Source organism: Talpa occidentalis, unplaced genomic scaffold, assembly GCF_014898055.3.
Source record: "Talpa occidentalis isolate TD23 unplaced genomic scaffold, MPIMG_talOcc4v2.1 talOcc4.13, whole genome shotgun sequence".
In the NCBI taxonomy this organism is placed as follows: Eukaryota; Metazoa; Chordata; class Mammalia; order Eulipotyphla; family Talpidae; genus Talpa; species Talpa occidentalis.
The window spans coordinates 79,753,950-79,898,128 of record NW_023601322.1 but is presented as its reverse complement, the minus strand read 5'-3'; the positions used below and the strand labels follow the sequence as shown (position 1 = coordinate 79,898,128).

Here is a 144,179-nt window from a genome sequence, read left to right as displayed (position 1 = left end):
CATTTCAGGCTTAAATTAATGCCTGAGTAAAAACATGCAACTTCATTACACATAAGAGGCACTAAGACTTCAGCTTTAATTCAAAAACTCAGATTGCTAATGTGATGTATACTTCTAAAAGGCTAGTATCTTTGCTGTGGGGAGTAAAGAGCAAGGGTAGTATTCATATTTTTTTCTGCTTTAAGAACATGACCTCTTAATCCAAGGGTATATATATATATGTATGGGGGGAAAATACAGTTGAAATAACAAGGAATACTTACATTATGTTATGTAATGGAGAATGACAGTACAGAAAAAACATACTGGACCTCTGAAATTTTGAAAAAATTAGTCCATGTAACTCAATCTTAAGGTAATGGAGAAAAATTGCTGCTTTCCTTTTTCTAAATTAAAGATAGAGATGAACATTTCCTTATGGGTCTTTAGAAACCAGAAGTGAGTACTAAGTGAAGGGGACAGTTCTGAGTACTGCAGAAGAAAAATAAAAGGCAAGGTCACAAAATATATGGGTTGTAAATCTGAAGATTTGGCAATGCATCAACATATGTCAAGATGAAATTGTATTTAAATTGAAAACAAAAGATAAGTGGGCCTTAATTAATAAATTAATAATTAATAAAAATAATTATTTTATGCTTGAAAGGTGAGTATTGAGTGCTTCTATTCTCAAAAGTATCAACTTTACAGTATTCTAAAGCTAACTAGTATCACTAAGGATCAACTAGTTGTTGAATGAAAAGCTCTAAGCTTTAACTCAATTATCTGGATTTTGAATGTGAAAAAGTTAAAATTTTCATTTGTCTATCTAGAAAGCATACACATAGTACGGCATGGAGTCACTCAGACTTAGTGACGTGCAAATTATTTTGAAGTAATTAGAATATTTTTGACTTATGGCCAATATTTTTTATATTTTTTCAAAATCTAGTCTTAAGACTACTGTGATGGACAGACCTCAGCACAGTCCTATGTTGCCTACATTCTGGTGTTCATGACTTTGTTTATGGGCAGGACTTGTGACTTGCTTCTAATCAGTGGAAAGCAACAAGAGGGGATGGAATGAGTGACTACATGTACACAATAACATAAAAGTACAGCATTTGTTAGAGAGATGCTGTTGCTGACTCTGAAGAAGTTGGCTGCCATGAGCGATAAGCTGCAAACATATGAATTCTGCTCACAACATCAGCATGTCTAGAAGTAGGTCATTTCCTAAATAAGCTTCGGATGAAAACCCAGTCTTGGCCAACCTTGAGGGCAGTCTTTTGTGACCCTACACAGAGCATCGAGATAAGACTGTTCCCTGACTCTTGATCATGGAAACAGGAAGATTATAAATGTATCTTGTTTTAAAGTGCTAACACTGTGCTCACTCACTAAGCAGTAATACAAAATTAATCTACAGACATTGTATACATTTGCATATTGGTATATAACACACTTATGTATTCATTTATTATGGATTTACTGGGATAAATTTGTATGGTTCACAACCCTTTCCCTGTGCACAGTTAAGTATTGCTAGCCATCCCAGTGGAGGAATGGCCTCCAAGGATGTCCCAGATGTGCACTGTGCTAACTCATTTGGCAAAGTGAATAAGAGGAAGACTCAGAAGGCTTGTCATGATGCCTGGCACCAGACAGTAGAGAAACAAGGTTTGAAATGTTTGTAGTTGAAGTGCCTTGTAAACAGAACTGTGGATAGCTTATCAAACCCTTGTTGCTCATATGTGCAATAAATCTGATAGAAAATAATTCCCCTTCCCAATAATGAGTGACATGTTGTGAAGCTCTAACTAAATTACCTAAACTAAAAAAAAAAAAAATTAAAAAATGATTTTTTGAACAAGCAATCCTGAAAAGAATCTAAGTTATTCTCATTATAGAAAAATAAATACATCAAGATTATTATTACATAAAAAGGTATACAGTCAACCCTAAAAAAAAAAAAAAACATTATAAAGGAGATGTGTTATTTTCTGTTCTACTTTTGATATTCATGTTTTTTTTTAATTTTCAATATTTGTATTTTTCATTATAAACACATTGACTTTCATTTACAAATTCTTTTTTTTATAACAGAATATCCAAAATGGCAAAAGTTTCAAGTGTCACAAGACCTAAATCCACCTCTCTAAGCAAACGAGTGAGAAACTGTTTAAAAATACTGCTAGTAGCTATGATAAGATGAAGGGAAATTAGCAACATGAAAATCATTGCTTTTCACAAGAATTTTTCAGAAGAGTTGTGTGGCCAGAAAACAGATGAGGGGATTAGAGAATGAATGAAAAGTGCTGTACGGTGGTGACAGTGGTTATCGACAAATCCTGTGATGTCTGGCATGAGATTTGGCAACTAGATTAGGTGGCAGATGGAAGGGAATATGAGGCCACGGGAGTTTTCTTTTTGATAGAAGCAACTTAGTATGCTAATGAAAATGCTCCAATAGGAAAGGTAATATTTACAATTGAGGCTGTGCAGAAGTATCTGTATGTGGTAGCCATGCTCCGAGATGACTTGGGGTGTCCACACCCTTGTATAGAACTGTGCTAATTTTATCAGGAATGTTCTGTGCAACAGAACTGGAAAAGTTCTCAGTGTTCCTCCTCTGCTTCTTCTTTACTCTCATATTACTACCACCTTCACAACACTGCTGATATCAGATATGTTGGTATTTTCGCACACCAAGCAATTCTTTAACATACCAGTGGGAGTCCTACAATTTAACTCAATTTTGAGACCATCTTCCTAAATACAGTGTCCAATTTCACAGGTTTAGGACTAGTCCCATAAGACTACTCATACTCTAGTTAATTCAGGTATCAATTGCACAATTCCAAGTCCAGGTTGTCACCAGCACTTCTGATGGGCTAGATCTCCTATTCCATTCAAATAATTTGCTAAAGAAGCTCACAGAACTCAGGTAAACAGTTTAATTACTATTTTTCAGTTTACTATAAAAGAATGTGATAAAGGATACAGAGGAACATCCATATGGAAGAGATGCAAAGGCCAAGATATTTGCATATTGGTATATAACACAATATTTTTTATATTTTGGAGTGGATAGAGAACTTCCAAGCTCACTTCAGATGTGCCTCTCCCATTCACCAGCCTGGATGCTCTCTAACCTCCATACTTCCAAGATTTTTACTGGAGCTTCATCATGTAGGTTTTATCAATTATTAAATCCATATCCAGTTCTCTCAGTGGAAGATTGGGGTGAAAATTCTAAGTTAATAATTATGGCTTGATCTTGCTAGTGATTACAACACAATATGAGAGCCCACCAAAAGTCACCCCATGAGAACAAAGAGACACTCAGGAAATTCCAAAGGCTTTAGGAGCTCAGCATCAGGAAGCCCAGGGCAATGACCAAATACTAGAACAAAAGAGGCTCCTAGTATTCTGATCACTTAGAAAACTGCAAGAATTTATAGGAGTTCTGTGCCAGGAATGAGGGCAAAGACCAATATAAATATTTTTTTTTATTAACTCAGAATGACCAGTAGCATACAACAGAAGTAATGAGCAGTCAATTCCAAAATTATTTTATAATAGTCTACTTGGTCTATCTCTCAGACTCACTGTGTAGCTCACATCCCTTCTTCTGGGTAGGCAAGCTATCCTATTGTAAACATCCCTATGGATTGGTCCAAGTGATACAGGGAACTGGTAGATACCTCCAGTTAATAACCAGTGGAAAAGTGACCAACTGCTGCATGTATGAACTTGGTAGAGAATCCTCAAGCTCTGATCTGGCATGTGAGTGAGTACTGTCATCCTAAATACCTTGACTGCAAATTTATGTGAGAACTTGATGATGCACATTCCTCTATCTAAGCCATTATTGGATTGGGATCCTCAGCAGCTATGAAATAATAAATGTTTGGTGTTTTTAGCTGCTATGTTTCAGAAGAATTTGTTATACAACAGTAGGTAACTAACAGAGAATAAAAGTCTCAAGAGGCAAAGCAGGAAGTGATAAATAGCAAAAGTGGACAGACTGGCTACTGAGAGAGAAAAGGATGCATCTATCTTTTTATTTTATGATTTTTAAAGATTTATTTATTTATGCATACAAGAAATGGGGTGTAGGCCAGAGGTATGGAGGGTGAGAGGATTCACCAGAGACAGAGCGGGGAGCAGAACAGGCAGATTCTCTGAAATACTGCAGAGGGGAGCAGTGGGCGAGACAGGAGAGGTCTGCTGCACCATGTGAGTTGCTCCCTGGCCTGCCAGGGATTGAACTCATGCTACAGTGGCTGCCAACAGCTTGATAGCACTGTCTTTAACCCCTGCATCACCAGGGAGGCCTTGCATCTACCTTTTTTTTTAAAAAAAAATTTATTTATGATTACAAGAACTGGGGTACACCCTATATTTATTGCAGCACTATTTACAACAGGTAAAACCTGGAAACAACCACATGCCCCAAAATAGATGACTGGATAAAGAAGATGTTGTACATGTACACAATGGAATATTATTCAGCAATCAAAAAAGATAAAATCATGCCATTCACAGCAATGTGGATGGAGCTAGAAGAAATTATGCTCAGTGAAATAAGCCAGAAGGAAAAAGAAAAATATTGGATGGTTTCACTTATAGCAGGAATATAGGGGAACCAAATAAGATATCAGTGCAAAAAAAATAGTAACAGTACAAAACACAATAAAGCAAAAACAGACAATTATAAATCAGAGACATGCTGCAGGGAAGGAGGAAGGAGAGGGATCAGAGGGAGGGAGGAAGGAGCACAGGGGACTGTGGTGATGGTGCACGGGTGCACTGATGAAGTAAACTCTATGGGGACTACACCTGAGGGGGTGGGGGGAAGCAAATATTGTTTAAAAATGAGCAATGATATAAAAAAATTAAAAATTAATAAAAAAAATTTAAAAAAGAAATAAAAAAGAACTGGGGTACAGGCCAGAGGTATGGGAGGTAAGAGGATCCACCAGAGACAGAGCGGGGAACAAGCAAATAGACCGAAGTACACTGCTGGGGGGAGCAATGGGAGAGTCAGGAGAGGTCTGCTGCGCCATGTGGGTAGCTCCCTGGCTGGAGTTAGGTGCTACACTCAACTGCTTGCGTTACCAGGGAGGCCCACCTGCATCTGTCTTTTTAATAGGAAAAAGGCTAGGACATATGGGTGTAGAGGCACAAGAGTTTGTAGATGTGTATGTTGGTTCATTAGCAAATTTTATTACAATTTTTCTTTTCTTAATTAACAATGGGGCAAGACTTTAAGTTGCAAATAATAAAAAGAGATGTGGAAGGGATGAGAATTTTACTAACTAGAAAGAAAATTATGACAGTCACCTTGGAGAGTGAGAAAGAAAATTTATTAGAAATACATAATATTGCAAGGGCTATATTATTATACATGTTTTGAGGCTCGTATATTTTAAGTGACTTCCATAAATAAATTGCATGATTTTTTCCCAGCAATATTTAGTTGCTTGAGGTCAGACATAGAGAAAACAAATGTCTAAGTGTAGTCAGTATTTGCTAAGTGAACCAGTAGAAGGATGGAAGCCAGAGAACTTAGGATATTTGCAGAGGAAGGAATTCACTGGTGGCCACTGAATTCCCATCCAGAGAGGACAAAGAACAGGGCTGTTAGCAGTGAAAAAGTAGTGGAACAGTTAATGAATTGCAGTTCTCACCCAAGACTGGTTGCACAAGATAGTACCTGAGTAAAAGAGGTGAAATGAGCTAAGCTAATGAAGAGATGGCTCACTTGAAAACAGAAATTTATGCTGTGGTAATGAAATATGCAGTTGAGGTAAGGTGGGATGGGGAATCCTATTGAGGTTGGCTAGAAAAGGTTGACTAGTGGGGTTAGGTAAATACATGCAAGAGGAAAAAAAACAAACAAGCTGAGTTCTTGAGCTGAGAATACTTGCAGAAAATGTGGGATGAAAGGACATTGTTAAACCACAAGAGTGAAGGAGCCAAGATTATTGTAGCACTCTCAGGAAATGGAGTTCAAGATCTCAGTGGAGGCAAACTATATGTAAAATGACTCTTGTTATCTTGGCAGTGGAAACCAAGCCTTACTTTAATGACCTTTAACTGAGAAAATTCACAAGCAAAGGAAAGAGTCATTGAAGCCAAGCCACACATTACTTCTCTAGTTTCACTTTCTGTGGTAGCTTACAAAAAGCAGTCTGGATGTAAAGATGTCAGAAAGGAAAAGAATCTAAATAATATGTTCAAGGGTTATCTCAAACCAGTGTATGTAAGAGTTCTGGGGGCTGCTCACCAAGGCTTTTCTTTTGATTTTGAGTAAGTCAATGTTCTGCTCTGCAGCAGACCTGAGCCTACGGTAAAATTGCTGGTGTTACACCAATCTAGCAACCAGCTAATTTGATTGCTTGCCTGGCCCCTACAATTTTTCAGAAAATTTGGACTCCCCTGGAGAGGGCAATGGAAATGGTGGTGAACAACAGGCCAGAGGTGTGGGAGGTGAGAGGATCCACCAGAGACAGAGTGGGGTTAGCATCCGGTTAACCCCATCGATGACACTTAAAATTATGTTAGATGATTAAATTAATAGTAACTGTGGATTGCTTAGATCAATGATTCTCATTCCCATGGGGACAAGCCAGTGTTTAGTGAGAAAAAAGTATGTAATTTGAGAAAACATATTGCATCTAAATAAAATGTAACATCTAGAAAATAAAAAATATTTTTAAAAATTAACACAAATTAACTCAAAAAGCATAAAAATAATATAACAAATAATCATGTATACATATCCACTTAAGAATTAGGAACAATAAACATCATTGAAACACTGCCTCATGAACTCAATCATATTCTTTCCAGAAGTAGAAATCTTTCTAATCTTTTATAGTATCCCCCAAGCCCTTTTTGTAAGTTTTGAATTATATATCCATAAACAAAATATTCTGTTGTTTCACATGTAAATGATTTAAATAGCAGTATGTAACATTCTGCAACTTGCTTTTATTATCCTCATTATTATACATTTTGGTTTATTCATGTTCATACATGTAGCTCTGGTTCATTCATTTTGACTGATGAATGGTACTCTACTGTTAACATCTATCCCAACTCATGCACCGCCTCTTGCGTTGATGAAAATTTAAGTTATAGTTTTTCTGTATAACTAGCGATGCTACAATGAATATTTTTAGAATGCATCTGGGTGTACATGTGTGATAGTGAAATTGCTGAATTCTAAGGCATGCAGATACTCAAATTTCTTCTATTCTGATAAACTGCTTTCTAAAGTGCTTGCACAAGTCTACCCTCCCCTCTACCAAGCAATGGAAAACTGTTTTTGTTGCTGGCTCATCTCCAGTATGATCAAAATTTTACTCATACAGTTGGGAAACTTTTCTTTTACAAAGTTCCCTTACAACATGTTATTATAATAAAAAACAAACTCCAGAAAGTAGAGCTCTACAAAAATTATGGGCTAGGAGGGTAACTCAATTATCTTTCTCTGAGATTCTCACTGGATGGGTGAAGACGGCATGGCCTTTTGGGGAGATAACATGGCATCTCCTGAGAGGGGGCACTGAATGTTTTGCTCATCTAAATGTCACTTTAAAAGGTGGGGGAAATGCTAGGTAGGGGGAGCAAGACCAAATGAAATTGTGTTGGTTTTAAGACAAAAGAAATGTAAAGTTGATATTCCCTCTAGATAAAAAAAGAGACAATGAGAATTAAAAAAGCTATATGAAATTGGGCCTCCCCGGTGGCACAGTGGGTTGAGTGCAGTGCTGTGAAGCTGTCCACTTCCTCTGCAGCGTGGGTTCGATTCCCAGCCAGCCAGGGAGATACCCACAGGGTGGGGTAGACCTCTCCTGTCTCCCGCTGCTCCCCTCAGCAGTGTATTTCATCCGTCTCCCTGTTCTGCTCCTCGCTCTGTCTCTAGTGAAACCTCTCACCCTCCCACGCCTCTGACCTGTACCCCAGTTCTTGTATAAAAATAAATAAATCTTTTAAAAAAAAAGCTATATGAAATTAAGCATGTTATCTCTGTTTCCTTAGAATTTGCCCATTTTAAATATTATTTTTTTAGTTTACCCTTTAGGTCACCAGAGTCACCCGATTATGTCTTATTCAGAGGAAATGAATTGCTGATAACAATCACATAATCAAAGACTCATAGGGCAGGTAGGACTCTCAAGCATCAATTCATTTTATACATGAAGGACAAAGGAAAGTTACACATGTACAATGAATAGACTTTAATGAAATGCTTGAAGAAAGAGACAACTAAGAACATTTATTTACTATTCTGTGTTTACTCAGATATCAACCTGATTACCAGTATATATGAAAGAATACCTCTTCTATGATAACACAGTAATATGTAGTTCAGGAGTGCAGGCATGGGATTGAAGAGGCCTGATATATAATGAGCCCCAGATCAGCAAATATTAAAATGAATGATTTTGATCTAGCAATGTGACTTCAGTTGTCTCAGTTTCCTTATTTACAAAGTTTTAATTCCTAATTTATCCTGTATTGTGAGGATAAGATGAGCTGGTATCTTAGCCTCTGGCCCATATTAAGCAATTAATAAGTGATAAGCTATATTTTTATTTTAATACCTCGAAGTTTGAAATATAAATTAGTCATTTAATATTCTTACTTTAACTGACAATACAACACTGGGAAAACGTTGCTAACACTAACCAGGTGCTAGTCTAGAGCGCTACCTCACCCATCATGGGGTGCCTTTGACTGTGTGAACTTAAAGATTTCTAATAATGCAATGCTTTGAAAGTTTCCTTATTTTCTCAGTTGTATCTCTTCCAATGAATCTATTTATATAATACTTTGGAATCTTCACAGAAAAATGGAAGAAAAAAGCAGTTTGCCTACTTTTGTCTCCCTACTTTTCTAGATTATTTCTTTGTGACTAGATGAAAGATTTATCTATTTCTGTTCTTCTCAAATATTTTATTCATAAATTCTAAAATAGTCCCATCTTAATTCTTCCATTATTTTTCAAGCAACAAAGAATGGCCTTTTAAAACATAATTATGATTCTTTTACTTAGGTAACCTGTTTATCTTTTATCTTTTTCTCATCTAGCACATGTCTTGAATATGTAATCTGTTTCCCCCCCCCTTTTTTTTGGCATATTTTTTGTCTATTGGTAGCTTCTGCTTCAAGATGGCTGACTGAATGCATGCATATATGTTTATTTTTCATCTCTCTTAAAATGCTACTGGTAAAATAAAAATTTTTTAAAAGAAAAAAATTATAGCAGTACAGAAGTACAGGTTCCAATGAGGTTTGGATTAGTTCTGTAAGTAATTTTGTCTTCTTTTATTTAAAGTGTTGATATATTATCCATCTTAGATATTTGTATTATTTTTAGTTCTTTTCAAATATTGCACAAAATAGCTATCCCAAGTACTGAATATTTTAATGACTGCTTAAATTCTGTGCCTGAAACAAAAGTCTCATTCACCTTTTATGTTTCATCTTACTATGTCCCTGGTGTATCTGGAGTAATCTTCAAGTAAGAGGTAGCAGGAGTGGGCTCTGAGATAGTCCTGGAATATTATTCAAAGGACTGTGAACAGCGCAACCAGACCTTATTCTTAATGTACTGGCTCTGGTGTTTATACTCAGGATAAAGTGAAGAGACAAGTTCTTTAAATAACATGGAGACTTTTCCATGGGGAGCTTACAGAATGGACTTGGGGTTAGAGAGAAAATACAGGAGTCTAAACAACTTTCACAATATATAAGAATTGCTGGTATGCAGAATATAAGCTCCCATGTACCTTAAAATCAATTGAGCAATATGTTTTCTATTCCCATAACAAGGACCCTTCCTATTGTTATTAATAATTCAATACATCCAGATGACCTATGAACAGAACCTACATTACTTGTCTGGGAAACAGTGAATTATACTTGAACTTAGGAAGACCTTTTTAGTCTTCAAAACAGATCAATGACAAAAATAAAATTATATCTAGACTACATAAAAGAATAAACTCTCAACTAAGAAGGGAACATTGATACCATAAATAGAAGAAAATCTTAAAATAGGTATCCATATTCCCAGAGAGGTTTGTCAGGATACAAAGAACATACAATAGGCTGCTTTGTAAAAGTTGTCACAGTTTGGGGAAATATAGTATAAAATCAGAGATTGGTGGGGCAAAAAAGTCACAATCTAAATTTCAGCCTCATTAAAATAAATATAGTTTTCTTATAGTTTCTTATAGTTTCCCTAGCACATGGATGTGTTTCAGTATATATGATTTTGTTTTATTGGAGAAAAGTCTAGAATTTCCAATTATTCTCTACCCTCTGTATTATCATGTGACTGAAAGCACCTCCCTAGGCAGAAGCATGTATCCCAATCCTCTAGATATCAGGCTGGGCCAAGTGACATGCTTTGGTAAGGGTGATGAGCAGACATGAAATATACCATAGCCAATGAGAAATTTTAAGAATCTTAAATGCCTTAGTACCTTTTTTCCCTCCCAGCATGTCCTCAAAAGGGACTGGTTCCTTGAGCCTAGCTTTTGGAATGAAGAAGACATATGTAATAGAGCCATAGTCAGTCCGAAAACCTTCATAGATGACATAGAACATAAGAGAAAAATGAGCTATATATGTGGTGAACCACTGGGATTTGGAAGTTATTTTTTTTATAAATGTTTATCATAGTACTTTTTTTTTTAAAGATTTATTTATACAAGAACTGGGGTACAGTCAGAGGCGCAGGAGGGTGAGAGAATTCACCAGAGACAGAGTGGGGAACAGAATAGGCAGACAGAGCGAAGACACTGCTGGGGGGAGCAGTGGGTGGGGCAGGAGAGGTCTGCCACACCATGTGGGTCTCTCCCTGGCCCCTGGCCGGCTGGGAATGGAACCCATGGTGCAGAGGCTGTGGACAGCTTCACAGCGCTGTCCTTAACCCGCTGCGCCACTGGGGAGCCCCAGAAGTTATTTGTTGTCAAACAAAGCTGACTAAAATAACTGATTCTGATTTCGTTAGGAAAATTAACTCAATTTTTTTGTTACTAATCTATTGGAAGTTACTAGTAAAATATGAATAAAGTTAGCTAGTTATTTGGAAAAGTAAGGATCAAATAAGATATGATCAGACAATCATAAATAGAAAAAGTAAACAAGCAAAATAATAAGAAATAGAATACATTATGGGAATAATAGAAGCTATCAGAAATAGTATATTTTTTGTGATAATATTTTCTAAATTTTATATATATTTTACATCATGACACATTACAATCCCTTGTTAAAAGGCAAATAATTTTAGACTGAGTACCTGCTATAGAGAAATAAAAACTGAAACCTAGCAATATAAGTGCCTGGATTATTTTCTCTGAGATTATTATTTACAGTATTTGAAAAGTTCATTTTATAGAACTTTTAAAGAGATTTGTGGGGCATTTGGTGTTTAAAGAAGTATTCAACATCAGTCATTTCCATTACTCACATTTATATTAATATAAGGAAAATGTATGTATAAATATATGTAAACATACATGCATGCATAATTATCCCAGAAAGTCTCTGAGATGAAAAATATTTCCCTGTAATTATCTTTTGTATTATTTTTCTGAATATGTCTGATTATCATAGACAATACTCTTACATATACCAAGAAGTGAAAAGGGAATAAATGTCTCATTCTGATTAACAGCAGAATTACTCTCCTAAACCATCTCTTAACCTGACACAAAACCATGACACATGTAAGGAAAGAATTATCTCTCAATCTGAGGGCAAATAAAAAAAAAAAAAAAAACACCTCAATTGAAAAAAAAATACACATAATTATTTTCTAGTAACTACTCAAACTTCATAGTAACTCATGCTTACAGTAACCACGTAAGGTCTGAGAATAATTACCCCACTCCCTTTCATTCTCAAAATTGCTCTGGCTCAGTTAATAAATATACACTTTATCTAAAGCCTTAATATGATTTATTACTGTATATGTAATAAATGGAAATATAACTACAGAGATGGCAGTCAGATAATTCTACTCTTCTTCAAAACAGTATGCTATGGGGGGGTTGAAAGAGAAATATAAATGATTGGTACACAAAATGAGTCATTAATTGGCCTATAATCTAAATCCATTACAATCATTAAGTTTCTATTTTAAAGTTTAGTTATATGTAAAATAGAGATAACACATCATTTTCGTTAATTTATGAAGTTCCTCTAAAACTTCGATAATAAAACATGGGACCACTTTAATTATTATATAGTGCTTTAAACATTTTGATTATATTTATGATGATTTATTTTAAGCACTTAACATTAGGTTTTTACTTCACAAGTATATGCAGATTCATTAGATCATAATGTCCTGATGCAGTGATGTAATATGCCATTTGAGCAGGTTAACATCTTTAAAAATAATTTTTTTGAGTTTACATTTTTATAGTAGGAGGAAATCATGCAGCATCATCTAATTCTAATGATTTCCTTAGACACCATTCTTTAGATATCACCTGATGAAAAGTCACAAAGACCACTCCATCCAGTCCATTTTTCACAAACCACTCAAAGTTTAGTTGTAAACAAAAGATAATTTCTCTAATTTTCCTGGAAATGAATGGTTTCAGCTACTCTGTTAGTTATTATGTTTAATACACATCCTTTATTAATGGCTTTAAAATAGAAATATAAAATAAGAGTAGCAATGAGAAACAGATTTTTGGTTTTTTTTTAAATACATTTTTTTATAAGATTTATTTATTTTTACATAAGAGTTGGGATACAGGCCAGAGGCGTTGGAGGGTGAGAGGACTCACCAGAGACAGAGTGGGGAACAGAACAGGCAGACGACGAAATACACTGCTGAGGGGAGCAGAGGGCACGACAGGAGAGGTCGGTGGCACCATGTGGGATTCTCGCAGGCCGGCAGGGATCGAACCTTCACTGCTGAGGCTGCAGACAGCTTCACAGCATGGAGCTCAACCCGTTGCACCACAGGGAAGGCCCAGATTTTAGTTTGTTTTGCCTTATCATGTCTAATCTCCAAAGTCTTAGTTGCTAAAGTTTTTACAACCTAAATTTCTGCCTAACAAAAAGCCAGTTCTCTCTATATTTAACAAACTTTATTTTAACAAGTTTTTAAGTACTGTTAAAACCCAGAACTTTCATATCTGAGGTGGCTTGGCTCTGGCTTTGGCAGGAAATCTCTTTTCCTTTTACAGGAAGAGTGTATAGTTCCTCTACCTTTATCTTATCCTGAACGATTATCAGAGAAAGTTAACAGGGAATAAATTTGTAGAGACAAGCATGTTTGCTTCTTGACTATACATAAATCACTGATTTTAGTAATCAAAACCACTATTTTTGAATGCTCTTTTTCCAACATGATTTTAATAATTTTATACATCAGTGCACTTTTAAAAAATATAGCATTTGCTACCATTGAGTACAAGACCAGGCAAACTAAGAGCATTGATAAAACTTTTCAGAAAACTGGAACTATCTCAATTATTGAGGAATATAGAGAAAGAGAAAGATCTTTTCATATGGTGTCAGATCAAAAAAGCAGAGTCAGATGGAAATAGGCATTTTCACCATTTGGGAAGGTCAGAGAAAATACAACAAACCAGCCACAAACAACAAGGCCATTTTCAAAAGTTGTTAGTGCCCCCAAAATATTGAGACTGGGCAAGCTGTCAACAAAACTCATCTTTCCTGGTAGTTCTCTGAGAATTAAATACAGGAACTCTCTCAGGTACTCTAGGGATTCCTTTAAAATACAGCAACCTCAACAAGAAAGGGTGTTGTTACATCATTATTGCTGCAGTACTTTTAATGACGCAGGTAAATACTGTTCCTGAAAGAGTTAATTCTGAGTCTCTCCTTACAACTAATTAAAGCCAGGAAGGCCTAAGGCAAAGGAAAAAAACAGGAGTCTTGGGATTATATAATCTCATCACTGTCTCCAAGTAAGCCCAAGAATACCTGTCAACCAAACAGAAGGAAGTAGCAATTAGGATTTGCAATCTGATTTTTAAGTCCTTGTGTGGGAAATAGATAGGGAGACAGTATTTGTTTCAGTTAAGCTTCAGATATCTAGAGGGCTATTAAATTCACAATCTCTGAGATATCTTCCAAGTATTAGCTTTTCCATTTAGTAAAATATCACTAATTTGGACTAAGGAAGAGGAAGATAAATTTTGAATTAAACACTATCTTTAGAGAAACAAAGTCTTGAAACTAAGTAAAAATAATGTGGCCTTGGAGGATTTAAGTAATAATTACTTATAGATAGAATATAAATGAATCGTTAATTTATTACTTGTTTATTAGGGCATGAAGTGACAGCTATGTACATGCAGTAAACGAACCAACTTGCTTTACTTTGCTCCAAAGGCAGGGTTAAAAACCATGGGTTAAAGATACAGCGAGTGGGTTTTGGCTTCCAACTGAATATGAATTTACATTGTAAGCTTTCCGCTATGTAAAGTAGATATTAGCTACCTTTTGCTATAAACCAGGGATGTTATATAGAAGAAGCTTCGCATTTTGGTAAGATGTTTAATGAGATCAGTGCCTTAAACTTTTTTGTTTTTGTTTTTGTTTTTTTTGGCAACAGAAATTTTGAAAAATTGAAATCTTTCACAGAAAGAGATGAAGGAGGGCCTCCCCGGTGGCGCAGCAGGTTGAGCGCCACGCTGTGAAGCTGTCTGCAGCCTCTTCAGCACGGGTTTGATTCCTGGCCAGCCAGAGAGAAACCCACATGACACAGCAGACCTCTCCTGCCTTGTCCGCTGCTCCCCTTAGCAGTGTCTTTGGTCCGTCTGCCTGTTCTGTTCCCCACTCTGTCTCTGGTGAATTCTCTCACCCTTGCACGCCTCTGACTTGTATAAATAAATCTTTATTTTTTTAAAAAATAAGAAGTTGGAAATGAAAATGTCTCTTTAAAAAAAAAAAGAGAGATGAAGATGCTCAAATGATTCCTTGGTGAATTAGAATTTTCACTGCTTAGTGGGAATAGACTACGGTTCATATAACCGCTCTGGTACTTTATTGGGCACTTATGTTTCATAGAGAACAGAGAATAAGCTTACTCCAGGCCACAGTTATCGGATTGAGAATCTGGTTTCAAAGTAATAGGAATGATTTCTTAATACAAAACAAAATTTTAAAAAGTCTAATATTCCCTGAAAGTTTGTTCCTTAAATTTACCAAATTCTTATAAGTAAAAGAATGGTTTGATTTCAACTAATTGGCAAGCCAAATGAGAGTTTTTAAACTGGTATTGATGGAGGACAAGAATAGGAAAAGAACTGAAGAGGAGGTGCTCCACAAGACTAGAAACCTGGCTCACACAAGGAAGTGGGGGTAGAAGAGATTAGCACAGCATTGACACAGCTAGGGAACCAAGATCCTTAAGCACAGACCACATAGTTATGGAAACTAAAATATTCACGCACAGAGGACACAGTTGCAGAAACTAGTATCCTTAGGTGCAGACTACGATCTTATAGGCACCGGATGCCTAGATGACAAAGCCTAACATCCAAGCAGGTATCCGAGGGAGCAACCAAAGGTAAAGATATGGAGATTGAGCCCATTGTAGAATCTCAGGTCCCTTTCAAATTCTACATAGTTATCCCAAATCAGCAACTGACCAGAAGGTTCACAAGGAGTGACTCCTCCCAAACAGAGGACTGCTAGATCAATGCGGTCTCTGCACTGGCTGGGGGCAGCACTCCTTCTGCCCACCTGTGACTATGCAGGTGCTTCTTTTCACCAACTCTCTCCCTCTGTAGGGCAGCAGCTTCCTGCCTGCCCTTGACCTGTACCAGCAGGACTTCTCTTCATTGACCTCCCTCAATGGAGGCCGCTTTCCTCAAGGCCGCCTGTCTGCAGCCATGCAGGCCTCTCTCAGCAAACCTGTCCGGACGGGCAGCTCTTCCTACCTGCTTGTATCTATACAAGCATCCTTTATCTTATTACTTAATTACCATCTCTGTCTCATGGAGAAACTCACCGGGAAACTTGCCGCGTGTCACTGAATGGGAGCTCTGGTGACCTTTCCCAGAGTGAACCCAAGGACCCCGCATTCCAAACCCACAGACTCCAAAAACCACAACGGTATCACAAACTAGGTTGAGACTTGGGGATTTTCTTTTTCTTTTTCTTTTTTTTGTGGGACCCTCGCCGGGGTGGCCAGGGATTGAACTGGTGCTGCCGAGGCTGCGGGCGGCCTCGCAACCCAGCGTTCAACCGCTGCGCCACCAGGGGAGGCCCAAGACATGGGGATTTTCTAAAGAAAACCTTAGTAATTTTGGTAGTCAGCCTCTAAGCTGGCAACCAATGGTTTTCAAGTCCTATTATTCACACTGTGGTTCCTTCCCACATTGAGTCAAGTTAGTAGAATATGGTGGATGGGATGATGTGTATTTTCTGAGAATAGATTACAAAAGGAGTCATACTTTCTAACTTGATCAGTTGCAAGTGACAAGAGTAAAGGCCTCTCACCAATAGCTACTTCTCTCAGAGAACTCAGAACAGACCCGTTAGCTCTCAGATCATTGCAGTCCAGACCACACCTGCAACTTCATGAGAGACCCTGACCAGAACAGCCCAGAAAGCTGTTCCAAAGTCCCTCACTCAAAGAAACTGTGAGATAACTGATTTTTGTTGCTTTAAAATACTGTTCATGATGATTGAGGACACAAAGATCTCTAAGTATCATAAAAGCATAAGGCCACGTTTGTTTTTTAATCCCTGTGTCCCCATTAGCTATCATCGTTTTTAGAAGTTTACGCAAATAAAAACAAATAAACAAATAAACAAAAAAACAAGATAAACAAATAAACAAGATGAAAAACAAATAAACAAGATGAAATATTTTCCAAAGTTAAAATTAGCAAGCTCAAACTGCACCTTTCAATAGCTGTTTTATTATTTGTTTACCTATCCCAATTCCCGTTTTTAAAACAAGTAATTTTTGAAGGTGGTAGAGAATGTTCCTAAATTATTACTTAACTTCCTATAAAAGTATATTTGTATTGTAGTCAAGAAAGGCATTTTTTCATATTGTATGACTTAAATGCAAAGCTACAGAACAACATATGTTCTTCCCTCTGCCAGAAATACTGTCTCCTTCTTTCTCCAGGCTAAATTCCCTTTTCCTTCTATAGTCAGCACAATTGTAATACTGATCTAAATGGTAGCCCTTCCACATCTGAAAGAATGAAATACTCAGTTTTCTTTTTCAAATAACTTTTCTTGTAAGATTTATTTATTTATGCATACAAGAACTGGGGTACAGGACAGAAGTGAGGCAGGGAGAGGATTCACCAGAGAGAGTGGGGAACAGAACAGGCAGACTGACTGAGATACACTGCTGAGGGGAGCAGCAGGCAAGTCAGGAGAGGTCTGCTGCACCATGTGGGTAGCTCCCTGGCCGGGGATTGAACTCATGCTGCTGTGGCTGCCAACAACTTCATAGGTTGCATCTTAACCCCTTGAGCCACTAGGAAGGCCCTCAAATAACTTTTTAAAAATATAACATAATAAATACTTTTCTCTGGAGAGTAAAATAATATATTTTATGACAATGACTATTAAGTTGTTCTCTTCCTAGTACTAAAACATTTAAGTGAGCGATTGTCAAATTACAGGTTCTCAAACTTCATACTTCTGCTCTTCTAAAAAGTGAAGGTGCACAGGGTTATGTAGAAAATCACATTCTGTGTACATAATAATAATAGAAGGGCACTTTGGAAAATAGGACTCTCAGAAAGGCTGAAGTTCATTTCTCTGTGCCCTATAATCTTCCCTCCTCCTCCTGGAATATTGGTTTAACTTAATTAAATGAATTATGTTAATTGTACTTTGGGGAAATACTCATTTTTGCATTATGAATGACATTTTAGCCTGTGAACCTATGTCTAGGCTTAAGTAAATTCACAAGCAGAACATTCTGTCAGGTGGAATGGATATTTTCATATATATGTAAACTGTACACATTGATGATGGCACACATTGTTGATTACACAACTTGTTACTCCCACCTTATAGGGAAAAAGGAATATGCAAGGTATCATAAATATTTAGGTGAACAAATAATGTACTGAATGCTTACTAAATTTGAAGCATTATGCTAGATCTCAGATTAGAAAGATGAGGAAGGTAAATTCCTTTCTTTCAGTGTACTTTAGGGTTTAAACAATTTAAAGAGGTGATGTGATCGTTAAGTCTTGATGATGTGATCGTTAAGATTTTTTAAATAGCTAGACACACTGTGATATTCAGGTCATGGCAGGGAACTTCATCTGCTCAATAAAATGATACAGAATATTTTCCAACTAGACTATGTTGGTTAATTGACAACAGCAGGAAAAACCTCAAACTAGGTGCAGCTAAATTATATATTAGTGATAGATAAGCCTCCCCAAATCCCAAGATAGCTAGGACATGCCTTTTCCAATACATATCATCTTGGCATGTGGAGATAAGGTCAATCGAAGTCCTGCAGGCTTCAAAACAAACTGTTACCATCACCTCAACTCCTGAAAGGAATAAAGATTGCCAAAATTTAGGGTCATCTCCAGAAATAAGTTCTTTATTGGAGAATCCTATCTATACAGCAGGCAGTTATAGAGCCTCTGTTTTCATTATAGGAGTCACTCTATCCTCATCATGTGGTCCCCCCCCCCCACGCCCTGCCCCCAGCCCCACCCTGATGCCCCAGGCCCCATCCCATTCATAAAGTTAAGGACAAAAACCATGGTTTGTCTAATTTACAATACAAGTAAGTTTTAGAGTAAGTTGTAAATTCTCTGTGTGTATATAATTAAATTTGTTTTTTTCTCCTACTAATCTATATGATATTAATTTGTTTGCTTAACCAGCCTGAGGAGAACCTAGAGAGGTGAGGGGAAATTTCGCCTCTGCTCCTATATAAAGATATTTGAATTTTTTAACTAATAATGAAAAAAATTGACCTCTTCATATATTTAGGTGACCATTGATTACAATAAATGTGAGCACTGATTTGACAGAAAAAAATACTCAGCTCAAGTCTGTCTTTGTCTCAATAGCCAAGCCCACAATAAAGATCAAAAACATCCTACTCTTTTCAAGCTGTTAATAAGGCCACAGTGAGCTGCTCTACACATATATCAGCTCTGAACTGATTTTATGAATACTCAACACATTTGATCTCAAATCAGCAGCCCATTCTTTTAGATGGCATATTCCCAGACACCATGTTATAAAGAGTTGAAAAGTAAAATCATGAAAGTCAGTTGTCTGTCTGGATAGGGTCAAAAGTAAAAGTAATTAAATATATGTTTCTAAGAAGCAGTGAATGAAAGGAAGGCCAGATGGAAAACCTGATAAAACAAGGCACTGCTAATATTTCAATTTGGTCTAATACCTACATTTAAAATGAACCAACAATCAAAACTCAGGACTAGCTGAAAAGTGCATTTAAAAAAAAATGTCAGAGTTTTTCTAACTAAAACATTTGTAATTCAAAATTATTTGTTTCCTCTGTGGAGCTGCACTTAGAAATTATATAGTGAATAAAAGAAATGCTACAGGAACATGTCTGTTTCTAATTTAGAAAACTGTGTTTAACACAGCAAAAGCACTGAATAAAACTACATTTGCCATCATAATAGTGCTGATAACAATCATCCGTCAATGGGTTTTCTGTGCTTAAGGCTTATGGTCCCAATGTGTCACCAGTGATAACCTGCATCAATATCTAGGTAACAGAAAGTTGTTTTTTTTTTTTTTTTTCGTAGGGCAGGCTCATGTATTTATTTTTGCAGTTATATATTGATGTACACATTACTTTCATTCTTTCACCTAAATTGAATTTAACATGAAAAATAGAACAACAGAATAGGCTGTCAGAAAGAAAAAGAAAGCTTGAATCCCAACCAGTAAAACAAAGTATATTACACAAATTGGAAAAATACAATTACAAACTATTTTAGATATAAAACATATGGCTCATGTGGTTCACTCAATGATAGTATTGTATAACCACTTGTGACTGCAAAGAAAAATCACTGAAGGAGTGTACCTATTTTACATTAACTCTATAGAGTTTACAGTAACAAGGAAGCCACAGATTTCTTTTTTAATAATAAATATGAAAATAAAGTCTCACACTTTTAGCTATGTCATATTGTGATTATTGAGTCTTCCTCCTATCTTTACTTATAGATGCAAAAAAAGCAGTTATAAATATGCATCACAGACATCCTAGAGTTTTAGTTTTGGAAGAACATAGCATTCCATTCTGTCATGTCACAGATAAAGCTCACAGAGGTTAAAGAGTATCCAAAGCCACTGAGCCAGTTAGGGACAAATCCAAGGCTAGAACCCCAGGCGTTTTCCATTATCTAGGCTTGATATAAGGTCAGTGCAATCTAAGGCAATGCACGTACAGTTTTTTTTAGTTCCATCAGTGGAGCTAGATAAAACTACAACACTTGCTCTGGTTCACACCAATTAGGCTAACTGAGGTCATAATATTTCTGTCTCCAAAGCTTTGCAGTTCAGCACATTACTGAAACGCCATTAAACTGCAAGGGGTGGGGAAACTAAAAATGAATAATTGACTGTTGGGGGTGGATGACACAAGTTCTCTAAGTCAGCTGGAACTTTCCTCAGTCCCCCCTGGCAGACTGAATGGAGACAAGTGAGAGCACTACATCATTTTCTATCTAAACTGTGCTTTCTTTGAAGGCTATCAAACGTGAAACTGCCTAATCCAAACATGGAGCTGTTTGGCAATGGCAGGCATTTAAAAGAGAGAGTTGGGAATTAGACAGTGCACGAAGTAATTTGCTCCCTGATAACTGGATGCACTATATTTCAAGCTATTTGTGTTGCTTGAACAAGGCACTGGATTTTTGTCAATCCCTTTTAATTAATCTTACCATAAGTCCTATAGTGGGGTGGATGAACTTTCAAACATTAAACAGTAGAATTACTCACCGGGTGGCTTTTCCCAAACACCCCCAACCCCAATTAAAGAGCTGTATTTGGTTTGGGTTTCCTCAAATGGCGCTCTTGTTAACACTCATCAAACACAGGAAAAATAAAACAGCAATTTAACTGCGCTCGAAGTGTGAAAGGCTTGTGCAAATAATCAGCACATTTCTAACTGGTTAGTAATAGGCAGAGTGCAAAAAACAAATGACCAGATTTATACCACTGGGCAGGTCTGAAAGCAACATTACAGCTGAAATATATTCATTTACAATTTAAAGCAAGTCTTTCAGTGAATAATTGTTTACATAATAGTGAAGAGCGCTTGTGCTGCACAACTGGGATCCATTTACAATGTGTTAACCAAATAATGCATGTTTACAAAAGATTTTGAGTTTGTTTTTGGAGAAAAGAATCATGGTACCCATGCCAACAAAAGCAGAGCAGTATGTACAGTTAGCAAATCTTTTTTTAGTCACAAAATTAGTGTCAAGTTGCTTGAGCCGGTAAACTACATCAGCATAAGTCACTCTCATTAAATTGATGTGTGAAGGTAGTATTCTCAAACAGCAGGTTGCTCCATTCTCTCTTTCTCTTTTTTTAATCAGTTAAATGAGTTGGGGGTAGAGTTGCTTAACCAGACCAAGGGGAAGAAGAAAGTGGAATCATCTTAAACCGGCCATCCTGGATTTAACAGCCTACAACAAAACTCTAAGCAGGTCAACTTCATGGTTCAGCAATTCCTAAAAGCCTTGTCTACTTCTCCAAAGCTTATCGGTGAGGGCTGGTGTATAAGAGCTCCCAATGAGGGCTGATTTACAGCTCAGAAGGGCTTTGTGGTGACAAAGGAGGGCCAGGGCCCTCTTGAGAGCTTTCTGTATTTTTTAGATCCTAGAAGGTGATGTGGTTCTGTGATAGGAATCGCTTACACTTTACCACTGACATAAACAGGTCACAGTGCCTGCAAAGCTTATCCAGGACTCAGAAGCAATTTTTTTCTTTCTCTCTCTCTCACCCCTCCCCTCCCTTCCTCCTTCCCGCTCTCCCCTCCCCTGCCATCCTCCCTTCCCCCCTACACACCCTCTTTCCCTCTCTCCAGGGTCAGAGTCAGATTTTCTGCACTCAAGCTATATAACTGAAGACAAACCATGTGATAGGTCCGAAACAGTGTGCATTAAAAACGAAGCAGAATGGGACCAGGTTTGTCTCAGGCTAGAGCTGTTAGAGAGATAAGTTTCAGAAATCACCTGAATACAAAATGATCTTTTTCTACATTGACAAAGTGTCTCTTTCAAGGAGGGAAAAGGAAAAAAAAAAACCCACAAATCTACTTTCATGCTAGATGTATCAGTTGTGAAGCAGTATGTTAGCTAAATGGGAAAAGTCAGGTGAGCTGAAGTCTCTGGGTAGCCTGATTTAAACCATGGCTACACAAACCAGAGCCCTGTCCAGATCTCAGGAAAGTGAATTATATATAATAACACTTACAGTTTCCTAGGACTATTAGATTTGCCTTCTTACATAAATGCTTAAGTTATGATAAAAAACAGGGCTATGTCAGTTCCTTTCAGTCTCAGCACATTTGCTATTAGCATAAGAAATGCTGCTTATGGCAGAGCTAGTCGGGCTTGAAATTTCTGAATTAATGGATTTGATTTCCTCTTGAGACAAACCATCAGCCTTGCAGTAATGGAAATAGATATAGTTGGTAAAACAAATAAAAAGCTGGCATGCAGATAAAATGGGTTTCAGTTTAAAATAGTAATGTTGTAATTGAAGTGAACAATTACAGGGTTGCTCCTAGGCACAAAAGAAATACCATGAAAATGAAGTAATGTTTTTGTTAAGTATAGTCATTTCATGAAAATGTAGAGCTGCAGATGTCATTGTCTGCCAAAGGGAAAACTATACTTATTCTTCTATGCAAAGATCATTTAATAACATTTGGCTAATTTTAATAATAATTGCTAATATTAACCCTATATTTCACTGGGAGTTTGAAGACAAAGGCTCCCCACACCCCGCCTTGTTCTTTGCCTTCAGTTGGTAGTGCGCCAACAGAACAAGTTCCTCTAAAAAGCTATTGGTAATGAACTACCAGAAATCCCCACCGGCAGCAGCCTTCTCCTTTTAATGTCTTATTTCTCTTTCTTTGTCAAGCATCTGTTATCAGAAATAGAGCCTGTTCGCTGGCAACTGGAGGTGCAGCAGGGACTGAGAATAAAGGGGTGATGGAGAGTATAAACCCCAGGATAGGAAAGTAAGCTCTGGAATATTCACATCTGATCCCTTTCTTTTTTCTTTTCCTTTTTTTTTTTTTTCTTTTTGGTCTGTTTCAACTTTTCTGTGAACCATATGAAATTCAGAACAGAAACTTCCATTTTTAGAACTTGAAATCTTTTCATGTTCATACACACACAAACTGAGGCAGCCAAGGCCACAGGATGTCACAAGAAACATGTGTCTCATTGAATCTGAAAAAGCAGTGACACAAATACACTTTTACAAAATGCTCAGCTGAGTCCCAGCCCACCACTTGGCCCTCCCTCCAGCTCCTCAGTTTTATGGCATTGCAAGAAGAGACACGCACTGCGTTTCCTCCTTAGGTTTTGGTAATTAAAACAATATTGTAGCTCTGTGAAATTTTATTTGTGCTTTGTTCCCTGGATTGCTGACTGCAGTGCACAGCCTATTTGGCTCTTTTGGCATTTCTTTATCCAAGGGAAGCACTTTTCCCAGGATTGGTATCTGTCTTTGGTATGGCAGCAATGGTGATGGCACAGGAGTGAGAAAATACAAGTTTCCCTAACAAAGGATTGACCTGTGACTCCTTAAGAGAAAAGGTTAAATCGACCAGCTGTGGGTCTTGGAGTAAAACAAGAAGGGTTGCTTCCCTTTTTATTCAGCCAGTTAGAATAATTCATTTCCTAGCGTGGCCTACCTGTGACAGTCACAGGTGACCTCCCAGCCTGCTAAGCTCGCATGATTTCCCCTTCCCATTGCCCAAGTACAACTCCTGCCAGAAGACAAATGTACTGCAAGCCAGAGACATATCTGTAGTGCAGAGGAAAAGCAGCCTGTCTACATATGTCATTTTAAAGCCTTGCTTGGAGATTTTACTGCTTTCTTCACACTCTCACACTTACATAAATACACCCACACAATACAGGCGAGTTCCTGAGACTCCCAAGCGTTTCTCTTCCATTAGGAGACATTTTAAAACAAATTAGCACCCTCCCCAAAGCCCATTGGCCTAAATGTGTTTATTACTTTGTTTGCTGTTTTAAAAGCTCTTCCTAAAGGCTTCAAATAAGACTGGGGAGTGCCTACAGAATGAAGCACACCCTTAGTCTGTTGAGGAATATACACATCTGACAAAGACTTAAATCTTTTTTTTCCTCTTGACACAGCGGCTGGTGACACATAAATGTACTTTTTTCTTTTGACAGAGTAATAAAAATCTCATTATCTCTGAATAGGCAGCAATTTCGTTATCTAATCTTTTTACCAAAAGGTTAGTTAATTAATCAGAAACAAATCCTGATTATTATTTCAATAGAATTAGGAAGACAAATCACCAGAGTACAGCTAAATAGGGCAGGCCTGCGGTTTCACCTGCCTCATTGCCATGCAGGCCCCGTGATTGTCAGGGCTCCTCCAGGCAGACAGCCTTCGGAACAGCAGCCAGCAGATGGCTGCTCAGAGCGGCCAGCCTGCCTCTGCTCTAATGCCTGTGATCTCATTACCTCACTGAATCCGTTGCCAGGGTAACTGTTAAATTGCTGTGAAAGGCATGGTAATAAAGTAACCTGTCACATTGGCAATAAAAGGAGCAGAATTTTCCTGTTCACTGAACTTTGCAGCTCATCAATACTCACTTGATGGAGAAATTCGCCACTATTCCAGGGTCAGCCACAGGAATCCTACCATAAGGCCTCTGAAATGCAAACTAAAGTTCATGTAAACACAGGAAGATAGAATTAAAAGCTGGATTCTTAGTTGCACAGCTAATGCTTCCCTCTTTTCTGTGGAAGGTTATGGGAGCTTGAAGAACATCAGACTGCTCCCTTTGTTGTTGTTGTTTTTTAATTTAAAGCATGCTAGATAAAAATAACCTTTGCTGGTGAAAGACAGCTGTGATTAATTCAAGACTGGGAAAACAAAGCACACACACGCACACACACACAAATCCCTTGTTCCTAAAATCTGTCTTGCTTTTTCAGATCCTATCTTACTGGCTGTTTGCATTAAGGGGTCATGGTACTTAAAATATGATTTGGATGTGAACAGTTAAAAGAAAGAAGGGAAAATCTCAGTTTTCACAAGCATGAGAAGCTGAAAACAACAATCTCCCCCCACCCCCACCCCCACCCTAACAGTTAGGGTCCAATCAGTTTTAGAACCAAGGCAAAGAGCTAAAGGCATGCTGAATGTATGCATATGATTATGGCTCCCCTGCTTCTGAAAATACCTTTCCAAGATTTCTGTCAAAGATGATAGCAGCGATACTACCTGGTGTAAGACTTGCTATCATTAATTGAGGTTCTTTGAGGTAAGAAAATAACAAACATTTTCCGCATTAAATTAAATAAGAAATAAGTAGAAAATCCCATTTACCTCAATAACATTTTGTAGGCAGCCCTATGAACATACATGGAAAGTGGGGTATATATATCTAGCCCTCATTATTAGCCATTTGCAGACTTCACGCTTTTGGCTCCATTTGATGCTGTCATTAATTAGGCAGTATTAACCTTAGAGTACTTTGGAGCTTGCCTATTGAAATAACGTGGGCATGCCTCTCTTTCTCCCTCCCTCCCTTTAACTTGCAAGTCCTTACAGCTTGTTATTAAAAAAAAACTGACAGCATTTCTTTGACCAGCCAGCAGCAGACATGAGCCATACTTCTAATGGTAGATGCAACCCATGAAAAGAAATGCCTCCAAGCAGGAGCTGTCCTCATTACAGAGCACTCAGCATGGGATTATAGCTGAGCCTGGCTGGCAGGCAGGCTGCATCAGATAGGACCTTCAACTGGTATCTTAGAAATGACTAGTGATTTTCACAATGAGGTAGCAAGACGTTGCACATGGAAAAGTGGGTGAGTATCCAGGTAGAGTTAGGAAAATGAAGGCGACAGTTATACACCATGCAAATTTGTGTAAGAAGCAAAATGTTTTCTATCCTGTTGAAAGTAATTATCAAATTTGGAGTCAAAACATATATCCATACACATAACACACACATGACCTAACTTGTAAAATGTGTATTTTGCTGCTAATATGAAAAGGAGAGAAAGAAGTAAGATTACATAAGTATCCATTTGTGAGCAACTGCAAGCTCACCATAATGCTTGTGATCCCAGATGACCTCCCAGCTGTCACCGCTATGAAGGTTTTCTATAATAGTAATGACAGGAGAAAGTCTTTTTTTTGTTTGTTTTTTTTTTTTAATACCAGAGACTGTCCACCTAAGTTTAGAAGAGTAAGAACTGATACAATCACCAAAAATGAACTAGACCTTTAGATCAGGCACCCTAAATACCAATGGGGCTAGTAGATTGGACGTGGTCTTGTGACTAATTAGATAATTCACTTCTCCAGAGGTATAGTATTATTCTACTGCTATCTATTATTTCCATGCAGCTAAGGTCCATCATTATCAGATCTTCTGGTGTTTCAAGAGCACCCCAAAATAAGAACTTTATCAGAAATTTTCCAGTTTTAAAGTACAACTGTACTAGTTTGTTAAGGCTGCCACTAATACCACAGACTGGTGTTCTAAACAACAGAAAATTATTTTCTCAGAATTCTGAAAGCTAGAAGTTCGCTATCAAATTGTGACCCTGGTTAGCTTCTTTTGAAACTTCCCCTGTCTCACAAATGTTGGTCTTCTCCCTATTCTTCACACTATTTTCTCTTTATATCTGTGTTCTAATTTCTTTTTTTTTTTTTTTAAGATTTATTTATTTATTTATACAAGCACTGGGTACAGTCAGAAGTGCGGGAAGGTGAGAGAATTCACCAGTCAGAGCGGAGAGCAGAGCTGGCAGACGAAGTACACTGCTGAGGGGAGCAGCGGGCGGCAGGAGAGGTCTGCACGCCATGTGGGACCCTCGCCGGTGGCCGGGGATCGAACCGGTGCTGCAAAGGCTGCGGGCAGCGTCACAGCCCAGTGCTCAACCGCTGAGCCACCGGGGAGGCCCTCTAATTTCTTTTTAAAGGACACCATTCACAACAGATTAGGGTACACCCTAATGACCTCATTTTGAATTAATTATCTCTTTAAAGACCCTATTTCCAACAGTCATTTTCCGAGATACTGAGGTTAGGACTTTAAAATATGAATTAAGGGGACGGGGGAAAAGGCAGTGCGAGAGGAGGACCCAAATCAGCCCATAACATAAGGGTGGGCAAACAAAACCTCATTGCATGGTAAGTCTTGGCACCTACTGTAATTATATAATGTTTCCAATGTGAAAGGCACGGTAGTAAGTAGTGATCCATTTAACTTATTAAGCCTACTTACAGCATCTCTGAGTGGGCAATATTGTAATCTCTCTTTTGCAGATGAGACATGTGAGACATGAAGGTAGAGATTAAATAATTCACTCATGCATAATCTGTTGGACCTAGGATTGAAATCCAAGCAGGGTGTGAGTGCTCCAGCTTGGTTACCGTTGAGATGGTTCTGAGCTTTCATGGTAATACAGTGCCTTACTATGATCTTAGGCCTGTGGAATAGAAGGCACTTCACAGTAAGAGTCAGTCTTGTCATCTCTAAAAATGCAAGCATCCTCATAAGGTCAGGTTATATAGCTGTCTTATGAATGAATACTTATTCTCAGACCAGTAGGTTTTGTTAAACCTTTCTGCTGAGTCCAACAGATTTGAAATAATGTACTGTTCATCATTAGTGGAGATTCAGGAATTGAAGGAAAGCAATATTTGATTAGACTTCAAGCTCTAGTTATCTTACTGTTATCTTACTTAACAAGTTATCTTACTGATAAGTAAGAGTGGCTAAGTATCTAGGATAACTAGGAAGACAGCTGGGAAAATTCTGGAAACACTATAATTTATATTTGTTTTGGTTGCTGTTGCTGCTTACTCCTTCAGCTCCCATCAGCATTAAAACGGAAACTGAATAAAGGAATCTTGGTCTATTTATTTTCAAGATCTCTAAAGAAATGATAAGTTGGAGAAATTATATTGCTATTTAGAAGACAGTCTTAGGGAGCAGGACCCCAAGCTCAGTGGTAATTCTAAAGTAAAAACCTGCCCAGGTACTATACATAAAAGATCAGAATTCTGTGAGGGAAGAAAGGTTAGGATTTCACAACTGGTAACAAATATTTATGCAGGTAGAGACATCTTCTAGCATCTTTCTGTTTATTTTCTCTCAGTATCTTAATGTCTCTCTCATAGCTTTGTGCAAGGGTAAAACAAAAAAAAAAAAAAGTTTCTGTCTTACATTTTCTCTTCCTGTTTTGATGAAATAAAGCAATTTCTCCACAGAGCTCATTATGCCTAGTTAATTGATTTTCCTAATCAGGCATTGTGGAAAAACAATTGAGCTTTGTGAACTTTTGGATGTTTTTCTCACTGGAGACTTGAAAGGCACACACCCACGCTCGTATTTTTAAAATATGTTATTAGAGCACAGATTAAGGCATTTTCCCCAATACCTTCTACTTACATTTAATTTGCTTCCCTGAGTAGTATTTTTTCCTACTTCTCAAAGGCATTCACTAAAGCAATCAAGGAATGACAATTCTGTTTGGAACCTCTAAAACAGCAATTTGAGGTTATAATGTCCAACACTATTATCACAGGTCCAAAGGGGATTGCCATAAGTGTAAAGTGTACCAACTTAGAGCAAGATCTTTCTTCCTTCAAGAAAGAACATTTGATTTGCCAATTAATTAATTAATTACTAAACCATTATAATCGCCATTTACTTTAATTTGGCTGAAATCAGGTCTGAGTCTGAAAAGGCACTACCATGAAGAAGGTGGAAGGGATAAGTGGAACGATTTTGATTAGATCTATTAACCTAAGAAGTACAAATGCGTTTTTGAATTGCATTTATTTTTTGCCCCAAGTCCGCCTTGAAACAAGGTATGCAAAAAATGTATTTTTTAGCACTTAATATATAGAAATATGCAATGGTGTTCTCCCACTCCTATGTCTCCCCCCTAGTCACTATTATTACAATTTGGTGGCAAGCACATGGTGACAAATTAACTTCAGGGCTTTGGAACAATGTTGATGGTGAAACATCTTAGTTACCCGCTTACCAGTTTTCAAAAACAGTGGCTTAAAGATCACATTTATGTAAGTATATGTATATAAAGACCGGACAGTGTGTTGCATTACAGTATATTATAATATTACTGTATTCTCATATAGCTGGGTAGCAGAACTGTATGTAATTTTTCTTTTATTCTGTTTTTACTTCTTATTTTCAATCAGTAGACATGAATATATAATAGATGACTCCCACATTTCTATCTCTATTTTTAATATTGTTAACTCATCAGTTATTTCCATCTCTCATCTAAATATCTTTAGTTAGAATTCAGGTAAACTAAGAAGACTCCAGACTGAACTCATCATAGTATCGCAAAATTTCTGTTCATCTTCTCCTTCAGCTAGTCACATCTAAAGGCTGGCAAATCTAAAATCACTCTTGCCTTCTGGGCTCTTGCTTTTCACAAGTGATCAGTCAAATCAAGTGGTTAATGTCACTTTCTGGTCTATAGATCACAATATGACCCTCCTGTTATCTATAGGACCAATATCTCACTCTGTTATTTCTGATACAAACGCCCACATATTCAATCAATTAGCCAAACTGTTCTATATTTTTAAAACATAGTTCCACTCTCAAGATATCTGTAAAGGGTTTTATTTTTTTTTTAAAGATTTATTTATTTATGCATGCAAGAGCTGGGGTATAGGCCAGAGATGCGGGGGGTGAAAGGATTCACCAGAGACAGAGTAGGGAACAAAACTGGCAGACTGACTGAAATACACTGCTGAGGGGAGCAGCGGGGGACACAGGAGAGGTCTGCTTTGCCATGTGGGTTGCTCCCTGGCCGGCCAGGGATCGAACTTGTTCTGCAGAGGCTGCGAATTGCTTCATAGTGCGGTGCTTAACCCCTTGCACCACAGGGAGGCCCTGTGAAGAGTTTTATAAACAGATCTATCACGACCTCATTTGGAGTAGTTACCAAACATATTATCATATAAAGAATTTTTCTTAGATATGCTAAGTAATAATAAAGCTCCTGATCTGCATTGTTAACTGCAATATCCATCAAGGATGAATCAATAAACTTTAATTCACTTACTGCTAGTTTGCCATGTCTGGCATTCTGCACATACTCTTTTCTGGATTTCACACTAGTTACTAGAAATTTCTACTAAAGTGAGTAAACCAATAAAGAAATGTTTATTTTTTATATATAAAAGTTCATCTAGGGCCTCCTTGGTGGCACAGAGGTTAAGTCTCAGCGCTATCAAGCTATCTCCAGTCACTGCAGCATGAGTCATGAGTTTGATCCCGGGCCAGGAAGCTAACCCACACTGCTCCACAGACCTCTCTTGTCTCACCCACTGCTAACCTTAGCAGTGTATTTCAGTAGATCTGCCTTTTATACTCCCCACTCTGCCTCTGGTGAATCCTTTCACACACATACATGACCCCCTTGCCATACTTCTGGCCTATACCTCAGTTCCTGTGTGCATAAATAAATAAATTAAAAAAAAAAAGTTCATCCATACAGTCAAACCTAATCACAGTAATCGAAAAAAATCTTAATTTTCAATAGGTTTAGTAAAGAGAGATGAATTTATTGACAACCAACCATAGACATAAAATGGATTATGACATGACAAGAATAGTCTAAACGAATTGTTAGGGTCTACTTAGTATAGGAATATCTAATTAGAGTACACTTTATCCTTAAAGGGTTGAATAGATGAGGTCCTATATAATTTTATTCATCTTTAAGCAGTTAATGGAAAGGAATTTTTTTTAAAGATTTATTTATTTACGCATACAAGAACTGGGGTACAAGCCAAAGGTGCAGGAGTGAGAGGATTCACCAGGGGAGAGACAGAGTGGGGAATAGAACAGGTGGATTGACTGAAATACACTGCTGAGGAGAGCAGCAGACAAGGCAAGAGAGGTCTGCTGCGCCATGTGGGTAGCTCCCTGGCTGGGGATCCAACTCATGCTGCCGTGGCTGCAGATAGGTTCATAGCGCTGCTACTTTACCTCTTGTGCCACCAGGGAGGCCCGAAAGGAATTTTTTTAAAGACTATGTTGTATTGATGATATACAACCTTTCTATTAAGAAAAAAAAAATTTAATCATTGAATTAGTCAGAAATTGAAAGGTTATATATCAAATATAGATATTCTGATCATTTCCTGTATTTCTAATTTCTATTTCTAATTCAAATAAAATGTATTTTCTTTTTCTCTCTAGCAAACAAAAATCTTTAGAATTCCTTGAAATTTAACCTGGTGATGATTATTGGGTTAAAACCACAATTAGAACAATGTTTCATTTAGAAATGTTTTGTTTGTTTTTGACAATTCAGAAGTCCAGAACTGGGGTGAGGAGGAAGTATGTGTGGGGAGAATCCATCAAGCATACTTGGAGCTTTTTTTTTTTTTAATTAATTAATTTATTTATTTATACAAGCACTGGGTACAGTCAGAAGAGCGGGAGGGTGAGAGAATTCACCAGAGCGGGGAACAGAACAGGCAGAAGGACCGAAGTGCACTGCTGAGGGGAGCAGCGGGCGGCAGGAGAGGTCTGCGCACCATGTGGGACCCTCGCCCGGTGGCCGGGGAGCAGCCGGGGATCAAACCGGCGCTGCAGAGGCCGCGGCAGCTTCGCAACCCAGCACTCAACCGCTGCGCCACCAGGGAGGCCCCATACCTAGAGCTTTTGAATAAACTGTCTTGGTATTCTTATTAAGAATTCTTTTGAAAGAAAATGGTAGGAAACTCCAAATGATAATTTACTCTTCAAGCTGTCAGTGAATTGTGCACAGACTATGTTCCACTAACATATATTTTAAACTTTGCATTTCAGGGATGCTGATAACTAAGCTTTTAATTCCAGAAGCAGTGTTTTCCCACAGAAACCTAGCTTAAAAATCTATACAGATCCTGGCTGTGTCCAAATAGTTCTTTCTCTGTGTAGCTTTGGAAATTATTTACTGAGGACAAGGTTTTTTACTGCCTTATTTATATGTAATAGAAGTAGAAGTCCATGGTTGTCTAGGATCAGAAATATCTCTACCTATATGAAGGTGGTTCATATCTTCTATGAAGGTAACTGGTATGGATTCGTAAGCTAGCAAAACAATTAAAACATTTTTCTGCATTTGACTTATTTGAAATGGTGCTAGAAATAATCAATAGCAAGATCAGAGAAGTAAAGAATTCAATAAAGCCTCTAATGGTTTTAAACATAAATTGTGCAAATTTTGTGTGCATGTACAAAAAATTATACCTTTAAATCATCTACTTGGAAAAGTGTCCACATTTTAAGTTCATTATATGGTGTAATTTGTGTTTTGCATTCTAGAAACTAAGGTATATACAATGCCTCAGGCTCAAAAGAATTCTGATTATCAATGATTTTAAGAATTGTTCATAATGTTTAATATTGAACAGAAAAATAATCTTAGATTTTTATTGGGTCCACTATTTCAGAAATTCAAGCTCCCTAAAGAAATGGGATGTGTCAAGTAGTACTTTAAACACAGTATCTTAAAAACATAGGGAATGATTATTTCAGCAAGTTTTAGTTTTAAGCAGCAACATATGCAGTGGCAGCTGTGTACTGGAGCTTGGAGACCAGGGATCCTTCGGAACCCAATAAGCAAACTGTGACTTGCATGCAAAGTGCAAAAGAATCGCTTTTCTCCGTTCTAAATTATGCTGAGACTTTAGGGGAATAAAAAAAAAAAGATAAAGAAACCTACTGCAATTCCAATCTGATGGTTTTCCACAGAAAGCTAAGCAAATTAAGATGAAATTAATTATTTGGAAACTACCCCTCCCCCATCCTTCGAGAAATAACGAGAATGCTTTCTTTCCTGCGGCAGCTACATTTCTTTGCTCATTAAAAAATATTTTTTTATTACGTCTTCTCAACATTATCAAAAAATTCAAGGTCATGGTGAAAGATCAAGGAGAAAATTTGTTCCTCAGGTGTTGACTGTTCTGAAGTCACTCAAGCATTGCTCCATTGCTCTGTGGCAGCCTCAGAACACTCTACTCAATTACAAGCTGCAGTCATGGGGGATCTTGTTTTAATCTGTGTATAAACAAAGGGATAAAATAAAAACAGCACTTTTACAAATTCTAAAGATGCTTCTGTTATAATCTGATACCAGGAATGACTGCATTCATATTACTTGCTTCCCATAATAGGAAGGAACAGGGGGCATCTGCATGTAAAGACAGGCATTCCTATTACAAATGGCATATAATTTAAGTGAAAATCACCACCCTCTAGTAGCAAAAAGAATAAATCTAAGAATGTCATACACTCATGTATTTAATGTTAGCTTTCATGTATTAAAAGATGCACATTTGCACATTATTGCCTTTCCAAGGAACCTGATTCATTTTGTTGCCTGGAAATAGGAAAAGAATCAGAAAAGGTGAACTCTGCTTTCTACCAGCAGTCTAGTCCCATTTTAGTAGGCTTCTGGAATCTAAAAGAGAGGCTATAATTCTGCATGGTTTGGTTTTTTTCCCCCAAAATGAAAATTGCTTTGGGGGAAAATGGTTGCCACAGCCAGTGTGCTAGTACCTAGATGCAAACAAGAGCACATAAAATTCCCTTACAATCTAATGACTTGTGGTAACCCACCTGCCAGCTACCTCAGTCATTTAGCACACCTCAATAAAAACTGTATTACTCTAACATAGAATGCGATTAAGGCTGTATGCTAGCATTTAATTAAAACTTGCTGCATTTTGTTGTTGCATATCCATTGAGCATCACTGTTACATGTTCTTAAAAAAAAAACCAACAAGGTAATTTGAAAAGATATTAGAAATAGTGTAATGCTGCATATAAAATAATGATATTTTTCAACTTTGTGAACAAAGATACATCTTCCACTGGCTTTTATTTCCCTGCAACTTTACCAAGTGAAGGAAGATTTTCCCATCAGGAGATTATCAGTCTGCACTGCATGCATAGGGGTGTTTGACCATAGTGAACTGAGGAGTTTGATTTTTTTTTTATGACCTTTCCTCAGCCAGAACTGTTACAGTAATTTAAATCCTCATGAAAAAAGTCAAGACAGATAAGATGTACAATCAGATGACCATCTTTCTACTGTTTCTTTGGACAGGTCGAGGGCAGCAGTAATTTCTATTATTGGGAAATAATCAATCGATGATTCTTTGAGAAGAGTAGGACCACTTACTGTGAAGTTCTATTTGTATCACAGAAGTGAGAACTCATGTTTGACAGACACTCCATCAATGCCTAAATCAATAACAAGCCAGATTGGAAGCATCAGCCAAGCTTGGTGTAATTTTCCTACCTTCAGTGCCCATCTTTTTTGAGCAGAAGAGCTTAAGTGTGCTAGTGCTCGGTCTCACCTAGGGTCAGTCAAACAAATTAGCTGGACAGTATTTGCTAAAGTCTGACAGGCAACAGAATGAGACCAATGCAAGTCAATAAATCACATGTGCAATTATTTCAGCCCTCCCCAAGACTTGCATTTGTTTCCTTCCCAAGTATAGCAAAATAGAACACCTGGGGGGATTTTCCAGGGATACATTTTGATATCCTATGGTGGAATAATTAAGAAAGAAAATATACTACATTTCAAATAACTATGTTTAAAAGGGGACAGTTCAATTCTTTCAGTGTGTAAAAAGGGAAAGTGTCTCATCTCAGTATCTATTTCTAAATATGTGTATAAGATAATGCTAATATGAATGACATAAATTAGTATAGGCATAAATGAATACTAATGCCTATACTGGATAGAAAAAAATGAGTGATCTTACTTGCTTTATTGATTGGTTTACAAATTATGTTTACTGTCATATAGAAATTGTGCCTGCCTTGAACACAGCTAGTTAATTTGCTACATTAATCTGATAGCAACAGAGCTTAATTTCTCTCCTATCCAAAGTAAACATATCTAAATTCTCCACCACTGTAATAGTTTTGAAATATTCTCATTTCAGCAAAACTATTAATATCCATTGTCCAAAAACAGAATTATTGCAATAACCCCCTACCAGGAAATGTAATTAGTGTTTCCAGGTAAAGAAGAGTATAATTTTAAATGTAATTTAATCTAACCTTTCAACATGGCTTAAAAAAAATCTCAAAAATTATTGCTTACACAAAACCTTGTAATTCAAAAGAACCTATTCAAGAACTTGTTATAAATAAATATTCTTTATCTGTCTTATCCCCAAATGGAGTTAGAGGTTACGGGCATAAAAGTGACTTCAATATATGAAAGGTAACTTTTATTGGAAGTTGGAGATAACCTCTGGAAGTCTTTACTTATAAACAATCTGAAACCTTTGCCCTCCCTTTGAAAACTTCTGTCATATACACACCATCAAAGATATACTGTCATCAAAAACTAAAAACTGTGAGCCTTCCTTAGTAAATACAGAAAATGTAATCCAACTTCTTTTGGTTGATGTTTTATTGATGAGAATTGGAAAGTAAACCTTCCATGAACCTGTAATCAGTTTACCATGCAAAATGTTGACAAAAGCTTTAGTTCAACACCCTAGACTGGTCCAATGCTTGGCTGAATGAGAACAGTTCCTAGTGGCAATCATGCTGGGTCATGAAACTAATTGTGCTTTGTGAGGGTGAAAATCTCAATTTCTGAGCAGGGGACACTGCTGCATGACAGATGAATGTTAGAAATGTGGTATGCTGTGCTCTTTCATCTCTGTCACTGGATATTTATTCTGACTCGGCTTCTAAATTATTCATTTTCTTTAAGCAATCAATATTAATAATCTGATTTGCTCCCTGGCATTTTTAGTCACACTTCTGTTTAACTGACTGTAAATAAAGGTCACTCGGAGGCTTCCCGCTGCTGTTCGGAAGGTCCTTGCCTAATTAATTCCCAACACTTTTTCCCTATGACTGTGATTAGCAGTTGCAATCAAGTTCAGCAATTAGCTGCCTCCTTGCGCTGTGATTTGCTCAGTGCAGCCCCCAAGATGAGGCTCTATTTGGTCATTCAGTCATCACTCTAAAAGAAACCTGAGTAGGGAGAATTTATTTTTCACTTCAGGGTTTACAAATTTGCAGATAATTATAGAGGAGATTATTGAACTCATCTGCCAGCTGCTTTAGTAATCTCCTTGTTTAGGGTCCTCAGATGCTGAGCACCTTGGGACATAGCATAGTTTGCTGGTACTCTGCAACCAGAAAGACTGGGGCTTAAATCCTAATTTCACCACTTCTAAGCTCTTTGACCTTGACAAGTTATTTACCATCGCTATCAGTAAAGAAGAGTACTTCCTCAGCGTTTACAGTGAGGCTATGTGACACTAAATTCACGAGCGAATTTAACACATATTAAATAATATCTACTGGAAAAGTTCTAGATGTGGGCTAGGAGGATGAATACATAAATAAGTCCATAAATTGTAACTAATCTTCTGTAGGAAAAAGACCTGAATGCTATGAAGAGATCTTGTTTAGATTGGGTGGCCCAGTAAAAACTCTGCTGAGGAAGTGCCTTAAGTTTTATGTGTTCCAGAAGAAGAAAGGAAAGTGAGCCTGTATGTCTGTAGTTCAGCTTGGTAGATAAGGGCAAGGCAGCTGAGGTACTTCAGACAACTTTCTCATTTAGGGATTAAGATGGCAGAGTTCTTAAGTGACTGGATTCAAATCCCAATTCTTCTATTTACTAAATACATGACACTAAGCAAATCCTTTAACCTCTTCATGCCTCACTTCCCTACCTCATTGGACTGCTGAAGACATTAAGTATGATAATTATGTCTAAAGCATTCAAAAAAGGTTTGAAAATAGCACACACTGATGTTAAATGTTATTGGACACTCACAGAGCTTGGATTTTACTTAGTGAGATGACTCAAAAGTCTTTTAAAATACTTTTAGCCATAGTAACTTTATGATCAAGAGTATTTTAAGTCAGGATTCTTGCTGAATGACTAGTTCAGAAGTTTAAACTCATCCTTGAGCAGATATGCATATGGAAAGATGCAAAGAAAGATAAAGCAAAGTACCCAAAAATTGTAAGAGCTCAATAAATATTAGTTGTCATGTCTTTGAACATTTATTTTCTCACTAAAGTTTTGTATGTTACAGAAGGAGAAAGGAAAAGTGAGCCAGAATATTTGTAGCACAGCTTGTTAGGTGGAGGCAATGTCATTTCATATATGTGTACCAATGACAATGGGTACTTAATATAGAAATAAAATCATTCATCTACATTATTAGCTTTCAGTGAATCTTACAGTATCAGATACAGGAGAGGGTTACATGATTATTAATATTATGTTGGGAAGGGGGATCCAGTTGGGACTGGCGGACTGGTAGTGAGGCAGCTCTAAACAGGCAGAGTAGAAAGAGGGAAAGAACTAGGGGTGTATGTATCAGGGCCTGAGTCATCTAATCTGGGTCTGAAACAGCGAAGGACCATTGCCATTGCTTGAGGTTGAAAGTGAGGCAGGATATAGTACAGTTGGGGAAAGGTAAGGCCCAGGAATCAGGAGCATAGTAAGACATGGAGCAAGCAGATTAAAGTAGGATGGAAGCAGGATTAATTTATTAATTTACTCATTCATTCAATAATTATTTATTGAATACTATGTATCTATTCATTCTTCCACAAGGGACAAACACAAAGAATAGACACAGAGGCACAGAAATCTGTGGTCTTTCTTAGAAGACAAAGTAGGAATGGAGTACTCTTTGATGACTTTTACATGCCTCACTGAGTCAGAGGTTACTAGAGGGTTCTAGGAAGAGGAATACTATGAGTAATCTTTCAGAAGAATTTCTGTGACTCAGAATAGACCACACAACGCAAAGAGATCAGCTAGCAGGGTGCTACAAAATTACAGAGGAGAGATCATAGTAGATGGAGTCTGGATATAGTTTTCAGGTAGATGGAGTCTGGATATAGTTTTCAGGTAAAGTCAAGTGAACTTACTTTTGAATTGAATGTGTGAGATGAGAGAAAGTGGCAAGTAGTCAGTATCACAAGGAGATCAACTCACACAGCTTAGGATAGCTGATTATGCCATCAATTTTTACCTCTGCCCTCAGTGAAGTCAGGTAGCTTCAAGTCAGCTATGGTGAGAACATCTTCACCACAAAATACAACTACAGTATACCTTCCCACCCCCTGCAGAACTGATTATAAAGCATATTGTCAGCACGTCCCTGAATTATTCAAAAATTACTGTTGGGCCTACCTGGTGGTGTGGGTGGTTGAGCGTAGTGCTGTGAAGCTGTCTTCAGCCTCTGCAGCACAGGTTCAATCCTGACTGGCCAGAGAGATACCCACATGGTGCAGCAGACCTCTTCTGCCTTGCCCGCTGCTCCCCTCAGCAGTGTATTTCGGTCAGTCGGTCTGTTCTGTTCCCTGCTCTGTCTCTGGTGAATCCTCTCACCCTCCTGCACATCTGGCCTGTACCCCGGTTCTCGTATGCATGAATAAATAAATCTTCAAAAAAAAATCACCCTTACTGCTTGTGGTCTGAGTAACTGAAGGGATGAAGTCGCTATCAACCATCATAGGAAAGTTTTTTGTCAATCACATTTATGAGAGGCACATCTGGAGTTAAATTTGATGTCTTAAGAGGATGGTAGTCTGAATTGAGTTAGAAGGATTTACATGAGGTATGGATAAGACCAGTTGGAGGAGGGAAACTTAAAGGTCAGTCTCTGAAACACTGAGATAGTGAGACTGATTGCAGATGAGGACAGACTAGCAAAAGAGACTGAGAAGTAGATAGCAATGGAGGATGCAGGCTTTTGAAGGTCAGCTTATCACCAGAGTAAATCTGATTATTCAGAAGGAAATCACACTTTCTGTCATCATCTAGGACCTTCTAATAGACCTGAGTGAGAAAGGATATTGTGGGAATTGGGAGTAGTTTGGTAAGTTTGTCTGGATCAGCAGAGTGCCTTGGAGGCAAGCACATCCAGATGGAGACATAAATGTCCATAAGTAGGCCCTGTTTGTAAGTAGAGCAGTTGAATAGTATTTAGAGTTCCTGGAAAGCACATATTTATTTGGGAGGGTGTGCATATAATTAGCAGCAATTTGAAGAAAAAGAACATTCTTTTTGGTGAAACATTCTCTCCAACTGTCTAAATGGGCATGCCCAAGAAAACTGTACTCTTCTAAGAAATTCATATCATTAAATGGCTGAAGAAGGAGCCCACTTTTACTGCCAGCACTGGGGCTCCCTCTTTTCCTGACAGCTGCAAGCCAAAGCAAGTATGCCCCTGCATGAGCAGATTTCTTTTTGCCTTTCTGTTCTGTTGAGCTTGTTCATTTAATCTCACAGGGGATCTGACAGCTTTCTCCAGCTCCTAAAGCATTTCTTTAGCACTCATTGAAAAGCACAGTAAGAAGAGAAGAAAGATGCTGATGGCAGCTCACAGGCAGAGACCTGTGCTATGGGCTACGTGAGCAAAGTAAGCCTGTTTCCCAAGTGTCTAATGCTCCGAGTTAGCAGAAGTAACAATTCCAACACTCTGTCTTTAAGACAGCTCAGTTAATGAATGAAAATGTTCAGCATAACCCATTTACTGGACAGTGGATGATTCATATCATTGAGATATCTTATAGAAAATGTCAGGCACTTTTAATTTATGAACTGCATATATAGTACATGTCACTACAGCCTCTCCTTTTTGACATACAGAACAGGTGATAAGTATCTTCTCTAGTATATCCTTTGTGGATAGGAAAGCCATTTTCACAATCTATACAATTTGCCCTCTAGATAGGCTTATTTTTGTAAAAGCTTACTAGATAATCAAAAGATTTTGTTCACCCAACTGTCCATTTTTCTCTACAAAATGTAGGGAGAAGACCTGAGAGCGAAATTATTTAAATTATTTCTGTCCACAATCCAGCCACTTGTGGAACTTATTACTACTTCCTTGCAAATTCTATCCATAAAGCTCACCTGCAAAAAGCCAGTTCTCTTCTGTCATAGTAATCTCAGGCACTGACTGCTCAAATCTTGTCATCTGAGTGTTCTGCTGGCAGGTATGTGCCAAGGATCTGTAGCCCCTACTTAGCTACTTGGTCTTCCTATTGAAACCCAAAGCTTTTCTGACAACGACAGGGAAAAAGGGGGCTAATTTAAGATTATGGATTCCAGAACTAATAGAAGAGAATTTCCAACAGAATTATCTGCAAGTCAGAAAATACTCCATATTTGCACTATGATAGCCACTAAAGCTCATGTGGTTTCTGAGCAACTGAAATGTGAGCAGTATGAATAAAGATCTAAATATTTTAGTACAATAGAAATTTTAATTACCACCTGTGACTAGTGGTTAGCACACTGGATGATCAAATAGACACAAAGTTTCCTTAGCCTCTGTCCTGAGTCTTAAAGGTCTATTTCTGGATAGATGGAGAGCAACATGGCGGCGAGGAGACACTGCGAGTAAGATCTCCCATTAAAAAAAGTTAATAGGGAGGAAAAGCGGCAGGTCCCAGTGAGAACCGGGACACGGAAGATAAACGGGTGACTCCAGCAAACTACCCGAAGAAGAAAGTGGCCATAAAAGAGGACCAGAAGGGAGGGAAGCGCAGAACCCTGCTCCCCTCCCCCGCCCACAGAGGCGGCACTCTCCGACCCGCAGAGAGGAGGAAAACAACAAACCAGAACGACCCACAAGAACAAACAACGCAGCAAGCGGGACTGTGAGCGGAAAGGAACTATTGCAGCCACCACACCCCGTGAACGGGAGCTGAGGCGAACCCTGCAGGATCCGCCGCAGCGGTGAGCGAACGGCTCCGGGCGCCATTAGAGAAGAACAAAGACCCCGGGAGACGCGCACCCAGCCCGGGCTGCCGGTAAGCCTGCGCGGAAACGCGGCGCGCTTGGCGCTCTTGAAAAGCAAGTGCAGACCGGGATCGCGGCTGCCCAGGTCCCCGCGCCTGCGACCTAGGCTTGGGAGACGACCTAGGCTTGCGGGGAGATGCGCGGAGGTCCTCACTGAGGTGAAGGTCCCTCCCTGAGTGAGCAGGAACCAGGCGTCCAGGCACGGGAGCCGTGCAAAAGGCGCCATTCCCGCGCCATTGAACTGGGCTACAGCCCTTGTCCTGGAACTGAGGGCTTTGGAACTGAGACCCGGGGCACGAAATTAGGGGCGTGGGTTCCCCATGACGGTGGGGCACAAGGCAGACACAGCACCCCAAAGCCGGTGAGGTGTACCCTACCATCCCTGCTCTGCTCCCTGTCCCACAGGGTGGAAAATCAGCTCCCCAAGGGCTCTAGGAGAGATCTCTGGCGCCACCTAGCGAATTGAAGCCAGCACAGGCTCCTGAAGGAGCTAGTGGCCAGCTGGGGAGTTAGCCCACACCGGGCCCCTTCCGAACACGTAGTCTGAGCCCACAGGGAGAGCGAGCACCCACAGCCGGGGCAGACCAGGCGCGCAGAAGAGTGTGCCTGAGACTGGACGCGCAGGGAGTGTGTCCCACATCACCATTTTAGAACAGGGACATTTCTTCAGTAAAGACTACCTGCACAAGTCTTCCTCAGGAGCCAGAGGTGAGCGGGGGAAGTTCGCCCACGCAAGACCCCCTCTGGCCTGCAGTCCAAGCCCAGAGGGGGAACAGGAACCCACCGCTGGGGCAGACCAGGCGCACAGGGGAGTGTGTCCCCACATCGGCATTTTAGGACAGGGACCTTTCTCCAATAAAGACTGCTTGAAACTGACAGATGACTCCTGGAGGAACCAGAGGGGAGCAGAGAAGCCCACCCAAGATGCCGGCCAGTCCCAACAACACAGTGTCCCAACGCATACGGCAAATTAGAAAACAGACAGTAGGGAGGAGAAGAACCACACGCAACCTAGCAACTCTCCAGAGAAAAAGCACACCACAAAAAGAAAACCAGCCCCCAGATTGCAACGACAGTAACTTGGAAGAACTTCTGAGCCTTCCAGAAAGAGAATTTAAAATTGCCGTGATTAAAAAACTGACAGAAGTCATAAAGGAAAACAATGATAAGGGAAAAATAATCAACGATCAGAAGAATGAAATTGAGTCCCTAAAGAGGGAAGTAAAAGAAATGCAGGAGATCAAAGAATTAGTGGAAGAACTAAAGAATTCTGGGAAAAGCAATGAAAGCAGAATTGATGAAATGGAAGAACGAATAAGTGCTCTTGAAGACACAGAAATAAAAAGAACCAAAACAGAAAAGGAAAGAGAAGTACGAAGGAAAAAGAATGAAGAAAGACTTCGGGAACTATCTGACTCCATGAGGAAAGGAAATATAAGAGTTATAGGAATACCAGAAGGAGAGGAGAGAGAAGTAGGAACAGAGAAAATATTCAAAGAGATAATTGAAGAGAACTTCCCAAATGTGAAGAAGGAGCTGAAAATTGATATACAAGAAGCAAGAAGAACACCAAACTTCCACGACGAAAGAAAAAATACAGCAAGACACATAATAGTAAAGCTCCCTAGAATCCAGGACAAGGAAAAAATAATGAAGCTGGCAAGAGGGAAGAAACAGATAACATTCAAAGGAAAGCCAATCAGGCTGACATCAGACTTCTCCGAAGAAACACTACGGGCAAGGAGAGAGTGGAGGGACATAGTCAACAGACTCCAAGAAAACAGATGCCAACCAAGAATACTCTATCCCGCAAAGCTCTCCTTCCTCTTTGAAGAAAGAATATGGACCTTCCCAGACAAACAGAAACTCCGGAATTTCATTGCGACTAAACCCCCACTCCAAAAAATACTACAAGGAGTCCTAAAGCCAGAACCTCAGAGGGACGAATAACAATGAAAGAAGGCCAAAAAAAAAAAAAAAAGTTATTAAAAGAATAAATAAATAAAATCAAAGGAAAGACAAACACAATGGCAAATACAGATGTTAACATATCAATATTAACTCTAAATGTAAATGGACTAAACTCTTCAATAAAAAGACACAGAGTTGCAGCCTGGATTAAGAAACAAAACCCAACCTTTTGCTGTCTCCAGGAAACACATTTAGCTACAAAAGATAAAAATAGGCTCAAAGTTAAAGGATGGAAAACAATCCTACAAGCAAATGGACCAAAAAAGAAAGCAGGAACAGCTATACTTATATCAGATAAAACAGATTTCAAACTCAAAAAGATAAAAAGAGACCCCAATGGTCACTACATTATGATCAAGGGGACAATACTTCAAGAAGAAATAACACTCATTAACATATACTCACCAAACGAAGGAGCACCAAAATATATCAGACAACTGTTGTCCTCTCTGAAAACAGACATCAGAGAAAACACATACGTAGTGGGAGACTTCAACACACCACTATCAACAATGGATAGATCAACAAGACAAAAAATAAGTAAAGAAACCAAAGCTCTAAATAAGGACCTAGAGCAATTGGGCTTAACAGACATCTATAGAACACTAAACCCCAAAAAAACGGAGTACACATTTTTCTCAAGCGCACACGGATCATTCTCCAGGATCGATCACATACTGGGGCACAAGACAAACATCAACAGATACACCAAGATTGAAATCATATCAACCATCTTTTCTGACCATGAAGGCATCAAACTAGAAATAAACCATAAAAAGAAGGCAAGGAACTTTCCTACCTCATGGACATTAAAAACCACACTACTGGAAGACCACTGGACTAATGAGGAGATCAAAGAAGAAATTAAAAAATTTTTTGAATTGAACGACAAGGAGGACACCAATATCCTAAATGTATGGGATGCAGCAAAAGCAGTAATAAGAGGAAAATATATAGCAAGAGAAGCTCACATCAAGAAACAAGAAAGAACTCAAAGAAACAACCTAATCTCGAAGCTCAAAGATCTAGAAAAAGAACAACAAAAAAACCCCAAAACCAGTAGAAGAAAAGAAATAATAAAAACCAAAGCAGAAATAAATGAAATTGAAACTAAAAAAACAATCCAAAAGATCAATGAAACCAAGAGCTGGTTCTTTGAAAAAATAAATAAAATAGACAAACCCCTAGCCAGGCTCACAAAGGAAAAAAGGGAGAAAGCACAAATAAACAGGATCATCAATGAAAGAGGAGAAATCACAACGGACACAGCAGAAATCAAAAGAATAATCAGTAACTACTATGAACAGTTATATGGAAACAAGTTCAACAATCTAGAGGAGATGGACAAATTCCTACAACTCTACAATCACCCAAAGCTAGATAAAGAAGAAATAGAACACCTAAACAGACCAATTACAATTAGTGAAATTGAAATGGTAATCAAAAACCTCCCCAAAAACAAAAGCCCAGGACCTGATGGATTTACAAATGAATTCTACCAAACATTCAGAGACGAATTAGTGCCTATCCTTCACAAACTCTTCCAAAAAATTGAGAAGGAAGGGACAATACCAAACACGTTCTATGAAGCCAACATTACACTAATACCAAAACCGAACAAGGACAACACAAAAAAGGAAAACTACAGGCCAATCTCCCTAATGAACACTGATGCAAAAATCCTCAATAAAATTTTAGCCATCAGAATCCAACAATGTATCCATAAGATAATTCACCACGACCAAGTAGGATTCATTCCAGGGGCACAAGGATGGTTTAACACCAGAAAATCAATCAACGTTATCCAACACATCAACAAAAAGAAATATAAAAACCATATGATAATATCAATAGATGCTGAGAAAGCTTTCGACAAAGTGCAACACCCATTCATGATAAAAGCCCTTGAAATTCTTGGGATACAAGGAACATACCTCAACATCATAAAGGCCATCTATGACAAGCCAACAGCCAGTATCATTCTCAATGGTGAAAAGCTGAAAGCAATTCCATTAAGATCTGGAACAAGACAAGGATGTCCACTCTCACCACTGCTTTTCAATATAATACTGGAAGTCCTAGCCAGGGCAATAAGACAAGAGAAAGACATCCAAGGAATCCAAATAGGAAAAGAAGAAGTCAAACTACCACTATTTGTAGACGATATGATATTATACATAGAGAACCCCAAAAACTGCACAGAAAAGCTAATTCAACTCATCAATCAGTTCAGTAAAGTGGCAGGATACAAAATCAACACGCAAAAGTCAGTAGCCTTCCTATACACAAACAATAAATCTGAAGAAGAAGAAATCAAAAAAACCATCCCTTTTGTTATTGAAACAAAAAAAATCAAATATTTGGGAATAAATCTAACAAAAGAGGTAAAGGACCTATACAAAGAAAACTATAAAACACTGTTAAAAGAAATAGAAGAAGACACAAAGAAATGGAGAGACATCCCCTGCTCGTGGATTGGAAGAATAAACATTATTAAAATGGCCATTCTTCCAAAAGCAATATACAGATTCAATGCTATTCCAATCAAAATTTCAATGTCATTCTTCAAAGAAATAGAACAATTTTTGATGAAATTCATATGGAATCACAAAAAACCCCAAATAGCCAAAGCTCTCCTGAAAAAAAAAGAAGGGAATGGAGGCATTACACTCCCAGACTTCAAACTATACTACAAAGCCATAATCATCAAAACTGCATGGTATTGGAACAAGAACAGACATACAGACCAATGGAATCGAATAGAAAATCCAGAAATAAACCCACAGATTTATGGTCAACTAATCTTTGACAAAGGAGCAAAGACTATGCATTGGAGCAAAGAAAGTTTGTTCAATAAATGGTGCTGGGAAAACTGGGTCGCTACATGCAAAAGAATGAAGCTTGACCACTACCTCACACCATACACAAAAATCAACTCAAAATGGATTAAAGAACTAGACATAAGACCTGAAACCATAAAATATATAGAAGGAAATATAGGCAAAACACTATGTGATTTGCACATCAAAGACATCTTTACAGACACATCACCCAAAGCAGTGATAGTGAAGGCAAAGATAAACAGCTGGGACTACATCAAATTAAAGAGCTTCTGCACAGCAAAAGAGACAATAACAAAAACAAAGAGAAACCCCACCAACTGGGAGAACATTTTTGCACCCAACACTAATGATAAAGGACTGATCACAAAAATCTGCAAAGAGCTGATGAGACTCAACAACAACAAAGAAAATAATCCAGTCAAAAAATGGGCAGAAGAGCTAAAAAGGAACTTCTCTGAAGAGGAAATGCAAATGGCCAACAGGCATATGAAAAAATGTTCAACATCACTTGCCATCAGGGAAATGCAAATCAAAACTACCATGAGATACCATCTTACACCAGTGAGAATGGCACATATTAAAAAAACTAGCAACAACAAATGCTGGCGAGGGTGTGGAGAAAAAGGAACTCTTCTGCACTGTTGGTGGGAGTGCAAACTGGTCCAACCACTGTGGATAGCTGTGTGGAGATTTCTGGACCTACTAAACATAGAGCTTCCATATGATCCAGCAATTCCACTCCTAGGTATTTACCCAAAGGACACAGAAACATCAATTCCAAAGAACACCTGCACCCCTATGTTTATAGCAGCACTGTTTACAATAGCTAAGCTTTGGAAACAACCCAAATGCCCAAAAATAGATGACTGGATCAAGAAGATGTGGTCCATATATACCATGGAATATTACTCAGCATTCAAAAAAGATAAACACATGCAATTTGCAGCAACATGGATGGCGCTGGAAGGGATCATGCTCAGCGAAATAAGCCAAAAAGAAAAAGAAAAATACCGGATGGTCTCACTCATAGCAGGAATCTAGAAAACTTAAATAAGGGACCAGGAAAATGAATAACTATAAGAAAGTGAAAATCAAAATCAACAAAAAACTATGAACCAGAGACACTTTTTTGGGGGGCGGGGGCGGGAGGGGAGGGATTGGGGTCAGAATGGGGGGGCTGCAATTGTATGGGGAATATAACAATAAAATTTATTATTAAAAAAAAAATAAAAGAAAGGACATACAAACTCACTACTTGTGCAGAAGTCCACAAGTACCAACCAAATTATTTCCATGTTCTTAGTAATTTATTATCAAGACAAAGGAAAGCAAAAAACAAAGATTAGAAATGGTAGGGAGAGGACTCACATCAGCAAAGCTGCAGTTTCCATCATTGTCAAGCACTACTCACATCTTTGCTTAAAAAGAACAAGAGAAACACTACCCAAACAAATAAGTTTGCCACTAGGTTTCAAATTTTGAGATTTTCCTGCCTGTAAAAATACAGAGATCCCAGTTAACAACTCAGCTGGGAAAGCACCTGGCTTACTATGTTCATTGTTAAATCAACCAAGCAGCTGTCAGTCAACATCCCCAATGTGCTTATCAGCATTTAAGCCAGACTTTGGATCTGTTTTCAACAAATCCACCAGCTCTTTTATGAAGTATGTAAGAAGTACTTGCACAAATGCTAACACGTTGATTCCAAAAAACAACCCTACAAAAAACAGTATTTTGGTTTTACAAATAAGAACTCCCCCAAATTAAGTAACCAATAACAAGTGGGAGAGCCAAAAAAAAAAAAAAAAAAGGTCTATTTCTGTTCTTAATGTCTTAATGAAAACTCCCATCACTGAAGTATCCTCTTAGAACCTGACTTGAGAGAAAAATTCAAGGTTCCAACTGCTTGCTTGATTAACTTTTCATCATTCTCTTGTATTACTTTGACTTTCATATCTTTGTGATTACATTCTGGATAGTTGTTCTCTCCTTGTGATGTCCTTTTCCCTAGAGGTTTCAGTTGCCATGTGTTTTTTGCTGTGTTTTTGTTTTGGTCTGCCCATTTTGTTGCTTTAGATTATTGAGATTTGAACTCTTCTACCTTTCCAGAAGGTGGCACTATGGTTCTTACATGTTTTTTGATGTTTTGTCTTTCTGGGCTTCTGTAGGTCTGGAGAACTGATGTTATAGCTGGTAAGTCAGGGGTAAGAGACTGCTTGGAAAGGTGAAATGCTGTGTGAATGGTCTGGGGGAGGACTGGTTCATGCTTGTGATACTACCAATAGAACTCCATATTTGTGATACTCTTCTGTCTGCCCACTTTCAATTACCTTCATAAGGTCAGTTTCAGTCCCATAGGGTTGGGGAATAGAGGAACACAGCCTAGCACACTATCCTTGTTTGTTATACTGGGGAACTGTTCTGCTGGGAACATCCCAGCTCCTCTGTATATATTTCCCCTCAGTCAAGGATAAGTGCTTCCACAAAGTTTAGCTCTCTACTCCTCTGCTGCTAGCCAAGTGGCAGCATACAACTTGTACTGCAGTTTCCTACCCCAGACTGTAGCCTCCAGGCACCTCTCCAACCACTTCTTCTTCAATGAAGCATGAATCTACTGTGTCCCTTCTGGTGTAGTCTGTTGTCTCTTATGTCTAAGAGGTATTCCAGTCCTGCCCCAAACCATGGGATTCTCTGGGTGTAGTATTCCACTGGTTAATCTAAATGATGTTCTGGGGAGCAAACGAAGGAACCTCCTCTGTTATCATTTTGGATCTGACTCTCCCACTTAAATTTTAAGTTCTGTATAACAAATATTAGCTATCAATATTATTAGTACAAATGTTTGTGTGTGTGTTCAAGGTTTATATAAAAGATGTAGCTTTTCTTAATCAACACATAACGCATATGATGATACATTCAAATGTATCATATAGTTCTGACTAACATAACATTCTACTCAATGTTAATATATTTTATTCATTTTCCACTGACAGATATTTTTGATGCTTTTTTTTTGTTATTACATATGGGTAAACCTTGTACATATATCTTGGCATATATGTACACATCCTATTTATCACTGTATGACAGGAATTAGTGTCATTCTAAACATAGCAGATGTTAATGAGTCAGTGTTAAAGTGATTTGACTTTTCATGTATTTAAACCTTAGCTCCCTAGGTCAATGATGAGTTCCTTGGGGCAATTGTTGTGGGTACACAGCAAATTTTCAGTAAGCTGCTGAGGCCCTCATAGAGTGAGGTCAGGTATGTAGCCAGTAAAGCAAATCCCCTAGGCATCAGATGTTAAGAAGGTGAATGAGAGGTTTATGACAACTCTTCTGGAGCCAACAACATCTAAGAGAGAATAAGGAAGGAGGTTTTAAAAGAGAGGATGTTACTGAAATACATACTCATGGTATTTATATTGTATAATTTTACCGAAGCCTTCTTCAATGTTGATTTTGATCCCTTGACTCTTAATGGGATAGTTACTTAATCTTTCAGGACAACTCAGAATTGGGAAACCTAAGCATTGAAAAGAAAACACAGATCCAGTAAAGCCAATGCTCCTCAAGTCATTCCACTTCCCTGCTGCTTTGCAGGCCTCCTTATGCCTAACATGTTCTTTCTCCTTCCTCCCTACCAATATTCTATGGGTATCTACAGTGCTCTCTCATATAAGAAGTCTCAGTCTGGATCCAGGCTCTCTTACATCATAAACTGTGTTTTCTATATAATATATACAAGAGTGTGTGTGTGTGTGTGTGTGTGTGTGTATATATATATATAAAAAAGATACTATGTAAGTATGTAATATGTTCTATGTTATATATATATATATATATATATATATATATATATATATATATAAAAGGGAGGTAATGCTGCCTCTGGAACTGATGGACTAGTTCATAGTAAGCCACTTGTCATATCAATAATAAGCAGAAGGTGCCAGATGAAAACCAACCAATAAAATATATATTTGAAGGCATTGAGGAGCTCCTGAGGTAGCAAGTACTTGAAGGATCAGTGTCCTCAAAAGAACAAAAACTCACTAAAATAAACATGACTTTTGCACTGCTTTTCCCTTTGGAACATTTGCTGATTCATAGGCAATAAACCTACACAGAAAAATAAGGAGATTACAAATACAAAACTCAAGTTTTGGTTACCTTACCCTTGAGTGGAAGGCAGGATGTACTGATATATGACATAAAGGGATTTTTTTTTAAAAGACAGTATTCTATTTCTTAATGGAGATTGTGATTACACAGATAATATATCCACTATTTTCCTTAAATGTGTACACACAGACACACACACACGCACACATCACATTCATCTGAACTTACCAAAGGAAAAAAGAAAAAAACACTCACAACTAAGAGTTCTTGTCCATACAGAACATATTCTAGTCCCAAGCACTAGTTTGCATTTCAGCAATTTCCTCTTAGTACTGTAAAATGTCTGGTATTCTCATTCATCTCTACTAACTTCTTTTATTCCTAAGTGGTAATAAAAATCTTCAGGGCAAATAGCTTTATGTTTCTGAAAGTAGTGTTCTTATTCTTTAAAAATTGTTAATTACAAATAAGATTACTGAAACTGTATGTAGCCTCATTCTAGGAGAGATTAAAAAAGAATATGAGCAAGGTAATGCTTGGGTAGGGAAATAAGAAAGTGTCAAAAATCAATTTGCTTACAGACTCACTAGCATATAATAATTCTTACATCTATATACTATTGTACATATAATAATGTATATATTAGATTATGGTTAAGAAAATTGGAAAGAGGGGATATGAGAAATGAGATTAGCAAAGGTAGTTTAGGTGGTAGCTGACCTCACAAAGAGATACAGTTTATGAATCACAGTAAAACAAAGTGATGGATCAACAAGAATAGGTGGGGTATAAAAAGAAAGAGAAGAATGGACTAAAGTAATCAATAAAGTTAATATCACTTCAGGGGGGGAACCTCTCATACAACAGGTTTCTAGCGGAAATGAGAATAGGATAGAGTGTGATTTCATACAAATTTCACATGCTTCCAGATTTCAAGCACAAATGATTCATATCATGTCCTATAAAACTGGTTTTTAAAAAATTGACCTTGGAAGAAAAATATTAGCACAGGTCATTTTCTTTTACTTTGCACATACCTTTGTAGCATTTATGCTTCCTTAAACACAATATGATGTAAGACATAATACTTCAAGTAAGAGAGTGAGAAAATCTAAATGTAAATACATGGCAGAGTTATGGGAATTACCTTGAACAGGAGTCAGAAAGGATGTCAGACAAATTCCTAGAATAAATAAATCATCTAATATTTCAAATATTTTTCTATCAATCTCCAGGTAATTCAAATGAAAAAGTAGATAATATTCTTAGAGAAAATACTGTAATGGATTTAAAAGGTCCAATTAAAAAAAAATAACCTGAATTGATTATTTCCTTGAAAAATGAGAGAATATCTCTAAAGTAAAAATAATGTTCTGAGGATAAAGGCAAATACAAACTTAAAAACTGTATAAAGGGTAGATAGGAAAGTACTGAGACATTCTGGTTAGTAGTAAAGATACAGGCACCTACAATGTAGTATATAAAGTATCTGCATAGATAATAAACATATCTAAATGTACACGTGCAGTTGAAGAAAGAGCTTTAACATCTAATTTCTAAGTAAACAGAGATCATTCTTAAACCAAAGCAACACTGGCAAAAAAGAAAGACAATGGAGGTATCACATTTTCTGACTTCAAATTATATTATAGAACCGTAATAATTAAAACAGCTAGGATTTGGAACAAAAAAAGACATACAGACCAATGAATAGAACTAAGAGCCCAGGAAGAAATCCACACCTATATGGACAGTCAATCCATGAAAAGGAGCCAAGAATATACTCTGGAACAAGTATAGACTCTTCAATAAATGGTGTTTGGAAAATGGGACAGCAATATACAAAAAATAAAACTAGACCACTATTTCACACCATACACAAAAAAATCAATTCAAAAATGGATAGAAGACTTGAATGTAAACCTGAAAGCATAAAACACATAGGAAAAACAAACAAACAAACACAGGCAAAACCTTTAGGGATTCACCTCCAAGAGCAGGAAAAACAAAAGAGAACACAAACAACTGGACTACATCAAACTAAAAGCTCTGCACAGAGGAAAAAAAATAACTAAAATGAAACAACACTCAAAGAAATAACTAAAATGAAACAACACTACTGAATGGGAGAAAATACTCACACACCATACATCTGGTAAGAGACTGATATCAAAGATACACAAAGAACTCATACTTCCTACAAAGACAAAACAATCCAATCAAAAAGAGGGCAGAAGAACTAAATATACACTTCTCCAAAGAGGACACAGAGACTGCACACAGGCACATGAAAAAATGTTAGCAATCACTCACCATTAGGGAAATGCAAATCAATACCACAATGAGATACTATCTCACACCTAGAGAACAGCCCTTATTGAAAAGACTAAAACCAACAAGTAATGGTAAGGTGTAAAGAAAAGGAACCCTCCTACACTGCTCATGGGAATGCAGACTGGCCCAGTTGTTGTAGAAAGCAGTATGGGGGTGTCTCAAGACATTAAAAATAGACACAGGACCCAGTAATTCCATGCCCAGGCATCTACTCCAAAAATTCAAAAAAACATGAATTCAAAAGGAAACTTGCACTCCCATGTTTTTTGTGGTGTTATTGGCTATAGTCAAACTATGGGAACAAGGTAAATGCCCTACAACAGATGAATGGATCAAGAAGATGTGGTATACATACACAATGGAATACTACCCAGCAATCAAAAACAAAAAAAAAACAAAAACCCACACATGCCCATTTGTGGCAACTTGGATGGAGCTAGAAAAGCTAGTGCTAAGTGAAATAAGTCAGGAGGAGAAAGATATATACCAGATGGTGTCACTAATATGTTGAATATATAGTTCCTAAACTAAGAGTCAAGAGTCAGACAAAGACAATACAGATGCTAACATATCAATATTAACTCTAAATGTAAATGGACTAAACTCTTCAATAAAAAGACACAGAGTTGCAGCCTGGATTAAGAAACAAAACCCAACCTTTTGCTGTCTCCAGGAAACACATTTAGCTACAAAAGATAAAAATAGGCTCAAAGTCAAAGGATGGAAAACAATCCTACAAGCAAATGGGCCAAAAAAGAAAGCAGGAACAGCTATACTTATATCAGATAAAACAGACTTCAAACTCAAAAAAATAAAAAGAGACCCCAATGGTCACTACATTATGATTAAGGGGACAATACTTCAAGAAGAAATAACACTCATTAACATATACTCACCAAACGAAAGAGCACCAAAATATATCAGACAACTGTTGTCCTCTCTGAAAACAGACATCAGAGAAAACACATATGTAGTGGGAGACTTCAACACACCACTATCAACAATGGATAGATCAACAAGACAAAAAATAAGTAAAGAAACTAAAGCTCTAAATAAGGACCTAGAGCATTTGGGCTTAACAGACATCTATAGAACACTAAACCCAAAAAAAACGGAATACACATTTTTCTCAAGCGCACACGGATCATTCTCCAGGATCGATCACATACTGGGGCACAAGACAAACATCAACAGATACACCAAGATTGAAATCATACCAACCATCTTTTCTGACCACGAAGGCATCAAACTAGAAATAAATCATAAAAAGAAGGCAAGGAACTATCCTACCTCATGGAGATTAAAAGCCACACTACTGGAAGACCACTGGACTAACGAGGAGATCAAAGAAGAAATTAAAAAATTCTTTGAATTGAATGACAAGGAGGACACCAATATCCTAAATGTATGGGATGCAGCAAAAGTAGTAATAAGAGGAAAATATATAGCAATAGAAGCTCACATCAAAAAACAAGAAAGAACTCAAAGAAACAACCTAATCTCGAAGCTCAAAGATCTAGAAAAAGAACAACAAAAAAACCCCAGAACCAGTAGAAGAAAAGAAATAATAAAAACCAAAGCAGAAATAAATGAAATTGAAACTAAAAAAACAATCCAAAAGATCAATGAAACCAAGAGCTGGTTCTTTGAAAAAATAAATAAAATAGACAAACCCCTAGCCAGGCTCACAAAGGAAAAAAGGGAGAAAGCACAAATACACAGAATCATAAATGAAAGAGGAGAAATCACAACGGACACAGCAGAAATCAAAAGAATAATCAGTAACTACTATGAACAGTTATATGGAAACAAGTTCAACAATCTAGAGGAGATGGACAAATTCCTACAACTCTACAATCACCCAAAGCTAGATAAAGAAGAAATAGAACACCTAAACAGACCAATTACAAGCAGCGAAATTGAAATGGTAATTAAAAACCTCCCCAAAAACAAAAGCCCAGGACCTGATGGATTTACAAATGAATTCTACCAAACATTCAGAGACGAATTAGTGCCTATCCTTCACAAACTCTTCCAAAAAATTGAGAAGGAAGGGACAATACCAAACACGTTCTATGAAGCCAATATTACACTAATACCAAAACCGAATAAGGACAACACAAAAAAGGAAAACTATAGGCCAATCTCCCTAATGAACACTGATGCAAAAATCCTCAATAAAATTTTAGCTATCAGAATCCAACAATGTATCCATAAGATAATTCACCACGACCAAGTTGGATTCATTCCAGGGGCACAAGGATGGTTTAACATCCGAAAATCAATCAACGTTATCCAACACATCAACAAAAAGAAATATAAAAACCATATGATAATATCAATAGATGCTGAGAAAGCTTTCGACAAAGTGCAACACCCATTCATGATAAAAGCCCTTGAAATTCTTGGGATACAAGGAACATACCTCAACATCATAAAGGCTATCTATGACAAGCCAACAGCCAGTATCATTCTCAATGGTGAAAAGCTGAAAGCAATTCCATTAAGATCTGGAACAAGACAAGGATGTCCACTCTCACCACTGCTTTTCAATATAATACTGGAAGTCCTAGCCAGAGCAATAAGACAAGAGAAAGACATCCAAGGAATCCAAATAGGAAAAGAAGAAGTCAAACTATCACTATTTGCAGATGATATGATAATATACATAGAGAACCCCAAAATCTCCACAGAAAAACTAATTCAACTCATCAATCAATTCAGTAAAGTGGCAGGATACAAAATCAACACGCAAAAGTCAGTAGCCTTCCTATACACAAACAATAAATCTGAAGAAGAAGAAATCAAAAAACCACCCCTTTTATTATCGAAACAAAAAAAATCAAATATTTGGGAATAAATCTAACAAAAGAGGTAAAGGACTTATACAAAGAAAACTATAAAACACTGTTAAAAGAAATAGAAGAAGACACAAAGAAATGGAAAGACATCCCCTGCTCATGGATTGGAAGAATAAACATTATTAAAATGGCCATCCTACCAAAAGCAATATACAGATTCAATGCTATTCCAATCAAAATCTCAATGGCATTCTTCAAAGAAATAGAACAATTATTGATGAAATTCATATGGAATCACCAAAAACCCCGAATAGCCAAAGCTCTACTGAAAAAAAAAGAAGGAAATGGAGGCATCACACTCCCAGACTTCAAACTATACTACAAAGCCATAATCATCAAAACTGCATGGTATTGGAACAAGAACAGACATACAGACCAATGGAATCGAATAGAAAATCCAGAAATAAACCCACAGATTTATGGTCAACTAATCTTTGACAAAGGAGCAAAGACTATGCATTGGAGCAAAGAAAGTTTGTTCAATAAATGGTGCTGGGAAAACTGGGTCGCTACATGCAAAAGAATGAAGCTTGACCACCACCTCACACCATACACAAAAATCAACTCAAAATGGATTAAAGAACTAGACATAAGACCTGAAACCATAAAATACATAGAAGGAAATATAGGCGAAACACTACGGGATTTGCACAGCAAAGACATCTTTACAGACACATCACCCAAAGCAGTGATAGTGAAGAGAAAGATAAACAGCTGGGACTACATCAAATTAAAGAGCTTCTGCACAGCAAAAGAGACAATAACAAAAACAAAGAGAAACCCCACCAACTGGGAGAACATTTTTGCACCCAACACTAATGATAAAGGACTGATCACAAAAATCTGCAAAGAGCTGATGAGACTCAGCAACAACAAAGAAAATAATCCAGTCAAAAAATGGGCAGAAGAGCTAAAAAGAAACTTCTCTGAAGAGGAAATGCAAATGGCCAACAGACATATGAAAAAATGTTCAACATCACTTGTAATCAGGGAAATGCAAATCAAAACTACCATGAGATACCATCTCACACCAGTGAGAATGGCACATATTAAAAAAACTAGCAACAACAAATGTTGGCGAGGATGTGGAGAAAAAGGAACTCTTGTGCACTGTTGGTGGGAGTGCAAACTGTCCAACCACTATGGAGAGCTGTGTGGAGATTTCTGGACCTACTAAACATAGAGCTTCCATATGATCCAGCAATTCCACTCCTAGGTATTTACCCAAAGGACACAGAAACATCAATTCCAAAGAGCACCTGCACTCCTATGTTTATAGCAGCACTGTTTACAATAGCTAAGCTTTGGAAACAACCCAAATGCCCAAAAATAGATGACTGGATCAAGAAGATGTGGTACATATATACCATGGAATATTACTCAGCATTCAAAAAAGATAAACACATGCAATTTGCAGCAACATGGATGGCACTGGAAGGGATCATGCTCAGCGAAATAAGCCAAAAAGAAAAAGAAAAATACCGGATGGTCTCACTCATAGCAGGAATCTAGAAAACTTAAATAAGGGACCAGGAAAATGAATATAAGAAAGTGAAAATCAAAATCAACAAAAAACTATGAACCAGAGACACTTTTTGGGGGGTGGGGGGGCGGGAGGGGAAGGATTGGGGTCAAAATGGGGCGTTTGCAATTGTATGGGGGAATATAAAAATAAAATTTAATATTTAAAAAAAAAAAACCAACCCTTGAAAACTGACTATAGAACTGAAACACCCAGAGAGAGGGGAGGGATGGTGGAAGGGAATAACAAAGAGAGAAGGAGGCACATGGAAATACGGTAATAGACAATGAGTGATTTGCTGGCCAGATCACTAGGGTGATAATACCTGATGTGGGTATCCAAATATTAGCTCAATTGAAAATAGGTAATTTTGTTTTCAAAGAACATCACTTTCACTATATTTACCCCATCATACCCTTAATGGCATTTTTTATCTGTAGGATTTATTATTTGTCACTTAAACAAGGGGAAAGAGTATCATTACTTACTAACTCAGTAATTTCTTATTTTATTAATGATTTCAAGGGGTGCTATGAATGTCTTTAGCAATTAGAAACAAAATTAATTTACAAATGATTTAATTTTTAAGCACTTGGAAAATATTTGCCATATACTTCTTTGGGCAGAAAAAGAAATGCCATTAAACTATAAAGAGCGTCTATTGCAACACACTAAACCATCCTCCCCCTCCAATAGCAATTTCCAAAATATATCCTTTTCCATCTGATCCACCCACCTCTCCTTATATAGACTGCCACCATCCTGACACATGACACACTTTCTTCAGCAATTTGCTACAAAACCTGGTAACTAGTCTCCCTTTTCTCCTTCAAAAGGTATTTTGTCCCCTTCAAAATATGTTGGCATACTTTATATATTTCATATAAATAACATATTTTACTCAGAGAAGTAAATCTGACAGTCTGAACTGTTTTCTCCTAGAAATACTTGTCATTCATAAATGTATGTAATTGAGAGTCTGGGGAACCAAGCAGAAAACAGTTACTATGAGGCTGAAAACCTAACTAAAGCTATTAGTGGCCTCAACTGTGCTAGAAGAAAAATAAATAAATAACTAACTCTGGAGCTTAGAACCTACCAAAGTCAAAAGAACCTAGTAAATACCCCAGCCACCAGTTAGTACATTTGAATGACTATGCAAATCAGTCATTAAAATGGCTAATATCTGCTATTAAATCAACTGATATACTCTTTTAATTTCATCCTGGATGTGTACAATTATAACCTATTTTATTTAAATATTTTTAACTTTCTTCATATAGCAAAAGTGATTATCTTAAAACATAAATCAGATCTTAATATTCAGCTGTTCAAAAACTTCTGGAAGTTGTCCAAACACTCTATGGCCCCTGAGGCCTTTTGATTCCTGACTACTCTGCCAACCTCATCTCATGCAACCCACTCCTTGCTAAGGCTGCCCTGAATATACTAATTTATTATCTGCTGTATGATTATGTCAAGCTCTTTCCCCCTTAAAGACCTTTCCATCATGTCTGATGATAGTTATCACCTACTTTCCCTTAGCTAGTTCCTTTTCCTCCTGCAAGTCTAGACTTAAACTTTATCATCTTCAGATCTTTTCCAACCTAAAAGCATCTTCTTTCACTCACCACTCTCCCATCATGCTACAACTTCTACTACCATTCTTAATTTCCTTCACAGTCTATATTTCTGTTGCTTTATTTTAAAATCTGTCTACCTGTTATTGACAGGAACAATGAAATATAAATCCTAGTAAGAAGGTATATTATGCATCTTCTTCACTATTCTATCACAATTACCAATCTCAATATCTGCCATAAAGAATGCATTTAACAAATACTTTCTAGATAAATTAATGAACAATTAAATTTGGTTTATTTCTCTTTCTCCTGTACTATACTTGCAACTCTTCAATGATATCCAACTGAATTCATAATAAAACTTAATTCCTTATCATAGTTTGTATTTTCCTTTATTTATCTGCCTCCAAACATCTCTCCAACTCTATCTTCTGTCAATCTCTATTTTACTCAGTGTCTCAATAGCTCTGGTCCTGTTACTCCTAAAACCAGAACTGTGTTGCTCATTTATCACTGTATAATGAATTACCCCAAACTACAGTGGTATAAAAGTTCATCTTGTTGGTTCTCTTTTTTTTTTAAATAATAAATTTTATTTTTATATTCCCCATACAATTGCAGCCCCCCCATTCTGACCCCAATCCCTCCCCTCCCGCCCCCGCCCCCTAAAAGTGACTCTGGTTCATAGTTTTTTGTTGATTTTGATTTTCACTTTCTTATAGTTATTCATTTTCCTGGTCCCTTATTTAAGTTTTCTAGATTCCTGCTATGAGTGAGACCATCCGGTATTTTTCTTTTTCTTTTTGGCTTATTTCGCTGAGCATGATCCCTTCCAGTGCCATCCATGTTGCTGCAAATTGCATGTGTTTATCTTTTTTGAATGCTGAGTAATATTCCATGGTATATATGTACCACATCTTCTTGATCCAGTCATCTATTTTTGGGCATTTGGTTCTCTTAAGATCCCTCCTGTGTCATGATTAAGATGCTCACGGAGGTTGAGGTAAAGAGAAGGCTTGATTGGGTCTGGATGTTATACTCACATAACTACTGGCAGCAGGCCGCTCAGCTCCTCTCTGCTTTTTGGTGGAAGGCCTAAGTTCCTTGCCAATGGCCTTCTCCATAGAGTTTCTTGAGTAGCTTCATGTGATGGCAGCTGGCACCCCAAGAGAAAGTGATGAAAGAGATCAAGACAAACACTACAATGGCTCTCATAATCTAGTCTCAGTAATCCTATTCAATCAATTTCCAAATACCCTATTGATTACAAGTCAATCCTACTCAGAGTATGAAGGTATTACCAATAGGTAGGAATAACCAGGTGAGAAAGGAGGCTGCCTTTCACAGTCTGTCCTCTGTTCACAGCTTCCGTACACGCAAAATATATTCACTCCCTCTCAAAGTCCTTCAGAAGTTTCATTCCACTACACTATCAGCTTAAATTCCAGAATTTTAGCATCTAAATTAAAGTCCCAGGGTAGATGAAGCCCCTCAAGTGTAATTTCTTAATTACAACTCTTCCTTAGAGCAGTTTCCTTTGATCATAAGGTCTATGAAAAAGAGTGGTGTTATCTGTCTCCAGCATACAATGGTGAGACAGATTTAGGAAAATCACCAATTTTTTTTTTTATTTATACAAGAACTGGGGTACAAGCCAGATGTGCAGGAGGGTGAGAGGATTCACCAGAGACAAAGCAGGGAACAGAACAGGAAGAATGACTGAAATACACTGCTGAGGAGAGCATCGGGTAAGGCAGGAGAGGTCTGCCCCACCATGTGGGTTGCTCCACAGGCAGTGGGGATCGAACTGGCACTACAGAGGCTGTGGACAGCTTCACAGCACTGTGCTCAACCGCCTATGCCACCAAGGAGGCCCCGGAAATCACAAAATATTAAAAAAAAAAAAATCTCTAAAGCTACTTCTACTCAAAAAACAGGGTAAATTGGAGACATCCAGGAGTAACTAAAATCCAGCTAGACAAATATTAGAATTTCCTTTATTAGGATGCAGTCTTACTTCTGCCCAAGAATAACTCTGGTTCTACCCTTGGTTCCACACTCACACTCATCTTTCCTTTTCTATAAGTTTTTTTTTTTTTTTTCAGGTTATCTCTTACCTCTTTCATTTACTATAATCAGGGTCAAGTTCAGAAATGTCCTTAACAGAATCATTTCATTAACCACATTTTCTACTTTTCACATAACTTCAGGTAACAGGGTTGCTAAGCTTATTATAAATAGAAAAGGATCCCTTTTCTTTCATTCTACTTCAAACCCATACTATCAGCTTTACACAAAAACCCTTAGGCTTCAGCCTACAGTCCTCTGTTGCATTTTCATCTCCTCTACTTAAAATCCTTCCATCTTCTCATTGCCTGGTCTCGAAGTTACTTGTACATATTTACATATTTGTTACAGCAGCTCCATACTTCTATTACCAAACCCTATCTTAGTTACCTACTACATTGTAACAAAGTATCCGAAAACTTGGTGGTTTAAAACAGCAAACACTTTTATTATTTTCTGTGGTTCACAACGTGGGAGTGACTTAGATAATAAGTTCTAACTTGAGGTCTCTCTTAAAGTCGCTGTCAAATACTGGTCTAGACTGCAATCACTAGAAGCTTACCTGTGGTAAGGGATTCATTTCCAAGATATGGAAGAATCCCAAGGCTGTTGGCAGGCTCTGTTCCTGCCTGGTATTTGGGAGGAGATACTAGTCCCTCATCAGATTACCCTATCCACGTTTGCTTGAGATTCCTTACAAAATAACTGGCTTTCTCATAAATGAGTGATTCTGGACAGTAAGATGTAAGCCTCCATGACTTTTATGATCTAGCTTTATAAATGACACACCATTTCTGCATGTTTTATTAATTACACAAGTCAGCATTATTCAAGATATTATATTATGCAAAGGTATAAGTATTAAGAGGAAGGGGTCATTACAGGTTGGTTATCACAAGGACTATGGCATTTGCTTTTGTTTTTAAGTGGTCATCTCTTTTTTAGATCTTTGCAAGGATGACACCTAATCATTGCATCTCTGATTAAATGTCACCTTCTCAAAGCATTTTTTTGCCCCACATCTTATACTGGCCCCTATTTTCACTTTTTTACATTGCTATTTTATTTACAATTTGCATTATTATGAGAAATATTAAAATTGTATCTTTACATATTTAATTGTATTGCTTTATGTTTTCCATTCCTACAAAGTTAACTTCCCAAGGACACAACCTTATTTACCTTTTTCACTGCTCTACCATCATCAGTAAGGCTGTACATAAGAGTTATTTAATAAATCTTTTTTTCAATTAATAAACAAATGTTTTATAGAAGGGTTATAAATTACCTATACTTCTCTTTAGAGTTAACTTTTTCAAAATTATAATCTGACTCAGTAAAATGACAGCAGAGTGAAGATGCCAGGTTCACTTCCTCCAGATACCTACAAGAAGATTGCAGCAGAACAATGTGAAAACATTGCCAAAATGAAGGAAAAATGTACACCACAAACTCAGTAGGAGCAGTGGTTCAGAGACGATAAGAAGAAACTTTAGAAAACTGTGCTTATAGAGATACTGGAATAGTACAACCTGCCACAGAGAGGGGTGGCTACATTGCTGACTGAGAGACATATGCCAATATTGTAGATTTCCTGTGACTTAAATAATGGGTCAGGGCCTCCCCGGTGGTGCAGTGGTTGAGCAATGGGCTGCGAAGCTGCCCACAGCCTCTGCAGCACCAGTTCGATCCCCGGCCACCGGCAAGGATCCCACATGGAGCAACAGACCTCTCCTGCTGCGCCCACTGCTCCCCTCAGCAGTGTATTTCGTCAGTCTGCCTGTTCTGCTCCCCGCTCTGGCTCTGGTGAATTCTCTCACCCTCCCACGCTTCTGACTGTACCCAGTGCTTGTATAAATAAATAAATAAATCTTTAAAAAAAATAATGGGTCAGGGCCTCCCAGGTAGCACAGCGGTTGAGCGCTGGGTTGCGAAGCTGCCGCGGCTTCTGCAGCGCCCGTTCGATCCCCGGCTGCTCCCCAGCCACTGGAGGAGGGTCCCACATGGCGCGCAGACCTCTCCTGCTGCCCGCTGCTCCCCTCAGCAGTGTACTTCGGGCCTTCTACCTGCTCTGCTCCCCGCTCTGGCTCTGGTGAATTCTCTCACCCTCCCGAGCTTCTGACTGTACCCAGTGCTTGTATAAATAAATAAATAAATAAATCTTAAAAAAAAAAAAGATTTATAAAAAAAAAAAAGGTCAAATAACAACTCCCCCCTACACAGACACAGACACAAACACACACACACACACACACACACACACACACACACACACACACCTTAATCTGTCAGTTATAATGCTAGATTTCTTCTTGAAAATTTGGCACTCATTCATAAAACTTCCTTCAGTGTCTGTTGAGTAATGGATTTGAAAATTATGAATCTCCAAAATTTGGAAATCACTCACAAAACTCCCTTCAATGTCTGTGAGTATTAGATTTGAAGATTAGTATTAGATCATGAGTCTCCACAGTGCCCATTTTCAACCTAAATTGAGAAACATCATAGAATGCTGACACACAGTGGAAGACATAATAATGAATGAGAAGAATTTCGCTTCTTCTGGTGATGGTAGAATGGCATGTAGCATACCCATATTTACAATAAAAACAACTGCAAAAACCCATGGACAATATATAATATAAAGGTGTCTGAAATATTATTGAGCTATCAAAACAGTCAGTAGTTGATGGGCCAACATCTCTGGGAGAAGAGAAAATGATTGTGGTAAACATAATATTCCATGCCACTTTTTGGTTCAATCCATTTGCTGATTCATAAGCAGTGTTGCCTGATACACTAATAAGCCAAGCAGAAAGAGTTGACTAAGGTTTATAGAAGTTGAATACAGCCTTCAGGGGACTCATCAACCTGGGGAGAAAAATTCTGACATTGAATGTTATTAGCCAGGCAGCTCAGGGTTGAGGGGCCAACATTTTGAAGAGAAGGGAAGCTTAGAGAAGTAAATCTGACAGTCTGAGCTGCTTTCTCCTAGAAACACTTGTCAGTCATAAATGAATGAAATTGAGAGTCTGGGGAACCAAACAGAAAACAGTTGCTATGGCTGAAAACCTAACTAAAGCTATTAGTGGCCTCAACTGTACTAGAAGGAAAAAAAAAAAAACAAAACCTCGGGAGGTTAGAACCTACCAAAATCAAAAGACCTTCGTAAACACCTCAACCGCCAGTCAGAACATCTGAATGACTATGCAAATCAGTCATTAAAATGGCTAATATCTGCTATCAAATCAATTGATATACTCTTAATTTCATCCTGGAAGGGTAAAACTATAACAGTAACACTTTATATCATAAGTAGCAACTTAGGGTAGTTTTGATTCACATTTACTTCATTGCATTGTGAAAATGTAGACACAACAAATGGGGAAATCTACTCATTTTTGGTATACCCAGATAAGAAATTCACTAGCAGTATTTACTAAAGCTTAATATAGAAAAAAATCTATAACTAGAGATCCCTACACTTCCAGGTACACATCCAACATAGTGCACAAATACGCATTGGAGGTAAGTTAAAGAAAGTGCACAGCAACATTCTTACTAGCCAAAAACATAGGTTAAATTTTTGATGACAGAAGAATGGATAAATTCTGGCATATTTGCAGAGAGGAATAATACACTGCAATGTAAACAAATGAAACTATATACAACACTACCAGTAACTACCACAAAATAATAAAGTGTGACAAAGAACAGATGTAAGAAACTACATTGTATAGTTTTGATTTTATGAAGTTCAACAACAGATAGAACTTATGACAGAAGTCTACCTTTGGGGAAGAGAGAGCTAATGAGTGGGAGAGGCAAAAAGGGTCATTCAGTTACGATACTACTCTAGTTATCACTCTGGATAATTATTTCACCGGTGAGTTCTTTTTGTGAAAATTCATAGTACACTTAAGACTTTTAAGTACACTTTAGACTTTTATATATCAATAAAACAATTTATTTAGAGGGGAAAAAAGTGAAGAGAGAAATAAACACACCAGCCCATGCAAGCCCAAAATGAGGGGATCCTTGGTTGCTGTTGGTTCTCCTTTTCTTGGTTTGGTTTCACTGAAATTTAATCATTTTTTCTACCTTTGGTTTTGGGAGATAATAATTTCTCTACCCTTCCCAGCACCCTTTTTTTCCTGAAAAACTACATAATCAAACATTGAAAGTAATTTCTTAACTGGGGAATTTTTTTAAGAAGTGAAAGAAGATCTCAGAGTAATCTCAACCTACATGATACTGAATTAGGGCTATGTATTTTAATTCAAACCTGCTTTACTCTTTTCACCAGGATTATGACATACAACCCCTGAATAATACAACGTGTAAGAAAGTATAAAAACACTGCATCAAAACAAAATTTTTATAGGTGCTTTAAAGGAGAGACTAAATTGCTTTTTAAGGGCAGATTAACTGAAGCAAATTTTACCAAAAATTATTGCATTATCTTGAGCTCTTTTATTTCAGTGAATGTGTGAATTCAAAATAGCCAAAGTCCATTCCCTAACCTCTAAAAAGGAACTTCTGGAAATGAAGGTCCAACATAAACTAACACTGCTGATCAAATAATAGGTAGGTATCACACAGAGATGAAAGTGATTAAATTTATGGTTTGTGATACAAGACAATAAGCAAACATTTGAATAGTCCATTGTTTCCTGAGGATTTCCAGAAACAAATCATGAACATTTCCCTATATTTAGTCCATATATCCACTTAAAACAATTCTGTTTCAAAGAAACTTTCAAAGGATCAAGTTTGCCTAAGAGAGCCTCAATTTACACAGTTTCAATTACGTAGTTATAGCAACTAACCAACTGCAGCAAGAAACAAAGGGATGTGAAACATTGCTACCTTGAAATTCTTAAACATCAGTTGTTTTACTTTCCGAAGAGATTAGATTGTAAGAGGCTTATTTCAGTGGGTTATTACTTTAACATTTCAAAGCCATATAGTCACAAGAGTCTATGTAATTAAATATTAATGTCCTACAAAAAAAGGAAGAACAGATATTATGTTTTCAAATGAAAAATTGAGTACTTTCTTTAGGGCACAGTGTTTGTAATGAGCAGAAACAGGACTGGACCACAAATTTCTTTTCTTCTAATAAAGTACTTGTCAGTAGATAGTATTGACAGATATTACTTAGCAATTATACAAATGAGTTTATACCCAGTCTGTTTATAACAATGGACTACTCTCTATGCATGTTATAATCATTTGAAAAACAAAACAAAAATAAATTAATACAAACTCATAAAATTATTCCTATTAATGCCTTCATTATTAGAATGTATAAGTAACATATCACATAGCTTTCTATGCAGAAAGGCAGTAATTTTATATTTCTTTATCAATGACTGTTTATTTTGGTCCCAACTATAAATTTATGTGTGTGCACAGAATAAAAGGACTCTAGGAAACCCCCACACTAAGTTATATGCAACGAAGAATATTAGAAAGTGAGATGTGGGCTATTTTCTTCTGTTTTTGCCAACCACTGGATTTCTGCACTAAACTATGATTTTAAACTTTGGGTTTGTTGCTGACCTTAAGATAAGTCCCTAAATTTCACCTTCTCCTGTGTCACACTGTAGCACACGGAGCAACTACTTTCTTCCCTGGCACACAAGGCAGGAGACAGGGGGAAATGTTAAATAAAAACAACAACAACACAATTTCAATAACTAATGAAAACTTTTTAATACAAGAAGCCAATTTTGAAAGAAATATTTGGCTTAACCTTTTTACCAGTGGAATATCTTACTTCCTCCACCAAGCTTTCCCCAATATTAACAGTTTGACATGCTCATAGGTATAACTTGGTCCACCTTATATTTTCGTTTATAGCTGTGCCATCTCACTAACTTCATGGTGCAGCATCTGACAGCAGGGTTTTGTTTCTGCTCATTTTTATATCTAGCATGGTACTTGAGAAGCTTTAACAGAAGCCTCACCTTTAAGCCTATTATTCAAGACCTTATGAACTAGTTTTGGCTCTGTTAGGGTCAAAATAAGAGGTGGGGTGCAATTGTATGGGGAATATAACCAAAATGAAAATGCATACATTGTGCAAAAATGAAAAATGATGTAAGAATTATATAAAATAAAATATTAAAAACAAAAACAAAACAAACAAACAAAAAAAAACAAATACCACTGCTCACTTTCTCTCAATTCCTTTTCAGTTATCTTGTCCAGTCTTCCTTATTGGTTAAGCAGAATGGCTTGAACTCTTACTATTTAATTCTTCCCAACCAGGAGTTTTATTCTGGGAATTGGGGTAGGTCTTGGGGTGGATGCTGCCAAGACTGAAATCATGCATTCAGAAATTTTTAGAAAATTGCAACTGTACCATATCTGAGTGGATTTTAACCTCCTAAAATGTGTTTTTCCTTTTAGTAATTGCAAAAACCAGTGTAAACTATTTAGTTCCACAATTACAGAATGAAGAACTGAAAACAGCATAGCCTTAGGCAAAAAGTGAGCATCCTCCTCACACTATATCCTCATTAGTGAGGATAAATGTGCCATCTCTGGGCAAACCACTATATATTCTTTATTTGTGTATTAATTAAAAAGAAAGCGTGGTGGTAGCATGAATCTATATGACAGAAAAACATACAATTCTCTAACTTCAAAAATAGTGTTAAAAAAGCAGTGTTAGGGTCTAATTTTAAAAGCCCGTACTTTAGTGGTGTACTACACCACACATATGTTCACAGCTCTGTCTGCCATGCTGCCCTGAAACACATTTTGTGTTATTCCCAGAACATTACTGCTGCTAAAACAGTGGCTTTGGATGGGAACGGGAGAGGGAGGAAGGGAGCTTTTTCAACAAGAGGGGGGTTTTCCATTGTTTCCAGGAAACTGCTAAAATATGTGTATAAGTATGTATGTGTTTTCTGACTATTTCTCACACGTTTTCAAGACTTTGTTACCCACCTCTGATCCCACCCCCACTCTTTTTCTGCCTAGCCTGTTCATGCTAACATAAACAGATGTGATCCTTGGAATGTGAGGGAACGTGATTAGACAGTGATCCATGAGAAAAATGGAGGGCCTGTTTGCAAATGGGAGATAAAGTTTTCCTAAATTTAGTTCAAGAAGCAAAGGGAGAGCTTTTCACTATGATTTTATTTTCTTTTCAAATGATAGACATTTACTCAAATTTGAAGCTTGGCAATGTTTTTGTCCTTATGATGCATAAAAAATTGACTTTTATGCTTAAATGAGACTTTGAGACTGTCTCCTTCAGTAAAGTTAAAATGGGCTGAAAGTCAATGTTTTTAAAATAGTATATTTTGAAGTTATAAACAGGAAGATACTCAAAATATTGGCTCCTGCCCACTCGTTTTCCTCATATGCTTTCAGCTTATCATGAATTTAGAAAGATCTTTATTTTTGTATGGTGGATAATGGAGCTTGGCAACAGGCACTACTTGAGAGATAAAGTACAAAGGGACTTCCCCTCCTTCAATTTTAATAAAAGAAACACTTTGCAATAAGATAAAGTGTGAAGTATTCTTCCCAGACCCATTATTTGTATTCATCAGCACAGGCAATTTTGATTGTTTTAGAATATGAGCCATTTTGGCAAATGGAAACTAAGTGCCTTTTAGCTTTAAATATTTAAATAAATGAATGGAACTCAGGAAGAAGGCCTATTTTCCAAATGGATAAAATCATTAAGAAAATGTTAAAGCTACTCAGACATAAAGTCCAATCTCCACAACACAAGCATTTTAATTTATGGCAGCTTTTGAGTCAAATCATTTTATTTTTTGTGAAAAATGTATAGGTACTTAAATACTTATCAGTGAAGAAATGACAGTTGGCATCTATGAACACTAAAGTAGAAATAATTGCCAGTCATATTTTGAGGCCCTAAATTTTTAAGGATCAGTTTAGTTTTCAGTCTAAACATACTTCAGATTTTAGCCAATAAGAATTTTATACTTATGTGTTATAATTTTTGAAGACCATTCTTCACAGCATTTAATCTATATTCATTGGTCTGCGCACTAGAAACTTCTTTCATTCCAGCTATACATGAGTCAGAAAATGTAGATAATTTAGGAGCTGGAATATTAAGTTCAAAAATAAATTTAAGGTTCAAAAAAAATGCCCCACACCTCACAAAATTATAGCTATTAGTGATCATTAGCCATACCCAGGTCTATCTCTTATACCATCCCCCTACTCTACTTCTGCCTAAGGTGTTTTAATTTGATCTGTGTTGTACATGCTGCTTGAAAGATGAAACCTTCTGGTGATAGTAATCAAGATAAAGAGAGGGAACAAACCTGAAGCTAGAATGGGCTCATACTGTCCCTGCACCTGTGTGAAAAGAAATGTAGTTCAAAGTACACTATTAATCCTTCATAGTCTCCTTTCCTTTAAAAACTGAATCTTATTCTCTTTCTGGAATTTCTTTGTAAGAAAAACACCCAGTGTACTTGTAGGTATTGTATTTAGATAAAGTGTTTTTTTAATCATAGTTCCACCCAGAGATCTAACTTGCCAAATTTAAGTAATCATACTGGGTTCATTTAAATAGAGCCTTCTTTTGATTCAAAAGGTGGCCATCTTTCAAAATATTGAAGTTACTTGCTACATACTGTATGTTATAAAATGAAAGTTTTATAACTTTATAACATGATTCCATTCATTTCAAATACAGGCCTTGCAATTCTAGAAAAGAACTCACAGTAAGAAGTATATTACATGAAAAGCATGAAAATAATGATTATCATTTTATCATTTGTCTTCACTCCTAAAGACCCTCTGAAACAACATGCAGGTCTGACTGACTTTTTACCTATTACCACACTATGAGAAAGGCTAACCTGAGATACACAGTCTGTTCTTTTCCTTATGTAAGCTCTTTCATTGCCATCAGAATCACTCAGAGTGACCCTCTCTCCCATCTGTTGATTTTTTTTTTTCCTTTGCTCAAACAGTACTTAGGTTTCAAAAAAACTGATCTCAAAATCATTAACCTAGAAAGAACCTGGCCTTCATCCACTCCATTTATGGGACGTTAAAGCAGTCTCAAGGGTTTGCTAAAATAAACTAAGGACTGCAAAGGAGAGGAACACACCATCTGGCCAAATCAGTGAGGCTGAGAACATGTAGTCTAGGTAATTACTTTAGGTGAATCTATTACAACACATGGAAATGATAGAAAGTAAGGATTTTCTTCTTTACCCAGAGAATCTTTTTTTCAGTCTGAATGATGGAATAATCAACAGGAAGACAAAAGAAATCAGGGGTAATGTAGAGAAATGGTGTGTGAGTCAGGAGACTAGCAATAAGACATCAGTAATTTACGATTCCAGTAGATCTCCACTGATCAACGAAGATGGAAATTCTACTGGTTTATGGAACAGATTTGTGGAATGGACTGTATGCTCTTTTCATATACTGAACCATTCAATACACTAAGGAATTAAGTAATGTAAAAGGAATTCAGTGTTGAAATCTATCTGTGTCCCGTTATATTTCATAGCAGGAATGCCTTACTTTCTTAGATTTCTTAAATTCAGAACGTCCCGAGACCTAGGTTTTATCAATTAAGAAATATTTCTTGAGGCAAAACAGCTTATAAATGGCTACATTATTTCCATCTTTCGGAAATAGGACATATCTCTATTTATGTTGTCTCCATTTTCCATATTCCAGCTACTAATCAGCTCCACTCCAATGGGGTTCTGCCCCTCTCATTCCATTATAACAATTGCTTCCTTTTCCCCAAATACAAATTCACAAAATTTTGCATCATGTTATTTAAACTACTCAAGATAATCCTCTAGGGTATCAAAAATCTGCCATCCCAAAATGTCCTTTGGGCAAGAGGCTTATTTTCTGGGGTGGGCTGTGGAGCTAAGTGGAGGTTGCTTTTGACATTTACATGTAAACTTTGCTCTGTAAGGACTTCTTCCAAGAGACCTATTCTCTTTTGCAAAAGAAAAGTGAGTTATTAAATTTGGATACCTTTGTCTAATGATAAATTCCCTTTCTTCTCCTAACTTTTTCCTGTGTTAGCTATTTAAAATGGCATCTAAAATCAAGTGGATGAGTTAATCATACCGGGTTTCTCCCATGTATAAAAGAGGTATATATATATTTAAAAACAAATTTACAAGTGTAGAGATCAATTTGGCTTTCTTAAACAATTCATGCATTGCTCAAAAATACAGTAGTGTTAGGGGTAGTGGAGAAAGGGAGTAGGAAATGGATGAATGTGGTTGAAAAAAGATCTGTTTTAGGTTGGGTGAAGTGAACACAGGGGTTCTGTAATAGTTTCTTTTACTTCCATGCACATTTTAATTCATAACAAAAGTGTTTTTTAAAAACCCATATGTTAATGTTGATTGACCTACTAATAGTCCTGCCTTTCCTTTGTACATAGGAGTAACAAATACTATACCTTGACAACAAAGTATAATCAGTGTAGAGGAACCTCAAACTTAACGTGTATGAAATGCAACTCAAAATCCACAAGTCCCACTAAAGTAACAGGAACAGTAAAATCTGTTTTCTACTAGTCTTCCTAAATCAGTAATTCTTGCAGCATATCCCAACTGTTCAACCCAGAAACTTTGGTATAAACACTGAATTCTTTTCTCTTCCATGTCTCTTTTTTTCAGTACATTTACACCCCCTGTTTAGTTCTACTTTCAACAATTATTAAAATGAATCCATATTGGGGCCTCCCTGGTGGCGCAAGGGGTTAAGATGCAACCTATGAATCTCACTGCAGCAACTGCAGCATGAGTTCAATCTCCGGCCAGGGAGCCACCTACACGGCACAGCAGACCTCTCCTGACACGCCTGCTGCTCCCCTCACCAGTGTATTTCAGTCTACATATTCTGTTCCCCACTCTGTCTCTGGTGAATCCTCTCACCCACCACAACTCTGGCCTGTACCCCAGTTCTTCTATGTATAAAAAATGTCTTTAAAAAAATGAATCCATATCAATCTCCTACATCCCTTACATAATCTAGGCTACCATCTCTCAAATACAGACACTGCCACAGCCAACTACATCATCTTTGTATTTTATGCTTGCCTTAAATATGCTACTTTTCTACAGAACAGATATATTTTTAAAACATGAACTGGATTATGGTTAAAATCTTTTAGTGACCTCCATTACATTTAAATAAAAATCTAAAGTTACCCTATCCTCGAAGGTCATACTTACCTTTCAATGCCATGTTAAACAGAGTGACTGGTAGCTTAAATAACTCATCATGTGACCCTGAACACTCCAAGTTCTTGTGTGTGTGTGTGTGGGGGTGTGTTATTTCTTACCCATATTGTTTCCAACACTAATAATGTTATTCTTAATCCTTATCCATACCAAGCTTTTGAATTTACAAGACTCTAAGACGTTTTATTCTTTACTCCTTATTAGTCAGTGGGGAATATTTTACATTTCCTTCATTGTATTTGTGCCAATTTATAATTCTGTATTTATTTCCATATATATATTTTTAAGTTCAAAATGTTCGTTTTTTTTTTCTTTGCTTTAAATTGAGTTTCTTTTTCATTGCAATATTATTGCAATAATTGGTTAAAACCAATTAGTATTGGTTTTAACACTGTACATGATTTAGAGGTGTGAGTTCACAACTCTTCAAATACCATACCCCCCACACCATCAGGGCACCCATAATCCTCCACCATAGTCCATTGTGCTACCTCCCTCCTTTGCTGCATACCCACTCTGGTAGCCTCAATTCTGTAGTAAGATTTGTAGGGTTTATCTCTTTCTTTCCTTTGTTTCTTCATATTACATATGAGTGATCACCTGGTATTTGTCATTCTCCTTTTGATTTATATCACTTAGCATAATGCTATCCAGTTAATTCATTTGTCACAAATGGTGACAAATGAATATATATATATATAGTGACAAATGAATATATATATATGGTGACAAATGAATATATATGTAAAACTTATGAACTCTATATATATGGGTCATATTCTACTTGATTTATGTGTGTATGCAACATATACAAAATCTATTATATATACAATAGCTTAGCTATTATAAATACTGCTACAATGAATATAAGAGTGCATATATCCCTTCAAATTAGTATTTGCATATTTTTTGGATAGATACCTAGGAGTGAGGTTGCTAGATCACACGGCAGATTTATTTATATAATATTTTGAAAAACCTCCATGCTATTTTCCACAGGAGCTGGCCTAGTCTCTATTCCTACCATCAGTGTATGCAGGTTCTTTTTTCTCCAGATTTAAACATCATAACACATGGCTATATAGATACATAAATCCAGTGTATCTCCATGAAATAGGGAAACTTTCTCTGTTATGAAGATTCTTTGTCTCCCACCTTTTTTTGTGTCTTCTGGAGTTCTTGGATGCAGTCTGATAGTTGGTCGGAGAAAAGGAAAGGGAGGCAGGACTGTAGATTCTATTGTGAACTAAGACAAAACAGAAGGCAAACCACTCCATGTTTTGCACTCAGTGTGGTACAATTTCAGGACAAGAACAAAACAAAACAAAACAAAACAAAACACCCTCCCCATTCTGACAAGATTCATTTCCTGGAACCCTCCCATGTATTCCTGGTCTTATTTGTGCCAGATATGAAGTGAATTAGATGGGTAAAAACTAAACTTAATGTGGGCTATATATTTAAATTTACTCTTCATTAGTTTGAGTTTGTATAAGTAAACACTGTACCTTGTCTCACTACTGTATCAAGACAGTGAAAAAGACTGCAGGTAAATCCATTTCTCAGCAAATAACTGCAGAGTAGGTGAATAAAGAAGTGATTGAGAATGGGTAGATTCCACTTTAAAATGTAACATGTCATATCAGAGACAACTAGTAAACTCTGTAATAATTCAACAAAATAAATGTAGTTGATACAAAATGCGTTTTCCAACTTTTTGATGTATGTCATCAAACTGATAAACTTTTTATACAAATCTAATTTTTAGTCTAATTTCAGTATATATTTAAAATATTTGGTTCATTGTTGCTTCTATTAAAAAAACATGGGTTAGTTTCTCTAATTACATTTATTTATGAAAAAAATGTTTTCTCTCTTTTCTGGTCCATTTGTGTGATCATTTTTTGCTATCTTCTTTTATCTAAATTCCCATTATATACACCTCTAGGTCTTCCAGTCACACATTTTACTTTTAAATATTGTTATATAGTTGAGTTTCCTATTAGATTGGGAAATTAAGTTTAAATACATTGTGATACATTAAATTTTAGAGTAAATATTCTATAGTCATTAATTTTGTTAACTCATTGCCACGTTATGACGTAGAAAGATGTTCATTAACTAGGTTAAATGACAAAAGCAAAAGGAAGAGTACCATATAGAGTATGATAACATTACTATAAATATATAAAGTATGATATACCATATAGAGTATAACATATAGAGCATACCATAGAGCATGACATTACTATAAATATATCCTTATAGAAAAATAAATGACTATAAAAATATATACCATACATAATTCAAAAATTTTCATTATTTTATTACTCTTATCAACAAAGCAATAATAAACTTTCTTCTAATAATGAAGTGCAAAAATTATCTTAAAATGCATTGCTGGTGTTACAACTAATTTCACTATACTATAAAAAACAGAACCCCATAATCGATCTTATCAAATCAAAAACATACATACATGACATAAGGCAGGTAAAATGAGACTCTGAAAACAACTATCCTGGATAAAATCTGCTCTACATCCACTGGACTATACTTATTTGGCCACACAAAATGCAGATAAGAATATCAAGAGAGGGGCCTCCCCGGTGGCGCAGCAGTTAAGCGCTGGGCTGCGAAGCTGCCCGCAGCCTCTGCAGCACCAGTTCAATCTCCAGCCGCCAGCGAGGGTCCCACATGGCATGACGGACCTCTCCTGCCATGCCCGCTGCTCCCCTCAGCAGTGTACTTCTGTCAGTCTGCCTGTTCTGTTCCCCGCTCTGGTGATTCTCTCACCCTCCCGCGCTTCTGACTGTACCTAGTGCTTGTATAAATAAATCAATAAATCAAAAAAAAAATCAAAAGAAAAAGGAAAAAGAATGTATTTGGAAAGATGTTAGTATATGCTACTCGACGGACATTTCTAGAAGTAAATAATGAGATGGCTTCTCTTAGATTAAGTAGATTGAAAAATTGTTGACTTTCAAGAAGATGCAAAACTAATCTTACAAAGCTTCAAATTCTCTACTGGAGGAAATGTTTTCACACAAAGACAACTGATCAAAACCCCCACATTTTCTATAGCGAAGATGTCTGGAGAACAAGGAAACTAGGTTTCCTGCCAGGATTTCTTGGACAGAAAAGATACCACTTAAAATATTTGTGAAAGTCTTCTTATCCAATCAATTGGAAGAAATTACAAAAAAAGTCATAGAACAGGAATTCTTTCAAAATCAATGTTTACTTGACAGAATGAGGGTTCGCAACTTGCAACAAATGTTCAAATATTCCAAGGATAACAGAGACTGATTTATTTTTATTTATTTATTTATTTTTGCTCTGGTTACTACTACCACTTTCCCAAAATTACCTACCAGCTGCCATCTGGTACAACCACTGAGTTTAAACAATTTCTCATACGCAAGCTCCTGAGAATCATGAATCAGTATTTTGTTAACATTCCTGTGCCTGATCCATAGAAAGAATAAGACACAGCAGCCTGGAAAAATGATCACTCCTGACAACAGCACTTTTCCTTTATAGCACTTGCTACAATTACAACTTTACATGAGGGCGTGTAATTGATGATGTAATGCCTATCAATGGCGGTAGTGCCTAATTTTGCTTGCTATTGTATACCAGCGTCTTGTACAATGCTAGCACTTAACCTTCAATAGTCATTCTATGCGTGTTTTTGAAAAAAGTGAATGAATGAATCATTTTGAATGAAGGGGAAATGTGGTACCACAAAAAAAAAAAAAAAAAGGTTCCAGAGTAAATTACATTTATCATATTTATAACTCTCAAGATAGAGGAAATACCTAGGAAATGGTCACCTTTTTGACTGAACCATAATATCTTTTTTTTTTAAGATTTATTATTTATGCATTCAAGAGTCGGGGTACAGGTCAGAGACATGGAGGGGGGGTGAGAGGATTTACCAGAGACAGAGTGGGGAACAGAACAGGCAGACTGAAATACACTGCTGAGGGGAGCAGCGGGTAAGACAGGAGAGGTCTGTCTCATCATGTGGGTTGCTCCCTGGCTGGCCAGGGATCAAACTTGTGTTGCAGAGGCTACAAATTGCTTAATAGTGCGGTGCTGAACCCCTTGACCCTCAGGGAGGCCTCTAACCATAATTTCTTTATTAAGAAAAATTATGACAAAATCTGGTAAGGTTATGAAAGGGTTCTATGGAGAAAAGTCCTGTAATTTATAAATGAGACAGTATGCTACAAGTTATCACTAAAACTCAGCAAAGAAACTATTAAGAACAGGCCTCCCCAGTGGTGCAGCAGGTTAAGTGTCGCGCTGTGAAGCTGTCCGCAGCCTCTGCAGCACAGGTTCGATTCCCGGACAGCCAGGGAAAAACCCACATGGCATGGCAGACCTCTCCTGCCTCTCCTGCTGCTACCTTCAGCAGTGTCTTCAATCTGTCTGCCTGTTCTGCTCCCCGCTCTGTGTCTGGTGAATTCTCTCAACCTCCTGCACATCTGGTCTGTACCCCAGTTCTTGTATAAATAAATAAATCTTTAAAAAAAAACTATTAAGAACAGTCTCATAAAGTTAGCAGAACAATATATTCTCATTAATCAGGTCAAAAGATGTAGGACTACTTAATCATTTAATTAAGAGTGCATGTTGAAGGCACCATCAACGGAAAAAAATCAATATGAAGGTGAGAAAATACATTTTTGGTACAGTAATTGACAAATGACTCATATCCAGAACTCAGAAATAACTCCTACAAATCAGTAGGAAAGTGAAATTGAAAGTGAATGCGATCCAAACAAGTAGTTCACACATACACCAAAATCTCCCCAACGTTGATAAATTTATTTTTCTTAATCTGGGTAGTGGTTACATGAAGATGTTCACTTGTCCATTTATTTGTATACTCACAATTCTACAGCTTTAATTAAGGTTACTTACAGTTTATTAAAATGTTTACATTAAAAAAATAAGATCGTGGACTATATATATGCACCAAGGATGCAATAAAGTAGTATTACTTTAGGTAGTTTCTACAGTTATGCTACAAGAAAAAATTTGGGGAAATCTTACAAAATCTCCTGTTCAAACCAGCTTTTCCACACCAATTTGATCATGATTTCTTAATAAAAACTATTTACATTTCTCAGAATTACTGTTCTCTGGAATATGTAAGGATTATATACTAATATACTCCAGAACATGCCAGACTTCTACAAGGACTAAAACGAGAGATTTCAATGTAAGTTAGCAGTCAGTTAAGCAAGCTCAAATACCAAAATTCAAAATATAATGGGGACAAAGCAGCTTACTGGTGTGAGTGCAAGTAGCTCAGTAGCGGAGAGTACTATGAAAACATAGCAAAAATTTCACTACATTAGAAAAATCTCTTTGGATCTTTAGGTGAGGCTAAAGGCTATGGCAGTTGATCAAGAGACAAAGACTTCATGGTCTAAAGTATGTTCACCAACAGGAAATAAACATTGAAGCGGCCCCCCCTCTCTGTGCCTAGCTTGTCTTTGATTCTCTAAATTAGAATACTAAACATGTACAGTAAATGAGGGCCTGAAAATAAGAGTCACAATATCCTAAGATAAACCATGGTCTGCAAAAAAAAGTCATAATGGCATTCATTCTTTTACTCATTAATTAATTAACAAGGAATCATGGAATGTCTAATATGCACCAGAAACTAGGTACATTTTTGATGAACAAAAAGGCTTGCTTTCTTATCTTCATAGAGTTTTGCAGCAATAATGAACATTAAAAAATAATTGCAAATATAAAGAAAGGTATGAAAGCTGTGGAACCTGAAGTAATTACTAATATCCCTTCTGTTGCCCACAAAAAGATTGTATAAATAATATAAAAGAAATTCAGATGTTTTAGAGAACATCACACTATATAATGTAATAGAAACTAAGTTAGTAGGACCTCAGCAATACATTTCTACATGATTAATGTGTATTCAATTATTTTTACAGCCAGGCTGCTCAGCACCAAAGGATTTGACTAATGCACATTTTTAACCTTTCATAAATCTTGTATCTAAAGTAAAAAAAGTTTGCATAAAATTGTGGAAAAAGTATGTAAGCATCTATGGATACCCATAATCTAAGATAACAATGCCTGTGTTAGCCTCTTCCACACCAGAAGTAGTACCCATGAGAGGGGCTTTGTTAACATGGTGACTTGGATTTATGCTACAATACAACCTCAAGCAAGGAGGCAAAGAAAATGGTCTTAACAGGTGAATGACAGGTTGGGGGAGTTATAAAACATAGATGAGAACACTCTCACTCCTGACACGCAAGAGTCAAACAGATTCCTAACAGCTCTCCTCTCTCTGCCTCATTGTTTTTCCTTTCCTTTTCTTATTGCATCTGTCTCTACAACTTTGTCCACCTCATGGAGTTACTCCCTCCTTGCTTCTGTTTTGCCTATAAACCAAATTTTCTAGCCAGATCACCTCTGAGATGTCAATCTGGTCCAAATATGAGGACAGTTTCCCAAGAACAAAACAAGGTGTCAGCTGCTTGAGGAAGCACTAGATGTGAGGCTCTTGTTTCAGAAGAGGACAGCACTAAGAACCTTGAGACCTGTAGCAAAATGCCATTGTTTACCAATTGTATAAAAGAAATTTGATTTCTGTTACCAAAGCTACTTGCCTGGAGCCATTCAAGTCTAAGATCAACCAAGGATAGTTTATAGATGAACATGGCAAGTAAGCCTAGTACCACTTTATTATAATCTGATTGATCAAATTGGGGAAAAACAAGATTCTTATCAAGAAATAAAACTCTTAGTTCTCTGGATTAAAAGGTTAAATGTGGGCCTCTCTGGTGACGCAAGGGGTTAAGTACCGCACTATGAAGCAATTCGCAGCCTCTGCAGCACAAGTTCAATCCCGGGCCGGCCAGGGAGCAACCCACATGGTGCAGCAGACCTCTCCTGTCTCACCTGCTGCTCCCCTCAGCAGTACTTTGGTAATCTGTCTGTTCTGTTCCCCACTGTCTCTGGTGAATCCTCTCCACCCCCTGCCCCCGCATCTCTGGCCTGTACCCCAGCTCTTGAATGCATAAATAAATAAATCTTAAAAAAAAATAGGTTAAATGTACTAAGCCTAGCAGATATACGTATTAAATCTGTAGTATTCACTCTAATACATGATAGTAATCTATTTTTAAAAGGTGACAAAATACATAGAGACAAAGATAGATTAGAAGTGGCTTTTGGATATAACAGTTTAATGCAAATTTCCAGACCTCACTCTTCAGTGAGTAGTAGAGAAATATGGAATTCTTGGAGTTAGGAAAATTTGCACATTCAATTTAAAAAGTAAATTAAAACGAGCATTTCTCATAATATGCTGTGAAGAACATTTCTACTCTATGCCCCAACCTCCACCTCTACCCTGCTGGAAAAACTTCAAAGTTTACTTGGCTTGGGAAAACCGTGTCTTTATGTGTAGGACAGAGTTTACAATGCATATTAAACAAAGGGAGGAAGGAAACTATTTTAACTTTAAGGAATCTGTTTATCTCTTGGCTCCCAGCTTCATTCCCTGCCCTTCTGCTTTGTTCTGCATTTCTGGGAAGTGTAAGGCTTCCTTACCATCAGGAGGAATTGCTGGAAACTGGAAGTCAGAAAGAGGGGAGAGTCCAGTATGTTCTCACTTTCCCTCAGTGTTGCCTCTTTCAGAGATTGTATCTCCACAGTGATTCTACACCCACTGTGTACACTATACCTTTTCTTCTGGTTCCAATCTCCAAGAGACCTCATAATGGGCTAGCTCCAGCAGAATGGCCCTGGCACTGGAAATACTGGCAACTTCTGTTGCCAATATCTGTGATGCTCCACAGTCTCCATGTCTTCCTCTCTTCTAGAACCTGGGTTAGTAAGTCCCCACATTAGAGTCCCTTTATTTTCCTATTAGAACTCTGATAATACCATGATCCTAAAGTATAAAACTATGGAAAATTTTTATTTTGTGAAAGCTGTTTCCATCCTTATGGGGACAGTTGTATTGCTAGTAAGTGTCTAAATCATTTAGAAGACAAAGCAGATTTAGATAGGTCAGACAATTTGAAAAAATATACACATTTCCATATTTATTATGGCTATTTCCCTTGATAAAATTAAGCAGTTGCTCAATAGATCCCACCCCACTTTGTCCTATATAGTCGGAGCCTTTATCTCATTTCAAATAATGGCTTTTCCCAAAGGAAGTGTCTCCTTTCAGGATATCATAATACGCTAATGGACTGAGTGATCAATGTTGTGTGCGGTGGAACATTAGAAATGTGCCATAAAATATGGAAAACAATTTAGCCACTCTCTAATGCAGGCAATTCTTGTAAAAACTATACATGAAAAACATGTACCCAACCATTTTTTTCATGCCTTACGACAAGATTAGATGCAATAAAAACCTTGTCTTAGCAAATCAGCACGTTAGAGGATGCTGTCAGCAATAACTTTACAAAGACATGTCCATTACCAAAGAGGGGCATTATCCTAAATTTACTCTCATTGAAGATTGATGTCTGCTATAAGCCACCATCTGTCTCTAGATTCTGTGGCTTTACGATACTGTCACTATGTACACTGGGAGCAGTTTGTGGCTTTTCTCTTTTCATTTTTTTTTTTATCTTATCAAATGTGAAGATGGACAGGCAATTTTCAGAATAAAACAAGAAAGTACAACTGACCCATGTGAAGTGCAAGGATCAAGTCCAAACAAACTTTTTTCCCTCTTAATTAAGATGAAGGTATGAGTGATTATTTTCAATGTGGTTACTTCCCAGTAATTTATCCTGGTGGGTTATCAGCTATTTTGTCATAACAAACTGGTCAATTTTGGTACGTGTGGTCAGTTTCACAAATTCCCCAATCTAAATAGCTTAGTGAAATTTTTGCCAAGCAAATAACAATTTTCTTGGTTTAAATGTTTTATAGGAATAGAAAAGATTTCTTTGTTTGAATTCTGCTTATACACTGAATACCAGAGTAGTCTAACTTTTTGATTCTTCTTCCTATCCAGGAATAAATGTTTGGCTATTTGGTCCCTAATGTTTATTTATAAATTATTTATATACTATACACTTATCCTACTATCCTACTCAATGAACTGATTTATCTTACTTTATGAATGCATATATTATAAAATATATACAATATAAATATAAATAATGGGATAAAATAAATGTATGAAGAAGTTTCATAATTCTCACATGCATTCCATAAATCATTTCAACCAGATTTCTGGATAAGAACTCATAGCAATGAATCCATGTTGAGAATTCAGTCTTTGCAGATTCCACTTTACTCCTTTACTTTTGCCTATTGGAGGTGGGCCTGCCAAACAAAATACTGAGCATCTAACTAAATATTGATGGGATACATTTATACTAAAAAATTATTCACTATTTATCTATACAAACTTTACTGCACCTCCAGAATTTTCTATTTGTTTGTTTCTTGGCTAAATCTACCAATTCTAATTGCTATTCAATGCTGCCTGATATTTTTCCCATTTCAACCTCTCTAGTCTTCTCTTCATCACTAAGTATGTAGTTATTATCTATTAGCATAGAGCTGACAAGTGTAAAGCCATATATTTTTGTTATGATTTCTTTAACTGATACTGTCTGCAATGGTTTCTATCTTTTCAGATTTATCCACATGACACCTGCCTAAATAGGACATCATAATAGGCCAGCTTTTATATATTATGAAATAGGTGATGTGCATGTACACATATGTAGTGCTGACTGAGTTGGTTCATTTGCCGGTGATTTATTCAATGTCTACAATATTTTAGGCACTGGACCCAGTATTTGATTTGATGTCATATGGTACTCAGATTTTAGGGAACTCCAGAATATCCACTATGAGTTATAGAAGATATTAAAATATGAGAACAGTAAAGTTTGGAATATTTCAAAAAATTCTAAAATGAACTTACATAAATGAATCTTATTTGTATAATTATATATAATATGTGTCTATATTTGCAGATATAACTCCTTTTAGAACCTGAATGTTGTAAGAATTAAATGACTGGAGAATGTACCACTTTATTCAAGAGAACTCAGAAATTGTGCATTATGAAACTATTTTTATACTACAAATAATTCATTTTATTCTATCTATTTCAAAAATTTGTGTTCTATGGCATTTGTGTTTAGAGAATGAGGCTTATCATATTTCTTCAAAAACTTTTCTAACTCTTCTGCTCTCTTCTTCATTTCCTGCTTTTTCAGGAAAGACCTGTAACTTTTTATAACATTCCTTTGAATGAGTTTACAGTTTTGAGATTACAAATGTCACATATCTACAAAAGATAAGCTTTTCTTTAAGAAATATTGACAAGAAAATATGCTTTTGTTCTAATAGTCTCTGACTCTTTACTGTGTCCCACCTAAGACCCCACGTCCAGACCAATCTCATCAAGGGTCAAAAGGGAAGGAAGAAACTGTGAAGGTGTAAGATACTCCAGCCTGCTGCATGTATATTAAGTGATGCTCATAACAGATTTAAAGTATTTAGGATTTTCCTATTAACAGCATATTATTTATATGTTCTACTCATCATACCAAAAAAAAGTATAGATTATAGCATCTCTTAGTTGTACATAACTTCACTCTCATTTTGTACAGTAGACTTTGGTAAGGAGGGTTATGTATTATTCACATGTGACATAAAGACAAAGTCTTCCTAGAAGATATTCCTAAATGCAGAGATTAGACTAGATATATATTTTCATCCATTAACATAGTTCAATGTTTTTGTTTTAAACGTATAATTCTTTCAAAACTTAATCATTGCCTACTTATAGAAATTGTCAGCTCTTAGGCTTAATTCAAGTCCATAAAAAAAGAGTGCTGAAAAACTTGTGTCCTATAAAAATTAATGCAAAACATTGATCATTTATGCAAATATATAAAAAGTTTGTCAGGTGGACCTCCCCTGGTGGCACAGCGGTTGAGCACTGGGCTGCGAGGTTGCCCGCAGCCTCTGCAGCGCTGGTTCATTCCTGGCTGCCGGCGAGGGTCCCACCAAAAAAAAAAAAAAAAAAAAGTTTGTCAGGAAAAGGTAAAAGATTGCGTGGTCATTTGGGAAGTAGCAAACCAAAGGGAAAACTTTATTTTATTTTATGTGTTACATGACAGATTTAAGCAAATTTATTTAAAGTGGTACAGCAGAAAGAAGGTAATAAAGAATTCAAGTGAGAAAACAATAGTTGGATTGAGATTCTTTACTATCTGGAATGGAGATGAGAGCAAAAGAGAAGGAGAATTAGTCTGGAAAGGAGGAACTTGAAAAATTGGAAGTTAGGTAGTGAAAAGAGGGATTTTGAGTTGGAAAGGAAATCCAGTTCTTACATAAAACTTCACAATAATGGGCTGAGTTTAAAGGCTCATATTCTGCATGCCCCCATGAGAGCAGAAATAGTATTGGCAGGTAGAAGCTACAAGACACAGATTTCCAGACATCCCAAGGACGTTCTCCCTAATAATCTGTTTTGTTCATTAATAGAAAATGAACTCTAGGTGTACTAGATTCCAATCCTTGTCACATGGCATGGAAATCTACTTGGAAGATTGGTGCAGAGAAGATCTAAATATGAAACAAAGAAGGGACATAACAAGATCTATGAATAAGCTCTATGTCTCTATCTATGAATAAGCTCTATGACTCCAAGAGCCCAGTGAAGAGGCACCCAGTTTTCCTGTGGTGATCTTCAGTCATCAAATGAATTAGGAGCCAGAAAGTAAATAGAATGGTGGATTTTAAGTAGAGAAATGACAAGCTGGTACAGTAACAACTGGAAGTGAAAGTAAGAGTAGAAAGAAAAAAATGGCCTGGAAGGATGGGACCGGGAGAGTTAACATGCCAGATGTCTCAAGGATGATAAAAAACATGCAAATTACCTCTCAAAAAGAATCTTTCTTTCCCTTGTATCTTTTAAGACCTACTCCCAACCAATTTTTCCTTAACTTGTTAACCATATATTGTTCAAAAACTTATGTGATACATTTATCCAAAAGAAAACTTAAATAACTCTCTAGTCATGAATCAAGTCAATTTAATTCTGAGTCTAAAGGGAACAAGGCTTCAGGGACAACAATCTCATTATAACACTATAAATAGTGTCAATTAGTTAAAAAGATATATTCCTCCCTTCCAAAAAGACTTCACCATATTTCCTGATAGGTTATTTAATTAAGTTTTTCATGTTTTCCAAGTGAAGTGAAAATTTTAAAAGAAAAAGTAATCTTAAAGTTGTTGTTACATTACGATAATGATTATGTAACACTTAAATTGTAAATACATTTTGAACCATCTCTAAATTTAAGCTGTTTGCCCACTTACTTTTTCCCTTTGATTTAAGATAAGCCTATTAAGTTGGAAGAATTTTGATACAAGTAAATTTGTATTGATTAATTCTTCCATCATTGAGGCATCACTAAAGTGTTTTGGATTTCAACTGAAGACAAAAAACTCTAGATAAACACAGTGTGGTCAGACAGCTGCAAGAATACTTCATCAAAGGAAAAAGTATCTCAAGGGCTTTCATCAGGAGAACATCCTCCTTATAATAGTTGCCTGCTGAGCCTGAGATGGTAAATGGAAACAAAACTCAGGATAAAGCCCATTCTCATCCCCTTATGGCTTTAGTAAGTATTTATGCAGATATCCCTCCTATGCAAGCTAGACTTTTGCTCCTATGGAGGTAAAATTTTATCTTTTGCAAAATCCAACCAACCTAACTTTACAAATAAAATGCCATGGTCCATAAGACCGAAAGCTGTAGAAAAATCATGCATGCTGAAACACATGTTCATCATATTCACAGACCTATAGACATCATTTGTCACTTTTAAAACTATTGCTTTTCCAACTGAAAAAGATTAAGAGGAAACCCAATTTCTTTACTAGTAATGGAGCAGTGGGTGAGCACTTAATCAACCTATAACTCATCCTAAATGAAAGTGGGGAGAGGGCATGCTGCAACTTTGTCTTGAAGAGCTATATAAATAAGCATTCCTGTGAATCATACAAAATCATGAACTTTCTGCTAGAAAATACAAGTCTACATAACAAACTGAACATTTTTTAGGAAAATGGAAACTTGTTTCAGGGGCAGCATCAATTGTTACCCTCATCGAACTGCTTAGTTTCTTCTTTTTTTTTATTCTGCTGAAAATCCACCATTAGTGCAGTCAAAAAAAGAGATTACTACTAATCAGATCAATGACAGGAACTTTCTATCTACTTGGAGCAATGAGGACTTTGGGTGGAAGATGAGGCAGTAGAAAAGAAAAGGATGGTAGCTTTTATCCTGATCACATGTATCAGTTCTCACCACAAAATTTATCTTATTAAATATTGTTAGTATCCAACCACTTTATTTAAAAGAAGGTACTTGCTTCTGTAAGAATTTGACTAATAATCTGTCCAAGGAAAGCACACTTTACTTCTTTAGTTAGGTCATAAAACCTTCAAGGCTGAACACCTAATTATCCATTTTTTTCCTATGATCTAACATCATCTTAGTCATCAAAAGAAACTTGTTTGAAAAACACATGTAAACTAGATTGGAGAGTCTGACAAACCCAACTTCTTCTCCTGATCACTGTTATTTCTTTGATGTCATATTACCTTTTAGTAAAAGCAATCAGTCAACTTTTTATTTTGAATAATTCAAGTGAATTCTTTAGTTTCTCAAAAGGGATACGTCATTAGATCTACACATTGCTCATGGAGCAAAGTTTTAAATGCTCAGTTTCTTGCTGGTACACCAAGTAGTAGCTGCAGCCACTGGCTATGGCCCTCACAATTGTAAAATCACCATTGGGATCATTATCTTCAACAGTGAAGACATGCACACTTACAGCTGCTGAAAATGCTCTTTCTAGGTTCTCTTATAGTGCACTTTGAAGGCAAGCTCTTTGCAGTCTATTAGGTAAAGTAGCTCCAGAAACCTTGGTGTTTACCTTGTAGGTACAAGATCTTGCAGGAATGTATATGGAGCCCATAGCACAGGTAAATCATTTTGATGATGATTAATAATGAGGAAGTATTTCCTCATCTGAATTTAGTGTATAAGTAATAGTTCTTTCTTATATGTGATATACTTTTACCCATATACAAACTTAGTCTACTTTAGAATGAGTTATTTTCAAAATCCTTTAAGTCTTTTTTTTCTATAGGAAAGGCATTAGGCATTGCAGTATGATCCCTGCCTGGAGCTAGTCAACCAGGTCATCTGATCAAGCCACCATTGAAAGTACTTCAATATGTAGTTCTTAAAAGTCTAACATTCTTTATGCTTTCTTCCTAACATATACAGAATATCATTCCATGATTAACTGATGATACTTCATATATGAAATCATAACTAGTTATCTCTTCAAGATAGGCTATTTTGGGACAGTGAAAACATTTTGAACTTGGACTTTGGTAAAGTCTGTACAATTTTGTGAAACTATTAAAAATCATTAACTTTTACACCTAAATGAACTTAATGGTATGAAATTATGTTTCAGTAATTTTTTTTAAAAAGAAATTGAGCACTATTTCTTACTTGAATTTGAGATGGAGGAATGTTTTCTAAGCAGATTTTTATGTCAAGCAAAAATCCATGCCTATTTATGTTTAATATAGGTAGATGTTCAGTAAGTGCTTCTATGATTAAGTTTCCTTTCACATTTCCTATCTCATCTAATTTGGGAAATTCCATTGAACACTCCAGAGAAAACAAGGAAGTTCATGAGTTATGTGAAACAACTCAGGAATCATGATAAATTAAAGAAACTTTTAAATTAACCTACATCTATATAGTGCGGTGAGATTTATCACCTATTTAAAGCAATAACCCTACAAAAAATTAGGGGAAAAACATTCAGAATTTTGAAGGAAAGATTATGGATCATGCTGTGTATTAACATGTATACCTGGATATATAAGGTGAACCTAGTATAACAGCACAGACCACAGTGAGCTGGTAGAACGATCTGAACACAACAGAGAACCACAAGGCAGCAGACGGTCATCAACAGAGTCTGCTGCAGGCAACAGATAGTGCCAGGTAGGTCCAATTTTCACCTTAAAACCACATTTCAGAAAGGAATCTACAAAGATTAAAGACATATTCTACTGAGACAGAATTGTGAATACAAAAATAAAAAATAGGAAGTCATCCTAAGTGGATCAGACACCACTTACAGGTTCACTAAAAAGAATAGCAACATAGTCCAGCTTCTAACACTGAGGCAGCAGAAGGTCAAGTGAGCTAAGCCACAGGTTGACCTGAAGATGATTTGTCTGAGAGACTTACCTAATTTCCTTAAATTGTTTCTGATTTATTCCAGAACTCTGGTTGGGTAGGGGTTAAGTGGTCCCAGCTGTAGCACCCCCACCCCCAGTATATCATTACAGTGTTAGGAACTGGGATGTGCAACCACTTACACACTAGTGAAATATTTGGGCTGACTGTGACTGGCTTATTTCTCTGTGCTCTCCCTTTGACAGAAATTGCAGCTTAACTCTTCTCTCCTCTTAAATGTTTTGTGGAGTTGCAAGTAAAGACTTTCTAAAATGGACTTCATGAAATAAAATATGGATTGGGAGACATTTGTCTATAATATCCAGCTGAATGTGCCTACTTTTCATATCACTGAAAAAAAACCTATGACATAGTATTCATATTCAGATCTAAAATCCAAACTTAAAATTTTGAAAGTCATAATAACATCAAACAGTTTGGCAAGTTATGGACTAAGTTTTTAAAAAACCTGTAAATATCTCATTTTCTCTTCCTACAAATGTAAGTGAAATGATGGTAATGACCAACCCAATACTACCTTGCAAGAAGCTCTGTTCATGTACATAAAGGCACAGAATCCCATGCTTGCCAAAAAAAATCACACTTTTAACAAGATAACTTTGTTTACTGTCTTATCAAAGTAAGAAAAAAAATAAAAGAGAATACTAAAGTCACAGTAAAATGAAAATGTCGCATAGTTAAAGGCTGTGAGCCCTGGAAGCCAGAATAAAAATACATGGGCTGAGCGTCCAAAAACAATTCTGCAAGTCAACATAATATATCAGGCCCAGATGTCACAAACACAATAAATCAATTGAAACTGCCAAGCCACTTTTCTCAACCTACTAGATTTAATTAAAACTACCACTCAGTTCATGAGAGGCTTTCTAATGGAGCAGATAATATCACTCAAGCTCAACCATCCACCCAAACCTGACATGGGAGGCACAGTATGATAAATTTTAATCCATAGTTCTGTTAAACATCGCAGGATTTAGTACACATCTGCAGTAATGCACTCCCATCCCTTCTATGTCTTCTCATCCTCCCAAAGAACTCACTGGGAAAGCTATCAATCAGACTTTGTCAGTTTAATATAGAAAAGCAAGATATGCATTGTAAGAACACTGGGATTCTGGTCCTGTTTTTGTGTTAAAAATACAGCACACCCATTGAAAATAGGTATGAAAATCTGATAAAATACATTGAATGAGGGGTAGAGCTGTAATTTTAGATTCTTTAGTGATCTTTCTAAGACATCCAAACTAGCTCAGTGTCTATAAAAATCTGTCCCCAAACAACCCATAAATGTCACACAGGAGGAAGATAGAAGAATGAGAAAAAAAATGAAACACTCACAAGTTATTATGAATTCATGAGGTTGACAAATGGCACAGGTTTCTAAGGCATCTTCTAGAACTGCAGGTTAGAAATTTCATTGGCCCTTAAATAGAAAAAATCCCTTGAGTTTAGTACAGAAAAGAAACAGAGATACCCATCCACAAGGTTGTTTTAACTTGAAGGATCACATTATTCATCACGAACAATCTCTAAACCCAGTCAGCATAAGCCTTTCTGGCACTTTTCATGTGTATACTTGGTTCCATTTTATAAAGACAGAACAGACTATGTTTGGCATTTTTGCCTTGAGTTATTGACATGTTTTAAATTATGCTGTTTTATGTCCATTCTTAACAGAACAGAAATCTGCTACAAACGATCTTTATTAACAGATCGCCTCAGGTGCTGAGACTCTTGATTTAACAACGTCTCCAAACAGACAGGGAGCTTGTTAATAGGCTTTTTCAACCCTTTGGCTTCTGTGAGGCATAAGTGGATTATGGAGGTTTGTTTGTCAGGCTATCTTTTTACATCACTGTCTGAATAATTGCCACAAAGGCCGATTGCTTCGGCCAATTAACAAAATGTACAAAATCCTGAGCACAGAACTTTTATTGATTAGCCATCTCCATTGGAAGCTTATGAACCCCCGTGACTCCTGGTCCCAGACAGATGCCCTTCATGAGACTGAACTAAAGCCTGGGAATATACCAAAGTCTTGTCTTATCACTTTGAGCTACTCATCAATTGCCACAGAAATGACATTTATTAGTTGTAGCTTAAAAATTACAATCCTTGAGATAAGACAAATGAAGTAAATTTCACGTTTATTTTATAGTTTATTTAATACTATCAGTTCTATTTTTTTCTCCCCAGAAATAATCCTTATGGTTTTAATAATACAAATATATGGTCAAGAAGCAAAAGAAAATAATTTTTATCTGAATGAGGAAAACATGACTTGAAAAAAGTTAGAAACAGAGAAATGAGTTAATTTACTGTTCAACCACTTTCATTAACTAAATAAGGATTCCAACAAATACTCAGGGCTTCTGTGCCAGAAGACACGTTTAGGCAATAGGACTGAGCTACAGAGTAAGAAGACAGACAGCATTCTTGTTCCTGTGGAACTTTTACTATTGAGGATAATAGATTTTTGAAAGGTCCAGTTACTGAAATCCACTATTTCCTTGTTACATTAAACTTAGCTTTCCTTGGAATTCAGTAAAAAGTCCACAGAATGAAAAATTCTGTTTGCTGATTTAGGAAGTTAAGTTTGCCATAAGAAATTAAGTCATGTATATCACTCTATGAAATATTCAGTAGGTACATATTTTCAAAGGTGTTACAGGTATTTTGTTGAATTAAGTGAACACAGAACCTGATATTGAAGAGCTCCAATTTAAAACAGAAAGCAGGAAAAATAAAAATTCTTAATGTATTTACACATACTGATCAGTTAGAAAGTTTTGACTGAAGTTACGTTGTTTTTTAATAAATCAAGGAGCTAGGTAATGACTGCAAAGCATTTAATAGGTTAAATTATAATAGCTGAATGAGCTTCAGTTAGCTTATACTGAGTTGAATTAATTCAGAGAGCTTAGAGGCCCTAGAACAAGATCACATCTCTTCCTTTTTGCCTTTCTAGTACAAAAGGGAGCAGGAGCAATTTTTCAATGTGAAAAAGAGATCTTTTTCTAATCTTGGAAGCTGTGTCAAATTTGGGGGAAATTTTAAACTGTAAATAAGTCTACACATATAAGCATTTATATGCAGGCTTTGTCACTATTAAATTGAGTTCACCAGAAATGTGACGAGTACTTGTGATGCATCAGCCTGTCTGCTCAATACTAAATATTCAAGATGACTATTAGAGTGGCTGCCTTAAATTATGCAAATCCGACATCATAGTAGAGGAGACCAAAGGATTATGTAGATCAAGTCCAATGGAATGAGGAGAAAATGGTAACTTGAATATTCTTCAGGTGAGAATAGGTTGAATCAGAAAATGTAATAAAAGCAGACATTTTCTTCTTTTAAATCAACAGCAATAACAGTAACACCAACAATTAATAGAAACTATTATTTCTTGACAATTAACCTTGTTCCCCCATTTATTTTGTTAATGGTTTGTATTCATGAACTTCATTAATCTTGATACGCAACAAAACTATTAATTATTATATTTCTATTTTACATGTGAGGACCCAAAGAGTCGGAATTTACTCAAGATCACAAAGTTAGTGTGATGTAGGAACAGTGTTTCAACCTAGAACCAACTCTGAAGCCCATACTTTTATCCACAGCAATAAATTGGCAAGGATTTTGATTGATGCTCAGGCATTTTTGGTGGTTGTGGAGTTGGAGAGGTGGTGATTCATCACTCTTTGCCCAGCCAGATTTTTCCCTGGATTTTGCAAGAGATCATGTTTAAGGTAAACTGGTTATCACCTGCCTAGACACCAGTGATTTACAATTATTTCTTTATTACAAAAATATTCATGGAGTGGTCTCTTTCTGGGAAAAAAAAAAGCCAACAAAGAAGCCTTGTCAGTTTTTTGGCAGAGATACATCTAAACACATAAAAACAAGTTTAAACACTATCATTTATGCATAATTCTTTCTTGGCATCATCTCTCACTTGCCACAATTTGTAGCCAGAAAACACTTATTTCTACTTTTCTTACTCTAGAAATAATCCAGCCTTAAGTGGATCTAATTCCTCCCCAGAAGAGAAACAGCCCTGTCAGGACTTGGTTGTGTGTGCTGTGTTTGAGACATCAAGGTTTCTATTTACTGCACAGCTGCACAGACTCTGAAAGCTGGTGCTAAGCCAGAGTTCTGTACCCACTGTGATCTGTAGTCTGGAATGATAAACACACAGCTGCCTGTGGTGAGGGCCACAGGCATAATAGATGGCCACGTCTCAACTAGAGTCAGGCAAAGCCAACACAAACCATTAATCCAACTGCTTATATGTTAAATATCACAAAACATGTACAAAATGGTGAGCTGTCTCAATGAAAGGCAGTGATAGGAGGGGGGAGCTGCAGAAGCAATTTAAGGAAACAGAAGAACGTAAGTGGCTGTAAGTCCTTTGTAAATTCCTGCTCAAGAGCTGATTTACTGCCATGAAGCCCTCTTGCTGCAAATAGTTCATAAAGCCCATGACCTGAATACTTGCCCACGGGACCACAATAACATTTATCTAGCATAAATTAATGTGCTTCGACCACTAATTCAATTTGGCTGTCTCATTCTTCTGGTTTTGGCAAAGCCTAGTCTTGCTAAAAAGTCACTTGGTGACTCACACAAATGGTTGTGTTTGTTAAGGAGTCACAAACTACTAGAAACAAAGAGTGCTATTAGTTGAGTACTAATAAAAATATACCTCCAGAGCACATTTGGAGCTGTGCTAATTGAAACTTCCTCTTTGGAGGAACCTGATCAAAACCAGCTGTAGGAGTCAAGCAGGAGCAGATTTCGACATTGCATTAAAAGCACAGCAAATTCACAGAAAGCAGCGACATCTGAAAGAAGAGGGTATTCTGGCCTGAACATACACTCTAATTGGCTTCTGACATGCTACAGAGAGCTTGTGACCTGGCCCTGGTGAGCACTGAAAAGAAACTTCTCTGTAAGCAAGATTTGAAAGAAGAAGCCATAGTGCTCTTTCCCTCATAATATTACAGATCTATGTTCCTTCTCAAGAACACATGAGAAAACCCACAAAAGCCAAATGGGTTTAGGAAAATGAAGTAAGATATTGTTCTGAAAAATAGAGAAAGAGGAGCTTAAGTATTTTCATGGGTGATGAAACCTATTTAGGACATCCCGTTAGTATTAAAAACAAACAAATAAGCCTAAAAGACAGAGGAGCAGAAACCAAATCCAAATAAACAAAAACACAGAACACAGACTATATTTAAAGATGAAAGAAGTAACTATCTCCACCTTTTTGGCTGTGTGTGAATTTCCTGTTCAAAAATATAAAGACTGCATTCCACGAACGTGCACAGAAGCAAGATGCATCCATAGTTTTCCAGACAATATGGAATAATCATGCATTTTCTGTGTTTGCTATATTCACTGGTGGCTTAGTCCTTTCTAAAGGGAGCAATTACTAATACATAGATATAAACAGCATATTCTACCTATCAAATACATGAATTTTATTTAATTTAGATGAGTGGAGTTCCTGGAAATGTTACAAGCAAGTTTTGTTTTATAACACCTTTAAATAGCATATAAATTAGGAAGAACTGCTGGTCTTTTAAATTTATTTACTCATCAGTTTAATGGAGTGTCTAGTTTGGGTGCTATGTCACATTGATTTGTAAAGATACAGGGTGGGGAGGTTTATTCATGCAGATGTGAAAAGGATCATTATGTTTTATGCCACAAAAGGGTTAGAGTAACTATATGCAATATAAGATTTATAATGATTATTCTAGAGAATATAATTATAATCCCACAAATAATAACCATGAAAGTTAAACGTTTGCTTCATTTTCACCCACTTTTTAGATGCATTATATGGCTAACCTTTTCTTCTGATTATTTTCCCTTTTATTACAGAGCATATTACACTAACTCACTGAGTTTAACCACAAAACAAAGCAGTATACCTTACAAAAGTAGAAGCTACATAGACTTATAATTTTTTCCTGTTTCCTTTTATGCTTAAAATCTTGTATACAGAGTCATTCACATTAAGTGTGGCCTGTGGTGAGATATCGTCTTCTAAATTTGTGCAGATATGAGTAGAAAGGATTTCTAATGGTTCTTTGCTATGTATAGGACTATCAGATACTGATCCATTCTTGGGGCATAACTCTTTTCATAGTGGCAATGCTATTACCTTGACTTTATCTTATTTGTCCAAGTACTATAGACATTAGGGAGGTTTAATTCTAGTGCTCTTAAATCTAATGAAGGAAGCTGAAAAATATGGAAAATGTTCTAAAGATAATTCACGATTAAGTCATGAAAAAATATATAACACATAAAATAAGGCCAAAGGCAACTATATCTGATGTAATATGGGGCTCTGGAAAGCAGTCATTGACCCACTTTATCTCAGTTTTCCCACTAAAATACTTTCTTTGAAACTCAGTAACCAAAACAAAGAGACACCCCACCGACTGGGAGAAAATTTTTACACACAACACTAATGATAAAGGACTGATCACAAAAATCTACAAAGAGCTGATGAGACTCAACAAAAACAAACAACCCAGTCAAAAAATGGGCAGAAGAGCTAAAAAGAAACTTCTCTGAAGAGGAAATGCAAATGGCCAACAGGCATATGAAAAAATGTTCAACTTTACTTGTAATTAGGGAAATGCAAATCAAAACTACCATGAGATACCATCTTATACCAGTGAGAATGGCACATATTAAAAAAACTAGCAACAACAAATGTTGGCAAGGATGTGGAGAAAAAGGAACTCTCCTGCACTGCTGGTTGTAGTGCAAACTGGCCCAACCACTATGGAGAGCTGTGTGGAGAGTCCTCAATCTGCTAAAGATGGAGCTTCCATATGATCTAGCAATTCCACTCTTGGGTACGTACCCAAAGGACACAGAAACATTAATTCAAAAGGGCACCTGCACCCCTATGTTTATAGCAGCACTGCTTATAATAGCTAAGCTATGGAAACAACCCAAATGTCCAAAACTAGATTACTGGATCAAGAAGATATGATATATATATATATACACAATGGAATATTACTCAGCAATCAAAAAAGATAAACTCATGCAATTTGCAGCAACATGGATGGAGCTTAAAGCGATCATGCTCAGCAAAATAATGCAGAAAGATAAAGAAAGATATAGGATGGTCTCACTCATAGCAGGAATTTAGAAAACCTAAATAAGGAACCAGGAAAAAGACTAATTACAATAAAGTAAAAATCAAAATCAACAAACAACTATAAACCAGAGACACACTACGGGGTAGGGAGGGGGAGAAAGGAGTAGGATCAAAACAAGGGGGGGTAGGAATTGTATCGGGACTATAACCAAGATGAAAATGTATACATTGTGCAAAAATGAAAAATTATGTAAAAATATACAAAATAAAATTTTAAAAATGAAAATAAATATGAGTATTCACATGTTGTCACCAAAACTGAACTTGAAGTTAACTAACACCAGAATGTATACATTTCCAATCATCTAAGAAGTAAAACAGAAAAAAGTTCTAAGTTCCATACAATTAGAAGAGAGGAAATCAGTCCATTCTAGCATGGGTTAAAGCCCCCCTCCCCCTCATTTTTTCCTTCTGCTTCACTCCAATTCTGAAAATAATTTACACTAGAAACAAAGCCATAAGCTGTTTTGGGGACAACGAATACATTCTGAAGCCATATAATACTGCATTTTTCTTCCCTTCATACACTGTGATTTTTTTACTGCTAACAGAAATAGACACTGACACTTGCAGAAATCCATGCAGAGAGCTGCTATGTTGCTTTGAGAGGTGAGGTTGCACAGTTAGTAATTAAAACACAAAACAGTGTCCGCACCAAACAAAGTCAGAGCAGCAGGATAATATTAAAGAAAGATGGCTAAACTCTGGAAATTAGACTTGAAGTTGAGCACAATCTTCTCTCTAGGATGATTAGGCAAGAAACTATTAGTAGACAATAAGTTCAGATAAATATCTCTTTATTACAGATACATTTTAAAAGCTCATCATTAACTATATGAAAGTATATTACGCAGTAAGAAAAAAAATGTATCATTCTAAAGATTCAAATAAAAATAATATGCCTGAGTTGATGAGCTACAATAACCAAAACATTAATTTAGAATATTAATTGGTAACTTCATGTGGCAAAGTGGTTGCTCTCTCTTTCCTTCTGAAAAGTGCTTCTACAACTACATTTCTCAGACTTTCTTAGAGACATGTGGTCAAGACAAAAGTTCCTCTAACAAGAGTTGATCGAATGGATGGTACTGGATATTAAAAATGAAACAAAACAAATACTCCTACATTGAACATCTACTTTTTTCTATTGATTAGAAAGAGTGATGACTAAGACAGCCTGTAAAGATAAATGCTAAAATGGCAGAACTCTTCTGAATAGTAGTGGAATAGGTAAATTAAACTAACTCTTACAATAAGAATGTTTATAAAAACTGAACAATTTATTTATTATTATTACTATTAAATCGAAGTTACCTGACAGCTAACAAAGAGCAAGGAATTATGGTAATAATATTAAGACAGGAATAAGAAACCCAGAGAACTGAGCTCAGTATTTAGGGAGTTCTTCCTAAGAAAGCTCCCAATTCTGGATTAGGTGAGTGAGAAAATGTACCTTTCATAATAGTAATAAACATTTGAAGATACATATATATAAACAAATCTAATTGAAAATATAATATGTAAAGTAATGCATAATACATTACTAAAAAACATGACTTTTGGAAGCCCAGGCTAATGAGCTATAGTATACTCACTATAGTAAGGCTTAATATTAAATTAAGCATTTTTTTACTAAATTAATATATAAGTATGATGACTTGCAAAGAAAATTAAATTCCATATTCTTTTTTTCATTAAAATGGCAAGCTAATTCCAAAATTCAGATGGAAGAATAAAGGTAATTTTCAAGAACAATAAGGAAAGGTAATTTTCTTAGGATATATCAAAAAGTTGTAACGGTTACAACTTTCTAGGTGATAGCACATACAGATAGACTAATAAGTAAAAGTAGAAGACCCACAGAAAGAACCCATTGGAAATTGAAAAATTATTAGTTGGCATAATTAGAGAAATCATTATATGTCACTAAACAGGTAATGGGCCAATTGGCTATTCATATTTCAAACCTTGCATGTCAACAAGAAAAAAAATTAGATAAAAACCTAAATTTGAAACACAGAACTTTCTATTTTTAAAAGGCAATGAAAAGACTTTGATGATTATGGGGTAGGAAGGGTTTTCTTCAATACTGTCACAAAGGGAAATATTGAGGAATATTGACTTCATCAAACAATTCTTTAGTATCATCCCAAAACACAGTTAAAGGCAAATTACATATTGGGAGATGATAAAATCTGAAGAACACAGCAGCAACAGAAGTATTCAGAATGCACAAAGAAAACATATACAATAGAAAAATAGGAAATCTTATAAGAAGTCAGGTGGTAGGGTAACTTTCATACACACCTAATTTGAAATCAGGTAAGTGAAAATTGAAGCACACCCATGAAACTTGCATATATTTCAACTATCTGAGAGCAATTATCAATTGCTTACAAGGATATGGGGAAAATTGGAGTTTCCATATCTGTTTTGGTATTTGTTAAATCTGGGTCATAGGTAATTTTATTAGTGTTTTTTCAAGGAACATTATGTTGCAATGACTTCCTTACAGTTATATACGTATAAAACTGACTTTGTTAGTCTTAAAAGTGCCATAAAAATCGTGTCCATGTCTCCTAGGTATATATAAGTAAATAATTTTTTTAATTATTATTTTTAAAGATTTATTTATTTATATAAGCACTGGGGTACAGGCCAGAGACGCGAGAGGGTGAGAGAACTCACCAGAGACAGAGCAGGGAGCAGAACAGGCAGAAGGACCAAAGTACACTGCTGAGGGTAGCAGCAGGTGAGACAGGAGAGGTCTGCCTCGCCATGTGGGAATCTCCCAGGCCAGCCGGGAATTGAACTGGTGCTGCAGAGGCTGTGGACAGCTTCACAGAGCTGCGCTCAACCCTCTGCGCCACCAGGGGAGGCCCTATATAGGTAAATAATCTTATTATTCTCTAGTTTTTTTGAACGTTTTAAATCTTTCCCCAGACGAGAAGGGGATTCTTTATTTTATTTTTACAATATAAAACAAACAAACTAAATGTAGAATCAGTTTTCTTCCCACCAAGAAATTCACTTTTAAATTATAGGTAATAGCTGATAAATTTTAGGAGCTATTTGGATGATATGGTTTGTTGCATGTCCCTCATTTATTCTCTCCTCTTTGTATGGATACCAGCTAATCCACCAATTCATGGACTTGTATTCTCTGCAGCTGTGTGCTAATTCTAGACTAAACCTCTCAAATTAGCAATGGATAATAATACACTAATTAAACTAGAACACAAAGTAGTTTTCTAGAAGCATGTGAAAAACCTCACTGATTATGTATACTATAATAATTTGAGTTTCATTACTGAAGTTTTTAAAAAATACACTAAGATAAACACGTTCAAAGTTGCTTCTTGAATAATACACTTCTCAGCTTTGGAATATGCAGAGATATGATTATTTTTGGATCTCCCTCCTTCTCTTTCCCTAAAAAAGACACACGATAAATAAAACAACACGCAAACAAAGTAAAACAGTACATTTAGAAAGAAATATGTTACATCAGCATTACAGTGCTGGCCATCTACTTCTAGTAAACCTATTCAACATTTGCTGATTCTAGGTTGATGAATACGTTCCTTTTTAAAATTGTGTAATTCTAAGTTTCATTATTCTGAAATTACTGAACAATCATTATTGTTCAGTAAATAAATGAGGTCACTGTATTTTTTTCAGTCTTAACTGAAATGTTTAGCCAAATGACTCTAAAAGTCTTTAAACAGGGGCCTCCCTGGTGACGCAAGCAGTTGAGTGCAGCGCTGTGAAGCTAACCACAGCCTCTGCAGTGCCAGTTTGATCCCCGCCGGCCTCAGAGCAACGCACATGGCGAGCAGACCTCTCCTGTCTCACCCGCTGCTCCCCTCAGCAGTGTATTTCAGTCAGTCTGCCTGTTCTGTTCCCCACTCTGTCTCTGGTGAATCCTCTCTCCCTCCTGTGTATCTGGCCTGTACTCTGGCTCTTGTATAAATAAAAAATAAATCTTTTTTCAAAAAAGTCTTTAAACAGAACCCTAACTAGGCTTTCTTCATAAACCCTAAAATAATATATGTAATTTAGCAAGAGATATTATAATGAACTATATAATCATTATAACACAACAGACTTAAAGTAGATTTCACAGTTTATACTAGAGATTAAGTTTTATAGACAGGTTTCCAGATTTACTTAATGGCACATCAAGAAACCTATTGTGTATTCTCTAACTGCACTTAAATCACTCAGTAGGTAAGACACTTTTCATTTGGAGTTTGAATGTCTCTACGATAAAAACGTTAATGTTACTTCCACTATCTTTTTTTTTTCTGTTTGAAAGCAGTTTAAGAAATTCTGACTTTGTTTATTGTAAAATGACATACAGAAACTCACTATTCTGTAAAGAAAGGAGATGAAGGAGGAGAAAGGAAAGGAGGAACCAAAAAATGCTGTTGAAGTCCAAGTAAAAAGACTAGAGCAGGCACTACAGAACTTGTAGTGGCGATGAGAAGTGAAGTGAGCAGCAGATTGAGAGATCAGAGAGAGGCAGATTAACAGGTGTGTTGTTGTTAGGTGTGTGTGTGTGTGTGTGTTGTGTTTTGGGAGGGCATGGAGAAAGAAAAGTCTATGATTACTCTGAAAAATTTTTTTTAGAGATTTATTTATTTATGCATACAAGAGCTGGGGTGTAGGCCAGAGGTGGGGCAAAAAGGGTGGTGATGAGAGGATTCACCAGAGACAGAGTAGGGAACAGAACAGGTAGACTGACTGAAATACACTGCTGAGGAGAGCAGGGGCTGAGAAAGGAGAGGTCTGCGGCACCAAAAGGGTTAGCTCCCTGGCTGGGATCAAACTCAGGCAGCAGTGAGACCTTGCACCAACCCCTGCACCACCAGGGAGGCCCTAATCTGAAATTTTTGCATTGAGTAAATGGGTAGATAATGATGGCATTTCCTGAATGGATTGAATGATGAGGAAGAAAAGCTTTGATAAATGCTAGATAAAAGTTCTGTTTTGGCTACACTAATGTTAAATGTCTTTTAAACATTTAGGTAGTGATGTCAACTAATCAGATGGCTACTGGCATTTTGGCTATAGAAACCGGGAGAACTGAAACTCAAGATATGAGACTCATGGTTCATAGTGATGTTTAAAGACACACTACTCAATAGGTGACCCAAAAGAGCCTGGAGACAGTAAAAAGCTCAATGCATTAAAGTGTGATTAAATGATTCATGCATTGTCTACATGAGAACTGCTAAATTGGAAAATTATAAGATAGCTTGGATTGTATATTGTGGGATATCTATAGAGTAGACAGAATGCAAACATACTAACTTATTTTGAGCAATTAGAAAGGCATAACTTTTCCATAAAATATTTATGGCTTCTCAATACAGATGGAAATTTTTCCCAGCAGATTTTTAATTTCCTTGAATTACATACTAATGTGCTGCAATCTCTATTTTTGATTCAATTTTGCCAATAATTTAGAGAGATTTCTTATTTTTATTTTAGCTCATAAGGATACTTTCTTCTTTTTGAAGTTGTATGGTTATTACTCCTCTCTTGTCAAGTGCACAATAGGTACTCCCATGTATTAGTGAACCACTAAACCTAACCCACTGTATATTTTTGTCATGTTTGGATTAATGGAAATGTGAGCAAGAACTACAAAGATAGACAGGCTTTGGGGACAATTTGGATTAATATGCTGATTTGTCTAAAATAAATAGAGACTCCATGTGTAATTTTCATTTCCTAAGCTATGCAACAATTATAGTTATTCTACTCAAATGTCTGTTGCAATGAGATCAGTGACAAAAATAGTGCTTGAAAAACAAGAGAAGAAATGGCAAACATGTTATTTATTTGCTTAAATCTATTATAATGGGACTGGCAGTGTTAGTCTCATTAACAGAAGGACCTTTCTTTCCACAAGCCAGCTGGAATAATAAAGGCAGCTATGTGACATTTAAAATGCAATTGCTCTACTATCTGTAGATTCTGTTTCTGATGCTTACTGATCACAGAGGACAGTGATCTGAGTAGAATGCAAACCATCTTGTTCCCAACAAAGATAGCATTAGGGTTAAATGCTATAATACAGCAACAAGGACATGCTGAAAAATTATTCATGTCAGAGGGCTTGAACATTTATTTGAAGCAATTATTCAATTGTTCTTCTGCCATGTGACAATCCAAGAGTTGATAGAAATACATCTGTTGTGTTTTTCTTGAATAGGCAAAAAGAAATAATTAGGGGATACTGCTTTATGCATATAAATACACTGCATCTTTTGAAACAAGTTGTTCCAAATAAGTGAGAAGCATGCAGATTTACTCCTTTGAATGGGTGAGCAAATGCAGACTTGTTTTAATGACAAAATAATGATCTTGAATGGAAACATACTTTTAGAGTTTAGGCTTCATATGGCATAGTGAGTTTCAAGAAAGATACAAGAATCTGTTATTCAAAATCCTCTGCATTACTGATTTGTTTGAAACCTCAAACAGGCAAATGTTAGTGATTTTCAATCTCTTTTTAATTGTTTCAGCACAGATTCTAAAGTAAAGAATTTTGAGGGAGGATTTTTGAGCCTTTCATTTTCTTGGTCAGATGGAAAACAGGAAACCCAGGAGCAAATAATGGGCTATATAATACATCAGTTAGGTGGCCAAACCTCTCTTACACCTCAAAGGTTCAGGTTGGAATTTCAACAGATTTCAATTTTACCTGACCCAATTCATCTGCTTCCACTAGATATGCCAGTTTAAACACTAAAACCATAGAATGAACTATAAATCATCAGATTATAAAATTTTATACTGACATTTTTAGGAACTACATTTAATCCACTTTCTACTTATATAATGAGGTCTTGTCTCTTCCTTTTTTATTTTAGAGGTGAAAAACTAAGTAATTTTGACTAATTTGCTTAGTACCTATGTGAAAATGTAAATCTAGTTTCCATTTTAAAACACTCAAGTCTGATGCAATTAGGATTGTGGAGACCACATAGTTTCTCAATCTCTACCTCTCAATAACTCCCCTCAACATATAAGTCACTATTGCTGAAGCTTAATCAGAATTAGATAAAATATGTCAACGGTGGGATTTTTTCCCAAGGAAATATTAAGAAATGAGTAAAAAAAAGACTAAAAGAATGTCTGAAAAAATCTCTCTCATCCCATTTCCATGTCAACAGTTTATCTTGATCTTTAGGAAGGCCGGCACACCACATAACCTTCTGTAAATCAGTTTCATTGGTCCATTACATAAACACACACACGCATACTCTCACACACTTGCCATTTAATTAAAAAGCAGGAGATGTGCAATGCCAAAGAGTAACAGAAAGAGTACACCACTTTCAGATGGCATGATGAAAAAAGTCTTTATGGAGGAGGTGACAACCAGGCTTGCTTTTTACCAGACTAAGCTAAGAAGGGATGTCTTCTAGGTCTAGGGACTATATAAGAGTATTGTGTGTAAGGGGGGAAAATACTGTTCAAAGCTCATTTAAAGTAATAGTAAATGTAAGCTAAGCCTCGAAAAGGAATTTGGTCTCAGTGGAGACAATCTTGTGTAGAGGCAGTACTTATCTCAGGAGTACTAGTTAGAGATCTAATATGACATTTTAGGTCTCTATTGAGATCAGTTTGAATACTAAATTTAAATCTAGACATTTATTGAGAACTGTAAAGAACATTTTGAATATAAGAGATTGTTATACTATGTGTTACCAAATAATGCTGCTTTTGTGATTTTAAAGAAAAAATTGAGGAAAAGTTACAATACCATTATTTTTCAGGTCAGATTTAAAATGTAAAGCTATGAGTTAGGTAATCTCTTGAGAATCTTTCTGTCTCTATGATCTAGGAATAACTATCTCTCTGATCTGTTTCTTTTTGAGCATGTGAAATGTTTCTGATACAGCAGAGCTTAAATGTTCTATAAACATTTCTCTATTGAAAATCTGCATGTACAAAAGAAAGGGAAGCAATATAGCACTACTACTGCAACTAATTTAAGATTGAAAAGTTTAGTTTTAACCACTACAAAGAATTCTATTTCACTTTTTAAAATTTAGGAATGATTTATTTTATGCACTGATTTTTTTCTAATTCCTAAATATAAAATTTCAAAGATACAGTGAAAATGTAAAATATAATAAGGCAGTAGGAAAACAGAAACAAGACATTTTCATGTATGGAACAAAGAGTAGTAGCTGACCAAATAAAAGCATAATTAACTGAGCTTAATATACCAAAACTAAGTTGATAGAATAAATAAAAATACACTGATCTTATTTTTGTAAATAGGATAGCTTTTAAATCACATGTTCACTTTTTAGATACCACACACTCATATATATGTTAATTTATATTTTTAAAATTTTTTTTTATTTATGCATACAGGAATTAGGGTATAGGCCAGAGGCGTGGGAAGTGAGAGGATTCACCAGAGACAGAGTGGGGAGCAGAACAGGTGGATCTACTGAAATACACTGCTGAGGGGGGAGCAGTGGGTGAGACAGGAGAAGTCTACTGTGCCATGTGGGTTAGCTCCCTGCCCAAGGATCAAACTCATGCCTCATGCAGTGGCGGGCGATACCTTGATAGCTGAGACTTTAACCACTGCACCACCAGGGAGGCCCCACACACATATATTTTAGATACAAAGAAGCAGAGTTTACATCCTAGAAAATGAGCTAGTAATATGTTATTAAAATAATACCTATCGATATAGGTCTAACTAAATGACCAATATTTTTCAGCTGTTATGCAGTCTACTGCTGAGAAATTGATTAGGTAAGTGCTGAGTAAACCTAATTCAATTGTGGATTGAAATAATAAAACTATTTCATGAGCAAGTCATTGTGATCATCTTTTAACCAGATTGATTGGGATATGCATTAATCACACTCCAACCTCTATCCCCACCACAAATACACAATAGTTCGTCTTGTGCATACCATTCTTAGAAATGTTATTTAAATCCTGATCCTTAGAACACATTTCACCTTGAAAGAAACTATAGCATAGTATTTGTCTTTAGAACCCTGCACAATAAACACAGATGTGAAGTCAGTGAATGTAAAACACTTAGCTTAGCACCAACTACAGGCTAAGATTAATCATTTTTAGTTCTCACTATTAATATTAAATAATAAAGTTATATAACAAAACTCCTGGTTTAAATAAAGAAAAAACTAATTTTAAGAGTTTCTCTGATTAGATGCTAGAAGAGAATGCTAAGGATCTGTTCATCTTGTTTACATCTTCGTTCCTTCTCTTTTGCACGATAAAAACGGGGAAAATCAATATAGGTCAAAATCGAAGAATTCTGCTAACACAACAAACCAATGCAAATATGTACTCCCAGCAAACACTTGTTCTCCCTTTTTATGCAGTGGGCACTGGGAATAGTTGCTGCTTGCTTATTCACAGCAGGTTGGTAGAGCATGACAGGTTAAAGCAAAGGCTTCAAAATCAGATTGCCTGGATTTGAACCCTGGCTTCTGGATTACCAGAAAAATCACATAATTGTATTTCAAAATATTTCTTTAAGATAGAGAATAATAACAGAACCTTATAGGATAGTGAGGATTAAATAATTTAACTAAAACACAATAGTACTTCATATGTAATGATCATAAAATACTCATTTTTACTATTAGTGCAGCTTTTCTTTAGAAAATACAAGTTTTCTTGGTATAAGATCATTAATCTGTTATACTCAAGAGTATTTTCTTTGATCAAATATGAGTAGTCCTTACTCTGCCAACTAGACTTTCATAAAGGGAAATGAAAGTTGGTAATGCCAATGCCAAAAATTGCTAATGCCAAAGGAATGTTTAAAAACTGAAGCATGAGATGTAAGTAAGAATTTTGAGAGGTTTTTATGGAAAGTACTTATGAAGGTTTCATGAATGCCAGAAACAAGCAAAATATGTGAAACAAATTACCAAATCCCCGTAATTTAGGAAAAGTGAAATTTGACTAAATAAAAACTATTTCAGTTTTACTCAATGTTTAAGTGTTATAAGAATAAATGTGTACAACAGATTTTTCTAATTTCCCTCTGAGAATTGACTTTTGGGCAGCTGGTTTCACCTACAGATGTCTGTGAATATATGGAAGTAGAATTTCAATATCTCCACTCCTCTTTAAATTACTTCAATGAAAAGAGAAATATACAATTGTGTCCAAAAGGGTCAGGAAAAAAGGCTGACTTGGTGGCTTGCTTAAAATTTCTCAAATTGGGCCTCCCTGGTGGCACAAGGGGTTAAGCACCACACTATGAAGTAATTTGCAGCCTCTGCAGCATGAGTTTGATCCCTGGCCGGCCAGGGAGCAACCCACATGGCACAGCAGACCTCTCTTGTCTCACCTGTTGCTCCCCTCAGTAGTGTATTTCAGTCAGTCTGCCTGTTCTGTTCCCCACTCTGTCTCCGGTAAATCCTCTCACCTCCCCTATCTCTGGCCTGTGTGCCAGCTCTTGTATGCATAAATAAATAAATCTTTAAAAAAATAAAATAAAAATGCTCAAATTATTTTCTTATTTGACAACTAAACAAACCACCAATGCTCTTACTTTGTCTGATCTAAACAGTTTTAGCAGATACTACCTTGCAAATGTCCCGAGAGACGAGTCTGTTCATGGTGAAAAATGTACTCAGCAGGAAATTCACTTAATGATAATGATTATTCTTCTATGTAATGGACATTTCATTGTCAGTAAAGTGTAATATTATTCTGTTGAAAGCTTTACAAATGCAGCCAACTCCAAAGACACTCTAGCTTAACTTGCATATCTCACTTTCCAGTTATATTATTTGCCTTTCTGCATATTCAGTGAAATTTTTTCATGCTTAGTATGAGGAATATGGACTGTTTTGTGTAATTTGCTTATACTGGGAAAAAAAAAAAAAAACTCCCATAGTTTATATGGACAAAAGGATTCCAGAATACCTTTTATACAGTATACTGAGAAGGTGACATCTATCATTCTATCATTAAGTGTATACTACAGATTATTTTTCTACTTTCAGTAAAGCAAAGGTTTGCTACTTTTTCACATTTCACAGTAGCAAAGTTTTAACTTAGTTAGGAATTTCATTAGCCAAGGTCAAAGACAAAACAGTGGTAGTGCAGGTGAATGGCTGACTGAAAATTCTCCCGTATCTCCTTTGTGTAGGCTTCAAAGGGTTTGAAATACCACAAATATATTGATTTGCAAGTTTAGCATTCATGGCCTGTTTTCTCTTTAAAACCTAAATACTTATGGGACCTACAATTATGTTACCTCCACTTTCAGTTGATGCTCCTGCAAAATAGGAATTTCCTACTTCATCAGAGTCAGAAACGTGAAAATAAGGCAAAAGGACAAGAGATAAGGAATATATGGGAGTCCTGGAACCTAAAAACAAACAAGTCTTCTCAATTGAAGCCTTAAGCAGAGGAGGTACAGTTAAAATCATATTAGTAAGTCAGTAATTTATTCCTGTGTATAAAGGTACAGCAGAGAAATATAGCAATGTATTTGTATGTAAACATGCCATTCAAATCAGTTTTACTCAATCACATCTAACCTTGTGGGAATGTACTCAAAAAGGATGAATACACGGTATTTTCTCACTAAAGCACAGATCTCATCTTCATATAACCACATTGTAATCTCCTTAGCATTTAGTGTACATGAAGTGATACATACAGATAGAAATAGATGAATAGTAAAGATCATATAGATGTATATGGGTTTTATGTAGCTAGTCAGAGAGATACAAAAAAAAAAAAAAAAAACTCAAAAGCAAACCCACTGTATGAACTACATGAAAATCTCTGAAGAATTTATCATTTCTGATATATCCCAGGGTCTGAGGGGGCACATTTCAGGTATAGTTATTTCCAATTTTATAGGTGATCATTTGGAAAACTGAGTAAATGTAAAAGGCTTACAACTTACTGATACTGTACATATTAGGACATAGATTCCATTCTCTAAGACAAACCTATGGAAAGGCATTTCACCACAGAATCTCTAAAAACAACACACTGCTAGGATACAAAAGATGACAAAGATATGATCTGCCTTTGAATTAAAGTTGAGAGTGAGGGCCTCCCCGGTGGCACAGCGGTTGAGCTCTGGGTTGCAAAGCTGGCCGCAGCCTCTGCAGCGCCGGTTCGATCCCCGGCTGCTCCCCGGCCACCGAAGGAGGGTCCCGCATGTCGCACAGACCTCTCCTGCCGCCGCTGCTCCCCTCAGCGGTGTGCTTCGGTCCTTCTGCCTGCTCTGCTCCCTGCTCTGGCTCTGGTGAACTCTCTTACCCTCCCGTGTACCCAGTGCTTGTATAAACAAACAAATAAATAAATAAATCTTAAAAAAAAAAAAAAAGTTGAGAGTGAGATAATGGTCTGAGATATAAACCTACTTCTGAGAGTAGTGCTCCAAACCATCACTATTTTGAAAATATCACATAATAATAAATCACATAATAATAACAATCACATAATAATAATAATAATCACATAATAATAAAATAACATACACTATAATAAAATCATTTACATACCAGTTACCAAAGCTTACCAACAAGACTAGAAAGTAAAAGCTTTCTCGGTCACTAACATACATTGAGTATCAAGTAGCCTGTGCTTTCTTGTCCAATTTCCTGGCACTTAAAGATCCAGTGCAAAAATTTTGGAAGCATATTTTACCGCTTATAGAAGTGCACAGTTAGCATTTTTCTTACATTTATTCCAAAATAATGACTTTTAAAAAATCTGTTATTTTTTACATCATTGTTCATTTTTTAAACAATATTTGCTTCCCCCCACCTCCTCAGGTGTAGTCCCCATAGAATTTCCTTCACCAATGCACCCCCACACCATCACCTCAGTCCCCTATCTTCCTAACATTTCATGTTTATATGCATAAGTAATCTTTACTTAGTGTTAATAGTCACTTTTGGTGGCATAGACTGAAGATTTGTTTTTTTTTTAACGACATATTTTGCTATATTGCTTGAATTCTTCCTAGTGTGTCATTCCATAAAAAATAGTCATTATTTTGTATCCGATGGTTTCACTTATAGCAGGAATATAGGGGAACCAAATAAGACATCAGTGTAAAAAAAAAACAGTAACAGTACAAAACACACCAAAGCAAAAACAGACTATTATAAATCAGAGACATACTGCAGGGGTGGAGGAGGGAGAGGGATCAGAGAGAGGGAGGAAGGAGCACAGGGTATACAAAGATGTGCATGATTGTACAAAAATGAGACCATGTTGTATTTTATGTTGAGATATACTTTATATAAAACAGAAAACAAAATTTGCCAACTTTGTACTATTTATGTGCCTTGGCAAACAGAGTGCAGTCATGTTACTGATTACTCCTTTACTCTAAAAACATTCTCATGCCCCTTTATGGTCAATTATATCCACTAACCAACACTCATCTGTTTTCTACCACTATAGTTTCTCCTTTCACAGAAATTCAAATAAAATAAATCATACAGCATGTTGACCTTTTGTTTGGATCTTTCATTTGGCAAAATGTATTTCATAATCACCCATGTAGTATGAACCCATGGTTCATTTCTTTTTATTGATGAATACTATTCCATAGTAATAATGTACCACATATCCATACAGCAGCTGGACAATTGTTTCAGTTGCTGCAGGTCAGTTTTGGGTTATAATGAATAAAGTTAATTTTATGAAAACTTTGTATACATGAATATAAATTATTTTAAGTAAATTATTTTAAGTAAATACTAAAGACTAGTACTACTAAGTTATAGGATATGCACATATTTAATTTTGTAAGACACTGTCACATTGTTTGACCAAGTAACTATAAATTTTGGCATTCTAACCAGCAATAATGATTCTATTAGCATCATATTTTTTATTATTCTAGTGAGTGTAGAATGGCTTCTCACTGTGGTTTAACTTGCACTTCACCAATATTTTTTAGTGTATCTTCATGTTTATTAGTCATTTCTTTGGATACTATTATTTTGTTGTTGTTGGGTTGTGTATTAATTTCCTAGAGCTGCCACAAAAATGTACCACAAACTGGATAGCTTAATACAGACATCTATTATTCCATAGTATGGAGAATAGAAATCCAAAATCAAGGTTTTGACAAGGTCACACACTCCTCTTAAAACTGCATCGAGAATCCTTTCTTACCCTCTTCCTTGTTTCTGTTGGTTTCCAGTTTTCATCTGCAGCCCACAATCTCAGCTTCTGTTGCCACAACGTATTATCTCTTAAGGGTCTGTGAGGCTTTTCTTATATAAAGAAATCTGTCATATTGGATTAAAGGACTACTCTACTTCGGTATGCCTTCATCTCAACCATTACATCTGCAAGAACCCTATTTCCAAGAAAGGTCACATTTTGAAATACTTGGAATTACAACTTCAAAAATAGATACAACTCAACATGTAATAGGTTTTTACTTTTATAACTGAAGTGTATAAAATCTTAATACATTCTGGATATAAAAGTTCTTATTCCTTGGTCTATCATTACAACCTTCCATCAATGCCATCTAATTCTGCTACCATTGCTTTATACTAAATCTTGAATTCAAGTAATGTGAGTCATTCAATTCTGTTTATCATTTAAAAAATATTTTGAACTTCTCTAGATCTTCTGTATTTATATATGAATTTTAGAATGAGCTTGTAAGTTTCTGCAAAAGAGAAAAACCTCCTTGAATTCTGATTGGGATTGCAATGAATCTGCAGTTCATTGTAGGAATTAGATAATATAACAACAATTGGTCTTCCAATTCAAAAACATACTCTTCTCCATTTATTTAGCTCTTCATTTTTTTCAGAAAAGTTAGATTTTAAGTTGTCAAATATACCTTGGCAAATTTATTCCTAGGTGTGTCATATTTTGATGCTATAATAAATTATGATTTTCTTATAAATTTTTAATTTTTTGCTGATATATTACCACAGCATTGGTGATTTCAAGCAATATTTACTGCATTATATTTTTGTAGGTCAGAAGTACAATTTAAAGAATGTTTCAGTAGGGTTGAATTCATGTCTAGAGACTAAGGGAAAATCCATTTCCTTCCCTTATTTATTATTTTGTTTTTAGAGGATGCCTACAATCTTTCTCTTATCTCCTCCTTCCTTCTTTATCAAAGTTAGTTATGCTGCATCTCTAATCTTTCTTCCATCCTCACATCTGACCACAACTGGTAAATTTTAAGGACCTAAAGTAGGTTTAGATATTAATCTCACTTAAGACTGGGATTAGAGTGGGCCCATTCAGAAAATTCAGAATAATCTTTACGAAATCTACAAAATTGCTTTTTGTTATATTCATAAATTACAAGGATTAGGGTATAGCCATGGGGGGGGGAGGTGTCATTATTTTGCAGACTATAATACAGAGATATAATTGAGTTTTAAATATTGAATTTGCAGCCTGAGACCTTACTAATCTGTTAGTTCCAGTATCTCATTTTTACAGATTCCTTTGGTTTTCTACATAGACAATTGCTATCATCCTCACATAAAGGCAGTTTTACATCTTGCTTTTCCATCTGTGTGACTTCTATTTCTTTTTCTTATCTTGTAGCACTGGCTGGAATCTCCAGTGAAATACTGAATAGAAATGGTGAAAGCAGACACTCTTGCTTCATTTCATTTTTAATAGAAAAATCTTGCAGTATTTCACCACTAAGTATTACATTAGCTCTAAGTCTTTATAGATTTCCTTTATCTGTTTTACTTCCCTTCTGTTCCTAATGTATTGGTAATTTTGCTTCCAGAATGGGAGTTGAATCTTGTATACATTTTCTAGTTTATAAAATGAGGTTATCAAATTTTATCTTAGAGATTAAAATGAGATGATCTAAGTAAAAGACTGTAACATTTTTGTAAGGCAAATCAGGCATGAAGTCACATACTGTAAATGACACATGATATAAAGTAAAACGGTAATTTTTAGGAAATGTGTCTAAAGAGAAAGTAAAGCACACATATTTTCCTGAGCTGTTATGCTAATAAAGGATTGTTTCCATGTGCATAAATGGACTGGCCTCAATATAAAAAAGACTCCACTAGAGACACCCTGCTGCAACACACCGTATATATACAGCAGAATGGGAGGCCCGTACAGTGCCCTGGGTAGATAATGCAGTTGTCTAACAATGGAGGTTCAGAAGTGAGAAAGCAGAAGTGGTTACATCCATAGTTTAATGGTTGTTATCATCTTCTCCTGCTCTAACTCAATGGCTAAGTCAGCCCATTGCTAAGCTACTGAGAAAAATGTAAAAAAATAAATATCTACTCCCAGGTTACTCAAATTTCTAATATTTATAACATGTACTTCGTAGATGTTGGCCCCTTTTACTCCTTCTTCATCACTCCCATTTTCAGGATGCCAGAATCACAAACGACAATCCCATTCTGTATTTTCCCTGGGTGGCTGTATGAACACACAGCCAAGAAATAGTGACTGTATAAATAATCACTTTTATCATGTTATTATGAGTATGCCCACATAAAGTCAAGCAAACAGAGCCATTCTAGAAAACAAAAGTCATTATTTGATTGGCACATTTTATGCAACAACAGATAAGTGTGGCAATTTACAGGAATTAATAAAGTTGACTTGGTGTGTACTGTTTTTTGGTAAAGTTCCACACATAGAGAACATTATTTCATTTTCACAGTAAAAGGAATGGAGTGATGAACATAAAGATTTCAAGGAGTTATTGAGTGTAAGTTAATTGGACTTTTGGTTTACTATTTGACAGATTTCTTTTATTCTCTTTACCTCTTATAGTTTCTTTTTCACATGAAACACTTCCTTCTAATGAAACCATCTCAGTAAGAAGAGTGGTATTAGCATAGAGGGAAATGGAATTCTATTTCAGTGTTTCTATGTGCCAACACTTTCTGCAGCCACCGTGAGAGTGAAAATTCACATAGGTGGAGATGGTTAATTTTATAGGTCAACTTAATTGGCCTAAGGGATACCCAAACAACTAGTTAAACGCTATTTTTTGAGTGCGTGAAGTCAGAAAAGATTAATATTTGGATCAGTAGATTCAATGAAGAAGATCTTCCTCACCAATGTGGATGGGCATCATCTAATACCATACGATTCTAATACGATTCTATTAGCATCATATTTTTTATTATTCTAGTGAGTGTAGAATGGCTTCTCACTGTGGTTTAACTTGCACTATGGTATCTAATACCATAGAGACCTCAATAGAACAAAAAGGCTGAAAAAGGGCAAGTCTGTTTTTTGCTTAAGCTGATATATCCATCTTCTTTAGCCCTTGGATAATGGCACTCCTGCTTCTAGGGTCTCTGAACTTGGACAGGTGCTTACATCATTGGTTCCCCCAATTCTCAGGCTTTTGGTCTCTATTAGGATTTACACATTGACTTCCCTGGTTCTCAGGCCCTTTATACTAGGTCTGAGTTATATTACCAGTTTTACCTGCTTACTGGTTTTTCTATTTCTATAGCGTGTGGAAAGCAGATTGTGAAACTCCTTGACACCTAACATTTTATAAGCCAATTCCTTATGATTAATCTCCATATGAAAGAATATGCATCTGTGTATAAATAGGTATTTATACATGTAAATATAGATTTTAAATATACGTATTTAAACACACACAGGCCCTCATTCTGTTTCTCTGAAGAACCATAACTAATACACAGGTAAACTGAATATTTCTGATAGGAAATTTCAATAAAGCAAGAGAATCATCCCAATAGTACTGGGATGAAATAGCTAGAATCATTCTCTAGCACTGTATCCCCTGAAATGTTCCAGTGGGTAGAAAATTTGTTTCTCAACAGAGTGCATTTAAAAACTTTTCCTTGTAAAATCTGTGCAATAAAGGAATAGGGAAACATGGGCCTCCCCTGGTGGTGTAGCGGTTGAGCGCTGGGCTGCGAGGCTGCCCACAGCCTCTGCAGCGCCGGTTCGTTCCCCGGCCACCAGCGAGGGTCCCACCAAAAAAAAAAAAAGGAATAGGGAAACATTGCAAAGTTCTGTTTTCCCATATTTGAACTCTAACCATTAAACAGTAGAAGTTTTTTTTTTGTTCTTTTGTGGATTTTTTTCCCCACTTGTTTTAATTAGTCCTTACTTTGGGTAAAGTATTTTCTTTTTTCTCTTATTATTAAGGTAACATTGGTTTACAACACTGAAACTTTTATCTACTTATTTATTATTTAAATTTTATTTTTATATTCCCCTTATAATTACAACCCCCTTATTTTGACCCCAAGCCCTCCTCTCCCCGCCCCCCCATCCCCCATAGAGTGTCTCTGGTTCATAGTTGTTTGTTGATTTTGATATTTTCCAAAGAGCACCTGCACCCCTATGTTTATAGCAGCACTATTTACAATAGCTAAGCTTTGGAAACAACCCAAATGCCCAAAAATAGATGACTGGATCAAGAAGATGTGATGCATAGACACCGTGGAATATTACTCAGCATTCAAAAAAGATGAACACATGCAATTTGCAGCAACATAGATGGCACTGGAAGGGATCATGCTCAGCGAAATAAGCCAGAAAGAAAAAGAAAAATACTGGATGGTCTCACTCATAGCAGGAATCTAGAAAACCTAAATAAGGGACCAGGAAAAAGAATAACTATAAGAAAGTGAAAATCAAAATCAACAAACAACTATGAACCAGAGACACTTTATGGGTGGTGGGGGGCAGGGAGGGGAGGGATTGGGGTCAAAATAAGGGGATTGCAATTGTATGGGGAATATAAAAATAAAATTCATTTAAAAAAAAAAGAAATGAAATGAAAAAAAAATGATTTATTTTAGGACTTATTTTATGTTATCAAGTTTTTGGCTATTTACTTATCTGATAAGTAAGACACAGTTTTATGATAAAATTTTAGTTTATTTTTTCTTATGAGCGTATTTCCAAATATTTAATAACCATTTTTATTTCTTCAATGAGCCCCGCTGATAACATTTGCTCATTTTTCTACAGGTTTCTTACCTTACCTCTTTACAATCTACAGGTACTCTTTGTTTCTGAGACCTTAGCTCTTTGTCTCTGATAAACGCTGCAAATATTTTCATTTGATTTTTCTTTGCTTATTTATTCTTGCCATACAAAGGTCATTTAAAAATACTTAGGTAGTCCAGTGAGAATGGCACATATTAAAAAAACTAGCAACAACAAATGTTGGCAAGGTTGTGGAGAAAAAGGAACTCTTCTACATTGCTGGTGGGAGTGCAAACTGGTCCAACAAATCTCCACTGTGTGGAGATTTCTTTACCTACTAAACATAGAGCTTCCACATGATCCAGCAATTCCACTCCTAGGTATTTACCCAAATGACACAGAAACATTAATTCCAAAGGGCACCTGCATCCCTATGTTTATAGTGGCATCCCTATGTTTATCCCTATGTAATAGCTAAGCTATGGAAACAACCCAAATGCCCAAAAATAGATGACTGGATCAAGAAGATGTGGTACATACACACAATGGAATATTACTCAGCAATCAAAAAAGATAAATACATGCAGTTTGCAGCAACATGGATGGAGCTAGAAGGGATCATGCTCAGCGAAATAAGTCAGAAAAAGAAAAATACCAAATGGTCTCACTCATAGCAGGAATTTAGAAAACCTAAATAAGGGACCAGGAAATAGACTAATTAATACAAAATCAAAATCAACAAGCAACTATAAACCAGAGACACACTAAAGGGGGGGGAAATGAGGGGTAGGGAGAGGAAGGACTAGGATCAAAATAAGGGGGGATGCAATTATATGGGGAATATAACCAAAATGAAAATGCATACATTGTGCAAAAATGAAAAATGATGTAAGAATTACATAAAATAATTAAAAAAATAATAAATATGACAATTTTTTCCTGATATAGACATGAAACTTAAGGTATCATCCAGAATATAGTAAACTCAATACAAAATATTTATTTTTTTCTCTAAATAAAATGTATACTAAATAAATGTAAAAAAATATAGGTAGTCAAATATATTAATAGCCTTTCCTTCTCTAGATTCTGTGATCTAGATAGTTTTTCTCACTTCCGATTATAATATGTATTTACACATGTTCTTCTATGGTTATCACTTCATTATTTTTTCTTCATCGAGACAATTCTGTTTTACAATACAACATGTGATTTAGAGGAATAGAGTCACACCTCCTCAGATGTATGTTACCACATCACCTATACCATCAAAGTAACCATAGTTCTTACCCTACATCTTTGAGTCCCTTTCTCCTCTATTAACCTCAATGCTGTGGTATGACTTCATTTTTAATATTTAGTTCTTTGAACCCCTCTAATTTAACATGGCACAAGACCAAGACATTGAGTATAAAATCAATTCTCTTTTCAGATGACCACGCAATGTCCCAACAATTAAAAGTTCATTTTGTGTATGCTAAGACACAACATTTTATCATATACAAAATTTTAATAAATAATTCTATTTCTAGACTTTCTATTTGCCTATTAATGAGGCAATATTAACTTATTTGAATTATAATGACTTTATAATGTATTTACCATTAGATGGGATAAGTCCTCCTCATCTTAATATGTTTATTACAGTCTTTTATTGGGGGTTTACTGGATATTCTTGATTACTTATTTTTCATATGGACATTTATATCAACTTACTTAATCCCAGAAGAAAAAAATCCATGAATTTTTTCATGAATCATGCTAAATTTATAAATTAATGGGAAATTCATGTCACTAAGGTTACCTTCCTATATACTTTTTACAATCATATACGCACCCTTCCCCTCATACACAGATATACACACAAATGCCTGAATTTCTCATTATGTGGTCTTTCTTTTGACTTCTCTACATTCTTTCCATTAATCCTTTCTCTCAGCAGCTGAATATGTCTTTTGATATTTAGGAGGATATGTATTGTTCTAGTAGCTGTCTTTCTGGTACTGTCCTAACATACTGATTCTCACTATCATTTATTAGTAAAACTAGTAAGTATTAATAGATCATTAATGATTAACAAAGCATCAGTTACGGAGCAATCGAAAAATTTTCTGAATAAAAGGAAGCATTGGAAACATTTAACAATTTTAGAAGATAATTACCAAGGAGCTATAATTTCTCTCTCTTGTTTTTACAGTAAATTTGTAAGACATTCATTTATAAGTTGTAATAAATCATTTTAAAATTCCATTATTCTCCCTTTTTACACTTAATTACATAAAAATTTTCTTAGAAAAAAATAACTTAATTTCAGGTATCCCTTCAAATGCTACAAGAAACATTCTTGCCTGTATGTGATTTGCATGCACAGCTCATGTAACCATATTCATTATGGTATAGCCACTCTTTCAAATACGTTTTACTGACAATATGGTATGAAACAATTTTCTATATTCAAAGCTTCACTGGTTACTGTCTGCAACCATCATTGTGAAACAAAATTTTGTCATCTTAATGCAATTAAATCATAATTGAGAGCACAACAATTCTAATTTCACAATCTTGTTATGGTGAACATAATTAATAGCATTTGAAGGTCCTTAGGCTTGCATTATGCTTTTCTTATTTCAGTACTCTCACAGGGCACCAGTAAGCCCCAAAGCCTTTGAAATGTGATGGAGATTTCCACTGACCTCAAAGTGCCTTAACACTTGTAATTCATAGGCAAGGTAATTGCTTTAATGCTCTTTGCTAGTACTTCTGCTATCATTTACATACTGTGGCTTCTTCCAGATAGGTTTGTCCTGTGACACCCACTAAATCAGAGAGCCATGATGTCTTGAGAATAAAGACAGGAAGGCAGAAAAATAGTATGTAAGCTAACATGATAGAAGGTGGGGCTTCGCGTACTAGGCACTGAGATCTTGGTTAATGAATTGTTTAGTGATAGTGGCAGAGTGAGTGAAGGAGGAGCAAGATCTTGTACAAGGTCAGAAAATTGCAAACGTCCCATTTCTTTCTTCCTCTCTGACCCCACAAAACAACTGCTAAGTCTCATGAAAATAAGCAATGGTAGTCCAGTCATTTTTTCTTTAATTTCTTAATGCACTTATTAAAAAGGAGGAGTGGAGGAAGCCATCTGATTTTCCCTATTAGTTAAAAAACAAGAGTTGCGTGTCCTATCCCCTCCCTCACCCACAGCAGCCAAGTACGTACCTGCTGCGAGAGGAATTCTGTTGTCTCTGAAATCTTGAATTATCAAAAGAAGGGGCACCAACTGTTCACGCTGTGCGATGGCACAGAGGGGGGCCCAGAAAGCTGTGCGTGGAATCACAGCGTGTGGAATCTTGGCTGTGAGGAGAATGCAGGTGCAGGGCCCTGTCTGTCCTGTGCGCGGGCCTGCACCGCGGAAGGCACCTACACAGTCTGTTCAGGAAGTTATCCAGAAATGGTAGCCGTTCCTCAGGCCTCTGCGTTTGGGGTGGCTGGGGCGCGGGGGTGGGGGTTGTTGGCTACAACCCTGTTGGGGTGACGCCTGTTGTCAAAGCGGCCTCAGGGCAGGGGCAGCCATCGGTGAAACACTCACTGGCAACGAGGCCTGCTGGCTCCTGGGACTACTCGCAAGTAAGAGCGGCCCAGCTTCTTGCTGGGGTCACCGTTAATGCCACCAGCCACTTGTTGAGCATGCTGGCTCGCTTTAAAGTACGTGGACCCCAAGAGCTGGGGCTGAGTCGTCGCGCACTGGCCAAGAATTGCCGCCATTCTCAGGCAGAAAAGGCGCGCAAACTCGCAGACATGTCACTTGCGCATGCGCGTAATGTGTGCGCGCATGCGCGTGCCCCCCACAGGGAGGCTTAGCCCGGTGACGTCAGGCTGACGCCCAACACGTGCGCCTCGCTGCTCCCTTTCCCTTAGTGGCCCCTGGAAACCCACCACCACCCCGCCCTCGATTTCCTTAAGGGGCTGCACTCTCTTGGTAATGGCCAGCGTGTTAGATGGCCTGCCCCGTCATCAGAAGGGCTTGAAGAGTAGCTAGAAAAAAAATTAAAAGTTGCTCACTGAAAAGGACAACTAGGAAAACCCTCAATGGCATTCTTTCATATTATGGTTTAAAAGAGCATTTCCTAAAATACACAGAGAAGAACGTATTAAGTGAGGAATCATGAAGAAAGACGTCTTCGGTGGCCAAATTGATTTGAGAAACTGCATTTTGTGAATTAATAAGAATAAGAAACAGTTATACTGGTCTCTGCCTATTCCCTTTGCTGACACAGAGCTTCCAAAATAAATAGGGGTGCTAGGAGAAACTTTTGTTCTAATAATTTCTGACAGAGATCCTAAAATTTGCAACCTCCTGAGAAGTAGGAGCATCTGACATCAAGTTCCTAAATACGTTGGAATTTCCCTGTACAGAGGAATGTCCTTTGTTTTAAGGAGTCGACTGGGGTGGGACCCTGGATGGCACTGGATACTAGAAAAACCAAACAATAATAAGGCTTAAAACTTTCAGCCCCACACCCTATTCTCTGGAGGGGAACTGGAAGAAGAGTTGATAATTGATCGTACCTATGTGATGATACCTCCATAACAATGACAAGGAATTTTACCGTTGGTGAATACATTCATGTACCAAGAGGGTGACACGCTCCAACTTCACAGATAGAAAAATTCCTGTGCTGGGACCTTTCCAGACCTCTTCATGTGACTGGTCAAATGTATCCTTTACCATATTCTTTATTACTTAATGAACTGGTAAATATTAAGTAAATGATTCACTGAGTAGTAAGCTGTTCTTGCAAATAATCAAATACAAAAAGAGGGTCATAGAAAACTCTAATTTGTAGGCAAGTTGGACAGAAGTTTACAAAACTTAGGGACCTATTACTTCTGATTGGTGTTTAATTAAAGTGGGGGGCAGTTTTGTGGGACTGAGTCCTTAACCTGTGGGGACTACACTAACTCTTGATGGCATCATAACTGAATGAAATTTTGCAGGACACCTGGGGTTGCAGAGAATTACTGGGTATGGGGCAAAAATTCACACATCTGGTATCATAAGTACTATATGTCTGAGTAAAGGAAAAACAAATTTTTTTTTTCTGGAAAACTGATATGCCCCCTTGATAGATTTGTAGATCTAAGCTGAAAAAAAAAAATTAGTGTTGCCAATTAAACCTAATAAGTGGCTTATAATGTATTTAATCACACTACTGATTTTTCCCCTTTGTTACAATTTTACTCTCCCAAGGAACTAATATTATGCAGAACATTTTCTGTAAAATGCCAGTCTCAAGATTTTCCAAATTCACAACTTACTAAAGTTTGTAACTGCATCACATCCCTTTGGAGGTGTGGTAAGTATAAATTGAATCTATAAACCTCTGAAGTTGGTCTTTTGAGTACCTCTAGGAGTATTTTTGTAAATATCAGCTTAATAAACAAACAGCACCATCTGATTTTTCATTACTATCAAGTCTATAAAGTAGATCTTAGCTGCACATATGGTTAATTACCAGTATCATAAAGCTTTATTAAAAAGCATAATATTTACATCAAAGTTAGCATTTGAGTTATACTAGATTTTGGTTATGGTGAAGGCCTAAGATTTAAGAATAAGAATTAGCATGTAGTAGGAAAATTAAAAGTATTTTCTCTTCAAATATCTCAGAAAATTCTTTCAACAACTCAGGAAAGAAATAGGATGGTGATATGATCCCACCTTTTAAAAATTTTTATTTATTTATTTTTTAAGATTTATTTATTTATGCATACAAGAAATGGGGTACAGGCCAGAGATGTAGGGGGTGAGAAGATTCACCAGAGACAGAGCAGGGAACGGAACAGGCAGACTGACTGAAATACACTGCTGAGGGGAACAGCAGACTAGACAGGAGATGTTTGCCTCGCTCGCCATGTGGATTGCTCCCTGGCCGGCCGGGGATCGAACTGCTGCTGCAGAGATGAGGATTGCTTCATAGTGTAGTGCTTAACCCCTTGCGCCACCAGGGAGGTCCCCCTTTTAAAAATTTTATATCCAACTCTTTTTTTTTTAAAGATTTATTCATTTATTTATATAAGCACTGGTACAGTCAGAAGCGCCGGAGGGTGAGAGAATTCACCAGAGCCAGAGCAGGGAACAGAACAGGCAGACCGACGAAATACACTGCTGAGGGGAGCAGCGGGCGGCAGGAGAGGGTTGCGTGCCATGTGGGACCCTCGCTGGTGCCCTCGAACCGAAGGGGCACTGCAGAGGCTGAGGGTGCAGCTTCGCAATCCAGCGCTCAACCGCTGCGCCACCGGGGAGGCCCTCCAACTCTTTTTTTTATGCTAAGGCCCTTATGTGTTATTTACATTTGTTCTTGTGTGTAACAGCATAATTATAATTCTATGTGTAAAATACTTTTGTGCTTCAGGGATCAGAGAGAGATCTCATTGTTTTCATCAGGCATGCCACTAACTTTTCATGATGTTTTCAATAGCAATACCAAGTATTTTGATGAGGGCCTCCCTGCTGGCGCAGCGGGTTGAGCACAGCGCTGTGAAGCTGTCCACAGCCTCTGCAGCTTGGGTTCGATTCCCAGCCGGCCAGGGAGTTTCCCACACGGTGTGGCAGACCTTTCTGTCACGGTTGCTGCTTCCCTCGGCAGTGTATTTCAGTCTTGTATAAAAATAAAGAAATCTTAAAAAAAAAGTATTTTGATGTCACTTTCTAAGATATAAAGTTGGAAATATGTTGACTAGCAGTATTTGCTCCTTTGGCAGTACATATAATTCTATCTTTTCTCTCCCTTTTGCACACTATTAATAATTGTCGAAGATACTCAAGTCATATTTTTGTTCAATTACTAGTTTTGGGATACAGTCACTCCATAGGTTTTGCTGTTATTTCAAAGTTTTCTTCCCCAGATATCTATGGTGCACTGGGAAGAAAGAAAACAGTTCATGAACATTATTTCCAGAGGGTCCTTGGACTCAACATCTTAAATATCAAAGTTATGGTGGCCAGTAAAGAATCACTTGTGCATTATTTTTCTGTTGTGTGTTCCATTTTTCCTCTTGATTTTTTTATGCTTAATAAATTTTGATTATATATCAGACATCATGTATGAAAAATTGTTAAGGCAAATAGTGTGAAGGCAGATCATCTCAATCAAAACAGAGACAGTGCTGGTACAAGACTAAATTATGTTTTTCATTCTATCTATCTCTGTTCTTGATTCACATCCTCCTCTAGTGTATGACTCTTGGGATTTCAAATAAGATCCTGTTTACGAGGGTCTCTTTAGAAAAATCCCAGTTTTGCTCTTCAGCATAGTGAGAATGCTGGAGACTATTCTGCTTTGCAAAAGCTTTCTGCTTACCTCTTTAACAATATGCCCTGTGAAGTTGATATATTTGGAAATGTATTTTGGGGAAAACTATAAGTTTAGGGCTCAGTTCTCCACATCTTCCTTCTTTCTGAGTTTTAGTCCCTCAAGTCCTAACTAAACTGCCTGCTCTAGGCTCTAATTTTTGTTTCTCCAGCCCTGGGAAATTGACTGAGACATTGCTGGCTGTTCTGAATCTTATCTGTGGACCCCATCTATATTATAAGGCTTTACATCATTGCCAAGTATTAATAGGTGCCACTGTGAGAAAAGCGCTTGCACAATGTCAGTGCCCATTCCTTGATTCGCTTCCATCTGGAATCTTACACCTGGTTGCCCAGCTTCTTTAAAGCCTTCAAACAGAAGATTTTTGTGTTTACTTAGTTTGTTCATTTACCCTAACAAGGAGATTTATTCTGCACAATGGTTATAATCATACCTGGACATGAAAGAGTTTCACCCCAGAAATGTAATATTTTGTTGATAACCCAAAGAAATACTTTTTTATTGTTCTCTACTCCTTAAAACTGAAAGTGCCTTTTGGGGGAAAACTGTCTCACATTAAACATTCTATCTTGTGGGATATAAAATATCTCTGAGGGAAAGGAAAATTTTGATCTCAAAAAGCATAACTTTTCATAAATAGGATAACAGTATCAGAATTTGAAAGTGTTTTGATACCTTTCTTGTTCTCAATTATTCTGTCTTTTTCCTTTCAATTATAAACAGTTAATTAACACAACTATTTCAATATCACTTCCTTCAATGGGGAAATAATAGTTTGTTAATAGTACTTTCATAATACCATTTTATGCGCACACTATCTTTTTCTCCAGGTCCTCTTTCTGTTTTCTGTATAGGGACTGATTCCTCAGTATTCATATGATGCATAAGTTAGTGACATAAAGAAGGCTGTGTAAATGAATTAGACCCTTATCATTGAGAAATGACTTAATATTTATGTCGTGTTAAGTTATTTCTTGAACAATAAGGCTATATAGGAAGTCCATTTAAACAACATATCCCAATAACTGTAACTATGTATTAACTTACATGAAAGAGTTAATATAAATTTTCCTGAGCAATATATGAATATTAAAAAAATTAGTTTTAAATGAGTGGGAAAAATTCCTTAAGTGTACTAGACATCTTGTTTAGTGTGGTACCTAATCATAGGATATAAATTAAAATGCTACAAATACTTGAACACAAACTATATAGAGAAAAGTGGCATTATAAGAACATGAATTAAGACAAATAGAAATGTGAAAATTCAGAATTTTTATATATCTTTGCAGTGTGCATTATTTCTTATTTAATTTTAATGATTCTCCACTGCTAGGGCAGAGAAGAAAATAATTACTGACAATGTCCTTAATCATTAATGTGTTAGGAACAGAAGAATACAATAAATATTTGCTTTATTCAATTGACTTAGTCATGTGAGGCTTTTCCAATTTGTGCTGTGCCATCTTTGAATAATTTCTCCTTTATACCCCAAGGTCTATTCAACTGGGGAAGTAGAGGCATTAACAAGAACTAATTAAAATTTTTGATTCATCATTGTTAAACATTTAGTAGTCCCTAAAAAAAATCTTTTTACACATCAAAAAATACTATACAAAGGTAAACCAATCTTTAAGACTTTCTTTCTGTAAATAGTTTGGCTTTACGTTGTATTCAAAAGAGATTAAATCTCTAAAAGCTTCATTTGTTCTAACTCCCAAAAATGTTACTAGACCTTGGGTCTACACTTTTCGGAGCTTCTGATCGTTATTAAGGCAATTTTCTTTTAAAAACTGTCTTTTGTGTTATCTAAATTGTATCCTGCATATACAGTTGACATTTCCAGGCTTTGATTCCTTTGGTCTTGGCTGACTACTCCCAAAATATTTTGCCAAAGATATATAATTTTAAAAACAAAAAGAAATAAATGAATTTATGATGCTCTTATCTAATTAGTACTTCATAATAAATTTCAATAAGAAATATTTCATATGAAAGTTTTATATGTGCAATTTCTAGGAGCATTTGGAGAGGCACATCCAATCTATCCACAGCTTGCAAAAAAACAAAATGAAACAAAAAACAAGAAAATCTTGGAAGTTAAGGTTGGGAATTGAAGGAAATATTTTATAATGTTAATTTCATTTATAAAACATTATAAAATACTATGGAAGTCAACATCATTTCTTTTCTAGTGGAAAAAATAATGGGTATTTTATTTACAAAGACCTTAACTGTCTACTCTTATTTATATAAGCCTAGTTTATCCAAATGAAAGGATAGTCCTAAGAATGCTCAAATCTCTAAGTTTAAACAAGTCTTAGTGATTTATCTTGCACAAATGAAAATCTTAGTAGTTTTATGTCAGAACAGAAGTTAAAACCAGCGGCATAAAACAAGATCAATTGTATTTGATTACTAAAAACAACTAAGGGTATTTTAAAAAGGATAGATCTTCTTAGTTTAATATGGCAGAAGAAAATGTTTCCTCCCCCTGCTTCTTCAATGCTTGCCAAAAGGCAAATAATGATAGAAGAAAATATTCCATGAGAGGAAAAAGAAAACTGTCATGACTTGAAGAAAAAATGTTTTAAGATCATTTGCCGAGTACTGTTCAAAATGAGGGATCAGAGACAATGCACAGTCTTATACTGCATAATGATGCGATGGGTCAATGACAGATGAAAAATATGATGGTGGTCCCTATATAAAAATGTGTAATAGGCCATAAACATCTAGGTTTGTCTAACTATACTCTATAAAATTCACATGACAACAAAATCATCTAAGGACACATTTCTCAGATGGTATCTCCTCCATTAAGTGACACGATTATATAGATTTCCCCAGTTAAGATGGCATACAAAATCCTCATGATTAATTCTAAGAGAGATCTAGGATTGTCTAGGAAGATGGAAAAATACCTCAGTGGAGATCCAGTTTGACAGGTCAGCATGGTAGATATAAGGAGCCTCCCTCATCCTTTCGCCCATGAGAGTCTGTGGACTCTTAATAGATTCTTCCAGGTCTTCCAGTTAACACCTGTTGCTTATCTCTTCCTGTGCTTATACTAGCAGCTATTAATTCAAAGACAAGTGATGTCATGCAACGAGATCATAGGCACATACCACTAGCACTGCACAGCCCAAATATAATACACAATGTATTAGGGTGAATTTGTACTAAGTGGAAAAATAGTGGGGTCCCACGCACTTTGGTTTTTGATGGACACAGATGGTCTATATGCATCAAAACCATAGTTCTGGAAGAGAGGACCCAGCTAAGGAAGCTTGCTCGATTTGCAACTGAGTACGTATAGCCTGTGCATGTCCTTCACACCATGTCACAGGCTATCCAGATGTAGGGACTATGAATATTCAAATTAATGTCTCTTAAGTTAGTGGTGGACAAATAGTCAAATAGCATATATTTCATACAGACATAGCCTCTGTGGGTCATATGCTTTCTGTTTTAACTGCTCTGCTCTGCTAGAGCAGTCTTTGGCAGCACACAAACAAATAAACATGACTGTGCTTCAGTAAAACTGTGGCACTGAAATTTGAATTCCATATAACTTTCATATTTCATGAATTATTCTTCTTTGGTTATTTTTCAACCACATAAAAATGTATAAACAATACTTAGCTCACATGCCATTCAAAAATAAGATGGATTTGGCCCTTGGGCTGTAGTGTTTGCTAATCTCTGCACTAAGCAACAAGAAATGTATCAAATGATGTCTAAACCCTGGAAAAATGCTAGGGAAAATGCATGCCAAAATACAAAATGTACAAACCAAGAGCCCTGGAAACAGTCTTACACGCCAGGAATGCTGACATGAGCTAAAAACCTTGGATCGCTGCAGTCCAGTTCAGCACAGTGAACCAGTTCTCAGTTAAGCTATAAAAGGGAGAAGACCTCAGGGCCATCCATATGTATCTCTCATCAAGTAATCACAAAAGCTCTAACCTAACAACCACACATTAAAGCATGTTTTTTATAAATGGAGCATTAAAGAAAAGTCTAATGAAGAAGGGAGATCATAAAATGAATTACTCAAAGTAGCACAGGTAGTCAGAAAAAAAAAAAACATAATAGATGGTATAATGACTTTAAATATAAAAATGTGAAAATGTTGCAAGTGTTCAGATACAGGAATATAAAAGACAAGTTTGAGCTTATAAAATCTTAGGAAAGAAATACAGTGAACAAAATACAAAGCTCACATAAAAATTAACATCATAGGGCCTCCCTGATGGCACAGGGGTTAAAGACAGTGCTATCAAGCTATCGCCAGCCACTGCAGCACAAGTTCGATCCCCGGCCAGGGAGATGGCCCACATGGCTCAGCAGACCTCTCATCTCGCCTACTGCTCCCCTCAGCAGTGTATTTCAGTAGATCTCCCTATTCTGCTCTCCACTTTCTCTGGTGAATCCTCTCACCCTCCCCACCCCCACCCACACCTCTGGCTTAACACCCCATTTTTGTATGCATAAATAAATCTTTTAAAAAAATTAACATCATAGAAAACTGTTAAAAGTGTAATGGTTGAGCAACAGTAAATCACATAAATAGTAGAAAGCAAAACCAAACATAAATATGAATATGGAGGAAATTATGGATACAGCAAAGGATATTGAGTATGCATATAATTTATGTTCCTATGAATAGAGCAAGTACTATGAAATGCAAGACACAGTTAAATTAAACTGCCTTAGAATATAACAGACTTGAAACCTACAAATTGAGTGTCACAGTGTTCCAGGAAAAAATGGATACAGATGTATTGCTATAAATACATGCATTCTGGTAAATTCCTAAGTCTTTAAGGATAAAGGAAGAATCTCATGGGCATTCATGAATGAATGAAAAAGCAAGTCACATTCAAAAGAGTGTCAAGTGGTTGTTATAGGTCTCCAAAGAAACATTCAGTTTCAGAAAAAAATGTAGAAATGCATATAAATTTCAAAGAAACAGTGCTACCCCAAATTTATACCTAGTGAAATTATCATTTGTATTTAAAATAAAACACAGAACTTCTCATTCTTGCATAATGAAATTTAGCCAAAGAAGAAATAATGAGGAAAATAGAAACTGTAGAAAAGCATGGTTAGTGACAGCTGAATCCATTTATGCCAACATAACTGAAGATTAAAGAACTAAAGTAATTAGAGTTATACAATCTAATGTAAATGTTATATTTCTTGAAAATGTAAAAATAATATAATTTAAAGTGGAAGCCAAAAGAGCAAATGTGGGAGGAAGTATGAGTGATACTTTCCTCATATTTCTTAGCAGGCAGTCAAATATTTTTCAACCTTGAAATATATATTGAATTCAAATATACTTTAAATAACTCTTTTTAAGACATGAAAGTACTCAAAATTTTATCTTCTTTGTACAGATTTCTCAGTAATTATTATTGGACATTACTGCTCCGTGAGAAGGTAAAAATAAATAATGAAATAGGAAACCATATCAGGAAACAAGATGTTATGGATAACTGTCCTACTTGATCATTCAATCCTTCAAAACTCCAACAATATGATAAATTTCCATATTATGAGTCCCATCTCTCCAGCGATACATTCCAAAACACTTAACTCTCTAACCACCTTGCAGCTAGAGCTCAAGAACATTGCCCAGGACTTACAAGACAGAAGAATTCCTGTGAGTCTTTGATACTAAAGCAAGAAATGTAACAAATCTGGCTATTCTGTTTTGTTGTTGCTGTTTGTTCCCTTTGTTGTTTTCCTCTAACACATATCAAGATGTGCCCAGATTTTAATTAATACTTGCTGTGAAGTAAGGTTTCTAGCATTTTAGATGTGAACAGTAGAAGTGGTGGTAGTGACTTCTTAATCAAGAGGATCTGTGATATGGTTCTGTATATAATTCACTGAATATTAGACGTGAACCTGGTTCTCCAGATTTCCTAACTATTCTGTAAGAGAGTGTGTGTGTATACTTACATATAGAAGACCCTAAATGTTGTTATTAACTTAAAAGCTATCTTTATGAGGTATGTATTGCATGTGTGTGTATTATTCAAAAGTGTGTGCATACACACACACACATACACATACACAAGCTTCAGTAATTCTTTTGTTTCATCTCAGTTTGCATTCTTCAATTAAAATTAAAAAAAATTGAGTTTAAAACTATTCATTTTCTATTCTTTTAGACTGCCATGCATTAACAAAGGATACTAGGCTGATATCCACCAAAACTTATTGTAGAGTGATGGGTTGTGAGATTTGTAGTAAATTTTTGTTTTAATTCTGTAACTTTTCATTTTGCTTCACTTTTTTTCTTTTTAACTATGACTGGTACTTTTTATAAATGCCATAAAATAATTATAGTAAAAATTGGTATAAATGAACAATTACATTTAAAATGTTTATTGCACATTTAAGAAATATTGCCCCCTATGTAGGCAATTCACTATATATAAGTGTACATTTGTGGGTGCATGAGTGTGTTTGTGTGTGTTATTTAAAAATCATTGGGAACTAGTCCACTACTTGACAATTTTTTTTCTGTTTTTTCTTCTCTATTCATAGCTCATTTACATCTCAGTAGAAACTGGGAAATGTAGAAGTCAGAATTTCATATCATTATCCCTCATCATAACAAAAATTAAACGCTGTGTATACATATGGGGTTTTTTTGTATGACATATATGGCATTTCAGAAAGAAATCAAGACCATTCATTGTCCTATTGTGCCAAAACTTTCCTATTCATAAAGGAACCAGAAATAAGAAAGGAAATACATACATTTACTTTCTTTTCTGATCTAAAAAGTGATGAACATCTATACAAAGTGCAATGCTAAGTGCTCCATACCCAGGAATAACCTGAGAAATTATGCTCTACATAATTATGCAAATAGATGTTTTAAGAAAAAGAAAAAAGCAAAAATGGCAATATGCTAATATGGCAGCAATATTGAACATGATGAGGATTATTAGAAAATGAAGTATTTGTTCATGCCCAGAGCTTTTTTCACTTAATATTTTTTCATGGCACACATACCACCAAAGAAAACATTCAAGAAAGAAAGCCCTCACGTCCTAATTATGATAATTATATTTTTCATCTTAAAATCCTTTATACACCCTTAGAATAAATATTATATGTAGTATGTAGTATCATAATTAAAGTAAATGTTCAAAGAAATGAGGCTTTGATTGCTATTTGCCACATAGTCTATCAAAATGGACCAGAACTGCATAGTATATATATAAGTCTATTTATTATTATTATTATTATTATTATTATTATTATTATCTCAGTAGCTTTGGCTAATCTTAATTAAATATCTGCATTAAATGATTTTATCCCATTGTATGCAATACAGTGGAAATATATAACAAAAATTAATATTGGAAGCAGTGAATAATTTAAACTACTTGCTACAGAAATTTTTAAAAGAAATCTTTCAAACAGAGATAAGCTTTGTAAAAGAACATCAGAGATTAGCAATAGCTTCAAGTTCTTTGCTCAGCCATGTGAATGTAGTGTTTAATTATGGATCAAGTTCAGTCTTTAGCTCCTTGACCACTGTGGATTATTCTTTCCATTTTCTTCTATGAGATCATGCTGAGTTGGGTGATACATAGATTAAAAAACTTGATACTATTCATCAGCTTATATTCTCTACAGAATATCAAAAATGTGTAAGAGGTGTGGGGGGGGCATACAGAGAAACCTTTAGAAGGCTTTGATTTTGAGTAAAAAGAGAAATTCAATTCTTACCATTATAAAACAAAATACAATTCACTCCAAGGAAAAGATTTAAGAATCAAAGATAATGTTCTTTTTGTGGGGTTAAATCTATGAATAAAAAGTGACCAAAATACAAAAAATGAAATTGTCCTTTTGCTTCTGACATTCATAGTTCAAAGAATAGCATCATATGGTATCTGTATAATGGTAACTATGGGACAAAATTAATTGCTATCCCTTTGAAAAAGAGAGCAGTAAAGAATAAGACAATCGGGAAACAATTTTTATATTTTTGTCTTTTCCAGAATGTCATAGCTAATATAAATGTTTGGCCCTGTACATATGTGTGACTTTCTAGATCCTCAGGAATTTGAGCTTTTTAAAGTCCCGAAGGATAAATCTTCCTTTAAAGATTTTTGACCAGCCTCTTGTTTCCCCAACTGGTATTGCTACCTCAGGTCACTGCCATGTTGAAAACTTCAAAGTTAAACAACTGTTCCTTATTATTTTCAACAAACACCCTATGGATAGGACCTTCCCCACTGAGTGAATTCTAAGTCAGGTCAAATAAAGACAAATCCTTTAAATTGAACTTTCACAGAGAACTGACATACAAGTCAAAGAGTGACAACCCTTTAGTGATATGATTTTATGGGAACTCTCAACCCTTTAGGGATATAGATTTTATGGGAACGCCCAACCAATTTTTTTTCTTGTCTACAATGGCTGCCAGCCTCCAGTTTTCACAGCTATCATAGATATGAAGCTAGTAATTTTCAAAATTTTCCTCAATCTGGGAAGAAGGGGAAGAATATGATGCAAGTCCATACATCATTACCTGCTGTTAACAAGATTCAACCATTTTTCTTGAATAAATGTCACTTGATTGTTATAAAATTTTGGTTCCTTTGAAGAGTTCAGAAAAATGTTGATTTTGACTATTTTGCACTGTTCTTGGTGCTTTCATGGAGGAAAGAATTTTCTGAAGTTCTTTATCTGACATTTGGAAATGCATCCCCACAACTGATTGCTCCAGCTAAGTGAAGGACTTATCACCCAAAACCTAATTTTAACTCAGGTTTTCATGGTTACTAAAATGCTATAGAGAACCCCAAGCAGAAAAAATAACAAAAGAATCCCCCTGATGCATCAGATTCAATCAGTTGAAAATCAAAGACAGAGAAAGTTATAAAAGAAGTCACAGAGAAAAAAGAGTCCTTACATACAAAAGAACAGTGTTTTTCATCAGAAACTATACAAGCCAGAAGACAATAGAGAGACACACTTAAAGCAGGGGGATAAAATAAAAAACCATTCCAGTATTCTATTCCCAGTGAAAATACCTGTGAAAACAAAGGTATAGAAAAACCCTTTTATGGCACATAAAAAAAGAGAAAATTCATTTTTAGGAGGACTGTCAAATATCTATCACCTATGAAATTTTGTTTTGTTTTTCATGAAATCTTTTTTAAGTCAAGCTCTATTTTGAGGTCAATTCACATATAGTCGTAAGAAATAACAGAGAGGTCCACTGTACCCTTAGCAACTCTCTTCTAGTGGTAACAACTTGCCAAACTCTACTACATTTGAGATAAAGACACTGATACAGTTTACATTAAAAAATCCATCTTCAAAAGTATTACTTATAGTTTCACTTAGTAGCCATGCCCATCTCCTCTCACCATTCCAAACTCTGACAACAATTTCCCATTTCTATCAATTTGCCATTTTAAGAATGTTATATAAATAGAAACAATATACCTTTCAAGATTAGGTGTTTTTTCATTGACAAAATTATCTCAAAAGTCATTCAATTTGTTTCATGCATCAATAAAAATAATACTTTTTTATTACTGGGTAATATTCCAAGCTGTAGATGTAGTACTGTTAATTTAACCTGTCACCTACTGAAATGCACCTGAGTTATTTCTAGTTGTGACTATTTTAAATGAAGCAGCCATGAATATTAGTGTACAGGTTTTGATTTGATCATAGATTTCATTTCTCTTTGACATATGTCCAAGAGATCTTCCTGCCTCATTCTGACAAGTAATAATATTCAAATAATCCAGTATAATCACCTCACCTCAAGATCCTTTAAGGGTCTTGTGCAAAGTCCTTTTTGCCATATAAGGTAACATAGTTACAGATTCTGGGTATTAGGACATTTGGGGTGAGTAATTATTCAGCCACCCTACCATTTTTCAGCGTTCTCTTGTTTATTATGTTGTTTCCAGGGAATGTAGTTGCACTTAGTGGAGGGAAACAGGAAGACATAGGTGTTAAGGATTAATGTTTGTGGCCTTCCCAAATTCATATGTTGAAACCCTAACCTCCAATATACTGATATTAGGAAGTAGGGTACTTTGGGGATGATTACATCATGAAGGCAGAGTCCTCATACACGGGATTAGTGCCCTTATAAAACTAGAATCCCCCTGCCTCTTTCTCTTTGTCGGGACTCAGTGAGAAGATGCTTTCTGCAACCTGGAAGAGGGCTCTCAAGGGACGTGGACTGTGATGGCACCATGATCCCAAATTTGCAGCCACCACAACTGTGAGAAATAAATGTTTGTTATTTACAAACCATCCAATCAATCTATGGTAGTTTATTACAATAGCCCAGATTGAAGAAGACAATGATTATATATCTATGCAATCTGGCTTGAATATAACTTTGTGTTATATTCCAATTTTATAAGTATCTTTTTGTTTATTTTTTTAAAGATTTATTTATTTATATAAGCACTGGGGTATAGGACAGAAGTGCAGGAGGGTGAGAGGATTCACCAGAGACAGAGCAGGGAGCAGAACAGGCAGAAGGACCAAAATACACTGCTGAGGGGAACAGCAGGCGGACAGGAGAGATCTGCCACGCCATGTGGGAATCTCCCTGGCTGGCGGGGAATCCAACCAGCACTGCAGAGGCTGCAGACAGCTTCACAGCGCTGTGCTCAACCCACTGAGCCACCAGGGAGGCCCACCTTTTTGTTTATTTTTAAAATTCAAATCATTGATCAACATGTTGAACAATACAAGGCCAAAGACAAAATCTAATTCCACTTCGTCCATATTAGAATATGCTTGGGAATTATGAATGCATTTGTTTATATCATCACATGTTAACCCTTCTCCATCTTTTCTCTAAGCACAAAAATATTTTTTAGAATAGCTTATGAAATCACAATAATGAAGGAATTTCCTTCATAAATAGACTAGTGAATCCTATAAAAAAGAAAATACTCCTAGTTTTTTTTTTTAAAGATTTATTTATTTATTTATTTATTTATTTATTTATTTATTTATTTATTTATTTATTTATGCAAGCACTGGGTACAGTCAGAAGTGCGGGAGGGTGAGAGAATTCACCAGGGCCAGAGCGGGGAGCAGAGCAGGCAGACTGACGAAGTACACTGCTGAGGGGAGCAGCAGGCGGCAGGAGAGGTCTGTTGCGCCATGTGGGACCCTCGCCAGCGGCCGGGGATTGAACTGGCGCTGCAGATGCTGTGAGCAGCTTCACAGCCCAGCGCTCAACCACTGCGCCCACTCCTAGTTTTTAATGAAACACTTTAGTAGACTGTAACTAAACATAATATTTTATCTAAATGTTCTAAATTCTCTGATTTATAAGAGATTGTAAACTATTGTGTAAATAGCTCACTGTCCGAAAGATCCCAAATCCATCTTTTTCCACTTTCGAAATTCTGGATTAGTATTCTATTTGATTCTTTGAAATGTCTACATTTTGATCCTGAACATTGTTAATGACAGTGCTAACATCAGATTTTCAATTTATTTTCTCTTGGGATGTCATTCATTTTAGTCTGTAGAGAGATACAATTTAAAATAGCCACATCCTTTATTAATTTCAAAATTTATTTTGGTGTTGAAATTTCTTCTATAAAACAGTAATTGTTCTATTAATTTTCTTTTTTCAAAATTGTTCTCACTATCTTCACACTTCATTCATCCTTTCACTCAACATGTGTGACAAACTTGATAGGTGAGAGGCACTGTGCTAGGTTTAGGGAGTACAAAGTTGGTAATCAATAATCTGTAACAGTGTTTCATTTTCCCTTTCCCTTCTCCATCCCCCCACCCTGTGATCTTTCCCTGATCTATTCACTCTGTCAGCTTATTACTGAACATAGTTTACAAACCTTTACCTTTAGCAATTCTATGAGTCTCAGTAACTCTTCTCTAACTTTCTGACACTACTTTTCTAAGGCTAAGCAGTCTTCCTGTCTTTAATTGCTTGTTATGCAGTTATCTCATCATCTCTTCTATATTTTCTTTCATATTCCAGTCACTTAGCTTTCTGTGCATCTAAATCCATTCCCTTAGAAATATTTTCTTGAGGGGAGACTATATTAACTCCAATTAATTTTATTTCCACACTCTTTGAACAATATTCCCTATGAAGGCTCAAGAAAAAGACAAACCTTTCTTTTTTTTCCTTTAAATACTTTTGAAATTTATTTTTTCAATATCTAATCCTGTGTTTGGTTATGACCAGGGTTTATTTCTACTTAGCCACTTTTCATCATAAATAATTTCTTGCTTTTTGTTCAACTAGATTGATAGAAATATCTCAATTTCTTCATTTGTCTTTAGAAAAGAAAAAAGAATCTCTTATATCCTCTTTTCTTCAGCACCATTGGATTCCCATATGGTTGAAACTTATAACTTCATCTTAATTGCGCTGCCATTTTTTCTGTTTATTAGTGAAAATTATGTTTGATGACAATCTTCATTTTCTGAAAGTGCTTTTCCTGTACAAAGACATTGAAACCACCTTTCCACCAGTTCTCTTCCCTAAGAATTACGGAATTTCCACAAATTCAAAGAGACTTTTATTTTTCACTCTACTTAGAGCAAACCAGCTGTCTGCAGAGCTATCAGCAGGGTTTATTTTCCTTGGCTTAAATGCAAACCTCTAGTTATTAATATGGGTGTGAGTTCTCCTTGCTGACAATTTTAGATAAAGTAAATTGGAAGTGACATAAAGGAGTGTGTGTGTGTTAATGTGCATCACCAAGGTTCTTTCCTGACATCCTGAAAGGTCTCGTCTGGATGGCCAACACCAGCAACCATTGCAAGTAACTCCATGCTATTAAAGGGTGGGCATTCCCATTGATTTGTAAAAGTGACAGATGCAGCATGTGATTGTAAATTAGCAACAAGAAGTTGGTCCCAAGGGATCTCCAAGCAGACTCCCCCAACTAATCCCTCCAGCCCCCAGCAATTATTTGGCTGCATCTCAAGTTTTTAATATTTTCTCTGATTTGCTGCAGTGATTCCTTAGGGTTCTGGTATAGCTCATTCTTTCTCCTTAATTCAGTCATTCAAACCAAAATATTTTAAACATAGCAAATTATCTTAGCATTATAATTATTCTTATCATAACTGTTTTTATCCCTGAAAGATAATTATATTTTGGGCATTGTTCATATGATAGTGTTTTAGTGTGCACAAAAGTCACCTGAACTGCTTATTAAAAATGCAGATTTCTAAGCCTCCTATATAGAGGTTCCAATTCATCAGGTCTGGCAAGCAGCCTGTGATTATATGTTTAAAATGTTCCTGAGGTGACCTTTATGCAGGTGGTCTGTGGACTGCCTTTGAAACACATTAGACTCAATCCTTAATCTCTTTTCAGGCTTAAATGATGTGTACCTGTCTATTTTTAGTCAGTTTACATTTTCCTTAGGCTACATTTTTAATAGTGATCATTGTAATAATTTTCTAACTGTGGCTCAACCATGTTGAAATGAGCTCTCCTGAGAACTGAAGCATTTCACAGTATGACAGGGAGGACACAAGAGTACAAGAGGAAAAGAATGACACTGATCATAGCTCACACTTCCCGTGTCCCATTTTATGTCTATAGTGGGACCTATTTAGAATACATCCCAGCCCACCCTTGATTATAGCAGCATTTCACTCTTGAGAGAGTCCTCATTTAAATATTTTATTTTCAATTAGATAGTACCTTTACATAGCCACATATTTTTGAAAGAGCACATTTCTGTAAAATATTTAAATATTATTAAATTTATAAGGCAACTAATGCTATCGCACTTTAATCAAAAGCAAAATACCACATGATGAAATGCCATGACTTCAAAATGTGTAGGGACAAACTTTGGCACAGACTAAATGTCAGCAGTAAAATACTTGGTAATGAAATGAACAAGACCAAAGGTCAGGCTTCCATAAAAATCCCATTCTAGCTCCAGCTTCATTTTAAATCATTTCAGATTATGTATGGTAAATTGTCTATATTTTCAAGTGAGATATGCTTTCTGTGAACTTCAGGTTGGGTGAAAGACCTTTTACTTACCAGAGTGAAAGCTTTCAGAACAGAGTTCATACCTTGCAGTGCTTCTTCAATTCCGCTTCTTTTCAATTTGAATAAATGAATGATTTATGATCTCCTATGTTCTACTTTGTGTCAGGAAATTCCAGTTTATAACCAATTATAGAAAAATTTTAATGGTGAATTATTTTCAGTTTCCCTTTTACTCTCAAAAATGCCTACATGTGGAGTATAACTCATGTGGTCATTCTATGTATGGTGAATCTAGGAAGTCTTAAGATACATGATCAAGTTCAATCTTGATGTTGTTTAATATCATCGAATGTAGTGGTTCTCCAATTTGAACCACTTCAGAATCACATGGAATACCTATTAAGACACAGACTGCTGACCCCTATCTCTAGAAATTCTGATCGGGGTGGGGTCTGAGAATTTGTATTTCTGACACTTTACCAGCTGACAGGTGCTCATTGGTCGGAGTAGGTTCCTGAGAACTGGTTCTCAGTGACTTACCGGCTTCCTATTTATTAGGAGTAAAAGTTAAAATTCTAATGACCTAAAGTTCCTTTGACCACCCATTTTGATCAAATTTATAACCCAAACTCCTAGCTCTCTTCCCCTGATTAAATTTGCCTCTTTTTTTTTTTTCCACAGAACACATCCATTTATAACATTGTTACTGAATTTATTGTTTGCACATCCCATTCTAGTTTAATCTCTGGGAAGAGATGTTTTCTTCTTTGTGGTCTAATCCAAACCACTTTCATGAGTGGTATATAAAATGCATTTCATATGCTTACTGAATGAAGGAATATTTTATCAATTTTAACTGTACTTTTTATTTAAATGATTAAGGTACATGATGGTCAGATGACTGCTATAAAATCTGAAGACAATGTACTTACATATGTAAATAGATACATATATTTTTTAAGATCAAATGCAATGCCAAGACTGTTGGCTAGCAATTTTGTCATATTTAACCTTTACTCAACAATTTTGTAATGTCTTGTGTTGAATTTATGAAATTTTTGTGTTTTTCATTTAGCACTTAAAGGTTATACAGTTTTAACTTTATTTTTAACACATCTGCTGGTTATTCATTCCCAAACTATCTTAATCACTCTTCCACCCCCTACCACTATATTTCAGAAGTCTAACATTGTTTCTATGGAAACTATTGAGATATGTAATGTCTATAATACATAAGAAAAGAAGGAATAGGAAAAAATTGATCCAGAAGTGTCAATTGCATTATGCAGCTTCATAACTCTGCAAAGACTGATTCTGCAAATAACACTCTTGCCAAAGGTTAGACACAGATAGGTTAGAAAGATAATTCTTTCATCAGAGGAGATGATTCACAGGTTTGTAATGAATTATACTCAGTTCTTTTAGAACATCCTTTGCAATTGTATTTTCAAACCCTGTGATTTGATTTGAATTAAAAAGCATTTCTTTTTTATCTCAAAGCCTGTGTTATGATGGTCACCCTCCTAATTTCACCCTCACACTAACAACCCTCAGCAAAAATGTTAATCTTCAATTTCTGTTCTCTCCTGTTGTGTACCTCTATGTACAGCAAAATTAAGGGCATGAATTTTTTTCTTAAGTCAATTCAGTTAATTTGGCAGCCTTTTAAAAGCATATCATTTATCTATCATGTCCATCAAAACTATGTCACTGGAGTTCCACTTTGTATTTCAAAGGAAAGACAATATTCTTGGGAGAACCTGTATCCAATCAGATAAGCTTAGCAATTACAGGCTTCTAGAGGAAAAAGACATTTTTCTTTAATAGTTCAGCTGCTGTCGTCAATTATTCAAAGCCCAATTTGGATGTTGTTGTTCTTTAAACTCTACTGGTTAACCAATTTGGGATTAATGTGTTAGCACTGGCCAAAAGCTACCTCACCCTGCTTTCACAGTAAACTGCTCTCTGCTCTGTAAAACTGAGCTCCCCTGGCTCTTAATTAACTACTCCGACCATCCTGTAAGGCTAAGCAGACTGATTAGCCCCACAAGTGGAGCAGCAAACACACTGATGGCTCTCTCTTATTTGACATGAAGGTCTAGGGGGTCTTACTGGCTACTTTTTTTCCTAATCTATTTTGCCACAGTTAAAATATCTTCTAGATGACTATTTATCCTGGAAAGATATTACAAATATGTCAAAGCTGTCAAAATTGTTGATTCCTAAGGATCATTCCTTGGGAAGAAAACGTTAAAAATAAAAGAGAATCCAAGAAATTTAGCAATCCCTGGTATCTACAATATTTTGTGGGGTTTCATGACTTCACATCTGAAAAGATCAATTCAGAACAGTTGAGCTATATTGGGTGCCTGTCTCCAAAACCATATTTTTCTCTGCCTTTTTTGTCCTTAGTTTGAAACTGTCTATCATATCTTAGCCTTCCGATATAGCTGATTTACTACATTCCCGAAGAGTAAACAAATTATGTAACAATAGTAATGTTTTCTAATTTCTTCCATCCGTTAATAAAAATAATTATTTTTAATACATTCTAATTAATGGTGAGGACAGTACCTAGACTGTTTACTACACAATGCATTTTCAGTGAATGAATAAAGATCTCTTTGTATTTTTTTCTCTTTTTGAAATTCCCTGTGACAATATAGCAAATTGAGTATAACTTTTGGGAATAAACCAGAGAAAATAATTAGGTTACTTCAATATCAATTATGGTGTGATTCTACACAAAAGCTAGTTTCTTATTTGGTATAAAATTATTTCAGTGAGCCTTCTGCTCTACATAAATTCATGAAGAAAATAAATTACAGGGATTTAAATCAAGTCCCTCCTCTACACATGTTTGCTGTAATTTTCCTTGAAAAATCACTCCATATTTTCTAGAGCAATTTGGGACTTACTGGCCCCATATTGAAAAGTTCTGCAGTCCTCTGGGTTTTCAGTTCCCTCAATACCTTGATTCTCTGTCCGGGTTTTATTGCCAACATTCTTTGTGACTTTCCTAGTCCACTGGTAGTTTCTGAATGTTGTGTTTTGAGTGAAGTAGTTGCAAAGAGATATTTACTACTCAGAGAGAAAACGTGAGTGCTTTGTTAGAAATTAAGCATCTTTGAAATTTTGGGGAGAAAAAAGGTGCTTCTCTATTTCTCTTTTTCTTCTTCTCCCACCAACTGGTGTGATACACTGTTCTAGAAACAAAGGATCATTTTGTGCTTAGCTGATTATTTTTGCTTCATGTCTTTATTTTTGAGATAAATAAAGTAATTGTAAAATAGTTTTGTTCAAATTATTGGTTGCTATTATTGCATCTTTAACTAAGGACTCAAAGTTTTCTTCAAAGAATAAGGAAATCTTCAGTTATTCTTGCCATCCATCTTTGTGAAGTCCACATCATAAGAACAATTGATATCATATTAAGAAACCACATGCTTTCTGTGATAAATACCACCAAAGAGGCATTTAAAGGCAACCAAACTCTCTGCCCTTACTGCTTCTAATACATTTACTCTTTCCCTCACTCATGAGAGCAATAAATGGCATAAGTTAATGGTTTTTATATTTTTTAATGATACTTGCATAAGATAAAAGATTTTAGTAAAATTAATAAAACCAATGATTATGTTTATAATTTTAAAGAGTATTCTTATTTGCTTGTAGATCTACATAGACCCGAAACAAATATCAATGTAGTCAAAAGGTCTGACCCTACCTAAAGAGTCTTTAATGTGAAAATAATGTTACAAGACCAACTCATTGTAAACTAGGTGGTGCTGAATCACCATTATTACAGGTGGCAGGAGGATGGCACTAAAGACAGTCTGAGAAGGAGAGAACGTTCCTCTTTATTTCTTTACCATTTTCGTCTATCATTTTTAGAAAATTTGAAAGGTAAATTTGAGATATGAAGTAGTATCTCCAATCATCTAAGTAGAAACAAAATGCCATTGGACAAAAAAACCAAATTCAAATCTAAGCCTAACAGATATTATTAGAAATTTCCTAACATATAGAATGGGAGGCTGGAAATAAAATCACATTGATAAGGACAGTTAACTTATTGAACAATTCACAGTATAAAAGTCAAGAAAGAAAATCCTCTTTAACAAATAGTGTTGGGAAAACTGGATAGTCACATGCAAAAGGATGAAATTAGATGTCTGCAACATCATATACAAAGATTACCTCACAATGGATTCAAGACTTCGATGTGAGACCTGAAATCATGAAATACATAGAAGAAGAACAAAACAGGCAAAACTCTCCACAACATTGGCCTTGGTGCTGTATTTGAGGACTCAACTCATACAGCAAGGGAAAGAAGCAAAAGTAAACAAACAGGACTGCATCAACTAGAAAGGTTTTTGCATAGCAAAAGAAACTAAAACACAAAGACACCATACTAAATGGGGAAAAATAGTTGTACACTATATATCTGATGAGGGGCTGATATTCAAGATCTACAAAGAGCTCATAAAATAAAAAAAAAAAAATAGGAAAGAAAACAGGGCCTCCCCGGTGGCACAGCAGGTTGAGTGCAATGCTGTGAAGCTGTCTGCAGCCTGGTTTGATTCCCGGCCGGCCAGGGAGATTTCCATATGACATGGCAGACCTCTCATGTCTCACCTGCTGCTCCCCTCAGCAGTGTATTTCGGTCCTTCTGCTTGTTCTGCTCCTTGCTCTGCCTCTGGTGAATTCTCTCACCCTCCCGCACCTCTGGCTTGTACTCCAGCGCTTGTATAAAAAAATAAATCTTTTTTTTTTTTTAAAAGAAAACAAAAAACTGAATCCAAAAATGGGCTGAAGAGCTAAACAGACTCTTCTCCAAAGAAGATATACAGATGGCCAACAAGCACATGAAAAAATGTTCAATATCACTTATCAAGGAAATGCAAGTTTAAATCACTATTAGATACCATCTCAGACCTGTCGGAATGACCCATATCAAAAAGTTGACAAACAATGTTGGCTAGGATATGGAGATAAAACAATCTTCTTACATAGTTGGTGGCTGGCCCAGCCTCTATGGAAAAGAATATGGAGGTTTTTCAAAATATTAAAATTGATCTACCATATTAACCAGTAATTGCAAAGAATTAAAAAACTCCAATTCAATTCACTATGTTCACTGCAGCACTATTTACAATAGAAGCACTTTTTACAACAGCCAATTTATGGAAGGTACCCAATAACAGATGAGACATTAAAAGGATGTGATAAATATACACAATGAAATATTATACAGCTATAATAGTAGATGTATTCTTACCATTTGCAACAACATAGATGGAAATGAAGAAAATTATGCAAAGTGAAATAAGCCAAAAGGTGAAAGATAAATACCAGATGGTATTACTCATATGTAGAATGTAGAAAAACAAAGGGTCAGACAACAGCAAACCAAAAACAAGCGGTGGAAATCTCACTGTGAAACTAAGGCTATCAGAGGGAGAGAGAGGGATACGATGGACTATGGTAGAGGACTTACAGGTGCCTTGGTGGTGGGTATGGTGTGATAACATATGCTTGAAGAAGTGGGCATCTATAATTCTGAATTATATACAGTGTAATAAACCATTTTTTTATACAAAATTGCACCACTTTAATTAAGGCTTTTAGTTTACATTTGGCCACCTCCAAGTAGTTGTAACATTAGGTTGGTCAATTTAAATACTGTGGCTCCCTGTTGGATAGACACAGTCTTTACACCCAAATGTTAATGCATACAAAGCAACAAGGCATTGTTAAATAAAACAGCAATAGTTACTGTAACTTAGGCCTAAATAAAATTATTTAAAAAATTTTAAAGCGGGCCTCCCCGGTGGCGCAGCGGTTGAGCGCTGGGTTGCGAAGCTGCCCGCAGCCTCCGCGGAGCCGGTTCGATCCCCGGCTGCTCCCCGGCCACCGGAGGAGGGTCCCACATGGTGCGCAGACCTCTCCTGCCGCCCGCTGCTCCCCTCAGCAGTGTACTTCGGTCCTTCTGCCTGCTCTGCTCCCCGCTCTGGCTCTGCTGAATTCTCTCACCCTCCCGCGCTTCTGACTGTACCCAGTGCATGTATAAACAAAACAAACAAACAAGCAAATAAATAAATAAATAAACATGCCTCTATTTAAAAAAAAAAATTTAACACAAAAAAAGACATTTCATAGTATGTAAATTAAATGTAGTAATTTCCTTTCTTCTTGATTCCCTCTGCAGAAGATGGAACTATAACAGTTATCCAAGTAGGGGGAGGAGAGAGTCACATTATGAGGCAGTATAGGAAATATTTCCTGCCTGGGAGTTCTGCATAGACTCCTTCCAGTATTTTGAGCAGGGAGAACAAGCAGGGACAAACATTTAAGAAATATGTATTGCACTAGAAACATTGTATTAATATATTTAATATATGCTCTGATCTCTTTACTGTGTTTCAGGAGGATATATCTGGTTTTCTCATATAGTTACTATTTCAAAACACTGTATTTTTATTTTTTTAAAGATTTATTTATTTATTTATACAAGAACTGGGGTACAGGACATAGGCGCAGGAAGGCAAGAGAATTCACCAGAGACAGAGTGGGGAGTAGAATGGGCAGAATGACAGAAAACACTGCTGAGAGGAGCAGCGGGCGAGACAGGAGAGGTCTGCCACACCATGTGGGTTTCTCCCTGGCTGTCCAGGGATTGAACCCAAGCTGCAGAGGCTGTGTGCGGATAGCTTCATAGCGCGGCGCTTAACCCTCTGCACCACCGCAGAGGCCCAAAACACTGTATTTTTAATCTGGGGAAGAACCAGACCATCAGATTAAATAATGGCCTATTTGAAATTTCTCTTGATATCTTAACATGTCTCTTTAGAAACTGTACACAATTGCAGTCAGAGCAAACAAAGACAATTTGCTTCTACAATGAAATAGCTTGATGCTTTCCTTAAAGGTGTAACTTAATTAATTTCTTTTATGAGGCTAAGCAGGATGATCCAAGAAGAAAGATGTCATGTAGCTGCAGAGTATTATTATTCATTATAATACAGGCCATGATAATAACAACTCAATGGTAGAATGTGAATAGACTTTAGAGCAATGCCACAATAGAATTTACAGAAGGCAGCAAGCATCTTTAAAGAAAACAAGATAGAAAACTCTCATGACAAAAAATAAAAAATCGTGTTTATTCCTGGAAGAATGAAATAAAACTGGTAAACTTTCAGTCTTTTCCAGCTTTACATTTCTATGGGCAGGACAAGTTCAGATCTAATGAAGAATACTCAGCCTTTCCCTGCGGATGCAGGAAGAACTTACTGCTATCTGCTTGTGTTTAATGTTATGAATCTAACTTACTTGTCAGCATCATGATTCATGACAGTGAACAGAGAGAGCATGAAGCCTGCATTTCGGTGGGTTGGGAATAGATTAGAGTATTTAGACAGCTTTCATGTCCAGTCTCAGCCAGTCTTGCTGGACATAAAAGAAACTTCAGAAAATTCTCCAGATCTAATACAGGCTGAGTGAGATCTAGGGAGATGAATCATTACTTGCTGAAGTTAAGTGTCATGAATATATCATAGAAGCCTACACTAGCCACCTTAGGGGAAAATCCTGTTCTTGTGTGTAAGTGAAATTGCACATTAATCCTAAATAAAATTGGAGTCATGTGTTGGGGAGATTTGCTGTCTCTATCCTGATGCATTGGATACCTAAGGGAGACAACATTTACATACCTGTGCATTATTCTTACTAGTTGAATTAAGTTGCAATGTTTCTCTATTCAAAAACAAATGTCTCCATTGGTTGTTTGACCACATTTCATGACCTGGACCTAGATTTGCTTTCTCTTTTGTATCTCAATACTAACTAGGTACCTGTTCTTTACAAGGTACTGTGCTATGTTATAGAGATACAAATTTAAAAGATGACAAGAACTCAGTAGAACTCAGTCCAAATAATTTGGACATCTTTCTCAAAAAATAGAATTGGGTACAGAATGCTTGGGAAGCAAAAGAGATGGTGTCTGAGGAGGTCTGATAGTAAGTCAGAGAGTATTTCCTGAGGACCTAACAGAATTTGTTTTTTGAAGGTGATTATGCATTTGACATTTGGAGAAAGGAGAAAGGATTTTGGTGAAAATAAATAAAATCATGGAACAAAAAATAAAGAAAATGTTATGTTAAAAGAACAGCTAGTCTCTCAGGGTGCTGGAACATGGGGCTTCTCATATTTTTTAAAGATTTATTTATTTATGCATACAAGAACTGGGGTACAGACCAGAAGTATAGGAGTTGAGAGGATGCACCAAAGACAGAGTGGGGAGCAGAACAGGTGGATTGACTGAAATACACTGCTGAGGGGAGCAGTGGGCGAGTCAGGAGAGGTCTGCCCTGCCATGTGGGTCACCTCCTTGGCCAGGGATCGAACTCGTGCTGCATTGACTGCGCATAGCTTCATAAGTTGCATCTTAAACCCTTGCGCCACCATGGAGGCCCTAAAATAAATAGTGTCTATAAAATCATGTAACAAAAAAGAAAGGAAATGTTATGTAGAAGAACAGCTAGTTTCTCACAGTGCCAGGACATGGGCTTCACATTGAAATGGGGAAGAAAGACCAAGTGAAACTAAGTGTTTATTGGTAAAACTTTATAAGAAATGCATACTTTATTTGCACATTTATTTTATTTTCTATTGTATTTAAATTGGTTTGTGGGTTAGAAATACAATGTGTATGGAAAGTGACTTGAAGAGGGGATAACAAAGTCCAGAATATTGATTAAATGAGAGCAACTAGGAGCAAATATGACAATGCAATAGAGAGGAAGAAATAAAATGAAAATACAGTAATGAAACTGGGAAATACAGTAGAGATGAAAGTGAAAATATTTGGTGATATACACAAACACACATAAGAAGAGCTTGTGCTTATCTTGAGTTACTGCAAATGCAACAGTAATTGTAAACATCAGTGTCTTCAGGGAGGAAGTTAATGGAGAGGTAGAGAGAACTTGCTAAAGAACTTGGCCTGGAGTGGACTGAGAGAATACATGCAGGGGGAGATATCCAGAATAAAGCTGAGTTTGGGACTCAGCTCTGGATTTAGGAGTCAGCATGATGGTGGTGACCCTCCATGTCAAGTCTACAAAGTAGCCTGCTTGGAAGCACATGTTAGCAGAAAGAGTGGAACACAAAATCCAAGGCAATGATAATGAGAATGTGTTATTTTGTTCCCAGTGTGCTTACGGAGTGAATGGATTTTACTCAGACAATGTTGAAAGCTTCAACTCTCTAGAGCTCCTCCATTTGCCTCCCACTATCCATTACACAGATCATACATATATCTCATACTTTACTAACGTACCCAAAAAATACAAGATCACAATATATTAAGAAAATAGAATCTCCTAATATTCTGGAGAAAAGTATAGAAGCTAACCTTTCGTGTAGCGTGCCCCCCACGGTTGCACCCCACTTCTTAACTTTGCCTGTCATCCTTTTCAAAATATTCTCTGCTGCATCTGATCGTTTATGATATAACATCTAATTCCTACCGAGTTTGATCTACTAGGTTTTCTCTTCTCTAGCAAATATTTCTGCACCTCTGGGTTATTTAGTGTGGAGTCACATATCCTGACTCCTAAATCTTTACCACCAGTCCAGAG

General features: G+C 36.4%; 2 long non-coding RNA genes across 2 annotated transcripts; one reads left to right on the top strand and one right to left on the bottom strand.

The window, feature by feature from the left end:
* Positions 1 to 33,258: 33,258 nt before the first annotated feature.
* LOC119243536 (uncharacterized) lies at positions 33,259 to 116,923 on the bottom strand. The gene is made up of 6 exons (XR_005124742.2): positions 116,353 to 116,923; positions 88,311 to 88,395; positions 73,135 to 73,199; positions 72,782 to 72,872; positions 59,369 to 59,481; positions 33,259 to 33,327 (listed from the first exon to the last, which is right to left on the bottom strand). It is a non-coding gene; the product is annotated as an uncharacterized LOC119243536 (long non-coding RNA).
* A 114-nt stretch (positions 116,924 to 117,037) lies between these two features.
* LOC129145642 (uncharacterized) lies at positions 117,038 to 126,406 on the top strand. The gene is made up of 3 exons (XR_008551490.1): positions 117,038 to 117,888; positions 118,385 to 118,490; positions 125,915 to 126,406. It is a non-coding gene; the product is annotated as an uncharacterized LOC129145642 (long non-coding RNA).
* Positions 126,407 to 144,179: the final 17,773 nt, after the last annotated feature.